This window comes from Vicugna pacos, chromosome 20 (assembly GCF_048564905.1).
Source record: "Vicugna pacos chromosome 20, VicPac4, whole genome shotgun sequence".
Classification (NCBI taxonomy): Eukaryota; Metazoa; Chordata; class Mammalia; order Artiodactyla; family Camelidae; genus Vicugna; species Vicugna pacos.
Window position 1 is genome coordinate 20,717,822 of NC_133006.1, and position 121,896 is coordinate 20,839,717.

At 49.1% G+C, this 121,896-nt stretch overlaps 5 protein-coding genes and 1 long non-coding RNA gene across 25 annotated transcripts; 2 read left to right on the plus strand and 4 right to left on the minus strand.

Moving 5' to 3' along the window:
* Positions 1-8,583: 8,583 nt before the first annotated feature.
* TEAD3 (TEA domain transcription factor 3) lies at positions 8,584-20,707 on the plus strand. 2 transcript variants are annotated; one of them, XM_072945158.1, is made up of 12 exons: positions 8,584-8,812; positions 10,751-10,815; positions 14,856-14,918; positions 15,900-15,911; positions 16,440-16,577; positions 16,684-16,733; positions 17,313-17,374; positions 18,044-18,177; positions 18,357-18,530; positions 18,752-18,892; positions 18,968-19,120; positions 19,304-20,707. In XM_072945158.1, the coding sequence occupies exons 1-12, from the start codon at positions 8,806-8,808 to the stop codon at positions 19,415-19,417; spliced, it is 1,113 nt and encodes a 370-aa protein (XP_072801259.1). In that variant the 5' UTR covers positions 8,584-8,805; the 3' UTR covers positions 19,418-20,707. The 2 variants fall into 2 exon arrangements, with proteins under 2 accessions (XP_072801259.1, XP_072801260.1); XM_072945159.1 differs by lacking the exon at positions 15,900-15,911 and having other exon boundaries at positions 8,680-8,812.
* Positions 20,708-24,668: 3,961 nt separating this feature from the next.
* RPL10A (ribosomal protein L10a) lies at positions 24,669-27,146 on the minus strand. The gene is made up of 6 exons (XM_072945166.1): positions 27,066-27,146; positions 26,655-26,729; positions 26,488-26,568; positions 25,988-26,136; positions 25,172-25,344; positions 24,669-24,871 (listed from the first exon to the last, which is right to left on the minus strand). Exons 1-6 carry the CDS (start codon positions 27,068-27,070, stop codon positions 24,701-24,703), a joined length of 654 nt encoding a protein of 217 aa, XP_072801267.1. The 5' UTR covers positions 27,071-27,146; the 3' UTR covers positions 24,669-24,700.
* Positions 27,147-28,173: 1,027 nt separating this feature from the next.
* FANCE (FA complementation group E) lies at positions 28,174-38,151 on the minus strand. Of its 11 annotated transcripts, none has more exons than XR_012062182.1 (10): positions 37,705-38,151; positions 34,972-35,596; positions 34,340-34,384; positions 33,979-34,047; positions 33,526-33,669; positions 33,040-33,163; positions 32,739-32,817; positions 31,485-31,547; positions 30,260-30,385; positions 28,174-28,747 (listed from the first exon to the last, which is right to left on the minus strand). XR_012062182.1 is itself a non-coding variant. In XM_072945161.1 (10 exons), exons 1-10 carry the CDS (start codon positions 37,950-37,952, stop codon positions 28,646-28,648), a joined length of 1,629 nt encoding a protein of 542 aa, XP_072801262.1. In that variant the 5' UTR covers positions 37,953-38,151; the 3' UTR covers positions 28,174-28,645. The 11 variants fall into 11 exon arrangements, 4 of the variants coding, with proteins under 4 accessions (XP_072801262.1, XP_072801266.1, XP_072801264.1 ...); XM_072945161.1 differs by having other exon boundaries at positions 31,485-31,551; XM_072945165.1 differs by lacking the exon at positions 37,705-38,151 and adding an exon at positions 37,474-37,698 and having other exon boundaries at positions 31,485-31,551.
* A 62-nt stretch (positions 38,152-38,213) lies between these two features.
* Positions 38,214-54,700, plus strand: LOC140687715 (uncharacterized). Its single transcript, XR_012062189.1, has 4 exons — positions 38,214-38,279; positions 39,505-39,605; positions 40,125-40,173; positions 54,065-54,700. It is a non-coding gene; the product is annotated as an uncharacterized lncRNA (long non-coding RNA).
* Positions 40,089-54,071, minus strand: LOC107033344 (E3 ubiquitin-protein ligase makorin-3-like). 5 transcript variants are annotated; one of them, XM_072945172.1, is made up of 8 exons: positions 51,349-54,071; positions 45,936-46,055; positions 45,513-45,754; positions 43,569-43,672; positions 43,247-43,419; positions 43,022-43,132; positions 40,732-40,876; positions 40,089-40,494 (listed from the first exon to the last, which is right to left on the minus strand). In XM_072945172.1, the coding sequence occupies exons 1-8, from the start codon at positions 51,417-51,419 to the stop codon at positions 40,357-40,359; spliced, it is 1,104 nt and encodes a 367-aa protein (XP_072801273.1). In that variant the 5' UTR covers positions 51,420-54,071; the 3' UTR covers positions 40,089-40,356. The 5 variants fall into 5 exon arrangements, with proteins under 5 accessions (XP_072801273.1, XP_072801272.1, XP_072801271.1 ...); XM_072945171.1 differs by having other exon boundaries at positions 40,741-40,876; positions 43,569-43,685; positions 45,490-45,754; XM_072945170.1 differs by having other exon boundaries at positions 43,569-43,685; positions 45,490-45,754.
* On the minus strand, positions 54,585-120,026 carry PPARD (peroxisome proliferator activated receptor delta). 5 transcript variants are annotated; one of them, XM_072945168.1, is made up of 8 exons: positions 117,869-120,026; positions 114,273-114,356; positions 69,084-69,314; positions 60,448-60,602; positions 59,610-59,748; positions 58,209-58,411; positions 57,589-57,916; positions 54,585-56,815 (listed from the first exon to the last, which is right to left on the minus strand). In XM_072945168.1, exons 3-8 carry the CDS (start codon positions 69,211-69,213, stop codon positions 56,568-56,570), a joined length of 1,203 nt encoding a protein of 400 aa, XP_072801269.1. In that variant the 5' UTR covers positions 69,214-69,314; positions 114,273-114,356; positions 117,869-120,026; the 3' UTR covers positions 54,585-56,567. The 5 variants fall into 5 exon arrangements, with proteins under 5 accessions (XP_072801269.1, XP_072801268.1, XP_006202145.1 ...); XM_072945167.1 differs by having other exon boundaries at positions 57,589-58,039; positions 117,869-119,628; XM_006202083.4 differs by lacking the exon at positions 114,273-114,356 and having other exon boundaries at positions 57,589-58,039; positions 117,869-119,629.
* Between the last annotated feature and the right edge of the window lie 1,870 nt (positions 120,027-121,896).

Below are 121,896 nucleotides of genomic sequence, written 5' to 3' on the forward strand. Positions count from 1 at the left end.
GGTTTGGTGTTCCAGACCTGAGCTCTGTGCGCCTGGCTCCAAAGGGGATTGGATTTGGGGCCTTCTCTTCGCCACACTTCCTCAGGACTCTTGTTTAGACTTGAGTGGGTTTGAAGGTGTCTTGTTCCCTCTAACCTAACCCCCTATCACCACCCCCACCATTGTCTGTCATGCCCTTTTCTCCTGCCTGGGGAGAGAAGGCCCCGAGTGCCTGTCTGCATCTGGTTTCTAGCCTAGCCAGGCCCTGGGGCAGTGTCATTGAGACCCCACTGTGTCACTTTTCCGGAAGAGGGGCCCTGATCCAGGGCTGAGAGATTCTTTCTGGAAAGAGGGAATAAGGCCTTGGGGGAGCGCTTCTCAGGGGGTACCTCCCTCTGTGTCTTTCCTCTCTTCAGGTAGAGGCAGAACCAGGTCAGGCCTGGACTTGTAGTGCAGGGGATGAGGGTGGGGGCTGGACACAGCTCAGAGGGGCTGGTGCCCATGGCGGCTCTGGGTATCCCGTCTCCTGTGGCCTGATTCTGTGTACACATGTTCCACCCCAGTGCCAGGGGCCAGGATGTCTCCTTGGCCTGAATACTAGGGGCAGCCTGGGGCCAGGAGGGAAGTCTGAAGTCACCAAAAGTTGGAAATTTGGGGGAATTAAGCCCTCCTCCCTTCCAGATTCTTGTAACTCCTTTTCCAAGACCTTCCCTGGGGGTGGGGTGCCACCACAGGACCTGGTTCTGTAGTCTTCTGGATCCCTGCTCATCCTGTGGGCAGGTGATGGACAGATGTCTTTTCTCAGATTCGGCTATATATATATACATACACACACACACACACACACACACATACATACACACACACACATATGAAGGATGACTTCAGGGAGAGGCTGGGATCCAGTGGGAGTCTCAACTTCTTGGGCCTTTCCCCAACCCCCAGGGAGGGAACAGTAATTAATGCTAATTAACGCGTTTGGGTTGGGGAATGGCTGAGGAGGATGGTCAGTGATTGGCTGGACAGAGCCGTGTGTGTGTGTGTGTGTGTGTGTGTGTGTGTGTGTGTGTGTGTGTGTGTGTGTGTCCGTCCCCATCCGTGTCCGTCCGTGTCCGTGTCCGTGTCCGTCCTGGGCCCTACTCCCACCCTCACCCTCAGGTTTGCAGACCCTGGTACATTTTTCCAGTTGGGGAGATATTAAAACAAGAAGGAGACATCTCAACAGAGGTCAAGAAATAAGACCTCTGGTCCCAGCTGGCCTTTAACAAGCTGTACCATCCTGGTGGGCTTCACTTTCGCTTTTTGGAATCACTGACTTCTCAGGTCCCTTTTCTCTGAGCTCCTCACGGAGTCTGTCCTAGGCAGTAGGCCTTCTGTCTCCTCCCATTATGGAATCTGAACCTGGTGGGGTCTGGAGAGGTGAGTGGGTGATCCAGTGGTCTAAGGAAGAAGGTGAGAACTAGCCCAGGGTGACTGGGTGGCAGCTAAGCCAAGTGAGAGTGGTTGAAAAGGTTGTGGGCAGCAGGCATCTGGGGGCAGGGTGGCCAGGTAGAGTTGGAGGATCTCCCTCAGAAGTGGTGGTGGGGTCTGACAAGGCTGAGCAGGGTAGATGGTGTTCAGAGGCCAACTGAATGGCTCACAACCCTTCTGCCCAACTCCTAGACCCCGCTAGGGGCTCAGGGTGGAAGCTGGAAGGGAGCAAAAGCCCTCATTCCTACCTATCTCCTCTCTCAGGGAGAGGAGCTGAGGACGGACAGTGAGGGCGGGAGCTGGCGGTGCCAGGCCCCAGGGAGCTGGGGAGCCAAGAGAGCTCTGAATGCTGTAATTCTCTGTGGAGGTGGCCAGGAGTCGCAGTCTCTTCTTTCCATGTGGGGTCTGTAGAAGTTGTGGGTTCCAAGGGGTGGCCTTGGGGAGCCAGGTCTCCGCAGGCCTCTGGGGCATCCCTGGGGGCCATGGCGGGAGCTTCTTTGGTCAGAGCCAGGGGTGCAGATCAGCAGATCACACTTGGGCCCTTCCCAGTGGCCTGGCCCTACTCCTCTTCTTCCTGCCAGCCTAGGTTTGTCTGCAGCGGAGGTACTGCCCCCTGGGGAGGACATTGGAGAGGAGGGGGCTCAGGGTCCCACAGGAGGCTGGGAGCAGGGGCCAGAGAATCCTGTCACTCTGCGAATCCCCAAAGTCTCAGCCCCTGAGGTTTCCTAGAGTGCTGATTGCTTCCTGTACTCCCTGCCAGGCCCAAAAGGACAGGAAGTGATAGAGGGAAATGAGAGTGCAACTGTGTGCGACACTGGTTGTGAGAGAAACTGAGTGGGACACTCTGTGGGTGACACTGTGTGGGGGGTGGATGTGCACATGAGGGAACAGGTAAAGCCTGTGTGTGTGTGTGTGTGTGTGTGTGTGTGTTTGAGACGACGTGTGAGGGAAACTGGATGTCACATTGTCTGTGACTTTGCCACATTCACGTGTGTGAGAGAAGCTTAGATGTCGTCTGTGTGTGACTGATCTGCAGGTAGAGGAGAGGGACTGTGAATGGCATTCTCAGTACGTGACTATCTCTGCACGTGTGTGAGAGGGGCTGTGGGAGGACGTTCTCCGTGTGTGAGGGGCCATCCCACGGGAGGTGGTTATGAAAGAAACTGCTCAACCAACAGTGTGAGCCCGTGGGACACTGGGTGGGATTCTGATGCTCCACATGTGTGAGGGACCCTGCGATTGTGTGATGCTGTGTGTGTCCAAAGCAGAATGAGTGGCATTCTCTGTGATGTATGATGCTAGGTGTGTGTGAACAGCAAATGAGATGACCACTGGTTTATAGAAACAGATAGTCTGTGTGACTATATGTGACATCATGTATGAGAATAATAGTGACAGTTATGGTACATGTGTGCGTGTGTAAGGGAGAGACCATTGTGACACAGTGGACTATACCCAACACAGCACAGGAGTGCTGAGAAGCTGGAGTGTAAGCTGAGTGTGAAATCAAGTGTGTGGGTGAGACTGAGCACGAGAAAGAAACTCTGCACTGACTGGGCTGTTTGTGAGAGAAACTGTGGGGTGTGACGGCAACTGGCTCTGTGGGTGGTCACCATCTGAGGTTGTTTGGGACAGTGTGGGTGACATCCTTCAGGACTGTGGCCTACATGGCATGGGATACCGTATGTGATGAGTTTGGGGGCTTGTGACCCCTGCATGCATGTGGCGTCCATGTGGAGGACCGAAAAAAAGAAAACTATTAAAAACAAAGAAGGAATGTACTGCTGAACTGTGCACTTAAAAATGGTTAAAATGGTAAAATTTTTATTATGTATATTTTATCACAATTTTAAAATTTTTTTAAAACCAGAAGGGAGAGAGATGCAGGTGACAGAATGTGTGAGAGAGAGAGGAGGGACCAAGGGAAATCCTGTGCGTTCATAGGCAACACTGACTCCCATGAGAGGTAGCAGCCCAGTGGGTGACCCAGAGCCCAAGGGGCCAGGGCACAGGCAGGCTGAGGCAGGGCCCCCTAACACACCCATTGATAAGTGTGAAATCCAGTTTTCCAAGTGACCCAGTGGCTGCATCCCTGCCCGCTTCAGTCTGGGTACCTGGCCTTCACCACAGTGGGACAAGATGAGGAGATAGGATAGAGTCTCAGAGTTGGGGTACAGGAAGGTCTAGGAACTGGGCCCCTTCTCTCTGCAGGAGGTTTGAGAGCTCTGATTCTCTGCCCTCCCTCCTATACTACTGAGGGGGTGGTGACAGTGAGGATGAGCGGTAGAGAAGGAGGCCTGGGGGCCTACCTCGCCCCCCTCTGCTCCCTGAGAAGCCTGTGCCCCAGTAGTGGGGGGGTGCAGAGAGGCTTGATTCCCAAATTGTAAGCACATTAATAAGCGGGGGAGAGGAGGGGAGCTCCCCCACCTCCCTCCTAGTGGGCTTTGCAAATTGCTTCCTCCTGTAAAAATCTCGACCCTGCTCCACGGAAGAGGGTACTCCCTACCCAGGCTGGCAGGGTGTGGCCATTTGGCAGGGTCTCCCTCCAGGGTCCTTGGGCTGGAGGTGGGGGAGGCAGGCACCATCCCCATCCCACCCGTCCTGCTCTCCCGCTCTCCCGTCCCAACCAGAGCGCCGCCACTTCTAGGGTGGGAGCCTCTGGCAGCTGGAGAACAGCTGGCCCCGCTGTGGGGGTGGGTGGGGAGGAAGGAGGGAAAGGCAGGGGGGCGGGAAGGCTCCCTTAGCCCTTAACTGCTCTCCGCATCCTCAACCCCCTGGCTGGTCAGCCCAGCCCAGGTTTGGGGGCAGGGCATTCAGGACGGAAACTGCTGATTTCACTAATCTTCCCACATTTTGAGCGATGTTCTCACTGCACACTGCAAGAGTGGACAGCTGCTGCCACTAGACCCATGGTCACCCGGCTCAGTTTGTCCTCCCACTGGTCCTGGTGCAGGGGGAGAGGAGGAGGGTCGCGGACACCTGCCTTGCCTTGTGCCTTGTCAGAATCCCCCACCAGGCAGCCGCTTTGGGGAAGCCAGGGTTCAGTCCTTTCCCTCTCCTCCCCACCCCCCACCTTGAAAAGAAAGAAGGCTGAATGGTCCAGAGGCTGCGGGGGCCATGGGGGTGGAGGTCAGGGGCCTCTGCAGCCTGGGCTCCGGCCTCCTTCCCTGGAGCTGTCCGGCCAGTTATTCCAGCAGGTCTGGCCCCAGGGAGGGGAGTGGGCAGCAAGGTGCCCCTTATCTCCCTTCGGGCCCCAAAGCCTGCTCACCCAGACTCCTAGCTCCCACCCCACCACCACCCAGAGGCACCTTCTGACCTGGGAAGGCCCTGGAAGAGGGGAAGCGGGTGTGGCTGGTCAAATAGAGGGTAAAGGCAGAGAGAGACCACAGGAGGTCTGCTGGCTGTCGTAATCACAGGGAAGTGGGCAGGCCTCAGAGAGGTGGGGAGCAGATGGGACAGGAATGGAGATGTCCTGGATGTGTCCCTGTTGTGGCCAACAGCCCCCAGTGGTGGCTCCCTGGTCACTCCCTCCCCTCTAGGTCTGCCCTGGCCCTGGATCTTTTTGTCCTTGGTTCACACATGCAAGCGCACTTGCTCTCCCTGTGTCCCTGTCTCTCTGTCTCTCTCCCTGTTTCTCTTCTGTCTCTCTCTCTTCCCCACCCCCGACTCTTGATCCTCCTTCTGTTTTTTCCCTCCCTCCCTGCCTGACTGTATCTCGATTTATTATCTTTCCCCTTCTGCCCCTTTACCAAACCCTTCAGCTGTGTGTCTCCATCTCTCTCCATCTCGACCTGCCTTTCTGTCTTTCTGCATCTCTGTGGGTCATAGTCACTCTCTCCCTCTGCCCTCTCTGCCCCACTGTCTGTCGATCCGACTCTCTCCAGCACTCTACCTGTTCCAACTGTCTGTCTCTCTGAATCTCACTCCAAGGTTTCCTCTCTAGGTCTCTCTCTCTCTCTCTTTTTTTTTTTTTTTTGTCTCTCACTCTGTGATTCTCCAGTCTCTGTTGTCTGTTTTCTTGCCTATCTCGCCTACTCTTCACCCACCCCAGACTCTGCCCACACCTGTCCCCCTTCCTCTCCTGTCAGTCTGAAGCTCCACCCCCTTTGCCCCTCCCTTGGGTCTTTCTCCCCCTTCTCCCACCCATCATGGTGGCACAGCCCAGCAATGCAGAGGTTCTAGACACCTGGGCCAGCATCAACAAGCATCTAGGGTGCTCTCACCCTCCCAACCCTTCTCCGTAAAGGGCAGATAAGATCCTGAGCTGGGCTGGGGCCCTCTCACCCCGGGCAGCCCCCTCCATCACGCCCACATTTGCCTCAGTCCAGCCCTGCAGCTGTCTGAGAAGCCCGGAGCCTCCTCCCTCCCCCTAGGTTGGGTCCCAGTGGTTTGGGTTCTAAGGAGAGGAGGGCACACACAGGAGTGTGTCCTCATCCTGTGGCAGTAACTCTGGAAAGACCAGAGCAGCCAGTTCAGACTCACCAAGCTGACCCCTCCTGAGTGAAGCGGGAGGACGGAAATCCCAGTGCAGCCCCCAGCCTGGCACAGCTGCCTGCCTGCCATTGCCCACAGGTGTGCCTCGGCCTCGGGGTACTAGTATTCTCACTGGAGTGTCCGCCTGGGCACCCACACAGCATACCTGCACACATGTGCTCCTGTGCGTGGCTGTGTGGGGTGGGGGTCACCTGCGGGTCCCTGTGTTGGTGCATCTGCCCACAGGGGTGTTCCTAGAAAGTGAGTCTTGCATGTGCCTGTGAGCCAGCAGAAGGGACAAGGGACAGAAGGGATGGAAGGGACGGTGGTCCTGCTTCTCTCCTTGACTTGTCCTTGCGGCCGCCCCCTGGGCTCCCCTCCCCCTCACCAGCTGCCAGCGGCCGGCCAGGGGCCGCTGCCCCGCCCCCCCAGTCTGTCCCAGCTCCCAAGCACTGCTGTGTTCGCCATATTTGGCCACAGTGCTCCTGCGGGGGGCGGGGCGGGGCTGACATCACCCCAAGAAGGGGGGGCCACTGCCTGGATGAGGGGAGGCGGGCAGAGACTTGGGGGAGGCAGGAAAGTTGCTCTGAAAAGTCTGGGGCTGCCAGGGCCCCCCATGCGCCGGGCTCTTGCTGCTCTGAGGGAGGCCTCGGGAAAGGCTTTGAGGGGAAATGGGTTGAGGACTCCATCAGGAGGGGTCTTAGCTCATTGTAGCCCCTCTTCTGCCTCCCCTCTGGCAGTGTCAGACCTAGGGGGAGGCCCTGCATCCCAACTACCTCAATGTGGAAGCCATTGGGTCCCCCAGAGTCCCTGCCCCTGCTTTTATACAAGAAGTTGGCCTCAGGAATTGAGGAGGTGATGGGGATAGGGGTGAGTGGAGGAGTGCAGTCCCTCCGACTGGTCAGGGGCATGGCTTCCTCTCTCCCTGGCTGCCCTCTGGTGTGGTGGTCTCGGAAGCCTCACAGGATGGGCTACAGCAGTGTGGGGTCCTTGGAGCTGCCACAGCCACTTGGACTGAGGGGAACCCCCTGCTCTGGACCCCAGTGGGCTGACTCAGGGCGGTTGCAGTGACAGCCTCCTTTCTCAATACAGGTGGTGGGTCTTCTGACTTTGGTTAAGAGACTGAAGCTAATTGCCTGGGTTCAGAACTCGGTTCTAGCACTTACTAGCTGTGAATCCTTAGGCAAGTTGCTTAACCTCTCTGTTCCTTCTATGAAGTAGAAATAATAATAGTATTTACCTCATAGGTTATTGTGAGGATTAAATGAGTCAATGTGTGTAAAATCCCAGAATAGTTCCATCCACATGGCAGTTACTGTCATTCGTAGTAAAACTCTATATCCATCTGACATCCAGGCCCCCAGGCCCTCCCCACCCTGTGCCACTAGCAACCCCTTTCAAGCCTTCCAAAGCAAATAGGTGACCCCCGCAGGGTGGACCCCCACCCATTCGGCAGGACCTGGAATTCATGTCTGAGGGGAAGGAAGTCTTTTCCCTGGCTTCTGAGGGGGTCCCCCACTCTCCACCCTGTTCCCTTCTTTCCGTGTAGCCCAGAGCAAAGTCCCACCTAGCCACCTGGGGCTCTGCAGCTCCCAGGACCCTGATACACATGGGTATGCGGTTCTGAGGCTGAAGGGGGTCGGGGGTGAGCCTTAGGGTTGTGTTTGTTGGGGGACACCAGCTGGGTGTGGTCTGCATTAATAATCCAGCCTGGCGTGTGCAGGGAACTCAGACTTTACAGAGCTGTGGCCCATCCACGATGTGGGCCAAGGCAGAGGTGGGCGTGTGGGTGGTTTATGGGCTGCTGTTGGGCCAGGAGGTGCGGGAACAAGAAATAACATGGAGGAGTGGGTGGGGTTGAGCAAGGCTGTTGACCAGGCACCTTCTCAGCTGCTCCTTTACCAGCCAGCATTGCTCCCTTCTTGAGATTCCTGGAGAGTTCCTGCCCCACGTTTAGTAGGTTCCTTGGCAAGGTTCTTGTGAGTCATCTTTTGGGGAAGGCAAAATTGTGCCCTTCCTGGGTCTGGGACCCTTCTCACCCCACAGCCAGTTGGTCCTCAGCAGGGTTACACTGATGCTGGAGGGAGGAGGGGTCCCTGGTTGGGAATCCTGATGACAAGCAGGAGGCACTCCTCTGAGAGCTGCAGAAATGCTGGGCCCTGCCTGTCATGTTCCTCCTTTCTGCTCATCATGGTGCAGCTGCATGGCCTTGTGAGCCTCTGTTTTCCTCATCTGAATAATGGGCACCATTCTTTGTCTCTGCCTTAGTTTTGAGGATTGCATGAGCATGAAAATGCTTTTTCCCCACAGAAGTGCTGTGCAGGTATAAGGCATTGTTATTGTTGCTATTGCTCACCACCAGTACTGTCTTGAGTGTGATGAGCCACACACTGTGGTGGCACTTTGTTTTGATCTCATTAAATTTTAACCCCTACAACCTCACGGAAACCCTTCCTTCGATTTACAAACCGAGACTCAGAAAGGTGAAGTAGCTCATCCAAGGTCACAACAGCACTGACTAAACATAATCTCTGGTTGCCTCCACCCAACCCTGGAGCACAAGCCCTCTGGGGTGGGTGATTGCTGTGGTCTGGGTGGACCCTGGCCCTAACCCATCTGCATCTGCCCTCCACTCCAGGCTCAGGCTGCCCAGTGGGCTCAGGCCCAGAGCCCAGAGCAACCAGCACAATAGCGTCCAACAGCTGGAATGCCAGCAACAGCCCCGGGGAGGCCCGGGAGGATGGGCCCGAGGGCCTGGACAAGGGGCTGGACAACGATGCGGAGGGTGTTTGGAGCCCGGACATCGAGCAGAGCTTCCAGGAGGCCCTGGCCATCTACCCACCCTGCGGCCGCCGCAAGATCATCCTGTCAGATGAGGGCAAGATGTACGGTGCGTGTGGGGAGGCACAGGGACCCGGACTGGACTTGGGAGGAGGCCTGGCCCTCTCCGGCCCCTCCCCCTGCTCTCTGCCCCCTCACCCAACCGGTTTGGCGAAGTCCTGTGAGGCCGCCAGCCCTCCTCGCGCGGGGCGAGTCTGGGCGTGCAAGCCTGTGTGTCTGGATCCTCCTCATAAACAGGCCTGGCTTACCCCCTCCACCAGCACGCAGCCACACGACACCCCGACTGCTCCTCCTCTCCTCGCCCCTGCTGGCCTGAGGTTTCAGGGTGACTCAGTGGGCCCAGGAAACTGGGTCAGTCCAGTGCACTCTAGGCTGAGCCTGGGAGAGGGTCCCTCTCCTGGAGGATGTGGTGTGAGGCCTGGGATGGGAGTCCCAGCACAGAGCAGGGTTTCCCACTGGCGAGTTCCCTCCAGTGTCTGGGGGCAGGGCGGGGCTGCAGGTGGTGGGAGGCCCACACTGTGATGGGCCTGCGCTGGGAAGGGGGCTGGAAAGATGAGGGGACGCCACTCCTCAAGCCCCCTTCCCAAGTCTCTTGCTCTCCTGGCCCCTCTTTGCCACCTTGCCACCTCCTGCCTCCAGAAAGGAGTGTCCTCCTCTGGTCCAGCCCTGAGCGGGCTCTCCCAGGGCTGCATTTTTGGGATAACTCAGCCCTTCTGGACTTGGCTTCTTGCCAGCTCCCTCCAACCCTCCCTGACAGCCTATGGCTGAGTGAGGCAAGCCCTCAGCCTGTCCCCTTCCACTGTCCATCCATTACGGAGGCAATGGCTGGGTGCAGGAGGGAGACAGCTGGTAAGGCTGCCCCATGTCCCTGGCCCCCACTCACTGTGCCACACCCACCCCAGCACCAGAGCCCCACTTGCAGGGCAGGCAGATGTTACAGGGTGCCTTCCACAGGGCAGGGGCCGCCTGCCCCCACTGCTACCTCCCAGATGGCTGGGGCAGCCCCACAGGGTATTTTTAGACAGGGCGGAGGGAGAGGGGTGGAGAGGGGCAGGGAGGAAGGGAGGAGCAGTGGGGCTGGTTCTGTCATGGAAGAGGAATTTGGAGAATGTGGTGTTCTTGGGAGGCTACAGGGTTGGGGGGCAGGGGGCCTGAATTTGGGGATGAGAGGTGTACACCCTGAGGATGCTGACACAGGCATCACCATGTGTCCCAAGCATCCCCTTTACGGGGCCAGCTTCTGGGTCCCTGGTGCTGAGCAGAGCCCACCACCCCCAGGCTGACAGTCTGGGCTCTCTCTCATAGGGTGGGAGAGATACTGGTAACCAGTGACATGGAGGTGACAGGCTCAGGGACACAGTGATACATCCTGACACAGGCTGTCAGTGTAGGAGGCATGTTGGAGACCATTTCCTGTTTCCCCAGAGAAGGGAAGGGACTTGTCCAGGGTCTCCCTGTGGCAAGGCCAGCTGGACTGGAATCCAGTCCAGAACGCTCACAGACACACACAAGGACGTGTGCCGAGACTTCTCTCTCCTGAGGCAGGCCTCGCACACACACGAACCCTTACACTAAGAGGTTTGGAGCTGGTGATGGTGCAGGGAGGAAGGCAGCACCACCAGGGGCTAGGGGTGAGGGGCCCAGCTGTCCTGCCACCCTCCAGCCACAACTGCCCCTGTCTGTCTTGCCCAGAAACCTGTCAGGCCACCTGACACTGTTCCACCCTCCCTCCTCCTGCTGTACTGCCCCTCTCCCAACATGCAACCCCCACTACCCTCCCAGGTCCTGGAGTCGCCATCCACCACCACCCTTCACTGGCCCTGCCTGTGCCCCTGGGCAGGTTGGGGTGAAGAGAAGGGAGAGGGAACAGACGAGCAATGTTTGGGGGAGGGGCCTGGTGTGATCTCCAGCTGGTGTGGGAGGGGGTCTCTAGCCACCAGCTCCCCTCTTTGCCCACTCCCCAGTTTTTTCTCTCACCCGAATCTAGGTCGAAATGAGTTGATCGCACGCTATATTAAATTGAGGACAGGGAAGACTCGGACGAGAAAACAGGTAAGAGATGATTTATGCTGCAGCCCCCTCTCTCAGTCCGCTCCCCTCCTCTCCAAGGTGACTTTACACTCCCCCAAGCTGCCCCATCACTCTTCCCACTGTCTTAGAGAAAGAGGCACTGTTCCCTCTGACCACTCCTACCCCTGCTCACCCCCCAGGCCTTTGGTTCAGTGACCACAGATAAGCCCCACTGGGCAGCCCTGGCAGTGCAACTGTGTGGTCATTTCCCTGAGTGGCCAGGGAAAGACAGGCAGTTGGACAGATGAGTGCAGAGCAGGGCTGCATGGCTGAGATAGGGTGTGTACTCTCTGACAAGCATCTAACCCAGACCAGGTAGGGGAAGGGAAGAGGGAGGGCTGGGAAGGCTTCCTGGGGGCAGTGACACTCACAATGGATTTTTAAGAAGGAATAGGATTTAGCCAAGCAGAAAAATGGAGAGGACTCCCCCAGGATTAGGAAGTTGGCTGTACAAATAATAATTGTGAACCCATACAAAGCCTACTTTAATTTACTTAATCCTTGTAGCAACCTTCCAAAGTAGGTACAGTAATTATCTCCATTTTACAGGTGAGGAACTGAGGCACAGGGAAGTTAAGTAACTTCCTAAGGTCACTCAGCTGGTAGGTGGCAGATATAGGATTCACCCCCACTGGGCAGGAAAGAGCCTTCATTTAGCAGCATGGTGCGTGGAGGGGTGGGAAAAGCCAAAGGCGGTGAGAAATTTGGCCTGAGGCCTGAGGGACAGGTTTCCCTAGGGGCAGCTGGGGGCCATGGAAGAGAATAGATCAGGGAGTGGCTGTGGCAGCTGTCAAGGAATGTTGGCCCTGGGGCACCCGAGGCAGTGGATCAGAGAGGGCCAGGTGGAGGTTGGAGGTCACAGTGGTGGGTGAGGGTAGTGGGGGTGGGGATGGAAGAAACTGGTGACTCCAGAGATGATTGGGTGGCTTTCAGTCCGGGGAGGAAACCTGAAGGGAGCCATTAGGGTGGGATGCAGTGCGTGTAGTTTCCCCGGGGAGAGGCAGGCTGGAGGCAGGTACCTGGAGAAGGGAGGCCAGCTCTGGCCCTCAGCCCCCAAGCCTCCCTGTCTGGGTGGGGTTTGGACCTTGCACCCACCGCCCCCAGATCCCCACTGTGCATATGACAGCCCTGACCTGTCCCACCCCACTGTCTCAAAGGAAGGTCCTGTGTCCACCCACCCAGTGTGGGAGCAGAAACGCTCCCTCATTGTTCAGGCCTCCCCCTGGGCCAGCTCATGTACAGCATTTATTCACTTAGCAAATTACTGAGCTACTACTATGTTCTAGGCTCTAGGGATACAGCAAGGAACCGGACAGACAAGGGCCCTGTTCCCTGGAGCCTGGGGCCATAGGAGGAATACTGACTGACCAGCCCCCAGGTTCAAATAGGGTTCAAATACCTACTCCACTGCCTGTGGGAAGAAGGTATCTCACCTCCCAGCTGCTATTCCCCAGCCTTCAGTTAGCTCTTAAGTAGGACGGGGTGAACACTAGAAGAACTGGCCACTGCTCTTGCTACTGTCATTACTACTGTCGTCAACAGAAAGCCATCCCAGGCACAGGAGTAGGGCACTCTCTCAGCTTGTCCCGCTTCACCCAAAAGATAGGTGTGGACAGGAACCTGTTTGTCAGGGGGAAGGGGCTGAGGGATCTTTGAGCGGGGACCAGGAAGGGTAGCAGAGCCTCTTAATTCTGGGTCAGCATTATACCTGCTTCTGGCCGGGTATCCTGAGAAGCCTGGCTGTACCATGGATGAGGTTTTACAAACCAGCTGATGGTGAGCTCAGGATTTTAAAAACCTCTGGCCTTCATCATTTTGCAAGGGTAGCACTCTAACTTTATTCTTTCTTAGAACTCTGATGTCTAATGTCTCCTTAAAGGGGGACCCATCCTCTGGTTGTGAGGACAAGGCATGTGTTTATGTGTCTCAGGAGCAACCAGCTGACATGCAAGGTTTTTTGATTGTTTTTGTTTTACTTTCGGTTAAGAAAGAATCTCTTTTGGGGAGGGGTAGTTATGTTTATTTATTTATTATTGTTATTAATTTTTTTAATAGAGGTACCAGGGATTGAACCCAGGGCCTCGTGCATACTAAGCACTGCACTCTACCACAGATCTATAACCTCCCCGCTATTTCACTTTCGGTTAAAAAAATGCAGTTTTTGTTTTTTTACGGCTACATACCGAACTTAATAGCAAGAAAAATGCCTCCGTATTGAAAACACAGCTAAGTATTAGGATTGAGTCCCATGTGACTTTAGCTGTCACAGATTTGACCATTTGGAGATGGTCCTCTGGGCTAAGGGTCCAAAAGAGTCCTGATAGCACAGCTTGGTGGGGGCCAGGTGGGCTCTGGAGCCAGGCCACCTGGGTTCAGCTGTGTGACCTTGGAGAAACTGCTTAACTTCTCCGTGCTTTGGTTTCATCATCTGTAAATTGGGAATAATATTAGTGCGGACTTCTTAGGGTTGCTGTAAAAGTCCAATGAGTTGGTACACACAGAGTGTCAGGAACAATGGTAGATGTGCTCAGTAAACATCAGTTATTGTCCTGATGTGAGGTGATCAGGAATCTTGCTGGACGTCTGTCTGATTCCCATGCACCCTGAGGGCATGAGGAGCACCCACCTGGGCCCTAAGCAAGTATTACGGGTGTGCCCAGCACCCTATACCTCGTAACTTTTAGTCCATGATTGAAAAGAAAAAGAAACTGTTTCTTTGTGGAGATAAAAACAATCTGCAAAGAAAGCCAAGGCAGTTGCTGATAATCAAAGTGTGAAGCAGCTTGGAGGGTCCCTGTGTTCCCTCTGCCTGGTTTCATGGGGAAGGCTGACATTTTGGTTCTCTGAGGCTCAGGGTTAGATCCTTGACAATGTCAAGAGTCTGTGTGTAAGCCCATGGCGCACACATCCAGACCGTGACCAGCTCCGGTTTGCCAGGAGAGGGAGACATCAGGGAGGAGGAGCTGGAGAAGAAATGCAACTAAGAGCACCTACTGCATACATATGTATAGTGTATACTGCCCTGTGCTAGTCCGAAGAGAAGGAAGCTGCTTGAGCAAAGCAAGAGTCAGACCAGGCCTAGGTTCATGGGCCAGCCCGCTGGACCTGGGCAGGAGGGGACACAAGGGAGATCGTTCATAAAGGCTGTGACCTTGCTGTGTCTCTGGTAGCTGGCAGGAGCACGATGGCCTTTGCTAGCTGCTGTGATGCCAATTAGGAGAAAAATAGTCTCCTGTGAGTTTACCAGTGAGAAAAAGTCACCCCTTTTTGGAAAAATATAGATGCTTTTCCTCTGTATTTTTTTTAACCTGTCATCTTTTATTGGGTGTTCATTCTCAAATAGGATATGAAAGGGTTCAGGGGTGTCAGGCAAAGGTCATGGTCAGGAACACAGAGTGTGCCCTCCACACTGGGCCCTCTTTAGTGGTACTTGCTCAGTTTGAACTCCTTGTAAGAACAGCGGTTGAAAAACATGTAGGCTGCCAGCACCATGGAAAGCCCAGCGATCCCCCTTTCTTCACAGGGATGTACTTGTAACACTGGTACTAACCTCTTTGAAATGCTCCAGCAATGCCTTTAGGGGTGAAATCCCACATCATGTCCAGCGTGACAGCTCCCCTATTTGACATCTCATCTTCCTTCAGTGGTACGACTGATGCCACCTTGGATTCCCAGGTCTCTCTTCCTCCAGTTTAGATGCAGCCCTGTGTCAGGGCACATAGCTTGACCCAGAGCTTGGGCTGGATTTTAGCCCTCACTGGGCCAGGTGCTCTTATGCAGTAAACAACCTGGACAACTGTACACGGTGGTACAGTGGTAGGCTCTTGATCAAAATAGGGCCAAGAAGAGAGCAGAATTGGCAGTGCCTAGGGGTTTCTGCCCACAGGGGCCCCACAATTCCCCCCACTTACATTTGGCCCCACAAATGAGGGCTGGGATGCTCTTGGCCCATGGCTACCCCCAGGCTATGCCTCCTCACTATCTGTGTTTTCCTCTCTGGCCGGGCACGGGGCGGCCCCTAGGTGTCCAGCCACATACAGGTTCTAGCTCGGAAGAAGGTGCGGGAGTACCAGGTTGGCATCAAGGTATGTCGGGAGCCTGACTGGGGCCTCCAGCCCGTCCTTGGCCCCTCACCCACATCACCTCCACCACTGTCTACATAGCTCAGGCCTCTGCCTTGGCTGGCTGTCCAGCCCAACTGTGCCTCTTTTCTGGATGAAGCTCTGTTCTTGCCTCTTCCTCTGCTCTTTTTCTCTTTCTTTCTCTCTCTCTCTCTCTCTCTCTCTCTCTCTACAGGTCTCTAGCCACTTGCAGGTTCTAGCCAGGCGGAAATCACGGGAGATTCAGTCCAAGCTGAAGGTATGGGGTCCCCTGCCACTTGGCCTGGCCTTGCCCAGACCTGATGTTGCTTTCTGACCCCAGCCCGGGGCAGGGAAGGGGCTGAGGAGCTAGAGGGGCAGCAGGACATGCGTCTCAGAAGTACAAGTGGCAGAAGCCCAAAGGCCACTTCAGGTCACAGCCCCTGGAGGCTGAGTAGGAGCCCAGGGGGACAGCCAGCCCTACAGTGAGGGAGAGGAAGACCACCTGGGGCCACTAAGGCCCACCTCTCTGCTTCTCCATTTTCCTTTTCTGCTTCCTCCTAATTGCTGCTTGCTAATTGCATGGGGACTTCAGGTGGGCGAGGAGGAGTCATTGGGGGTACTGGCTGGCAGGGCTGCCTTGGGTGCTCAATCCTGGCTGCTCTGCGGCTGAGGACCTCAGGGTCTGGGATTCATGGCCTGAGCCCTCTTCTCCCTGCCCACAGCTGCCCAGCAGACTGGGCCGTCCACCCCTGCCCTCATACCCATAGCACAGCCCAATGGATGTGGACACACCCAAGGCCCCTTCTTCCTCATCCTACCCTTTTCCGGGCACCCTTCGCTGGCACACACTCCCTCTGGGTGGCTGGGGGAGGAGCCACAGCTGCCTCTCATCTCCCTGGGTTCCCAGGAGCTGAGAGCTAGGTGGGCACTGAGAGCAGGCCCTCATTTGTGTCTCTAATAATGCATCCTCCCTCTCTTCCACAGGCCATGAACCTGGTAAGTACCACTGCCCCTCTGCGGCAGGGTGGGGAGTGATGGAGGGGAGAGCACCTAATATAGGATTTTCAAATTATGGGTTGAGAAATCAGTGTTATAGGCTTGGAAACAGCATTTTTAAAAAATGGATTATAGTGGTTCTCAAACTTTAGCAAGCATCAGAATCACCCGAAGAGCCTATCTGTGAAGACCAATTTCTCAGCCTCAGAGTTTCAGATTTGGTGGGTCTGGGCTGGGGCCTGAGAATTTGATTTCTAACAAGCTTCTAGGTGATGCTGGTGCTGTTGGTTTATGGACCACACTTTGAGAACCACTGATGAAACAGAAAATATGAGAGTGCCGGACACACAAAATAAGCAAAATAAGGGGGAGTATTTTGGAGTATACTGGGTTATGGAATAAAATAAAATCTCTTACTCTGGACTGTGGTCAGATGGGTGATGTACACTTAGGAGACATGGCCTGGGAGGCAAGCCCTTGTCCTGTCTCTGGCCTGGCCCAGACCTCATGCGGCTTTCCCTCTCCCAGGACCAGGTCTCCAAGGATAAAGCCCTCCAGAGCATGGCGTCTATGTCTTCCGCTCAGATTGTCTCTGCCAGCGTCCTACAGAACAAGTTCAGCCCACCCTCCCCTCTGCCCCAGGCCGTCTTCTCCACTTCCTCACGGGTACAGGGGTCCTGGGAGTTGGTGCTGGGGTGAGGGGTTGCCTTCAGGGCTGGGCTGGGTGGGGATCCTGGATACTGAGGGCCTGGGCTTTATCCCATCTCTGCAGTTCTGGAGCAGCCCCCCTCTCCTGGGACAGCAGCCTGGACCCTCTCAGGAGTGAGTATTGTGGCACGTCCTTCCCATACCCTCTTCTTCCCCTGGCAGCCACGCTGGACTTCCCCTCCCATCTGGGTCCTAGCAACAGCTGAGCACGGTCTTAATGCAAAAATAGAGGGTTGGAGAGCACCAGTAAAGACAGCTAATGATCTGTCTTTTCATTCATATGTTCATTCAGCAGCCACTCGTCATCCATCCTTCCATTATTTTTCACTCAGTTAATCACTGAGTCAATCTCTCAGTCAACGAGTCAGGTAGTCAAGTATACTCAGCTCCTTCAACTCTGAGATGACTTTCTTCCTAAGACACACCCTCCATGTAATGAACAGCTGTGCAGGGTGGGGTTTGAAATGCTGCATTAATTGTGCACATCAATTGTGAGATGCAGCGGGACTTCATAAAAGTTAAAATGGGAAGAAAACAAAAAGCTGTGAGTTAGCAAGCCAACGTGCATTTCTGGGCCTTTGCAGAAAGGCCGGGTGGCTCCCTAGTAAGATCCCAAAGGAGACCCATGTGACTGGGACAGGCAGAAGGTGGGAAAAGGGTGACCCTCTAACCAGCCCCTGCTCCTGTCTGCAGCGTCAAGCCCTTTGCACAGCCAGCCTACCCTGTCCAGCCACCCCTACCGCCGACGCTCAGCAGTAAGTTCTCCACATGAGGCAGCCGCCACCACTTCTCCCTCCATCCCTCGGCACCTGTGCCTCTGCTCAGACCAGCTGGGTTCCAACTGTGTGTGTGTGTGTGTGTGTGTGTGTCTGTGTGTGTGTAGTGGGAGGGGTCTGGAGGAGATTGAGACAGACCAGGAGTAGCCCCCTTACCTTTTACAATGTTGCTTCCAGGACTGCTACAAGTACACACGACCATGATTATTACATTGATATATGTATTTATATATATGTAACATTTAATTCCTTGTAAGGAAGTACACTGAAATCTTAAAGTTTTACTTGCTCTAGGTGTTGGATTCTGAATCATTTTTTCAAAATTTTTTTATTTAAGTTGATTTACAATCTTAGTTTCAGGTGTACAGTAAGGTGATTCAGTTATATGGTTTTTTCCCTTTTTCCTTATCTGTATGCACACACATTAATAGTGACATGAGGAAAAATCCACTACTAGGGCCACCTCACACAGTGGTGCAGGTTGTGCACTGTACAAGGACACCTGGCAGGGGAGTCAAAATCCAGCCTGTATTCCTTCACAGAAGGGGCACCATTTTCTAACTCACACAAAGGCGCTGTGCAGGGGGGCAGCAACGTGTGCTGCCACGCCCACACCCATGCAGACAAGGGTCTATCTCCTCCTCCCAGGTTATGAGCCCCTGGCACCGCTCCCCTCAGCTGCTGCCTCTGTGCCCGTGTGGCAGGACCGCACCATTGCCTCCTCCCGACTGCGGCTCCTCGAGTACTCCGCCTTCATGGAGGTGCAGCGAGACCCTGACACGGTAATGTAGGGGGTGGAGGCAAGGGTCTGTGCGCTCGTGGAGAGACCCTGGAGGTGGTGATCCGGGGCCATATCTCAGAGTCATGGGTTGGGAAGCCACAGGGCAGGTATGTCCGGGTGCAGCTGCCCAGGCCCACACACTCGGTGCTCTCCTGACCCGGTCCGGGGCCCTCCCCACAGTACAGCAAACACCTGTTTGTGCACATCGGCCAGACCAACCCCGCCTTCTCAGACCCACCCCTGGAGGCAGTGGACGTGCGTCAGATCTATGACAAGTTCCCAGAGAAGAAAGGGGGACTGAAGGAGCTCTATGAGAAGGGGCCCCCCAATGCCTTCTTCCTCGTCAAGTTCTGGGTGAGCTGCTCTGGTCACTCTCTGCTCCCAATGACCCCAACCCTGAGAAGTGCAGTACACCTGGGCCCACCCCACTAACCCCTGACCCTGCCCTCTCTCCGGGGGGCCTGTACAGGGCACAAGGTGGGAGATGGATCTCTGGGCGGGACTAGTGTGGCATTAGGGTGGGAAGCCTGCCTCAGCCTCCACCAGCACCTGACACCATCCACCACCTCCTCCAGGCGGACCTCAACAGCACCATCCAAGAAGGCCCCGGAGCCTTCTATGGGGTCAGCTCCCAGTACAGCTCGGCTGACAGCATGACCATCAGTGTCTCCACCAAGGTGTGCTCCTTTGGCAAGCAGGTGGTGGAGAAGGTGGAGGTGAGTGGGGGCCCCGGGGTGGCCCGGTGGGGCTGGGAGTCGGCAGGCCAATTGATGCCCCGTGGCTCTCGGCAGACCGAGTACGCCAGGCTGGAGAACGGGCGCTTCGTGTACCGCATCCACCGCTCGCCCATGTGTGAGTACATGATCAACTTCATCCACAAGCTGAAACACCTGCCCGAGAAGTACATGATGAACAGCGTCCTGGAGAACTTCACCATCCTGCAGGTGTGGGGCTGTGAGGGTTGTGGGGGGTCACAGGGGGCCCTCGGTACAGGGGCCTCTAAGTAGGGGTGGCCAGACCCATGCTTCAGATGAGACTGAGGCCCAGAAAGAGAAAGGTCTGCTCAGCCCCCACACCCCATGGCCCTGTGCCGCCTGACCTCTCGCGTCTTCCTGCCCGGCTCCCAGGTGGTCACAAGCCGGGACTCCCAAGAGACCCTGCTCGTCATTGCTTTCGTCTTTGAAGTCTCCACCAGTGAACATGGGGCCCAGCACCACGTCTACAAACTCGTCAAAGACTAGGGTGCTCTCTGCCCCCACCACCACGATTTACACACCTGCCTGGCACCCCCGGGTCCAGGATTGAGGACTCATCCGCCTGCCAGGCCTCAGGCCCAGGACCTAGGAGGCCTCCCCCCACCCCCAGCACACACACTCCCTGCCACTGTTCTGCGCTTTAATTGTGGGAGAAGAGAGGAGGGCTCAGCGGTGGAGCAGCCTGGCCGGGATGCTGAACCACCAGCCTGGAAAGAGTGGGAGGACCCCTTCTGGCTCAGGCGTGTGTGGCCACTGGCCCCTCAGGTGGGTGGGGGCAGAATGGAGACCCCTGGAAAGAGAGTGTCCACTTGGGGTTGGGTTGAGAAGAAGAGAGAGGCGCCCACCTCCCTGGGCTGGCCGTGTGCCAGGCCTGGTGCAGAACGCTCAGACCCTGCAGGGCAAGGGCAGGTCTTGGTGTTTGGGCTGAGGGATCCGTCAGTGATGTGGGCAGAGCTGGAGTTCTCACCCAGGCGGCCTGTCCCTGGGCCCAGGTTTACACTACCTCCCCCGAGTGGGGGCGGCCACAGGGTGTGGGAGGCAGGGTCTGCACTGAGGGGCTGGGGCCAGCTGGGTCGGGGACCCACTTCCTCCCAGAGCCCTGCCAGCCTGCCATCTGGCCAGGCGCTTCGGGAGACTCCTGTGCCGACCTCCAGGCTGCTTGGCCCAGATCCGGGCCCGAGCCCCGCAACTGGCAGCCCCCGAGAGGCTCCTGCGGGCAGGCCCAGGCTCAGGAACAGGCTAGAGGGTCAGGTAGGAAGATGGAGTCCCAGTCCCTGGGCAGACCAGTGGCCCAGGGACAAGGTAGCAGAAGGCTATGGTATTTTCACCTAACTGGTGCACCCTCGCTGGGCACCATGCCCTCGTTTTCCCCACCTGCGTCTCTCTGGCTGGAGCAGCAGCTCCCCAGACCCAGTCTGGGACTGAAGGTTCACCCTTACCCTGCTGCCCATTCCCAACCCCCAGGGCCCTCAACCTCCAGCCTTGTCCTCCAGCCGCCTCTGGGTATTTATAAGTTTCATATGAAGTACTGTGCCCCTTCCCTTCCTCACCCCGCCCCTGAGCTTCCTGAAGGTCCTCACAGTTTGCATACCGCTCAGGCCACCTCCAAACCCAACCTAGGTTTTATAATGTATATTATATATATTTTGTGTATTTTTTAAATCCAGCTGTGATGGGTTATATCATAAATGTGGCGTGAGGCTGGGGCAGGAGCCCTCAAAGCCGGGCTCCTGCTCAAAAAAAAAAAATTAAAGTTATTTGTTTGTGGGTTAGTCATATGACCAGTTGTGTGCCAGTTGTGGGACAGCTTTGGGGGGAAGGAGAGTATCCACTTGGGGTTGGGTTGAGAAGTCCTGATGTCACCCCACCTCACTCCGTCTCTGCTGGGGTCCACCAGTGCTCCCCACACTCAAAATAGGTATGAAGATTCAAAGGTCCTGTGAAAACCTTGCCAGCTCGAACTTTCTCCTGCCCCTCCTGCCCTGAGTGAGCACTGCAACGTGGCCAGTGCTGGTCTGAGCTCTTTATGTTGCGTTGCTTCTTTAAGTGAAGGCTTTAAGACTTGCCTCAGGTGACTTCAGTACCCTCATTAAAGCCCCACAGTTCTCAGTGACTGCTAACTGGTTCTCTCCGCCCAGTCTTCCTTCTGCAAGGGAAGGGGCTGCCGGGAGGTGAGTGCCCGCCCAGGTGGAAGGCTGCTAGCTAGGGAAGCAGGACTCCAAACCTGCTCCTATTTGCTTGGGAAAACCTCTCCTGAGCCATCCTGCGCTCACACAGCAGGGACCCCGGAGTAGGGAGTGGAGGAGTGTATCCTCAATGGACATGTGTTAATTATCAGAAAGTCAAATTTAACTGGGCATCATGTATTTTTTTATTTTACTTTTAAAGTTTTTTTGAGGGGGGAGGTAATTATGTTTATTTATTTACTTAACGGAGTGCTGGGAATTGAACCCGGGACCTCATGCATGCTAAGCATGCACTCTACCAGTTGAGCTATACCCTCCCCCTGGCATTGTGTATTTTCATTTGCTAAATCTGGCAACCCTACTCTAGAATCTAGCATCTTCTAGAGCATTCTCATCCAACCTCCAATTTGCAGATGGAGAAACAGATTGAAGTTAAATGCTCTCCTCACTCAGCTGTCAGTGGCAACACTAATATTTGAACCTGGGCTGCCTGACTCCAGGCACATGCACCTGGTATACTGTTAATCAGATGGCCTTTTTTCTTGGTCCACTGCATTGGAGGGACCCTAGACTGTCACTTACAGGATGGGGAGGGTGCCTGGAGCCCCAGCCAGGTGGGAGGAGATCCTGGAGGCAGAAATTGGTTTATGAAGGATCTACAATGTGCTACGCTTAGGGCTGGATGCAAAATCCAATCTAATAGATGACTACATCTGTTGGGTGCTGGAATCATCACGTGGGTTGTTGCCTTCACTCTCCTGGAGTAAACAGCCTTCAGGTAATTTCTCTTAGAATAGTGTAGGTCTCTCATGCAGAAAACTTGAGAAGTGAACTGTGACTGGCCTTGTTGCTTACCACCCCCCAACACACAACTGTTTACAGGTCAAGGGTGGGTGATAACTACATGGTTTTGAGGTCCCTCAAAGAGGGAAAAACCAGAATAAAAAGGTGGGTCTCGAGAGCCTAAAGCCCAGGACTCTCCTGGAAGTGGCTCTCCCTGCTCAAGATTCTGCGGGAAGCTGTAGGGAATGGCCAAGAAAGCAAGGGCCCAAAGAAGAGGCCAGTAGTCCTGTTTGTCCTGCTCCTCTGTTTCTCCCTTCCAACATCCCTAGGGGAGAGAGGAATGCCATCATTTTGTAAATTCCACAATCAAGGTCCGAGCACTGTGCAGGGGACTCATGGGGGCTCTTTATTTCCCTGTAGCACAAATGCTGGAGAACTGGGGCTCCCCCGATACCTGAAACTTTTATTCTAACTCAGGTGCACACAAAGCTTTAATCATCCTAGAGGCTGGGGTTTGATTACAATAGTTCAACCTTATAATCCAGTCTGTCACCACACGTGTTCTCCATTTGCTTTACTTTCCTATTCTGTCTCCTACTCCTTCCTTTTTTTGTGGTGCTCTGCGCCCCTGGAGGGCAGTGGTGCACAGACCAGCAGAAAGAGGTGCATCAGTGTTCGTTAAGCGTAGAGTTGGTGTTGAAGGACTTCTACCCCAATACATAATAAGGCTTAATATAAAGTGGAGTGGGTTTGATTTAAATTCAGGTGACTCAAATCAATAATCCAGGAAGACCCAAGTTACCAAGTTTTTTTTTTTTTTTAAATATCCACAGAATTTCCAAAACTATTTTTAAGGATTTCAATCCTTGGCAGTTTTCAAACAGGAAGATGTGACTGATTTTGAAGGCACCTTTGTCTCCCCATTGATACGTCCTCAGGACGGCCTCCATTCCATCCGTCCTAACCGCCAATGAGCCAGGCAAGGTACTCACGTACCAGGGCCGGTACACATCCGTACGTAGCTGTACCTATTTACTGTTTTACAGCTTGTGTTTTTGAGTACTAAGTGCCTGGCACCATGCAAAGCATGTCATGGGTTTAGGTAGGTATCAGCTACACTTTCAGGAGAGTTTTCTAGAAGTTAATAGGGTGGCTGAACAGGCTCCTGTGGCTGCTAAGTGGAAGAGCTGGGACTCAGGCAGTGGGGAGGCCTCAGCCCACAGGCAGTACACAGCTGGCCTTGTACACACAGTATATGCCTGGTCAGAATCCTGTGACACCCTTGCTCTGCCACATTACTTGTAACAGCATGGCGGCTGGCACAGGCCCTTCTGGCTCCTGTAAGTGGTTTATCTCAGACCCTGTGATCATCACCTCTTAAGATCTTGGCTGCCAGGGCCCACCTTAGCAAGCACGAGGGACCTGCTCTCTCCCGCTGTACTCAGCTTTGCAAGAGAGGGGGCATAAAGTGCACTCATATTTTCTTGCTTTATTAAGTGTTGCCTTTTTGTTTTGTGGGAGGTACTGAGGATTGAACCCAGGATCTCATGCATGTTAACCCATGTGCTCTACCACTTGAGCTATACCTTCCCTCAAGTGTTGCCTTTTTAAACACCTTACAACTTCTACAACTCCCTTCATTTAACTCCTAGCTTTGAATATAAACCAACATTTTGGTATGTAAGCTTCCAATCGCTACACATAAAAGTTTTTCCTTTCAATATAATTGGGTCCTAGTTTTACAGCCAGCTTTTTCCTCTCCTTATCTACTGGGAACACTGTTCAAGTACCAGGGGAAGGCGCAAGCTAGACCTGTCACTTTGAGAACCAAAATTTGCTGCTCATCACAAGGATTATGGTTACTTTACCTGCAATTAACTTAAAAGCTAAAATGACAAATCCTTTTTGTGAATACTTTGCATTCATCTTTCGAACACAGATAAAGCTAGTTTTGTGCATTTTAGCTTATGCTTTGGATTAGCCTTTCAGCTTTGGTTCCTTTACCAAAATTTTTTTTTACATTTTTTATTGATTCATAATCATTTTACAGTGTTATGTCAAAACCTTTACCAAAATTAAATGGAGCAAAGTCAAAGGTTGGACCACAGTTACTTCCCACACCAGAAGCTACCTTTCCAGTACTGAGGTGGATGAACTCCCAACAGAAGTTCCCCAGGAAGGGAGAAGGCCTAAGTTTCCAGTTGGATTCCACCCTAAATTCCCCTAGAAAACAGGATCCATGGATCAGTGTTACCAGGTCTTCTAATTTTTTTCCTAAGCATCTCACCTAGTAAACCCTACCCCAAATTTCGTGGTACTCAATTTGGGGTCAAGTATTAGATGGACCAGACTAATCTTGGGTTCCTTGGGATCCATACAGACCAAGACCCCAAATAATTTAGACGGGTTAAAAAAAAAACTCTCCAAACAAAATAAAGAGAAGCAACTTCAGGACATAGGTTAAACATGCTGCTGATGTGAAGGTTCCACCCCTGCCCTTGCACTGGTAACCAGCCGCAGCAGTACAGGTTGGGGCCCTGATCTGCTCCACTGTTTTTCTAAAAGCTTCAGTCCTGATTTAGCAGCCCTAATGTAACATTTTAAGTATCCAAGAGATACTTATCCAAGACTGCAAGGCATTGAAGAAGAATGCCCTGCCTTGTTTGTAGTGAAGGACTAACAAACCTTCACTGGGCCATCAGAGCAGTGCTGTAGCGCACAAGGTCAGCTTCCAAAGCACCTCCCTCCCCATAGCCACAGGAGACAGATAATGGTGGCAGCTGGTTTATTAAGCTGTGCCTTAGTATAGGCGCTGGGGCTTGCCCATGGTGCTTTTAATGTACAAAGCCCGGACATTCTGCCAATTTTTCTTGAGCAATGACACCAGGAAATTGACAGCTAAGTGGATGTTGTACACAAGCTCATCATCTGTCATTTTCACATGGCCAACAGCCACTGCCAGACACAGCACCTATGGGGAGAGGACAGTCAGATCAGGTTAGTGGTTTGATGCAAGAGATCATGAGGGGGTGGGCCCATCTACAAGCCATGTGGCCCATCCATCCCCGCCAGTGACCTAGTGAGCAGTAGTGCTTTTTGGCCCTAGACCAAGATCAGAGCTTTTTGGAAAGCTTCAATCCTGTTATGATGACTATCACAAGTTCTGAATACTCACAGAAATGCAAACCAGAACACCCATTTAGAAAATGTGGGTACACTTCAGGGCCCAGCCACTATCACCACTACTGCTTAACCTATACAACCTCCTCACCTTCTTCATTTGGAACTTGATCGTGGACTTCACTTCATCAACTTTGGCCACCATATTCTCATTGTGGGTCAGCAAGGAAGGGAATTTGCCAGCCTTATTCAGACCTGGGCCCAGGATTCTTGGGATCTGCTTGATCAGAGACTCTGAAGCCAAAAAGGCATCATACTTCTTGGCTGGTGAAGAGAAGCAGCTATTAGACACTTATCTAATGGCCTCTAACCAGCACTCTACCCACCTCTCTAAGCACCAACTCTTTTAAATCCTCTCCCCATTCCAATTTATCTTCATCCTCTGGACTTCTAGTGGCCCAAAATTCACAGGAGACCCACAGCAGCAGCCCAGGCTGACCCATAATCCACATTGCAATGGGAATGTTCACTCATTAGTTAAAACTGGCTTCAAACCCTGCCCTTCCTACTTTCTAGCTACACGACAACTGTGGAAATCTGTTTCTTACCTGTAAAATGCTCAGATCACTTAAGATAAAGATTAAAATGAAAGAACTGGAGCTGTAGGTAGAAATCCAATGCAGAACATACCAGCACCTGACCTGTCAACTTGATTTATCTCGCTTGCTCTAGAAAAGAACCACTCACTGCCTGGCTTCCTTCCCCTATCAAATTAAATCCTCAAAGCAAAATGGAATTTTCACATGGCTAAAAAACACAAGTAACCAACCACAGCAGATCCTTTGTCATGACTACCTTTTTCCTCACTTTAAAATTCAAATAGCAGGAAGTACCAGTATTCTACCACTCTCACGAGAAACTGGCCCTACCCTACCCCTCCATACAAAACCACACCAAGCAAACTCACCCAGCTTCTTAACTAGTTTCTTATTCTTGTTAAGCTTCTTCAGAGCCTCGATGTCCATGTGGGGGATATCCACAGCCTTGGCCTCATCACAATGCTGCTGGTCCCCCAGAACACATACGGAGAACTTGGGGCGGGGAGTAGACTTCAGCCTGCGTTTTGGGGAACAAAAGGTCATGCCCAGCCCTGGGTCAAGGGCAGGTGAAGGGGTCTGGAACCGCTGCAGCACTGAGCCTTACCCAGAGCGTCCACATTCACCAACAGCTAGTCTGGCTTCTCAAACTAGCCGGCGGGCTCGGCCAAGGCCTCCCCACGCCTCCCCTCTTGTTTTAAGACCCAGGGTGGGGGGTCCGTCCAGCCACGCCTGCCCGGAGCAGGGGGTCTGAACTACCCGGGCACTTCAGTGCCGCACGTGCTTGGCCGCCTCGGGCTCAAACGGAGCCTAAAAGGAAGAGACAGGCACGGGGACACTGAGGGCCGGGTGGGGTCAGAACGGTGCCAACCTGACGGTGCCCGAGAAGCGTTTGTCCTTCTGAGGGTCATAGTTCTTCAAGCTGATCTGAAGTTCCACCGTCTCCAAAAACCTTAGAAAAAGTAAGGAGGTTAGCCGGCCGCCCGCGGCTCCTCAAGCCAGCCCTGGCCTGCCCTCCCCGAGGAGTCGGGTACTTACTTCCGGCGCTTGCGCTGGTTCCCGTGCAGGACTTCCCGCACCGCCTCGTACAGGGTGTCGCGGGAGACCTTGCTGCTGCAAGAGAGAAGCAAAACGAGCGCTCAGGACCCGGGAGCAGCGGGTCAAGCCCTCTGCGTGTCCAAAGCCGCAGGCTTCGAGCGGCGCAGCTGACTATGACGTACTCCCCGGGGATTCCGGACACCGCGTGGGGCGATTTAGGCCTGAGAACCAGATGCAAGCCCCGGGAAAGAGGAACCCTACTGACGGCCGCCTGCAGGCTAAAGCCTGGAAAGAAAAGCCCCGCAGAGAAGTAGGGGCAAGGACCCCCGACCCCACCCGCAATGTCTTCCTCCCAACAGGAGCACCTGTTGACGCGGATGAATGCGGATACCACCCGAAAGCACCACTCACCTCATGATGCCTCGCTCTGCGAAAACAGGGAAAAAGACAAACTCTGCTCGCGCATGCGTTCAAATAGGGCCTTATTCTCGCGAGAGATACCTACTTCCGGTGGCTTCCTTCTTGAGCACGGTCAGGCAACTCAGTCCCGGGGTTGGGGGGCGCCGCCCGCGGCCGCGAGAGGGCGCCACCGGCGCGCGTTGCATCTTTAGACCCGCGCGCGGCGACCCGAGATGCGGCGGTGACGGGGGCCCCGTGGCAACTTAGTATACCCACTTTCGCGCCGGCTGCTACCAGGCTCTTAGGGAAGAGACCGGGTCCAGGGCTCAAGCTGCAGGAGTTACACTACTAGGCACCGCACTGTGACGGCCGCCAGAAGTATTGCAGTTCCTGCACGTTTGTCGCTCAAACCTGCCCCCGCTTCCTCCTGCCTTCCACACCTGCTTGTTCTCAAAAGCTGGCTTTACTCCTGACCTCTCTGCCTCACCTTGTTCTAGCGCGGGCTCATGGCCCCCGAGGAGGTTGTGAGAAGGGAAACGTCAAGAGCTGTTCCGGCCCCTCAGGGTCTGCAGTGGGGAAGAGCGGGGAAGGTTCTGTAATGAACTTTCACCTGATAGTTGACTCAGTAACATCTACAGGTTAAGTGTTTACTATGAATAAGGCACCTAGCTAAGTGCTTTGGGAATAAATATGAAGATGTAAAACACACGCCTACAGTATTGCATACCCCTTCTGCCTGTCCAACAGGCCCCATCCTCTGCTCTGTCCACAGTAACCCCAGGAGCCCCTCAGATCCCGCCTCAAATACCACCTGCCCCAAAAGCCTTCTCCAGCTCCAGGCTGATCACTCCCACCTTCAGTCCCCCTCCCCACAGTGCTCAGGAGTCCCCTGCTCAACAGACAGCTCTGGTAGGGTTGGGGTGCGTGGTGTCACATTATCTGGCACACAGAACGTGAATGAACTTGGGACTTCTACCACCTTCCCTTAACAGAACACTTCATAGGGAAAAAGACGCCGCTAGCCACTGACGGGGTGGCGGGACAGAGGTGGTGGTGGTGGTGTGTTTTCAACAAATACTCAGTTAAGACGAAGGCAGGTCCTGCTTCTAATAAGACATAATTGAGCCTCCTGTTTTTAATAAAATACTGTTGATAAATTATTATTCAAGTCAGAAACAAGAACACAGAAGATCGTTAACATACACCTGAGAATAAGAGATTTGTGCTGAGCACACAGGTCCCCCAGAGCTCCTGGAGTATCATTCGTCCGCTCTGCGTCTGGTTGGACCCTACTGAGGCCTACCTTAAAGTTTCTGTCCCCACAGCCTGAGGGAGAAGTGACAAGGAGGGAGCTCACAGTCAGCAGCCCTTAGTAATATAGTTCATCCAGTCCCCGAAGACTGGGACCCTCCCTGCTGGCTGGGAGGCCCAGATGACCTCTCTGCAGCCTGCTGCCCAGAGGCAGGTGATCCCTAGGAAGGCCAAGCTCAACCTTTACCCCACATGAGGAGTCAGGATGAGGTGCCCAGGGCCGAAGTGTCCTTTAGGAAGCTGGTGAGGGAGCTCCAGGAGGGTGGTCCCTTGGTGGATGGTCAGAGGGCCAGATGTCTCAGGGCAGCCTGCAGGGACTTCCTCAGGAATGTGGTGTTGAACTCGATGGCTGCGGCCAGGCCCAGTCTCTGGATCTCAGTGATCTGGAAAGAAGAATCCTGTCAGGACTTCACCAGCTGATCCCTCCCCTCTGCCCTCTTCCCTGGGGCTGTTTAGTTAGAAGATAGGAATCCAGGACACAAGGACAATAGGAGGCAATGACTCCCTGAGCAATCTAACCTCATTATCTCACCATGGTTAAGCAAGGTCTTTGGATTCAGGTAACCCTGGGTAAGATACTAACTGCACAAATTGCTAAGTCAGTCACATTAATAACTGCTGACAATCATTAGGTGCTTACTATGTGGCAGCACTTTCTATGCATTACTTCATGTAATCCTCACAACCCTCCCATTTTATAGATGAGGAGACTGAGGTTCAGAGACACTCCATTGTGGCTGCCACTTTCCCTCTGGGCCACACTTTTCCTTCCCTGACCTGTTGCTACAACCTCCTGACAGGTCTTTACCCTCTATCTTCACTCTCCAATACCCACTCCTTACAAAGGCCAGACGCTTCTTTATAGAATGCAAATCTGACCAAGTCACTCCAGCTGAAGGCCCCAAGATAACTCCTGATGCCTCATACTGGAGGCCCTTCTTCCAGGATCTACAGAGAGTTTCCAGAGGATCCAGGAATCTCCTGAAATTGTGCATCAGATGTGCATTCATATTTTCATTTTCCTGGGAGGATGTCTAGCTTTCATCAAATCATCAAAGGGGCCTGTGACTCCTCAGAGAAGGGTAAAGAGCCAATAGCCAAGAACACCTGGCCTTCAGGACTAAGTCCAAGCTCCTCCCAACCTGTAGGGCCCTCCATAAGATGCTACCATGTCCTGGCAGGGCAGTGTGACCTTGGGCAGGTTACTTTAACCCGAGTCTCAATTTCCTCACCTATGAAACGGAGCTAGTAATAGTATCTTCTCATAGGACTAACACGGAATAAACCAGCAAGTTAACATACGTAAAGGGCTTAGAACGGGGGGCCTAGGACATAGCAGGGGCTATGCAAGTATTAGCTCTCAGTATTTTAGCTCTCTAACCTCATCTCCTACCACCATCCACTCTCAAGTTTTTAGGCCCCAGCTATCTGCAGATCCCCTCTGACATTCACGCTCACCGTATTTCTTTTACCTGGAATGCCCTTTACTCCATCTCAGCCCTTGACCAACAGGCACCCTTAAGAGTCAGAAAGCCTGTCCCAGCTCCCAACCACAAAGTTTAGTTGGCCCCTCCTCCTCTGTCATCAAATGCCCTGTGCACACCTCTCACCTGGCTCCTACCATATATTACAATGATCTGTGTATCACCTCTCTCCCCTCTCACTAGCCTGGCACCAGGGTAGAGGGTCAAGTCAAGGACAGGGACTGCATCATGGTCACTATTGATCCCCCAGTGCCCCATGTAGTATTTGGCCCACTGTGGTTTTGGCTGGATGAAGGATCTCCTAAGCAGTCTCATTCCCCAGCTGGGCTTGAGGTCCTGGCAGATATTCATACATCCCCCTGGCAGGCTCAGAGCAGCAGGACCAACCCTCGTGGCCAAATGAACACTCACATTAGCCTGATACTTGGTCATCACGGTCAGCATGAGCTTGGCATAGGCCATTGACATGGTGGCTGCTGGCCCCTCTTTATAAAGTTTCTCCATCAACACATTGAACTTCTCAGGCGGCATCTCCACCTGCACACATTAGGAGATGGGACAGTAGCACAAGTTAGGGCCCTAGATTCAATTTCTAACTCTACCACTTCCTAACTAGGTGATCCTGGACTGGTCACTTAAGCCAACTAAGCCTCAGTATCCACATCTGCAAAATGGGACTCATAATATTTAACTCTGAAGACTGAGAAAAGGATTAAATGAGATAATGCACATAAAGCCCGGCACATAAGTCTCAGAAAACAGTGGCTACAATTGCAAAGGCTCAGATTAGGACCAAAGGAAGGCCAAACAACTAGCGTGGTTTAGTGGTTGAAGATGTAAGGAGAGGTCCCAAGGGGTACTGCCAGCATAATAACAATAGCTCTTCAAAGCAGTAATTTAGTACACACTTATTATGCATTTGGTACCATTCTGAGCACATGACACCACTTACACCATTTAAGCCTGACCCCAACTTTGTAGGGTAGGTGCTATGATTGCTCCCCTTTTGCAGATAAGGAAACTGAGACATAAAGAGGTTAGGTCAACTACCTAAGTTATAAACACATGAGTCAGAATTTTAGGTACTGACATGGAAAAATTGCCAAAAAATCCTGTCAAATTAAAAAGGCAAAGAACAGAAGAGTAATGACCTTGGTATGTTACCATCTATGTAAAAAGCAGAGGAAAAGTAAATTTAAACATGTGTCCTTGTTTATATAAGACATCTCTGGGAGTGTTCTGTAACTGGTAACACTGATTAGTCCTGGGGAGGGGAATCTGGATGGCTAGAGGGAAATTTTTCACTATATCCTTTTAAGCTTTCAAAATTTTTGAACATATGAATCTATTACCTATTCAAAAATAAAATTAAATTTGTACTCACACATCAGAAAGTCCCTCCCCAAGGCCACACAGCATAAGAAGCAGAGCTGGGATCCACCATGCAGTCAGCTCTCTGCTACTAACCTTCCAGCCCCAGGACTCTCCCACTGTCATGGGGCACCCTACTGGAGGGCAGCTGTCCTGCTTGCCCCTCCATTACCTGCACCAAAGGGGTCAGAAACCCAGGAGCCCCACCCCCGTTCACAGCACTGCAGCACTTCTTTGCCCACTCTTCGCACCGCAGCCTGCTCACCTGCCGCTCCAGGAGTGATTGCAACACCAAGAAAGACTCCTCCTTCCACGGCAGCTCCAGGATCTGTCTGCAAACACAAGCCCCAGTGAGAAAAGCCCAGACTCCCACCCACGCCTGGATATCTACTGCTCCTGCCCCGAGGCAGGGAAAGGCCCTGGAGACAGCCAAGACTCTCAGTCAACAGAGGAAGTAGTCAGAGCCTCCTGATGCTGGTGGCCACCTGGTGAGCCCATACTCAGTGCAGGGAAGGCCACAGCCCAAGTACTCCAGAGCTGACAGTGAAGGATCTGGTAATGATGTATAAAGGTCTCCTGAAAAAAAGACTGCATCCTGTTTTCACAGTGAGGTCCTCTCCAGCTACACCTCCTTCTCTGCTGTGCAGTCCTCAGCTGGTCTGGAAAGGCAGAATGTCACATGGAAACAGTGTGGCTTCTTGGTTGCACAGACTTGGGTTTGATCCCAGGCTTTTTCACTTACTGGCTGTGTGACTTCTGGCCAGGTCCCTTAACCTCTCCGAGCTTCAGTTTTTCCATCTCTAAGGTGACAGCAGCACTGACCTCACAGGATTGCATGAAGATTAACTGAAGTAATGAATCTAAAGCACAGAAAAGTGCTTGATAACTGGCAGTTGATATTATTTTAAAGACTGTCACCTTCTCACATTATACTTAGCATTTTCTATTTCACATTGGTGTCCAATGACTGTTTCTTGATTCCCCAATTTTAATACCCAAACTTAACACCAATTTAATAACAATTTTTGAACACTTACTAGGTGCCAAATCCTGTGCTGAGTTCTTTATACTTAATATCTAGAAAAATCCTATGGAATGAATACATATTATCCCTATTTTTTGTATGTGGAAACAGAGGCTCAGAAGGATGGACTAACCTGTTTGAATTCACATATTTAAATCTAAGACAAGGCTGAGACTGTAAACTATGTCTGTCTGACTCCAAAGCCAGCGCTCTGAGCCACTGTGCCACGTTCCAGCTATGCCGTGAACTCCAGAGCAGGAGCACCAGCGTCTTCTCTGCATTCCCTGGGCACCTGACTGGAACCCTGAGCTTGGGAAGGCACACGGGAAGTCAACTTGCACAGGCCCATGGGGTTCAGGGCAGTGACAGGGGGCGTTGGCTGTGCTGCTGCCCGTCTTTTGGGCACAGGGTCTGATGCCCAGCCAGCTCCCGTCCCAGAACTGCGAGCGGGCTTGGAGAAGGGGGTGGGGGCAGCATGAGGGCCTGTGTACTCACCCCAGCATCAGAACCTGCATGTCTGGCTCTAGGGCCTTGTCCTTCATAAGGCAACACAGTAATTCGGTTTGAGCTGGACCTGGGTAGGGGACAGCAGAGGGGAGAAGTCTAGGAGAAAACAGCAGGAAAGAATGGGGCTAGCGGGGAACAAAATGCCTGGCTCATTAAAGGGGCATCATCAGGAAGCCAACAGATATCTTTATTCATTGAATATTCACCTCCTGTCTGGGCCACCCTGGGGTAAAGGTGCTGGGAACAGAGAGGGAAGAGCTACCAGGCCTGGGACTGGTTCCAGAATTACCTGTTCTTGGAGCTTGGAGTACAGGGCCAAGGAGGGCTCTGCAGACAGCGTAGGTATACTTGGTACAGAAGGCGGTCAGGGCGGTTGTGAGCAGGCGGGAGGCTGAGGAAGTAAGGGAGAGAATCTACAACCAATGGGAAGGAAAATATTAATTTCTTCTTCCCGTCAATAAATGTTTATCAGACACGTATTTCAGATGCTGACACGTTACAGAGGAAAAAAATCTTTTATCTAGGACTAACATGGACTCACTCATTGGAAAGGACATATAGCTCCGTTCCCCAGGTCCCAAATCCCTAATCCCAAATCCCAATTCCTTCAGCTTCCGGAAGGGTCAGGGGCCCAAGAGGGGAGTTAGCTGTCATGTGGTAGATGTCCCAGGACAGGCCAGATGCAAGGCTGGGAACCCTGTCTCCTACCCTTCTGAGGGGTCAGGCTCTCTCCCTCATTGTCCCTGGCACTCCAAGTGCATTCCAGTGCACCTACCCGTCCAAGAAAGAGGCTCCTGGTCAGCACAGTAGCATTGCTTAGGCTGAGATCTGGGGAAAGGGCCAGCAGCCAGGTGCAGAGCTGCAGAAGGCCAGCGTCTGAGAGCTGTGGGAGCTGCAGCTGGGCACACAGCAGGTCCACCTGCCAAGGAGGAGGGATGACACTGGGACACTCAGTCTGACTCTGCTGGGCTGTGTCAAGCCAACCAGGTGGCAGAAGGGGCGGGGCAAGGGCACTCCAGGGTCAGGAAAGGCTGGGAGAGCTGCCCTATGGGGAGGAACCAAGGGCTAAAAGAAACCACTCAGGGTGACCCCTGCCCCTGAGAGACCAAACAACCCAACAAAATCCCCTCCCCAAGTTCCCACATGAGGCAGGGAAACACAAACTGAAATGGAAGAAGGCTGGGGAGAGGGAATGTGTCCTCAGGCCCAGGCAGCCTTTCTGACTCACCTGGCTGGGACTGCATTCGTGGAGAAGCTGCAGCTCAACTGGTGGGGCACCCTCCAATCCCTCCAATCCCTGGGAAGGCAAGTCCCATGTTAGGGCTGGCTGGGCCCTCAGCTGCCCCTTTGACTGGCAGAGTGGGTGACTGAGGCCCCCCAAAGGTGCTACTAGAAGAGAAGGACTCATCTGAGGTTAGACAACAAACTTGGGCCAAAAGCAGCCTTTGCAGTGACTGTCCTCGGACCTTCTCTCCACCCCCCTCACCCAAATGGCCTGTGCCTCACTGCACTGGGACTTCCCCGGGCACAGCTGAGGTCCAGGCAGAAGGTTGAAGAAGGGCTCTGGGGAGCAGGGTCAGGCCAGTCACCTCCCCGAAGGTCCTGAGCAGCTGCTGCATCCTGGGAACCTGATCCTGCAGAGGAGAGCCCAGTCATTGCCAAGTCCCTGCCTGCATAGGGTGGCCCCAAGCCCTGTCCCAGACCACTCTCTGAGGAGGCCCCCGGTCAGTGGGAGCTAGTAGGCAAAGATGACTCATGACAGCCAAGAATATGAAGCCTGAACCTTGAAAAGTGCTTAAGAACTCAAACTAGACAAGGCTCCTGTAAATCCATCTGTATAGACTCATCTTCTCTGCATCCATCCTAATGGGGGCAGACCCAGGCCTTGGGCTGGAAGGACAGGCTGGATGCTGGCACCATTCCCCCTATTCCCATAAGATGGGGTGGTGGGGGTGGCTTCAGAGCCTCTCCTTTTACCTGATACCCTTTAGCCTCACGTTATTGATCATTAGGTTAAGGGTTCCCACTCCCAATAACGCCCTTCCTCACCCCCTCCTCAGAGTCTGTGGAGCAGAAACTACGTTCCCTCCACCCCACCCTCCTTCCCCTTGCTCCACGGACTAGTCATCCCAAATGGGAAATAGCATCCCAGTGGGCTTTCACCCTGTATAAACCCCCACTCCTGAGGGGTCACTCTAAACCAGCCTCCTCATCCTAGTACCTGGATAGCTTTGGGCAACTCCAAACTCTCAGGTAGGCCCTTAGCATCCTCTAGACTTGGAGCAGCCTCACTGGGCTCAGCCCCCATGGCAGGCTGCTTCTTAATGGGTGATGCACCTCCTCCATCAGCCAGGGACTCCAAAGATTCATGTTCAGGTCTTGCTTCCTGATGACCTGCCTCTTTCTCTTCTTCCTTTTCCAAACACCGAAACCTTTTGGGGGCCCTTTCCCCATCAGGACTGGCAGACTCTTCCTCTGGCCCCTTTCTGCGTTTCCCAGGCCACTGGGAGTCCTTGTCCTTCTCTTCTTCCTTTTTGGGGTCTGGAGCATGGGGCCATCTCAGCTTCCTGCCCCCTTGGCCCAGCTGCCTACACAGGCCTTGGAGTTGTCTCTGGCACCTTGCAGATAGTGGGGATGCTCCCTCAGTGGAGGCCCCAACACCCAGATCCTTTCGCAGCAATTCCCCAAGGGCCCGGAGCCAGAGATCAGGGTCAGGGCTTGGGTCCTGGTGTGCAATCTGCAGTACAGGGAGGAGACTGCTTTCAGGCAGTGATGGCCAAACAGCCATCAGCAGAGACATCAGATTCCTTTGGCATAATGGGGGCAATCGTAGCAGCAGCGGTTTCCTGGATAGCAGAGGGAGAACAAGCAGTTAAGAGTATCTTGCTGAAAGGAATACAGGGCAGACTGGGCAGAGCTAGAGGCTAGATGGCAATGGACAGACTGGGAGCCAGCAGCTGTAAGTCAGTTTGGATGGAGAGGGGCTAGCACGGGAGTCATTCAACAAGTGTCCATTGAGCATCTATTCTATGGTAGGCCCTGCTCTTTGACATCACCTATTCCAGCTCAAAAATTCCCCTATAATAGATCCATGCTTGCTTTATATATACACATATATATGTATATAAAACCCTTCCCCAAACTTGAGGTAAAAATACTACTCCCAAATGCTGTGCTATGCTTAGTCTGCAAGCATAGGGAGCAAGGCCTGTGCTCCCCTTGGCAATCCCCTGGAGCTCACAGGGTCACACCAGTCCAGCTCTGATGTTCCTTTCACCAAACTGAGTTCCTGAGACATGGAGGCAGTCTCCTTTCTCTGTGTCCTGGTACCTAGCACAGCACCAGCCCATAGAAGGCACTTGGTGCACATTTACTGAATGAATGAACTCTCTGGGAATAAGTGTTCCAAGATCAGCAAGACTGCTGAGGACAATGTAGCTGTCTGTAATGTTACAAAGGCATGAATCCAGATATTGTGTGACCTGACGCTTGTTGGCGTGGCAAGCAGGTCATGGGTGCATCTAGCCTATCACCCATCATGCCTCTGCTCCCCTCCATTCATGACTTAACGGGGCTGTTCCTCACACACAGAGGCACTTGGGATACGTGAGAGAGGAAAGCAACCCTGACTTCTATTTTTGTATGTGGAAAAAAACACTAAGTGAGAGAAAAAGGAGAGTAAAAGTTAAAAAGATGGTCAATTTGTGGTGGAGGATACTGGGAGTAAAGAAGTGGGGGAGATCCTACTTCAAGGACTTAAAATTTTTGTGTGTGGACCCCCTTACCAGAATGATTTAAATGCATAAAATAAAATACATAGAATTACAAAATAAAACAATTACAACAATTATACTGAAGTAAAGTTCTATCCAGGACTCTAGGTTAAGTCCTTTTCTCTTACTCAGTCCAGAAACAGCCAGATAGCTGGACAAACGTTTCTATACCCTTCAATTTGGGGCTTCTAAAAATTCTCTTGAAAGAAATGGAATGTGGGAAGAAATTATTAGAACTTATATTTCTACTTATCTAAAACATAATAAATTATTAGAAATGTTTAATATATGGACTGGCCTTCTATATTCCAGTCCAATTCTTAGAGAGGGGTATCCAAGGAGAGTAGGAGGTCTGCTCTTCTGCCCTCTAAACGCTGAAGGTGGCACCTCCCTCCCTTTCTGCATTTTAGTTGACTATGATAGTTAAGTGATCTATGTATGAATGCTGTATTATCTTTAACAAACCAAACCCTCACAAAATGGACACATGGCTTTTAAGGATGCCTGAAAAGAACCTGAATATCAATAACGAAAGTACAACCTAGTAAAAAAAATGTCAGAGCTGACACTTCTGCTCCTAGTAGGAATTCTTAGCCACATAAAGAGGGCAAGTTCCAAGTCATCCAAAAGACTAGAAATTACCAAGAACACCATCCTTAAGGGAAGAGGGTTTGCCTTAAAATCTGTATCATGCTTTGAAAAATTGATAATATAAAGCCACCACGATCAGATGTTTAATGTCATTTACCACTTCTAAATTTCTATTTTTGTATGCCTAACTGTACATATTTTGACGCACGTGTTCGCTTTACACACATAAAGTACACCTATACTGAGGGAAGGGATCGAGTTTTTTAAGAGAAGTAAGTGACCAGTATCAACTGGAGTCCACTGACAGATTCATTTACACTTAACCAAAGGCCCGAGTCTTCTGTCTAGGTATGCCGCACCAGCCGGCATCCAGCAGGTAGTCAACGAAGGTCTGCTGGCTGCCTCTCCTCACGGGCTGCGTGGCAGGGACCCGCTTGCTGAGGGGAAGTCAGTAGCCTCTCTCTGCCTCGGTATTCTCATCTAGAGAAGGAATGTTCAGCCAGCCCTTGCCGCACACGACCGTGGAAGATGAAGGGCGGTGCCCCTGGCCGCCGAGACCAGCAGGGAAGGAGGAACGTGGGCTGACTTACAGCTCCAGGCGGCAGTCCGGGCCCTCCACCACGGGCTCCTCCCGGCACAGCGCCTCGAGGACCCGACCCCAGCCGAAGGGCTCTCCGCCGCGGCCGGTCACCGCCCGCAGCACCCGCAGACCGCGCCGCGCCCCGTCAGGCCCCGACTGCAGCGCCTGTAGCAGAAGTCGGGCGGGGGCCTCCAGCTGCGCCCAGGGCGCCTGCTCCGCGCCCTCAGCCTGAGCGGGCACGGCCTTCGGGGCCTCCATGCCCGGGGCCCGGAAGCCACACTGCCGCACTCTGGTTTCGGGACTCAGCACCCATACCACGGTAGAAGGAGAAAGACGCCAGCGCCAGCCCCAAAGCGGCAGCAAGTCTCCTCGCGCGCCCGCCACATTCCCTTCTCAGCTCTCGAGAACGTGCTCGGATTTGCGTCCGGCATCGGACAAGGAAGGGAGGGGGAGGAGCGGCCGGAGAGGCACGGGGGCGAGGCACGAGGGCAGGCCGGAAGGGGCGGGGCCCGGAACGCTCCTGGCCAGAGAGGAGCAGAAGGGAGTAGCAAGGCGAAGGCTGAGCGGGGGCGGGTCCACAAATAGGTTGGTGGGCGGGGTCATGCAAGAGATTGCTGGAGGGTGGGGCTTGGTGGAGGGGCGGGTCTTTGGCTGCTCCGCTGCTGACCCTAACCGCCTTCCTTCCTCCACCGCTCAAGAGGGTGGGCCGGGCGGCAGAGGGCAGAATGGATGTCAGGGATCCTATTGTACTTCAGGATCGTTTAATTTTAGCTGATGTCTATGTTGCTTGTAGATCATGGGCTTTGCCATGGGATTTGATCATAATTTACCACCTCACCGTAGCATCACCTCTTCCACAGGCCATCAACCGCCATCATGCAGAAATATTTGTTGAACCAGTGTACCTGAGAATGGAGTCTCAGCAAAACCTAACGCCATCTATATGGCCAAAGGCCTTACTGTGAACTTCCTCCCAAAGACCTAGGAGCGGCCTTGCTCTGGTTGTTCATAAGGGGCCAAGAGTGCCTCCACCTCCAGGGTTTCAGTTAAGGAAGTGGAGGAAGCAGTCTTCCAGGGAAGGGAGGGGGTCACTGCAGAGGACAGGAATAGGACAGGGAGAGGGGAGAAGAGCCCCACAGCATCCCATAAACCCTATTTTGCGTGCCAGCTTGTATTTCTCATCCTCCCAGCTTCTGCTGCCACATACGCATCCACTGAGTAAATCTGCACTGAGCACCTTATGGCTCGGTATACAGGGAACACAATAGAGACCCTTGCGCTCATTGTTGCTGACACTCAAGCAGAGACAGACAACTAAATAAGTAAACAACAGGATGCTTGTTTGTTGTAAGTGCTTTCAAGAAGAATAGACTAGGGAAGGGAGATCGAGTGAGGTAGTTTTATGTAGGTAGTCAGGCAAAACCTGAAGGAGATAAGGTGAGGGAACGGCAAATGCAAAGGCTCTGGGGCAGAAGCATGGTTGGAGTGGAGTGCAGTTGCTAGGAAGTAAGAGGAGATAAGATCAGAGAGAGAAACAAACCAGGTCTTATACCACCTTGAGGTCAGAGAGTGGAATCTGTCTTTCATTCTGAATAGTCTGGGAAACCACAGATATATATTGGGGGGGTAGTAATTAGGTTTACTTATTTATTCAAAGGAGGTACTGGGGATTGAACCCCGGACCTTGTGTATGCTAAGCATGTGCTGTACCATTTGAGCTATACCCTCCCCACCGCCATAGGCATATTTTGAGCTGCATCTGATTTCCATTAGCACCCAAATTTTAATTTTTTTCCAAAATGATTTCAAGGGAGCTGTTGAAAAAGACTAAGCATTATTTCTTCGATAATGCCTGCTTTGCAAAGGCCAAAATGGTAGGAAAGAAGTTTCTTCCAAGCACCTCTATCTCAGGTGAGCAGTTCTAACCTCATAGATGTTTTTGGTCTTCAAATGACCAAATGCTGGTCTTCAAATGCTGTTAGGGCCCGGGGAGAGGTGGGGGGAGGCCCTGAGAAGTAGTAGGCAGGGCCAAGAATGCTAAACAGCTTTCAATGCCCTGCCCCCCTCAGTTTTACTCAGTGGTGTCTCTGGCTCATGCCCATCAAGGTTTACATTCTAGCAAAGGAGAAGGAGAGTAGGGAGGAAAGTTCTAAGCGTGGTTCAAGAACCCTGGGGGAATCCTGGAGACCTTTGCATGGAATTCATGACATTTTTACTATTTATACAATACCTAAAATGTTCTTTGCCCTTTCTGCTCTCATTCTCTTAGAAGCATAATGTGAAGTTTTCCAGAGGTTAAATGATGAATGATATTGCAACAGACTGCAGAAGCAACACTCGACTGGGGTGGGAGGGCACCTGGGCTATGAGCAGACACTCTTCAGACACCAGCAGTGATGGCTTAGGCGCATTTTATTGGTTTTCTTTCAGAATTTGTCTACAAAAGAGCAAAGTTAAAAACCAAGTCCCCGGCAAGAAGGTGAGAACCCTTCCTCTTTCCAAGAGCCCTCCCTCATCCCCATGTTCCCCAACTGTGTCACTGCTGTGGTTCATGGGGGTGGAGGGCTTGCTATTTTCACCCCCCACCAAGCCCAAAAAGGGAAAAGACCTACCACCTAGCAACCCCTGCCCCTCAGCCCCATCCCCCACATGTTGATCCTGGTTACAGGAGGCAGTGGTAAGAACTGTTGGGGTCCAGTGGGAGTTCTGAACCCCAGAAGGCCATGGCCAGGGCACAGTCCATGAAGAACACTTCCTCCTCTGGTTCCGTGCCCCCTAGGTATGCTGTTGTGCCCACCACCTGGGAGTAAAGAAAGAAATCAGTGAAAACCCACCAGCTTCAATTCCAGTTGTGCCAAGTACAAGGGAATCAAGGCTGACACAGGAGTTTGTGTGGGTTGTACATAGCATAAAAGTCCCACATCTAAGGAGGCACCATTAATGTCATGGCCATCATACACAGGTTTTACATTTATCAGAGACATATTATAAACCATGACCAGCAGCTTCCCCCACCCCATATCCCTGCTGATACTACCTCACTCACAGAGGCCAGCTGCATACTCTTGGTCCAGGGAGGATCAGAGGTCAGGGCCTTATCTGGGAGCTGGTGCAGGTAAATGCAGTCAGCCTGAAAGGGGCAGCGGCCATTCCCCCGTATGAAGAACCGGCATCGAATCTGGCTATGAGAGGGCAAAAGGAGAGAAGACCATCACCTTCAAGCCCAGTTGCCCCCAAAACAAGGGACCCTCAAGGCTGATATGTAAGGTTGGGTAGGTTGTACACAGCACAAAGGCACCACATCTGTGCCGGCACCACTAGCATCAGAGACAAGTGTAGACGTTACACCTATTACAACTATTTCCCAGCAGATGGCAGTAAAGTGTCTTAAGGGGTGCCTGCCTTTCTTATAACTCCTACACAGGCTCTGTTTGGGACAGTAGTGACCCTAGGAATCTCCTTTCCCTTTCTGAACTAAGTTTCAATGATACCGCCAAAGGAGGGGGGAATAGCAGATCACCCTGCAATGTGTCTCTGTAACCAAGTAAGAACAATGTGCTGTTCTGAGGGATGGTCTTGTGATTAGGTAATTGCAAGCTAATGAAATTCATTGAGAAGTTTCCCATTTCTGAAATTTCAAATTTCACTCTGTGAAAGGTTAGATTACAGGAGAGGTTTGTGGGCAATTTGTGATCTGCTTAAGTAGGACCAGTTTTTGCCTGCACAGAAAGATGGGCAAGAGAGAAAAAAAGACAAAGCGCGTATTTATAGCCTTTTTCTGCGTCAGTTCTCTGCTTGACTCCAAAACAGCTGAGTCTTTCCCACTTCCTGCCATCCCAGCATGAATGCAGGACCCCACTGACCACCAAGCTGGGAGCCTAGGAATTCCTCTAAATGGCTATCTCTTCCTCTTCCTCCTCCTACCATTTGACCAAAACTAGCATTAGGAACCCCTCCATCCAGATAGCCTTCAAAAACCCCACACTGTCCAAATTCCCGTCAGCCTCCCTCACCCACCCTCATGTGACACTACCAGACCTGTGTCCACCTATGCTGCAGACATTAGTCATCTTAAACTTTCCTTTCAGCCTCATGGTCAGTTGGCTACCCAGTCTGGCCCTACTTCCTCTCAAGTCAATATCCTCCCCACCATTCCTTCTAGTACATGCTAGGAGTCAGAATGCCTGGGTTCAAACCCCACTTCTGCCCTGAAGTCCCACAGACCACATCTCCTTTTGCAGGTGGGGGCAGTAAGAGACCCTACATCATGGCGTTTATGACACGCAGTCTGTCATCCAGGATGAACGCTCCATGTCATTGTCTCCTATCACACCCGGGCCTGGGTACTCCCCTCTGGCCCAGACATCTTCGGAAGGCTCCCCACCATACCCCAGCTGCAGGATTTCCCCACTTCAACCTCTCTACCTGGGGTGCTCTCAGTTTTCTCCTCCTGAGGAGCCCCTACTCCTCCTCCAACACCCAGCTCTCCCTGCTCTGTGAAACTCGCCCACGTTTTGTTCTCAGTAACTTTATTAATGCAGCTATTACAGTCACAGGCACAATCCAGGTGTCTTCCCAACAAGGCTGAATGTCTCACAGGAAGAGACCAATCTTCTTTATCCCACCTTTTATCCAACTATACTTTGTATATGTCAAATATAATAAACCCTTTGGAAAGGTAGAATTAAGAACCTGGAATTGGGGGTGGGGGTGGGGTTGTATAGCTCAGTGGTAGAGCACATGCTTAGCATGCATGAGGTCCTGGGTTCAATCCCTAATACCTCTATTTGAAAAAAAAGAAGGAGGAGGAGGAGGGGGAAGAGGGGGAGGAGGAGGAATTGTAGCTAATTCCAGATTTTGAATAAAGTCTACCCTCCCGCCAAGAGATTAAAACCTACCCAACTTTCCCCTGTCTCTGAGGGCTGCCTTTCAGTCTCCTTCTCAGAGACTCTATGTTTTCAAAGATCATCTAAGCAAACAACGTGTATTCATAACAATTTACTTCCCTGCTTTAAAAGCACAAGTCAGAAACAAAAGCCAAGCAAAGCTTCCCATTGTGCTAAGAGAACCAGAGTTGCCCTGCATCGATCCTGAGCCAGGCTAGAAGGGAAACTTGGCCTTGCTCTTCTGCTGCTGTCTCAGCCACTATTATTTACTGGGATTTCTGAAATAGTGGAAATAGCTCACACCCTCGCCTGCCATCTCCATCACTCCGAATGTCCAGGATTTGGGGGATCCCAGGTTGGGAACTGTGGCTTAGTCAGAATGGATTAGGGACTCTCCTCCCCTCTTTCCTAACCTGAGTCATGTGCCCCCTGCCAGGTTACCTGGTCCGAGCCTTGAAGTTCCTAATGAGTTGCTCCTTCTTAGGCCCCTTGCTCACCCAGAATTTGCAGGGGATGATGTAGCTGGAATGGACACGGCACTGGGGACAGGCCCTGCGAGGTGTGGTGGGAGGTGAGAGAAGAGGAGGCTCAAGCCCACCAGCTGGCCTCCAAGCCCAAATCTCTTTGGGACCTTTCCCTCCCTACTGGCCCCTGCATGACACTGACTTGATGACATCCAGTGGGAAGTCCTGTCGGCTCTTCCGCCAGGTGCGCAGGCAGCCCAGGCAGTGGGCATGGCTACAGTTGGGCAGGATGCCGAAGATCCGCTGTGCTTCTGGCTTGTCCCACACCTTGTCCATGCAGATGCCACACATGATGTCCCGACTGTCATGCTCCCTCTGCAGCCACGGGCAGGGTTAGAGCACATACCCCCTCAAATACACACACACTCATGGCCACCCAAATACAGCTCCAGGGACCCTCCTCCAGCATGTCTGGGCATCCCAGAGGTCCACCATGGCATCCTCTGCCCCTTCCCCTCAACTACCTGCTGCACCTCAAGGTCTAGGCTCTGAAGTAGGGCCAGAAGCTCCCGGATAGGGTCTGACTTAGGCTGAGGCTTCTGAGAGTAGCTGTGGCCACCATCAGCAGCTGTTGGAAAAAACTAGGTCCATTCATTCATTTACTCATTCATGTGGCATCTACTGAGCATCTGCTGTCTGCAAGGCTCTGCTCGCGCATAAAGTTCTGCCCCCAGTAGCTCAAGGCCTAATCAGAATTATAAGCCTCAAACACAACTATTTAGAACTGTGCTGTTCAATAGGACAGCCACCTGCCATATGTGGCTATTGGGCACCTGAAGTGGAGCTAGTCTGAACTGAGATATGTTGTAAGTGTAAAATATACATGAGATTTTGAAGCTTAGTACCAAAAAGCCTCTAAAAATGTCTCCTTAATAGCTTTTTATATTGATTACATATTGAAATGATATTAGATATGTAATCTTTGATATATTGAGTTCAATTAAATGTATTAAAATTTATTTCACCTGTTGCTTTTTACTTTTATGATTTTTTTTTTAAATGAAAGTACTGGGGATTGAACCCAGGACTTCATGCATGCTAAGCACACACTGTACCGCTGAGCTAAAACCTCCCCTCACTTTTTTTTTTTAATGTGACTATAAGAACATTTTTGATTACATATGTGAATTGTAAAATGGTGCAGCCACATTGGAAAACAGTTTGGTGGTTCCTTAAAATATTAAACATAGGGTTAACATATGATCCAGCAACTCCACTCCTGGGTATATATTCAAGGGAAATGAAGGCAGGAGGGTATAGCTCAAGTGGTTAGAGTACATGCTTAGCATGCAGAGGTCCTGGGTTCAATCCCTAGTACTGCCTCTAAAAAGTAAAATAAATAAACCTAATTATCTCCCCCCCCCAAAAAAAAGTTTTAAAAAGCCAATTAGCCAGTTTAAAAAAGGAGAGAAATGAAAATACACATCTGTACAATAACTTGTACATAAATGCTCATAGTGACCTTATTCATAGAAGCCCAAAAGTAAAAACAACCCAAATGTCCATCAACTGCCGAATGAATGAAACAAAATGTGGTATATATCCGTACAATGGGATATTATTTGGCCATAAAAGGGAATGAAGTACTTATATATGCTACAACATGGATAAACCTAGATAATATTATACTAAGTAAAAGAAGCCACTCACAAAAAGACCATATGTTGTATGATTTCAGTTATATGAAATGTCCAGAATGGGCAAATCCATGGAGACAGAAAGTAGCTTAGTGGTTGCCAGTGGCTGGGAGGGGTAGAGGGTGCTGCTAATGGGTTTCTTTTCAGTGTAGTGAAAAGCTTCTAAAATTAAATAGTGGTAATGTTTGTACAACTCTGAATACACTATATTACATTGAATTGTACGCTTTAAATTGGCGAATTTTTTAGTTTGTGAATTATATCTCAATATAGCTGTTACAAAAAATTACATACATGACATACTTCTGTTAGGCAGCACTGAATAAGAGCAATAACTAAAAAAAAAAACCACTAACATTTAGTGTTTGCTCTGTGCTAAGTACTGTGCTAAGCACATCACAGCTATGAACTCATCGCAACCTCACACAACCCTGTGAGGTAGGTACTATTATCAGTGGCCTTTTGTAGATGAGGCAATTGAGGCCCAGAGAGGTTAAGTGATTTGTTCAAGATCACACAGCCCCTAAGTGATGGAGCCAGCATTTGAAACTAAGTGGTTTGACTCCACAGGCACCATGGTATTCTGCTTCTAGGGCAGGTACTCTGTTTCTAGAACAGAGAAAGCAACAGAGTCGGAGGAAACTTCCCCTCTGCCTGGGAATCTTGAGGAGGGAGAGGGGTGGAAAGAAATAGAAACTTGCTCAGAGACAGAGCAGGAACCCTGGTCTCAGATCCCACTAGTGCCCACCTGCAGTGCCCCTGATGACTCACATGATGGCAACAGGGACTTCCAGGAACTGCCACCAACCTCCTCAGCTTTGTTGAACTCCTCCAGGCCAGGCTCCATGCCCCGGTATCCCCTGGCCCAGCCCCAACCCACAGCCACAGAGGGCAGGTAGGTGGGCTCGGACCCCCTGCGGGTCAGCCCCAGCTGGGATCCTGGCAGGGTGATCTGTGGCTCTGAGTGGCGGCGGCCCCACTCAAGGTGCCGGGGAGGCTGTGGGTGCTGGTAGCTGTAGGGAGGAAGGAAAGGGTAAGGAGACAAGGCTGGCCCCTCCTGGGCTCAGAGCTAGCTCAGCCTAGACCTTGGAGCTGAGTGGGCAGAGGAGGCTCTGGGAGGATGCATGGCCCATCAGAGATGATTCCTCCCAAGTCCCCCAGCCTGCCCCCCATTCCAGGAGAAGAGGGGCTTACCTGCACCGACCTCCGTGGAAGCAGAAGCCTCGCTGGAAGTATCTGCAGACTTGGGACGCCTTCTGGTCTTGAGCAAAGCAGCAGCTCGAGCCCCAGTGACAGGCTTCTGGGTCAAAGTTCCTAAGAGATTGTCTGAGTCACGCCGAGCCCCATTTTAGTTCCTGCCTTGGTGATCCTTATAGAAAGAGGCCATGTGGTACAAGAACATAGGCTCCAGAGATGGTCCTGTGTTCAAAGCCTGGCCCCCCTGGGTAACCCTGGGGTAACTCAGTTACCCTGGTGGGTAACTCAGCTTCCCAAAGCTTGGTTTCCTCACTCTTAAAAATCAGGGTGACAATACCTCACTGTTACCTCAGGGATGTTGTGAGGGCTTTTGAAGATTTCTCACAATGCACAAAGCAGGTTCTCAGTAAATTACAGGGATTCCTAGGACTTTCTCCAAACACAGAGGCTTGTGGGTTCTGGAGTCAGAATTCTGAGTTCAGATTCTGGTACCAGGGTTGGCTCCTTGGGCACAGGCCCGTGTTGTCACACAGGAGCCCCACACTTGCTTTAAAGCTCTGCTGTTGCCATCTTAAAATAATTAAATTTTTGAGCAAGGAGCCCTGATTTTCATTTTGTGCCAGGTCTCACAAATGATATAGCTAGTTCTGCCAGGTACCACTATTTCTTGGTTGTATGATCTTGGACAATTTTTCCATGCCACAGTTTCTTCATGTGTAAGATGGGAATAATATTAGTACCTACTTCACGGGATGATGTAAAACTTAAATGAGACAGTATATGTAGAAGTACAGTCATCCCTTGGTATCCTTGGGGAATTTGCTCCAGAACCCCTGTGGACACCAAAATCCACAGATGCTCAAGTCCCCTATATAAAGTGGCATTATTTGCAGATAACATACGTACATCCTCCTGTATACTTGAAATCATCTCTAGATGACTTATAATACCTCATACAATGTAAATGCTATGTTTTGCTTTTTGGAACTTTGTGGAATTTTTCTCCCAAATATTTTCCATCTGGGGTACAGAACCCGCAGATACTCAGGAATGACTGTACCTGGCACGTAGCAAGCCCTCAATAAATATTTAATTGTTCTTAATACTCTGCTGACATCATCATTGTCATCACCACTACTATAGAGGGACATTTGAGGGCCAGGGTGGGAGGTGGGAGGGTGGGAGGAGCCTGAGTTGGGAAGATGTTTGCTGAGAATCTACTAGGTGTCCAGGCCTGAGCGAGGGCTCTGGGGACCCGTGCTCTTGTCATGTGCTTCCTTGCTCAGAGGGGGAATAAGCCCACGTGTGAAGTGGCTGGGACAGAGGCCGGACTCTAGTCCCAAGAGAACAAAGACTGCCAGCCTACACCAGGGCTCTGCCATAGAGTGGTCCCCACCTCCCCCCCCAGAGAATGTCTAAGAGACTCCGAGTCTTGTTGGTGAAGGTGCCAGACCGTCAGTCACATGGTCCTTCATTTGTAAGAACACGTGGAGCCCCTGGACATGGAAGTTGCCTGTGGAGCTCCCTGAAGTGATGAAGCAGAGAACCAACAAATCAGGGCCAGGAATGGGGGGAGGCATGGGAGGCTGTCACCTTGGACACAAAAATTCAGGGGAATGCCAAAAAAACTCAGTAATAAGAAGTAATATTTTAGTGTGTGTTTTTTTAAAAGATCAAAATTTATGCAAAAACAATCCATGATGAACAAAATATCAAATTTTTAAATAAAGACAAGATTCAACCCTGCACAACATACCTTACTTGCCTCTCTCAGCCCAGGCCCTGCAACAAGGACATGGATAACCAAGACAAACAGATGGTGGGAAGAGCTCAGGCAGAAATAAAAGGCTGGCAGGATGGAAATCTGCTTTAGACAGAGTGGTCAGGGAAAGCCTTTGAGGAGGTGCCAGTAGTAATACGCATTAGTCCAATGATTATTATTATACTACTACATAGCATAGCACTTATAATAATAATTGTGGCTGCTGTTATTGTTGTTATTTTTATAGAAGCACATGTGAGGGTCAGGAGGGTAATGTAAGATCACTAAACAGTAATTTTTAAAAATTATTTATTTATTTAATCTTTTTTTTTCAGGGAGAAGGTAATTAGGTTTATTCATCTGTTTACTTAATGGATATACTGGGGCTTGAACCCAAGACCTCGTGCATGCTAGGCATGCACTCTATACCACTGAGTTATATATACCCTTCCCCCTAAACAGTAATTTTTAATTTTAATTCAGATCACTGTCATTTTTTCATTTAACTCAGAAGAAATTTAAAGAATTGAGTGACCCTCCTGTAACAAATCACCTTCCATTTCCATTTGCTTATTTATGTGAAGATTTCTCAGTACTTCCTTTCATAAATAGTAAAAATAGAAGGGGGAGAGGGTACAGCTTAAGTGGTAGAGTGCATGTTTAGCATGTGCAAGGTCCTGGCTGCACAAGGTCCTGGGTTCAATCCCTACCTCCTCTAAAAACAAACAAATAAATAAACCTAATTCCCCTCCCCCCCCCAAAAAAAACAAAAAAATTGATATCAAATCCTGTCTTATTCTAACAATAAGTAATGCTTATCCATGGATATATGAGCTTTTTTGGAGGGGAAAAAAAAAGCAATGGCCCCATCTAAATTTTCTAAAGAAAATTTTTTGTTATTTAGTAATTAACTGTGAGAGTGTATAATATATTTACATTGTTTTGATCAACTGAGTACTACTAATAACTAAATTTAGACAAAAATTAAATTTCTGTTTAAGAAATATTTTTGTTGCAGGAATAGATAATAAATATTATGATCAGTAAAAGCCTTCTAAGAATAAAAATAATTGTATTAGGATAAAATTCTGTGGGCAAAGTAAAATGGGTATTGAAGGAGAAAAAGGAATTATGTAAAACTGGAAAGGACCAGTTACGTATATTTTTATATGGATGACATTATATGTGAAATCTCTCTGGTATTTAGATGCCACTGGATACATGAAAAGGATAATGTACTTATTCAAATCCACCCTGCTCACCTGCTATTGCTGGTCAGCTGTCCACACAGAAAGTTCATTGGCAGGACCCAAAGCAAGCAGCCTGAAATACCTTGGATTGAGATTCTGCACAGAACTCCAGCCCCAGCCCAGTACCCCCATGGTGCTTATAATCATTCTCACTGCCTGGCCTGGAAAACTGAGAAGCTCCTGCAGGAAGATTGAGGGCAAGTTCTTGTGGGCCGAGAGCTTTCAACACATTTGTCGAAATCTTGCCTGAAGTATCAGTCTTGGAGAAGCAAGATTCAGTAATGGGAAAAAAATGTTTGATTTAGTGTGTAACTTCTCTAAAAACATCTTTTAAAAATCTCTTTTGGAATTAAGAGTAATATAATTGCTATATTTTAAAATAGGACTACTTAGAATATATTAGAAATGGAAGCTTTGCAACAATTTATGATATGATGAAAACCATTAGATAACTTGGGAGCATGGAAGGAAACACGGTTTTTCAAATTTCTTTTAGGTTTATAGAAGATGCTGGCCTGGTATGTTTCTGCTCCCAATTATAAAGTGGGGAGTAGACAGGAAGAGGCTGGAGTGAGGTAGGGACCAGATCAGTGGTTAAGGTGACACCCAAAGTTAGGGAGGGTGGAGGGTGGGGTGAGAGGGAAATGAGTCACAAGAAAGTGGTGGGTGACCTGAGAAGAGAAGCCTCTTATATCCTAGGGGAGGAATCAGTAAACTTCAGAGGAAGGGTTTGCAGGGCTCCTATCCCCAGTCCCCAGAGCTTTGCTTTTCCTAAAGACTACCCACGAGGCTGACCTCCAGGACTTCCTAGAGAGGCCACTACACTAGCTCTGTCACAAGCTGCGAGGTTCAATGACAGAGCTCTCCCAGCATGTCCCAGGGGTTCTTAGCCCATCGGATGAGCCACAGCCAAAGGGGCTAGGGGCTTTGTGATCAATCGATTTGAGAAACTCTTCCTTCTATATTTTCTTAGAGTCATGTTGTATATTGCTTATTGTACATGAACATATTAAAGGCTATGATAAGTCCTGCAAAGGAACCTGTTTGATTTAACCTAGTATTGCTTAAACTTGTTTTTGTTGTTGTTTGTTTCAGCCCTCCACCCACACACCCTTAGCATATCAATAAAACACATTTTGTTTAGGGAATTGTCAAATTAGTTCATTTAATCCTCAAAACAAGATTTCAAAGTCAGGAGACATTTTTTGTTTTCAAAATCGGAGGCTCAAAGGGGTCAAGTAACTGGTCTGGGACTCGAGCTAGCCCTGTAACCCAGGTGTCCTCACTCGGCCCAATACTTCTCTAATTAACCAAGATTGATTTGGCAGGGATAAGGGCAGCTGGATTTGGGGAATTTCTTAAGCCAACTTATGAGGCCAAGGGGTAGAGACAGAGCAGCAGAGATCATAGGTAATCCAGCCTGGGGAGACAACAAAAGCAGCTTGGTGTCTGGGGGGCTGGAGCATGGACTCTTGAGCAGTGAGCCAGGGTCACCAGGACTGGACAGTTGGCTGAGATCAGGGGGTGTAGAGGAGAGCCAGGGCTGAGGAAGGCAGGGTTGGGTACAGGAAAGTGGGAGACAGAGTCTGCCAAAGGAGCCCCCTGAGCAGGATTTTTAAAACTCAAGGGCCTAAACTTAGACGAAGATGCCATCTTCCTTCCTAATCTTTGGGCAGGGCCAGAAACAATTGAAAAATCTCCTTTAGTAACCCCACCACCTCATTTTTGTTTTTTGCCTTCTTCTTGCTACCTGGCCTCCTTTCTTCCCAACCTGGGAAAACCACTTCACCCTGAGACCCTAAGATCTACAATTATCCCTGTTTTACCCAAACTCCAGGGAGAACTGATCTCTTCCAGCTGTTGGCAAAACAAATCTGTGCTAAGGTATGAACATCTATCTGATGGAAGACCTAGGGAGCTAGTGTACCCAAAGGAATGACTCTCAAACGGTGTAATGTTCAAACTGAAGTGTTCCCATTCAAACATTTATGAACACCTGGCACCAGGCTATGCGTTGAGGCTACAAAGGTGACCAAGAGGCCAGATCCCACCCACAGGGAGCTGTTTGGTATTTCTGGGCAAAGAAACTTTTGTTGAGTGAAAGAAAAAAAAGGCAGGCAGGGAATCCCTGCCTTGAATAGTCAGACCCTGATTGAGCCCTGACTCAGCTGTGCAGCCTTGGTATGTCTTATCCCCTTTCTGGTCTCAGTATCCTCCTCTGGACTATGAGGTGGGGAGAGATAATCTCTAGACTTCCAGATTTCTCTAGGGGCTAGGAAGCCCCTTCACCCACCTGATGCACCCCAAATTCTTAGAGACTGAGCTTTCACTGACCAGGCCAAACCCCAAAGACTTTTCTCCCACTTTCCTTATGTCCTCCTAAAACCCAGACTCCTACCTGCATGGCCGCTGGTTGTAGGGGTTGCTCTCCCCGCTACCGCCGCTGTGATCTGGCCCTGCAAGGTCCATCCCAGCTGTGGCCCCTAATGAGAATCAGGTAGGGTTGCTTCAGTGCTCCTTTATCCCTCCCTTTCAGGGCAGGGCCAAAGGGAGGAGGGGCTCTGCAGCCAGGTCCACCCCTCCCCAGGGTCCCAGGGCTGCAGGCAAGAGGGATGGAGAGTTGGAGGCAGGATGGCTGAGAGGCTGGGCCTTGAGCTGCCCAATCCAGCCTGCAGATGTGGGTGGGGTGGGGCATGAAGGCTTTCAGGGATACCTAGGTGATTACTGGAGGAAACTGGGGGATGGTTTAAGGATTTTAAGGGCCTCAGCAAGGACCACCATGAGAGGTGGCCAGGAGGGGGTCTGCCTGAGGCTCTGTCCAATGAGGATGCTCCAGATTGGATGATAGCAAATCGGCCAGTCAGAGCCTCTCTCTTGGGCAGGATAAATGGCTGGTTGATTCATAGCTTACAGAATTGGAGAACAAGGAGCTGGGCCTGTTGAGTACAGGTGAAAGGGGTACCAGGAGCCCTAAGAGCCCTTCCAGCTCTATTCCCCTTCAATTCCTGTCTTACTCTTCCAAAGCCCAGTATCTCTCCACTAGACCACAATGCCCCCATGTGGGAGATAAATTGGGAAAGCTAAAAAGACCAAAGAAAAGGAATTCTTTTAAAAGTTAAAGGAAAGATTTTTTAAACTGAAGTTAAAAAGCTTCCTATGTCTATCAGAAAATTGAGACACTAGGTTGGGAAACCAATAGTCTTGGACATCTTTGTTATTTCTTGAACTTTTGCTGGAGTAAAATTATTTTTTAGGTACTGCCAATTTGCCCTCCATTGAGGCTGTGTCAGATTATACTCCTACCAACAGTATGACAGTGCCTGTTTCTGCACACTCTTGCCAACACAACTGAATGAAACTTGTATTTGTTAAAATGTTATGTAAAACAACAGTATCTCAGTTTTAATTTATATTTTTTACTATGAGATTAAACATCATTCCATATATTTCAGAGGTACTTCCTTTCCTGTTCATATCCTTTGCCTATTTTTCTACTGGGTTGTTGACCTTTTTACTCCATGATTTTAGGTGCCTTTTATATTGAGGAAACTAGCCTTTGTCTGATGTCATACTTTTTTTACATAGTCGATTTAAATTTATTTCTTTATGGTTCCCCCCACCCCACAATGCAGAAGAAATTTTTAAAATGTGTATACAGTAAATCATTTCTTTTGGTGGGGGGAGGTAATTATGTTTAATTCATTTTTTAACGGCGGTATGGGGGATTGAACCCAGAATCTTGTGCATGCTAAGCACACTCTACCACTGAGCTATTCCCTACCCACCCCCATAGTAACTTTTTTTTTACAATAATAAGACTTTCATTTTATTTTATAGACTTGTAGTTTTGTGTATACTACCTGAAACTTAGAAATTTTTGTGTGTCTGCTAGATTTTTGAAAGGTCTGTCTACTTCAAGATAATATACAAATTTTCCCATGTGTTTCTTCTAGTTTTTTTTTATTGTATAAATATATCAGGTTTATCCATTTTCCTGTTGATGAAAATTTTTGTTGTTTTTAAGTTTTTGCTATTGCTGTAATGAATTTGTATACGAGTCTTGGTATAATTTGGTGGGTTTCACTCTAGGGTATTTTGTCAGGCTGGCTTTTCCAGGAAATAGATTTGGAGGTTTACTTGCAGGACACTCAGTGAGGAGTGCTCTTTAGAACACCTGTAAGGAACTGAAGGAAGCAGGACTGGAGATAGAGAGAAATTAAACTGCAATGTAGTTATGACAGAGGCCTCAGCTCCGGAGCTGGGATGATTCTTCCCATTGTCTCAAATTGGAGCAGGGAGGCTGGCCTCATACCCACGTGTTGGGTATAGGTGGCCCCCTGAGGAGGGGATGTGCTTATCCTGGGCAAGGCAGCTCCCCTCACTAGGAGCAACTTCCTGAGAGGAACTCAGCTGTGAGCCCTGCCTGCATGGAAATCATGCCTGGGTTCTGAGGAGCACATCCATGGGCATGTTTTAACTTTATTAGATTTTGCCAAATGTTTAAGTTGATTATAGCAACGTCCACTCTCTTCTGCAGCAGATGAGTTAGTATTGCTATTCTTCCTGTCCATGTTTTCTATCTTGGTTTTCCTAAGCCATTTTCTGGGTAATTTCTACAGATCTTCTTTGAGCTGCAAAAGATGATTTCTTTGGCTATGTCTAATCTGTTTTTTAATTCATTGAGTTTTTTCCTTTGTTCTAGAAGTTCCAGGAATTTCTTTTAAATTGTTTTTTTCCCCTTAACAAGCAAACTGTTTCTTTCTTATGGTTTTCATTTCTTTTTATTTTTTAATAATATAAAACTTGTCTTCTATGCTATAACCAACAGCTCTATTTTTTGATGTCCTGGGGTGCTAACTTCACTGCTGGTTCTATTTGTTTTCATGCTGGCTTGTTTCTTCCTATTTGTAATTTTGTGAGAGTTCTGTACTGTCTGTCTCTCCTCCAGAAAGGTTTGTATCTGCTTTTTTCCAGGATCCCCAGAGATATTACCAGTGTGGGACTCATTTCTTCCTTTTTCTTTAATAAACTTTTTCAAGTTTCAGAAGTGTTATAGAATTATTGCAAACATAGTTATCTTCTAATTCTCTTAAAGTTGCGTTCTTCTCTTTCAGCCTAAATTTTTTATTCACGTGTCCCGAGTCTCTGTGAAGATAGCGCCAACGGAAGAAAAGGAGGAAACCGGGTTGTCAACTAAGAAGAGGGAAGCCCTGATGTCTTGTGGGGTTAAAAACTGATAGTGAATGACAGGCTTTGGATTTGCAAGTCCCACATTCCACCCAAGGCCCACCCAGGGGAAGCTGCCTCCTCATGGACCCTTCTGAGACCCTCCCAGACCTCCTCAGACCTATCCCTGGTTTGTGCCATGGTACCACACATCCTTTCCAGGGGCTGTGTATCCTTTTTCTCCTCCCACCCCAAATGCTCCCAGCACCACAGATCTGCTGAACAGCGCGGAAGGTGAGGAGGAAAGATGGGCAGCTCTCACAAGCCAGAATCAACACCCCCAGCCAGCACTCCACAGTCTCATTTGCCCAGCCCGGTCTCCTGCTCTGTGCACTGGATATAGAAGAGGGAGAGGAGTTCGATCAGCCTCCAGGAAAAACACTGTAAAGAATTGAGTTAGCCTAAATCAACTCTTAAATATTTAATTCCCATTTATTTAAAGTTCCATCAGTCTGTGTACACTATTTATATTAAAAACACAGGAAGCTGGGGCTCCTAGCAAAAATATACATTTCAATTTTGGAGATTGTTTAGATACTGAGAAGAGCTGCATCCTCAGTACCAGACCTGGGCGGGGGATGAGGATGGGGGGGCGCTCAGTGCCTCTCCCTTCACAGCGCTGGCCCAGAAGGAGTGCCCCAACCCAAATCCCTGGTCAGCCGAGGATGGGAGTGGAGAGGGAAGAATCTTGCCAGCAGAGAGGGATCCTGGGGCATGGAAAGGCTCCTTGGGAAGGAAGACCAGACAGGAACCGGAAAGCCTGGGTTCTAACCCCAAGCCTCCTGCCACCTTTCTCTGTGACCTCAGCCAGCCCCTCACCCCGCCAGGCCCGCTTCCTCCCTGGGAAAGCAGCCTGCGGGGCTCTCTGCTCTCTTGCTCAGAAGGGGCTCCAAGCTGTGATCCAGCTCTAACTCTGAGGCTAGTGCACTTCCCTGGGTAGAAGGGGGACGGGAGGGACAGGGCCCAGGAGAGGCACTGGACCCAGTAAGGTCCCTGGTCACTGGAGGTGCTGCAGGGAGAGTTCCAGGTGACCAGCTGGGCCAAATACAAGGAAAGGGGAGGGCAGCAGAGCTGCTGGGACAGATGGATGTCATAACACGCTGGGTAAGTTTATCCCAGGTGCCTCCACTGTGAACAGGTGCTGGGCTGGGTCAGCAGGACTCCTCTGCCCACCAAGGGATCTGGCCCAGCCCCGGGAATAAGGGCGCAGCTCTGCCGGTCCACCTGTAGCCCCTCTGGGCACTCACCTGTCTCGCAGAGGGGAGAGTGGGGGGTGTGGGACCTACAGGTAAAGTGATCTCAGTGCTCGTGGTGTGTGCTGGAGGGGCTCCAGGGAGTGTGTGGGGGGCGAGGGCTTCGGCCGGGCTGGAGCCAGTGTCAGTGTCTCCCGGCCAGAGAAAAGAGTGCATTTGAGGCCAGGCCCTGGCACTGGGCAGAGGGGTGGGAGTTGTGGTGCTGACACAACATGGGCAGGACTCGGTGGCTGCTGCAGAGGAGTGGAGAGTGGGGTGCTGACGGGGGAGCCACCCCAAGGCCTGAGGTCAGAATCAAGTTTACCATTTGCTGCCTTCCCTACCAAAGTCCACCTCCCTTGAGGGCGCTGCTCCTCTTCAATTGCGTTGGAGGAGGTGTATTCCTGCCTGGAGGGAACCCCACCTCTATCCAGGCTGGCAGGGGGGCATCCCCCAGCGGCCAGCACAGGGGGCCATCAGCGACAGTGGCCTGGAAGACCAGTGAAAAGAATGGAAGGGTGGTGGGTATCAGTGAGGCTGAAGCATGCTGCGGGAGCGGGGGTCCACTGAATCGGTACCAGCCTCAGCCTCGGGAGGGTGGGGTCAGTCTGGGTGCGGTGTCCTCCCCCAGGGACCCAGTGACCCACTGCAGTCAGCCCAGGCCCTGCTTGGCTTCCCCAGGAAGCCAGGCCCAGAGAACTTAGTGTTTCTTTGTTTGGATGGCTGAGTCCTTTGCTGTGCAGACAGAAGTGAGGCCCTGCCCCTCGAAGGTGACTGTGGGTGCAGAGGGCAGGCCTTTCCCTTTCTGCTCTGGGGCCCGGGGGGCAAAAGCAGAGGTCCTGTTCTATGCTGCTGGTGAAATAACACAAACTGTCTCACAGGAAGAGAAAGAGGGACAGAGATGGAAAGAAGAGTGAGACTTACAGCGAGGAAACAGGGGACAGAGCAAAGAAATAAGAGAAGAAAGAAGGGCTGAGGAGGGAGACAAGGAAGGGAGAGGGAGGCAGGGGATACACGGAGCGAGGGGCCGTATGTCCAGGCAGCCGTGAGTGTGATCCCGCAGCTGGGGCGCCACGCCGAGTGCTCAAGGGCTGGTCAACGGAGAAGTCCCATGGGCGGCGCCTGCCCCGATGCTTGGCCCTCCAAGGCCTGCTGCCCCTCAGTACATGTCCTTGTAGATCTCCTGGAGCAGGGGGTGCAGCGAGGTTTCTGTCTCGGTCTTCTTGATCCGCTGCATCATCTGAGCATGCTCGGTGACCAGCTGCCGCAGGTCAGCCATCTTCTGCAGCAGCTTGGGGAAGAGGTACTGTGCGTCGGGGTGGTTGGCCTGCAGGTGGAACTCGAGGGCACGCAGGATGGTGTCCTGGATGGCCTCCACCTGTGACACGTTCATGAGGCCTGGCCGGTCTGTGGTGGGCACAGAGCAGAGGTGTGGGGGGAAGCAGGCATATGTGGGATCTCAGAAGGGCAGAGGAGCTCCCCTAACCCTACCTGCATTGGTGACTGAACTTTGGGGGCAGTGGGCCTGCTTGCTGTGACAGACACAAGCCCTGTGCTATCAGTGACTGCCCCTCTGAGTGTTCTAGTCCCCTACCTCCTTTATTCCCCGCAACTAGGCAGCATTGTATCATGGTTAGGAGACTCCCTGCCTGAATCCAAATTCTTTCTCTGCTACCGACTAGCGTTGAGGCTACAGGCAGGTCACTCAGCCTCTCTGGACCTGTTTCCTCATCTGTAGAACGGGGATAACAGAAAGTACCTCTCACACAGAGATGTTACAAGGATTAAAGAGTTATAATTTAGGAAAAGGAACCAGAACAGTGGCTGGCATGAAGTAAGCTCTGTGCCACTGTCAGCATGCCATAGCAGCATGTCATATTTATTGTGTTGGAATTTGAAAAATGCAGGTAAAATACAGATTTCTCCACCACCAGAAATAACCCCCATAAACATGCTGGTATATTTCCTTTCAGTCTTTTTCCTATCTCCTCTCTGTCTACGTCAGATGGAGTTGGTTCTCACAGTTACTGCCTTACATGCTCCACAGCCACCATCACACAGACACTTCCCTATGCTGCCTGGTTTAGGCTCGGAGCCCTGCAGCGAGGGTCCCACCTCAGGAGTCAGCCCCTAGGAGGGCTGACGGTGTGGAGCTGGCCCACTGCCCCACCCTCACTTACCTCCACACAGAATGATGGCCGCGATGAAGAGAGCCAGGTCACTGTCATCAAGTTCCAGGGCATTGAACTTGACAGCAAATTCGAACTTGGGCTCGATGATGTCACTGAAGGGCTTTCGGAGGCTGCGCAGGAACTCACGGGTGACAAAGCCAGTGCCGTTGGCCACCAGCAGCCCGTCCTTATTGACAATGGAGGCCAGCATGGCGAAGATGGCCTCATGCACACCATACTTCAGGAGGGTCACCTGGTCGTTGAGGAAGAGGTTGCTGAAGCTGGGGATGCTCTTGGCGAACTCGGTGAGCTCACGCACGGTCTCCACTGTGGTACACTGGCAGCGGTAGAAGACATGCACGCTGATCTCCTTGTAGGGGGGCAGACCATTCACCAGCTGCTTCCATACCAGGCCCTTCTCCGCCTGCCACAATGTCTCGATGTCGTGGATCACAAAGGGCTGAAAACCAGGCCCCGTTAGAGGCCAGGCCTCAGGAGACCCCCGCCCATGTGTTACCCATACCCCTTGCCTGTACCACGAAGTGCAGGGAAGGAAGAGGCCTGGTTCTCCCAGGAGCCAGGCAGGGCCCCGAGCCCAGGATGCTGCCAGGCTGAGCAGTGACACTCACCGCTGTGTGGCTGGCCTTGCCGGTGAGGATGCCGCGGGCCTTCTTTTTGGTCATGTTGAAGTTTTTCAGGTAGGCATTGTAGATGTGCTTGGAGAAGGCCTTCAGGTCAGCCACCTGGGGGTTGTGCTGACTCCCCTCATTCGCCGTCAGCCCTGCCACCAGCTTCCTCTTCTCAGCCTCTGGCATCCGGCCAAAGCGGATGGCTGCATGGAAAAGGGGCCATCACGGAGGAGCCTAGGCAGAGGCCAGCATCTCTAACCTCCTCGTTCCTCCACAGGTACACAGGCCAAAGACAAAGACAGTTTTTGAGCACAGGGCCTTCAGAAGCTCTAAAGCCAGCAAGTTGGAATACCGGGGAACTCCTCCAGAACGTAAGCTCCAGGGGCAGCGCGCTTCTGTCTGTCTTGTTCACAGCACCCGGCACACATGACTGTAACTCACAGAGTGACTGAGCCAGTCTGGCTGGAAGGTGGTGCAGCGTGGTGGGCAGAAAGACTGTCTTTGGTGTCAGAGGTCTGTGCTGTAAGTTCCAGCTCAGAAGCTTCCTAGCCATGTGACCTTAGGCAGGCTATCTCATTTTCTCTTTTCGTGAGAAAATTGGGGCTAATACTTAAATCTCACTAGATTGTCAGAACAACTGAGTAGAGTATTCACACAGTAAGCACTCAGAAATTGTAATGGATAGAATATGAATCTGGCTTCTTTCAGAGAAAAAGTGAGAAGAATTCAGTCAGCCCTGAGATCTCCTAGGAAACCCCTTCTCCCCACCCAAGGGATGGGGCCCTGGCAGATACAGACTAATGGGATCAAACCCCAGACCTGCCGCCCTCTAAGATGCCAGACAAGTACCTGTGGGTGGAGAAAACTGAACAAGAGGCTCTTCCCTGTCCGCTGGAGGCCTGACCCAAAGAGGCAAAGAGGGGGCAGGTGGACCATGCAAAACCTGCCTCTTTAAGTCTGAAGACAAGACTCTGCAGGAGGCCGAGAGCCCAGGGCAGAGCAGGTTCTGATCACTTACTGGCTCCTCAACAACCAAGAAGGGCTGAGGGGATCCTTGGCCTTGGCAGTGGCTTCTCATGCCGTGTCAGGTCATCCAAGACAGACTGGAGGTTCTGGGAGTGGGGTTTCCAACACTGTTGGAGTTGGGTTCAACTCCCAGTTCCCTTCTGGGCCAGAGAGGGTGAGTCTCAGGCACAGACAGGTGATGACTGCCGCCAGCCGGGGAAGCACAGCGGGTCCCGGCAGTCTGGGGAGGCAGACCCCATGCCAGCCAGTGTTGGCTGTGAGATCAGCAAGGTCAACAGAGACACGTGTGCTTACTGTGTGCTGGGCAATGCTGAGGGCCCCCCTTCCCGGGCGCCCTGGAACCTGGCTTCAGCAGCATGGGACCCGTGCTCTCACCGTTGTGTGACATGCCCAGCGCCAGGCATTTCTGGAAGCGGCAGTACTGGCACTTGTTGCGGTTCTTCTTCTGGATCTTGCAGATCCGCTCACACTTCTCGTATTCCAGCTTCATGCGGATCGTCCGACGGAAGAAGCCCTGCCAGGCGCAAACAGATGAGGAAGAGAAAAGCCACAAGGAAAGGGGAGAGGTTAAGAATCCTGCTCTGCCCACTGGGTTGCGCCAGGGGGCCTGATTAGGCATAAAATGTAAAATTCCTGCAAACTGGAAGTAATGGGGGAAACTGGTTTTGGAGGGAAGAGGGAGAAAGAAAGTAAACTCTAAAGCTTTTGAAATAATTAAAATAATATACCACATTTACTGTAAGTGCTTCTTTGGTAACATAAAACTGTATTGTAGTTAACTTGATTTATTTATAAATATATCTGGTTCTGCATCTTTTCTAGGTAGTCGTTTAACGAATAATATGAGAAAAGGCTTCAAGGCACAGGAAATCCTGACCTATGGAAGATGGCTCAGCCCAAGACCCTCATTCTGATCTGCCTGTTTTCTTGTGTCAGGTCCCCGGTGGGTGCCAGGAACCCAGAGAGCCCAGGTGAATGACTGGGTCAGACCACCAGTGCCCAGCAGGGCAGGGCTGGGGAGGGAAGCCTTTGTCTCCAGCAGGGCCCAGCACTAAGCCTGGAATGGGCTCAAGAGCCTGGCTGCCTCCCCGGCAGGAATTCCACAGTGGGAATGGTCAAGGCCCTGCCCAGCAGAAAGGAAAGCCTTTCTGGCAGGTCAACTAACCATGTGATCACAGCCCGAACAGGCAGCCACCCTCTCCCCTGGCCATACCTTGCACCCCTCGCATGCGTGCACACCGTAGTGGAAGCCTGATGCCTTGTCCCCGCACACGCGGCACTCCATGTTGAGGCTGCCACACGAGGCCTCGTCACAGCCCATCTGCAGCTGGTCCAGCAGTGAGGGGGGGGAGCAGCTCCGGGAGAGGTCTGCAGACACAACACAAGGGTGGCTTCATGTTCCGCTGGGCCTGTGGGCCAGGGAAGGTGAGCAGAGCCCACAGGGCAGCACAATGGCGCGAAGAACTTCTGAATCACAGAGTCTTGGCTCAGAGGATCAGCATCTTCATCCAGAATGTGGGGCTAATGACAGCTTCTCTGGGAGGGCAAGTGTCCAAAGCGTTTCCCCCAAATGGACACACAGCTGATGTTTCAGAAATGTAGCTTATTATCTGGGGTAAGTCAGAGACTTCAAGGGCTGAACTCACTGTTGGGGAGAAGGTGTGGTGAGGGGGGTGGCTATGTTTTGGAAGGAGGGAAACAAGAGGGAAGAAGCAGACAGGTTCTCCTTAGGAAGTAGCTCTCCTGGCTTAAGAGGCTCTACTGTGTGGGCCTGTGGGGGATGGTGTGAAATGTGTTTTGGAGACTGGAGAAGTGCAGACCTCTGCAGAGCTCACCTTCCCCACCCCCGGAAACTGATTTCTGCATGGACTCCAGAGATGCTGTAAAGGATCTCTCAAGAAGCTCGAATCGATTCCCACGAAACTTCTTGCTCGAGTGGAAAGATCGGAGGTCTCAGTCATGCTGACTGGCCAGCAGACTGAGTCTCAAGTTTTTGTTTTTTTTTTTTCTTAAATAAATGCAGATGTCTGAACCAGGTGTTGAGAGTGCCAGCAAGGAAAGCAGGTAGCCATGGCAGTGACTTCAGGTATTTGTGCTGTCAGATGACTTAGTAAGAATGCCTGGGAGTTTCTTCTAAATCTCTTCTTTGGACACTCAGAAACGAACCCTTCCCTGGGAAAGGGGACGTGCTGTGAGCCCCAGTCTCCGGCCTCCCAGCCCAGTTCCCGCTGATGAACCCCTACACCGCCCATCCCGCCACAGCCAGGCTGGCCTGACAGTCCTCTATTCTCCTCCTTCTTCCATGATGACTGAGCAACCTCCTCAGGGGCAGGGGCCAAATCTCCAGACCAGATCAGTGGCTCAGGGCAGGACAGTGCCTTAAGGAGACCCAAGCCACAGGAACGAGCCCAGACTTAGAGTTTTCCAGGCCTGCCTTCCAACCTCTCTACAATACAGTCACCCCGCACAAGATCTTGATTCTCTCCCAGGAGTAACTCCCCCCCAAGACCACAGCATCCTCCATTCCCCCTATACCCTCCCACTCGCTCCCCTAGGGCCGCCTAGGGTCCGAGGAATGACAGCAGGAAAGCCTCTAGGAAGACCCCACCCCGCCCACAGCAAGGGGCGCACAAGCACCAGACCACAGCAGAGGACCCACCAGCCTATTACTCTCCAGGGCTGGGGAGCACAGGGATGTCATGAGTCCCTGGTTCCTGAAACAAACAGCCTGTCCTGTCCCAGAGCCTTAGCTCCCAAGCTTCAGTCATTCCAAGGGGTGTTAACTGCACCCTCCTCAGTCCATGGACAGGGCAGAGTGGACTCCCTCCATCTCTTAGGTCCATGCTGTGAGGAGCCAGCAGCCTGGGGGGCAAAGCTGCTTTGGTCTTCTGAACAGCCTTTGTTATGACCTGACTCTGTTTACTCAGTGTTGGGCACCCTCCACCAAAACACAAGAGCCATGAGGCACCTCTGCCACCAGAGCGCCGCTGCTGGACGTGGAGCAGGTACTCCATGACTCTGGACTACATGGCCCTCAAGCAACCTGGGCAGCCTGGCTGCACGGCCAAGCACAGGACCCGCCACTCCTGGAGGCATTATCGTAGGAGCCACAGGACTCCCATTACCAGCTGCCAGGAGAAATCAGAGAGAAGGCAAAAACACTCTGTAGAGACCTGGGCAGGGAGGGTTTCCGGCACTTCCTCCCCCATCTGTGTGGTCTGTGTGCATGTTAGCTTTCTTGCACTTCTCGTAAGCATGTTGTTTTTGTGGTTTGCACCTCTGCCTCCCCTACTAGACTCAGCACATCTCTACTCACGTCCCCTTTGGATCTCAGTGGTCACCTCCTCCAACGAGTCTTATCCACAGTGATCAGCCACCTCAGACTGTTCCCACCTCTTGGTGGTGCCTTCCTCGTCCACAATCGTGGTCCTGGAGGCCTGGCAGGTGTCTGATCACTTCGCTACTGTTGGCACTGCATGTGGCACTGACACCCTCTCCCTTCATTCAAAAGACATTTGATGAGCACCTGATGTGTGCAGAGCAGAACCTGGATGCTGCCCTCAACCAGCTGAGGTAAGAAAGAGGTGAGAAAACTAGAACACAAGGTAGTGAGCAGCGAGGCCGGCCATGGGCCAGGCAGCGCGGTGCAGGACTGCCCAGGAGCCATCACGGGGAGTGACGTCAGGCAAGGTGACTGCTCCTCTCTCTGGACCCAAAGGTCAGGGCTCTGAATGACCCTCAAGCTGGCTTCCAGGTGCTCAGAAGCAGACAGTATTGGGCTGAGAATAGACTGCCCGATGGCCCGGGTTCAAGTTGGTGTCCTAGGTTGAAAACCCAGCCATGTGGCCCGGGTTCAAGTTGGTGTCCTAGGCTGAAAACCCAGCTCTGCTCCCCGGGCCTGTGTCCCCTTCTGTAAATGGAGATGACAAGAGCATGTGCTGAGAGTCACAGTGAGAAGTAAAGGAGCTGATAGAAAAAATTCCTGGAAGCTGGAAGTACTGTGTAAATAACAGCATAAGTTAGGGTGAGGTTCATTATGCTTGGAAAGCTGCAGTTCCCACGCTGTGCCCCTTACACAGGGCCCATGCCTCTTCCTTCTTCTGGCTGTTTGTTTCTCTTCCCCAACAGCTTCACAGACACCCAAGGTAGGGGTGGGAGTCCTCCGCATATGAGGCCTGGAGAGCTCTGGAACAAGGCCTATCCTCCTCTTACTTCTCCTGGCTGCCGCTGGCCCTTGCTCAGGAGTGTGAGGACCACGGAGAACCCTAGAAGAAGCCATGATGCCCGAGCCCCACAGACCACCAAGGTGGCCACAGCTCTGGATTGTAAAAAAAAAAAAAGGCCCAAGGTGAGTGTCCCAGAGGGGCCCCAGGCAGGAAGAGCTGCAAATGGGGCTTGGGGAAACAAGCCCAGGGCAGTGTGGGAGCCCAGTGGGTGTCCTGCCCCCAGGTGGTGAACAGGCAAACCTGAGAGCAGTCAGGGAGGCCTGCTGGCAGCAGGGTAATAAGACAAGGGCACCCTTGCCCATTTGAGAGGAATAAGAGAACACAAAAGACTGACACATAGGCAAAGAAAGGCAGGGCTGGGGTGGGCGATGTTAATGCATCCCACAGGGGTAGGTTTTGTTGTGAGGCACATGTGTACTAGGGTATTCCTGTCACCTGGGGGTGAATTTTCCGAAGATAAAGGTTCTTTTTCTTCTTGGTTGACCACCTGGCTTAAAGGTTTATCCTCAAATCACCATCACATCCTACCCAAAGGTAATGATGGCAGAATGCTCCCGATTCAAGGAACCAGCTTCTGAAAGTCACAGCCCTTCATGACCTTCCAGCAGGAGACTGGGCTTTCAAGAGGCCCTCCCCCTCACTGGGAGGTCCTGCCTGGGACCCTCAGGCATGCTGGGTGGGAGAGAACCTGGGCTTGCCATGTGAGGCCAGCCCAGCCCAGTCCTCTCACCCAGTCCCTTCTCTGCTCTCAGGAGATGCCCCTGCTCACCTGATGGCCATCATCTGGGCCGTGAAGCTTACTCTGAACTGCCATCCTAGCCACCCCACCTCACCGCCTGCCGGACCTCCCAAACATCTCCTGAAGGCCTATCTCTACCACTACTGGGAGGAGAAGAGGAAAGAAGGAGTTTATTAGGCCCCTACTAAGTGCAGATCATGTTAGTATCATTTCAAACCACCTTGGAAGACAGTAACTGCCATCACCGAGAGATGAGGAAACTAGGGCTCGAGGAAGTTAAGGAATCTGTCCAAAGTCACCTGTCTAACGGGTGGGACCTGGGACTTGCCCCTAAACCTGACTTCCCTGCAAAGCCTGTATTTGAACCAGTAACACCTCTTCTTTAGTGCATGCCTACTGTGTGCCAGACACTCTACGCTTTACACCATCCATCTCATGTGACCTACAAAACAAAACAACCCTTCAAGCTCATCTTCTTACCCCCCATTTTATAAGTTGGGAAACTGAGGCTCAGAAGGTTAAGTAACATGCTGACAGTGGCTCTGATGGTTCATTTTCTGTCAACTTGGCCAGGTCATGTACCCATGGCACCCAGTTTTTGGTCAAACACCAGTCTACATGTTACCATGAAGGTATTTCAGAGGTGATTAACTTCTAAATCATTACTTTCTGTAACGTGAGTAGGCCCCAGCCAGTCAGTTGAAGGCCTTAAAATAAAGGCCTCAAAATAAGGCCAAGGCCTCCCCCAAGAAGAAGTAATTCTGCCCCCGGACTGCCTTTGGACTCGAGCTACTTCATCAGCCTCCCCAGGTCTCCCATCTCTTGGTCTGTTTGCAGAATTTCGAGTTGTCAGCCCTTACAGCTGTGTGAGCCAATTCCTTACAATAAATCTCTCTCCCTCCCTCTACACACACATTCCCCTCCCCTCCCCCAACACTGCTTGTTCTTCTAGAAACGCTAACAAATTCAGTGGCAGAGTGAGAATTTTAACTTAGAACCATCCAACCCCTAGGGCTGAGGTCTTACCCACTGCACTTTACAACTTCCCGTGTGTGTGTGTGTGTGCATGTTCATTATTCCTAATCAATAATTTCTGATTATGATAAACCATAGACACATCACTGCTGAGGATAACATGATATCATTATTCGAATATTTGGACTAAGCATAAACACTGGCCGCACCACCCAGAGAGTGAAATATCAGCTGCAGCATCTTTGATTACAAGTTCAGCAGACACTATTGACCTTATTTACATCATTCACCTGTGGTAGAGAGTTCTCCTGAATTTCTAGTCTCCATCGCAGGAGGTATGCTGTTGTCATAGCTGTGAGGGTGGCCAGGAGGCAACAGCCCTGGCTATTTACTCTGCTGGCAGAGCCCCATAGGTAAATAGCTTCTGAATTCAGGGCCAATTCTGCGGAACCCTGGGGCTAGGTTACCAGTCTCCTTACTTCTATTGTCCTGTTATCACCTGGACGGGGAGCTCCTCGGGGCAGGCCCTCAGCCTTGCCCTTCACTGAATGGTAGCCCCTGCCTGAATACCCACCAAGTGCTTGCTGAGTGAGAGGAGGTCCAAGGGCAGGAGGAAGGATACTTTATCTTCCTCAGCCCTGAGCTAAGACTCCCGACCTCTCTCTTGGGTGCAGTTGGGACATCCATCACTAGAGGAGGAGGGGAGAGTAGTGCAGGAGTCGGGCGTGAGCACCTGCTCTAGCAGTCCAGCCGGGGGACCCAGGCATGTGAGTTTCCTCACTGCTGAGTGCTAATGGCGAGGCCTGTCCGCCTGCCTTCCTGGGGGTGGGGAGAGGCTTAGCAGGTGTTGCGCTCCGCACAGAGTCAGTGTAGAACCTCTTGAGGGTCAGAGGGGAAGCAAACTGTGCAGACTTCCTGCTGTTTCAGGGCTTGAAACTGTGCTTCACCCTCATGGGTCCCTGAAGGGAATCCAGAGGCCAAAGTCACAGCCGCATGGGGCGGGACAGGAACCAGCAAGTGCTGACACAGGTGTGTCAGATGCCACCATTTACTCCTTAGCCAGCTGGCCCTTGAGGGGCAGGATGCAGCCTCAAAAGGCGAAGGGACTGAGATTGGAGCGGTGAAGGCACTGGCGAGGGCCACAGCACCTAGTGGCACATCTGGCATTCTTGCCCTGGTTTGTGTGATCCTCAACACAAGAGGGCCCCTCACCTGCCAGCCTTTTTTTTTTTTTTTTAAAAAAAGGAAGTAATAACAACAACTAATTTATCTTAGCCTTTTAAAGAAGAGCAATGCATCTGCTTTTTAAGTCATGTCATACTGCTGGCTTGTTGAGAAAAACACATAAGGGCCTGCACATAGCATCTTACCACCATCCTTTCCACCCTTGATCCTACTCCTCTGAGTTAGCCCCACTGGTCCTTTGTGGATACCCTTCTAGTGCCTTCTATGGTACACAAGGATTTTTACATAATGGCATCCCCAAGCTGTCAGAAATTTATTTCCTGTCAGTATATACAGAACTGCCTTAACATTTTTCATGACCACAGAGCATTCCACCGCATGGCTCTACCACTGTTTACATGACCAATTTCCACAGATGGGTGCTTTCCCATTTTTTGCTATTATGAGGAGTGCTGAAGTAAATAAGTGTGGAAATCTGTGTGCACGCTGAGCGAGTGTTTACACTGGATGCACTCCAAAGAGAGGAACTGCAGGGCCAAAGGAATGCACACTAGAATGTACTGGCCTGCACTGCCAAGAGGCCCGTCCACCCTCACGGGCTGGAGGACGATGTCCTCACCTTTTGGCCAACACAGTCCTCTCTGCCAAACTGACAGGCTAAATGATGTCTCACCTGAAGACTGCCCCTACGATTGTTGAGTAAACTGAAAAATATTTCATGTCTTCTGACCATCTGTATTTGTCCTACCATGAATCTCCTGCTTCTATTTTTCTGCTGGGTGGCCTGTCTTGTGGAATTTGTGGGAACTTTTTATACACTATGGCTATCACACAGTGATCACATTAAATACCTCTCTCCTGTTTCAACTGCTAAATAAGGAAGGCTCTCTACTGCCAATTCATTGATTTATTGATAAACAGAATCTAGTAAACACCACATCATACACAGCACTGGGAAACTGGCTGGGCAAATTCTACCCCAGATAACTCCATGTGTGCTAGTCTAAATCCTACCAACGAGGCTCCCGAGATGCTATCACCATGCCTACTCTGCCCTACCTGAGCACCCAGGCACCACACTCTGGGCTGCATGTGAACAGCAGTATCACCGGGGGATATGGTCCCCACGAGGAGGTGTGTAGGAAAGCCCAGGACAGGACATTCCACTGTAGGTGCCTTCTGTGTGCCTGGGCCCAGATGTGGGGACGGGGTGAACCAGGGCAGGCAGTGAGGCCACGAACCTCGTGGCGCTCTCTTCCCTTTTCACTCTCCCTTGGTGTCCTTAGTGACATCTCTTGCTCATTCTTAGCCCCTAGTGTCTTCCCTCTGCTACCTAACCCTCCTCACCTGTCTTAAGTGTGTGATGTTAGCACTCAGTGATGGATGGCTGCTGGTCAGTCACTCCTCTCTTCTGAGAAAGGCTGGGTTTGCAAAGCCACCCCAGCCACCAACCAACCAACAGGGAATAAAAAAACAGGTTACCCTGGGGGATGGGGGATACCTTCCCTTGGGCCCTGTAATCACACCAAGTCTGCTTTGGTCATTCCTGGGTGTCTGGGCGGGATAAAAGGGTCTGGGTGATGGCCCTCCCCTTGCCCTACCCCACTGTATGCCCCGAAGAGGAAGAACCTCTGCAAAATCCCAGGACCTTACAATGCAGATCCAAAGCAGCGTGGCTCAAGGACTCAGGCCTCTCTTAGCTGCAGGCTCATGCGGAGCCTGTCCTACCGCAGCAGCCCCTGCCCTGTCCACCTCCTTGACCCCGTTCACCTCCTTCTCCCCACACAGACACAGGGGTCCAGAGCTCCTCTCTGTGGAGCAGGCCCACTTGTGGCCAGGATTTCCTTCAGGTGAAATCAGCAGAAAGATCACGATGCCCCCTCCTGGCAGCACATCCTCTAATGATCCTAAGTACCCTCTGAGAGAAGAGAGCAAGGATCAGCCGAATGTGCTGGTACTTGGTGGAGGGAGTGAGAGAGAAGCTGGGGAGATGGGACGGGGAGCAGGGACGGGGAGCAGGGAAGGGGCGGCAGCAGGGAGAGCCAGGGGCTGAGAGGTGGATTCTGGGTGCCCTTGATGGTGGACATAACATGATGCTGATGCTGATGCTGATGACAGAACAGTACAAGGAACCAGAGAGAAACATCTACATGGCTGCTGATCGTAGATAAGGGGGAACAAGTGAGACAAGAGAAGCTGAAAACTGTCTGATTGCACGAAAGTATTATTAATTCCAGTCATTCTCACTAACAGCTTAGCATTTATGCCTAATTACAATGCAGTGTGATGATGTATGTAATCAGTACCGAATCAACTGAGTTGTGTGTTCTGACTAATCATAACAGTCTCAGGTAGAGGTGATCTTTCGTGTGTTAATGCAGACTTGTCCCGATCCCTAGTGGTAGCAGTGGTGGAATAATGATGATGACGACACACATCACAAATGCCAACTCATTTAGTTCTCACCAAAGCCCCTGTGCACGTGCCCTATAATCCCCGTCTGTTTTACAGGAAGAAGGGGTACAACTTGCTCAAGATCTGCCAGCTGATGAGCAACAAGGCAGGGGTGTGACCCCAGGCTGTCTGGTCCAGTCCTTAACCAGCCTGCTCCTCTGCACCCCCCATCTGCACCACCATGGTGATGCTGTTGCCAAGGCTAGATTCCCGGTCTCCTCACCCCGTCTGTGCCCCCTCTGCCTCTGTCCCCTGCCTGCCCCTTCTCACCTGTGCAGCTGCTGGAAGGGAGTGAGTGCTCTGGTCCCCCATTGAGCTCTGGGGCTCCTTCTGCCTCTGCCACTTCCTTTTTCTCCTCCTCTTCCCGGACCTCAGGGGCTTCCTCCGGTGGCTGCTCCATGGCTGATTTCCCCTCGGCGCCACGCCTGCAGGCCCGGTCATAGCTCTGGCATCATCTGGGTCTGAACGCAGATGGACCTCTACAGGGCAGTTCCTGTCAACCTGGGCAAAGAGGAAGACAGGAAGACGTTGGGGAGGCAGCAGAGAGGGTGAGAGGGTGACAGGAGTTGAGGCACGATTGAGGGCTATCATCTGCGGGGACCACAGAGGGGCGCTCCACTGCTCGGGGTCCTGCAGAGCAGGAAACCTCATCCCAGCGGGGCGACTCCTTCATCACAGGCTCTCACAGCAGGTCTGTGGAGTTCGGAGCTGTCTCTTTTCGGCAGATGGGGTGACACACCACTGTGCCACTTTCCCTGCATCCTGCTCTTTGAGCCTCCTGAGCCTCCAGGAGCCACATCAGAATGACTTGAGGGGCTTTTTCAAACTCTTTGGTCTCCCTGGAGATCCTGATATGCGTCACACCTCCCAACCCCCATTCCGTCCCTACCAGCACTCAGGCCCCAAAATTACGGCTCTTCTAAGCCACCAATCGTGAAGGGAGTGGGTCCTATCCTTCCTGTGTTTGGTGTGGAAAAAAGAAATGAGCCCCTGCTATGTGAGCCTCACATTTGACAGCAGATCTGCAACTAGATCTTCAATGGGAGAGCTATCAGGCCAGGGGAAATGCACTCTGTCCTGGAATCTGGGTTGCTGGGTGGTAACCCCCATGCCTACATCACCCATGAGGAGGCAGTTCCAGTTCTCAGCAAGTAAAACACTGTCCGAAGATGCCACAGTCAGAGGGGGTTAGATTATGAGGTACTGTGGGACAGAGTCCTCCTGGAGGGGAACAGGAGAGAGACACTGAGAGTGGGGTGGATTGTGACCAAGACGATGACGTGGAAAGTCTCTTGGGGAAAGAGCACGGAAAAGACCTTGAGGCGCACACTGAGGAACAGTGAGGGGTCCTGTGGGCTGGGGAGTGGGATGCTGTAGGAAAGAGGACTTGGAAAGATGGCTGGGAAAATGGGTTTTATCCAGGCACGTGCACTTCAAATGCCCTGGCGCAGGGAGTGTGACTGGACTCTGCCCTGTGGCGGTGCAGGCCTGGAAGATTAATAGCAGAAAAGATCTGCTTTAGGGAAATTCAATCATCTGTGGGTTCTTATCTTGGATGTCCCACATCCAAGCCCAAACTCAACCTACCCCACCATCCTGCCCTGCCCTAAACCTGCCCTTCCTTTCCTCTGGTAATCCTGATTTTAGTGACCCAAATGCCCATCTACCCACTTGTCAAAGCCTGATGGTAGGAGTCACTTGAGACTCTACCCTCTCTCATCCAACTCCAGGCTTGCAAACTTGGCTATACTGCTATCACTGGAGGCTTTTAAGAAGCATGGATGTCTGGGCTCATCCTCAGAGATTCTCATTTGACTGGTGTGGGAAGCATCTTGGTTGCTGAGGTAGGTTCCCAGTACCTGGCACAGTGGCTGGCATTTAATGGTTGCTCAATGTACACTTGTTGAGTGAATAAACAAACCAAAAACACTAACCTCAGTCACACTGTGTTCGGCTGTAACGTGTGCCACTGTTTACCAGTTTTCATTTACTGCTGCCCTTGAGATGCAGTGCCCCATGGAAGTTCGTTTCACAGGCTTCTGTGTCAGGCTTGGGTTCAAACCCCAGCTCTGGCCCTCCCTCTCTGTGACTTGGGGGAGACACCAACCTCTCAGTTTCTCAGCCCTAAAACTGGGATACTACCACCTACCCTGAGCAGGTGTCATGAGGGTGAAATAACCACACAGTAAATGCTTAACAGTGCAGAGTATACAGTAAACGTCCAACAGAGACTGTGGCTGCTGCTGTATCTTCACTGCTGGACCGTCTTAGGGGATTACCTGGAGAAAGGTGGTATTCCAGGTCTAGAACTGTCCTGGCCTACTGGAATTCCAGGGACCCAAACCCAGAATTTCCCAATTCCCTGAGTACAATCAGCTGGGTGAGAAGAGAGAACTGACAGGGTGTTCCCTGCTCTGGGCCGGTGCTTCTTTCAGAGAGATGGGCCCGAACCCTTCTCTACTCCCCCTGTCTCTCACCCCCCCTCAGATGACCCAGCTGCAGTCATTTCCTCCTTCCTTCCCAGCAGGGGGATGAGGAACAGCAGCCTCTGGATAAAGGGAAGAGGCTGCATCTCCCTGGCAAGTGCCTGCAGGATCAGCAGTGAGAGAGGCCACAGGAGAAGGGGCTGGCTGATTCCCCCCAAAACTTCCCTATCAATCATTAATCCCATTCTGACTCAGTGCCCTGGTTTTCCACACCAGCAACTCCACGGTGCGCTCGGATCCTCATTTGTCAATTCAGATCACCCTACTCCCCTCGGGGCACAAGAGGCCTGTGTGGCCTTGGAATGGACTCACCTCAGCAAGTCACCAGAGGCCAACTCCCAGGAGTGGACTGGGGGCTGATTTTGTTCAGAGAGCATGTGAACCAGAGAAAAGCCAGCCAGGAGGCCACTCCACCCCTCACATTCTAGAATTCTTCCAGTTCCATGGAGAATCAGCCCCTCAGCCCTGTGGAGTGGAGCTAAGCTGAACTAAAAGGAAAAGCTGGCCTCAGTGAACTCCTGAGAATGTGCCCAGAGAAGAGATCAGAGTGGAAGGAGGGCTCTGCACCCTCCTGGACATCAGTCAGCCCTTTAAAGTTCACCAAGGGCCTTCACGTACATAACCTCATTTAATCCACCCAGTGAGAGGAGCTCTCGAACACAGCAGGCTATCTTGCCTCAGGGCCTTTGTAGCTGTTCCCTTCAGTTGAAAACAGCTTGCTGCCTCACCTCCTCAGGGCTTTGTTCACATGTCACAACCTGATCACCCTATTTAAAACCACCCCGGCCCACCCTTCAGTACTTCCATGTTGCTTTCCTGCTTCAGTTTTCTCCGTGGCTCTTACTGCTACCTGGGATATGAGTACATATGTGTGAACACACATGTACATTATGTACCTACGCACATGTACATGTATTTTTAAAAAACTCATTTGTTTACTGTTTGTCTCTCCCCAAAAGGATATAAACTCCAGAGGGCAGAGATTTTCATCTGTTAGAATCACACTGACCCTCAAGTCTTAGGGAGGAGTGACTGGCAAACAGTAACTTAAATCTTGCTGAATAAATGAGTAACTTTTTACAACTGGAAAAAAGTTTCATTCCCAGACCAGCCTGAAGCACGCAGCCTGGGTTTCGGTATTCCAGGGGCATCAAAGCCTGCTCTCTGGACCATTCCAGTCAAAAGAGGAGCTTATCAGGATTAGATCAATTGGCAGAAATGGTGTGGAGGGGAAAACTTGGAGTCCAGAAGCAGCTGGCTGAGGGGGCCCAGCTGTGGCAGGGCTGGCTCTTTTGCTCTTTCTGCTAGGTGACTTTTGGGTAGGTGGTTCATTCTTCTTGGCTTAATTTTCCCTGGGGGGAGGGAGTGTGACGTGTGTCAACCCCCTCTGACTCTAAAATCCTTGTAGGGAGCAGGCCCCGAGAATAGAATCCAGTGGAAGGAGGCCCAGGCTCCAGACTCACAGGCCTCAGCTCCTCTCAGGGCCAGGGTGGGGAAGTGGTGACAAATCCTCAAGAGGCTTTAAAGTGTTTACACTTTACTCCTTCAGCCCAGGAGGAAGATAAGACTAGTACCTGTACCCACCACGGGAAAGGCTGTACACAAACAGGGGAAGGGAGGAGGGTGGCTGAGTCCTCAGGAGGAGGAAACGGCCTCTTGCTGGAGGCCTCAGGGAAGGGTCAAGGCTGAGGAATGCTGGGTCATCGAGAAATGATCTTAAAGTAAAATTCGCTCATTAGAGAAAACACTTAAGGGTTCAGAGAAGAAAATAAAATCAAGGAGTGGGCAGATGACTTTTGTTTACACACACTGAGGGGTAGGGTGTTCTAGGCAGGGGAAATGCAGGATCCGAGGCCCAGGAGAGGGACACAGCAGACCAGGGTGGGGTGGCGGGAACCAGAAAAGGCCTGCAGGGTGGGAGTGCTCACCCACTCCACAGTACTGCTTCTCGCTTCCACTCCCGAACCCCTCTCCTGCTAAACAGTCTCCCGTATCCTGGCGAGTAGACCCTCCCTCCAACTAACTTCCATTCCTGGTCCTGTCCTGCCCGATCTCTCGGCCTGCACCTTCCTCCTCCCCAAAGCCATCTTCTCCAGGCGAAGCCTCTCCAGTACTGCAATGTTTGTCATTAACTGGTTTATCACGTCCTCTCTGGCGGTGGCTCCTGAAAACCCAGTAAGCATGCTAAGTGCTGGAAGGGCAACACTTTAAATCTCAGAAGCAATCATGGTCCTTCTTGCTTTTCTCCTAAGTCAATGAGGCGCCAAGTGTCACGAGATGCTCTCTTCTAGGCGTTTATTAACCTTTGGATGAGACAATTCAACAAATTTTAGCAGCTGCCCAGGCCCTGCTGAAATCCAGACCCTGGCGTGACTCCTCTCTATCTGGAAACGAGAAGGTGGTGGGATACAGTGGAGAGAGCATCAGTGCTGGACTGCATGACAGGATACTCCCAACTCTGTCTTCACTATGCTATGTACCTCTGGGCAGCCTCCTGACCTCTCTGTGGCTCAGTCTTCCCATCTGGGAAAGATGGGAAGATGGGACTTTCATCCATATGCCTTCCCTAATAAAGGCAGCTAGGCTGGGACGAGATACAACATATAAAAAACACTTGTATTATATAATTTACATGCCAAAATGCTAATGATGGTTATCCCCTGGGGTAATTTTTATTTCTTCTTATGGCTTATCTGATTTTTCTAAATTTCCTATAATGAATATGTGCTGTGTTTAGTAAGCAAAATAAAGGTTTTAAAAGCAGGATACAAACATCAGATATCATTATTTTAGAGAGTAGCAAGGTGAAGCAGGAAAAGCTGAAGAAGTCTACCTCTAGACACAACATTCTGGCACATGCACATCATGGAATTCTCTGCCAACCCTGCAGGTGGCACAGATGTGGTGCCCCGGCAGGATGGCTGGACAGCTGGACACATGGCTGGGAGGACACAGCGAGTGGCTGAACTGCACGTCTGCCTCACGCCCCTTTTATCTGACTACGACACAGAGCTGACACATGCCTGCCCGACAACATACACAGCTATGAAGGGAAAACAGTCGGGAATGAGAGGAAAGGAGGAGTGAGATGGTGCAAGATTAATAGTTTTTACACGATGGTAGTTGTAACTGTTTTTAAAACAAGCATCAGTGCATTTTGTAATGAAGCTGAGTAGAAGTGCCAGGAGTCTCCTTCCAAACCTTCCTGCTTTCCTGCTGGCATGTGAGTGAAACCAGCTCAGGAGCTAAGGGCGAACACTGACAGCAGGGAGAGAAGCTCGCCTGGTCTGGTGGTGGATATCAAAGTTTCTGTGTTGTTTTTTATTCTCCTTTCCTTTTCAAGTGCACACTGTATGGTTGCTTTCTAGGGTTCCAGATAAGGGCCTAGTTAACAAATATTTGGAAAGCGCAGAGTCTGCCAAAGAGGAAAAGGAGAACCAGAGTTGAGGGAGTGAAAGGACAAGAAAACCCAAGAATATTCAAATCTCAGGGACAGACTTTTTAAACATCAAAGCACCTTGGAGAGTCAGAGAATTGGCCCATACCCTCACCTTCTAATTCTCCTATCATCCTGACAGCAGCTTCTGGATTTGACACCTGCATGACAGCCTGCAAGAGCTCTCAGGAAGAAAGCCGGTCAAAAACAACTGCAGTCTCCCTCCTCAGGACTAAGAGCCAGGAGGAGGAGTGTGCGGGACGAGATGGAGAAATGCCAGCACTGAGTGACTGAGTAACACTTGGGGAACTCGTTCAGAGAGCGGAAGGCCTCACACGTCGGGTCATGTCAGGCTCCCAGCAAGGATTTCAGCCTCATCTGGCAGGAGGCTAGAATGGGCTTCCTCAAAAGAATCAAAGCACTGCTGCTGTTCCCTGAGGGTCACAATCAGTGCAGATGGGGACTCTGTAAACACTGCTTTCCCTCTTGGGGGGGGGGGTCCTCTCTGCCCCTGCCCATCTGGCGCCAGGGCCCTGGGGGTCTCTCCGAGAGGCAGGGCCCCGAGGAGGCTACAACCCAGGGGCAGAACCTCTGAGAATTCCCGTCAGGGCCCACACAGCACAGCCTGCTCTTGGTCAGGCCACTTTGGCCCTGGTCCTGAATTCAGTCCCTTCCCTGGGGGCCTCTTGAGGACGAACAGCGCAGGAAGAAGCGGCTGGAACTTGGGCAGGCTGACTCTCCCGGCCCCTCAGCCCTACAGCAACAGGAAAACGTGGCTTTGACAAACCACATCCGGATCAAGCTGGAGCCACTGTTTTCCTCAAAACAACTGCTCCCGGGAAGGACACAAGGGAAGCAGGAGGACAGACACTACTCACGGCTGCTCAGGAGCCACTGACTGTGAATGAGGCCGGCAGGAGCGGTCCTGGAGTCACCACCACGGCCCTCCTCTCCAGCTGCCTCCTCCAGAACCTTCACCCAAATCCTCGCTCAGGCAACCAGAGTAAGTGGGCGGTGTCTCCCCACCCACGGTGACCTGCTGAGCCAGGCTCTGCACACCTTTCCCGGATTAACACTTCCTGTTTCCCTCCCTCCCCCCAGGAACCCAGGCAGATGGGGGCAGTGCCTGTCCCCATTTGCCTGGGCCGCCCTGAGGCTTCACAGGCCAATCTGGGGATCCTGGGCACCGACCCTAACCTGGGCCAAGGCCAGGGATGTGTGGCTGGCACTTTCCTGTCTGGGCAGGCGGGGCTGGACCTGCACGATCAGCTCACCTCTGTAACCCCGCACGGCCTTTATTCTAAGGATGGCTGAGGAGTGCCCAGCAGCCTGCCTACCAGCCTGCCCTGGCGCCCGGGCTTCCTAAAGAGTAGCCTGCCACGTGCGGGAGAGGAACCCCCTCTTGCCTTGCACCTCAGATCCTATGAGGGGGGTGTTGTCTGCATGCTTCTGAGCACCAGTGCCTGGTGTCACCTGAAGGATGACCAGCCACCTTAAAGGAGGCGGACCAGCACTAGGGCAAGGGCAGTGCTCTGGCTCAAACAGAACTGGGTTTGAATCCCAGCTCTGCCACTCACTAGCTGATTGGCCTTGGGCAAACTGCTTCACTTCTCTGAGTAACAATTTCTTTATATGTACAAGAGCTCAGCCCAGGGAGAGGACACAACTTGTCTACAGTCACCTGGAGAGACGGCTGTAGAGCTCAGTCCAAAATCCTGGTTTCCTGGCTCCCAAGGCTTGTTTGACCACACCAAGATGTTTCCCAATAGCAGGTACAACTGATAGAGAGTCTCTTTTCCAAAATGGCTGTCAGCTATTCCCAAACGTCAGTGAAAAGTTCCAAAGTTCTCTGCCTTAAAACAAAAGTAGCCTTCATAGACACCAAGTTTACCAGCTGACTGAAGTCAATCAGCATCACATTTAACAGGCATCATCATGCCTCCTGGCATGAATTAACAGGAAGCACTCATCACCTGTGTGGGTTCCCATAGGTTCAAAGATGTTAACCCAAACCTAACTGCAAGGAAACAATCAGAAAAATATGAAACATGGTCCATCTATGACATAATGTTAAGCAAATGTGACACTGTTAACAATTGGTGATCCTTGGTGAAGGAAATAACTGTTCACTGTACTTTCAACTCTTCTGTTGCTTTGACCTTTTTTAAGATAAAAAATAGAGAGGAAAAAGGTTATTCTGCTTTCAGCTTATCCCATGGCTCTGAGCCAACAAAGACTCAGTTGTACCAAGTTCAGTTCTCTCCCCAGTGTCCAGACTAAAAATCCAAGCTTCTGTGCATGTTGGTCAAGGCTTGGCACAACAGGGATCTCATAGAGTTTTCTAAGCTCTTCTTCCACAAACCTCCATAAGCCTCTACAACCCAAATCATTTTCACCAGCTAACAATGTTTACACACTGCTTCCAAACAGCCATCGGCTAGAAACCCATTTGTTCAGACAGCAACTTTCATGGAGCCCCCAACTTGGGTCAGGTGCCAAGTGGGGTCCCAGAGATACTGTGATGGATGAGCAGCTGCCCTGTGGAGCTTACCTTCCAGGGAACCTGACAACACCTTGTTTTCATCAAGTCCTATCTAGTGACATCTTTCGACTAGTATTTCTATGCAAGACTTCCCTCCCAACATTTTTTTTGGGAAATTTATGTTTTACTGAATCCCCAAACCTGAGAAACATCAACTGAGAAACTGGTAAAAGGTATTATAATCCTTAGTGAGAATTAAAGCTTAACAATCAAGCTAGAGATGTTACTGGTTCTAAGGATTCTACTAGCTTAAGTCAAATCAAGAGTAAGAGACTAATATGCAGAGTTGAAGGTTAAAGCTAACATCTCTGAGAACCAGGACAGGAGTACACAGGAGAGAAGTGGTTACAATTCTAATTGAAGCCACTGCCATGTTCTAAGTGCGTGTTCATGGCCTTTTCTGCTAACAGAGTCATTCTTGTAAATATATATCAATATATTTATTTACAGAATATACACAAATCCTCCCAGTGGTATTCTAAGAAATAAGTTTGGAAGCAAAGTAAGTCCTTAAATTGGCACTTAGACACGTGATTCTGTTTGGTGCTGTTAACTTTGTTAGGAAATCCAACTGTCAGGTTATTAAAATACCACCCAATAATGTTCACTGGCATTTTCTAGCATTTGATATTAGCTACAGGAGAAATACAAAGAAAAGATGTGAGTATGTGGAATTCTAGGACACAAAATCAGAAACTGATCTAAAATCTGAGTTAGTAAAAGCAATATTGATTAGTAAAAGCAACAACTAAACCAAAACTGGGATAAGCAAAGTGTTTTCATCACTTAAAAAAGAAATGATACCGACACTACTGATATATGCAACAACTATGGATGAAGAAGTTCAATATATTACACTAAGCATGAAAGACTCAGAAGGCTGCACAGTTTGTGATTCCATCTATATGACATTCTGGAAAAGGCAAAACTACAGGAAGAGAGAACTGATCGGGGTTAATGATATGGGGAGGTTTGACTACAAAGGAGCAGCACAAGGGAATTTCATCGTTTTTAGGGGGTGACGGCACAGTTCTTTATCTGGATTATTGCAGTGGTTAATTACTATGAATTTGCCAAAGCTCACAGAACGGCACACCAAAAACGGTGAATTTTAGTGTCTGGAAATTTTAAAATAAAAATTTTTAATTTCAGTTAAAGAATAACTTTTAAGGGGGGAAGGTTACAGCTCCGTGGTAGAGTGCCTACTTAGCATGCACAAGATCCTGGGTTCAATCTCCAGTACCTCCATTAAAATAAATAAATAAATAAATAATAACCTAATTACTCCCCCCAAAAAGAATAACTTTTAAATAATTAATATTTGTGGTATTATCCTTAAATCATTAAATGATTTTTATTTAGCATTCATTTTGTGTTAATGTTTTCTTCCTTTAACATTTAATGTTATCAAATATCTGTATCAAAAAAAGAAAAAATATCTGTCAGGTAGAAATCATTTTTACATGTTAAAATATATAATCTTGTCACAGTATATTGTTGCTAATAATAATAAACCATGCATTTACAATTATATCTTTTAATTTTCTTTTACAGCAAAACCACCAAAATTTTATCACAAAAAATAATAATTTATTATTGTCTCTCATTCTTATTTAAAAATTCACAAATAAAGATATAGCATAATTTACGATTCTGGGAATTCCCGGGAAATTCTATTCCTTCTTCGGGAATTCTGAAAGTTAACAACTGTCGGGAATTTGGAAGCACCAGAATTCTTGCCACTTCCCCAGGCTGCCTTTGCCATGATCCCCATGGCACTCTTCCAACCTACCTCCAGCCAGAGCCCCAGTCAATTGAAAATTCATTTATAGGAATGATTTGGGAACTATGTACAACAGTCCTACAGGGGAGATGCCAAAAGGAGTAAGATAGAGACTGCCTTTGAAGAGGGCCAGAATACAAACAGCGTATGATGGAGGCCACACAAGAGGTGCGCACTTTGAAGGAAGAAATATTTCCAACTCAGGAGATGCAGGGCCAGAAGGCTGGGCGAGGCACTCCCAGGGAAGGAAGGCCAAGGTGAGCCAAGCGAGGCGCTGAGAACACAGAGCACATCTGGGAATGGCGAGCTGTCCCTCTGGCTAGGTCGTCCAGTTCTCTGAAGGACAGATAAGGGGCCTGGACATGGCCAGCCTTGACTTCCTGATTCCTAAGGGTGGACTTAACTCTTAAAGGCAAGAGGGAGGGCAGTCAGAGCAGAGAGAGGCAGAGAGACTCACTAGGGGGCTTCTAGAACAACACAGTGAGAGAAGGTGAGAGTCTGAATCTCTCTCTCATCCCTTCAGAACTCTGTTCATCCTGAACTTCCCAGCACAGGCTGTTCCTTCCACCGGGGACATGTCACCCCCTTCTTAAACTAACACCTCCTCATTCTTCAAATCGCAGCTTATATCACTTCCTCAGATAAGCCTCCTGCAGTATGCTCCTAAAGTCTCTGTATTTGTCCAAGCACAGCCCTTTCCACACTTTCTAACTATTGCATTTTACTTATTTAATAAGGGGATGTGCTATTTATTTTCTTGCTTGCTTTATAACAGGGGTATAACATACCCACAGTTAGGAGTGTGAAAGCTGTGTCTAAGTCTTAAGTATGAAGCTCCATGAAGTCTTACATTTATATATTCCACAAAATCATCACCCAGCCCAAGAGAGCAAACACTTTCAGCAGCCCCAAAGGTTCTTCATGCCCTTCCCTGTCAATGCCCCCAGTAAGAGGTAGCCACTACACTGATCTCTATCATCATTAGCTTCGCCTGTTGCACATCCAGCATCTCCTGGCTGGAGTTTGAGAGCCCATGGAGGGCAGGCACCAAGTCGTTTCTGCTGCTCTCTGGACCCAAAAGTGCTGGGCACAGAGCAGGTACTGACTGAATGATTAGACCAGGGCGGTGGTGAAAGGAAGGAAGAGTGCTCAGGAGGCCCTGAAACTCTGCCACGTCTGCATCCTCCGTGCCTCTGCCCATGCTGCTACCCTGCTGGAAATGCCCTCCCTTTTTCACTGGTCTCATTCCTACCTCGCCTCTTTTTTCAAAGATTTGGTTCAAGTTCCATTCCCTTTTAACACACTTGCCCCCACAGCATCTGCCACCCACCACGTTCACCCCACAGATGTTGCTTCGCATGCTCTTTCTGGGTAGATGTGTGTTCACCTCTAGATCCAATTCCCCAAACAGCTAAGTCTCTCAAAGGAAAGACTCTCTTTCACTCTTCATTAAATGAGCACCAACCTCTCTCACACCTCACTGCTCACAGAGTATCTAATCTTCAAAAAATTTCTTCTGGTCTCTTCCCCACAGGGATATGAGGATCACACCAGAAAACAGCTGTGAAGATGTTTTATAAGCCACTGTTCATTTGATAAATCTAAGGCATTTTAATGTCTAGTTATATGAATGTTTGCTGGAAAACTATCAGTTAAGCTATACATATATCATATGTACAGCAAAAAATGTTTAAAAAAAGAATGCAGTGGATCTGGACATGCTGATGTGGAAAGATGCCCAAGACACACTTAAGTGAAAAGAGCTAAATGTTAAGTTAGGGTGCTCCCCACTGCCACAAGGGATAGAAAGAGGAAGAATAAAAATACAAAGACACATGAATATGTGCAATGAAAAATTCTGGAAGAATACACGGGAAATTGGTCCCCCCACCTTCACCCCTTGGGGCGTGGGGCTGGAAGTGCTACTCCCATCAGTCTCTTTCTGTCATATAACTTTCTCATCGGTCTCTGTTTTTTTTTTTATTAATATACACTTTAACATTAAAAATTAGCTAAAATGACTAAAGTCTACCCTGAGAGTAAACTGAGGGCAGCCTGTTGACACCTGGGTTCAGGTCCCAGAAGCCAGGCAGGCACTGCCAACAGGCCCAGAGGCGAATTTCAGCCCAAATCAAATCTGGAAAGATGAAAACAGCTATGAGCTCACCCAGAGCAACCCCTGGGGCCTTGTAAGGAGGAACTAATGCAATTTCACCTTTTGTTTGGTGGCCAAGAGCTGGGAGCTGAGAGCCTGGGGCTAAAGAGGGCACAGGGAGACCAGGCTCTCAAGTGGGTCAATGTCCCTCACCCTGCTCACCCTGCTCACCCTGCTTACCCTGCAGTTGGTAATGGCTCAGAAGGATCTGGGCCTGGAAGTGGCCTGGCTTCCCCACCTCCAGACAAATATGCAAACCCACTGAAGGGAGAATGCAGAAGGACAGGAGCCTCCAGGGGGCTGCTAGTCTTCCCAGCTCTGAGAGCTCCACCCAGCACAAGGCAGGGCTTCCTGGGGCCTGAAACAACCAGGTGCTGGACATGGTGGGGAGAAAGACCGCAGCAACCTGTCTGCAGGGGCCTGTCTGTCTCTCTCATCTCCAAGGCTGCCCCTTCTAAAACCTCATCCTTGACCTTAAGGAGTCACAGGAGGACCTTCAGGGTTAACCAACAAACTCCAATACCAGGTAGATAGTCAGGTGGATTCCATTAATGTCTTCCTGCTTTGAGTTCAGGTGGACCCTGGGTTGGGGTCTCCATCTTGAAGTTAGACTCCCTGAAGTTTCCCCTCACCCCCTAATGTCCCCCCAAGATCCAAATAATCCAAGCACCATGTGAACCAAGTACTGTCACCCAGTTGCCGAATACCTCCGATTCACTTTCTTCATTTCTCATCTGAATGACTCCAACAGTTTCTAAGAGGCCTCCTGCTTCTATTCTTTGCTCCCTCCTCAATCTGCAGCCAGAATGATCTTTCTGGATCACAAATCTGGTCACATCTACTTCTCCGCTTAAGACACCTCAAAAATTCCCTGCTACCATAAGAACAAACCCAGACTCCTGGTCGTACAAGGCCCTTCAGGATCCAAGCTCTGCCTCACTCTCCGGCCTTCTCTCCAACCTCTCCATGCTCCACACACATGGCCCCAGACCTTAACAATGCCCTTCCTGCCAGGCCCCCTCCTCCCTGGCCAGTTCCATGGCTTCCCGTGGAAGCAAGCCCTCCCTGCCCAGTGAGGCTCAGCTGGGCTGTCTGGGCTTCGCTTCAGCTTCTCGGCCTAAAATGGGGCCACACTCCCAGCTGGTGAGAGGGCATGCTACAACGGATGCTCAGGGCAAACCGTTCAGTACTGCACACATACAAAGTAGTAACACGACACCAATGAGAAGCTGCCTTTGGCTCTCAAAGGTTCCCCAAGACCTCCTCCTGTCCACCAATCTAAGAGGCCCTTTGCATTCTGGTCCTGTCTCCTCACTCTGTGCCAGGGCCTGAAACCACTGTGAAGCCCTCCGTCCAGGGGCTCGCACTCTGCTGCGTGCTCTTCCTTCACCCACCCCTGAAACCTCCCTTAGACATGCCCCTCCCTGGGCTTGTCCTTGGCAGGCTTCCCCACTCACCGCACAAACCATCCACTGGTGTTTTCACGCACTGTGACTGCATCCGTCTTTCCCTGGGCTCCTCTCCTACTGACTGTCTCAAAGCCCCATGGAGTCCTTACAGGGCCTCATAACGCATCCAAAAGGCAATCAGTGATCTTTGTGCCAGGTCTCAGGCAACCCTGACCCTTGTGCTGGGCAGAGAGCCTGGCAGGCTACGTGCTCAGTTTGTGTTTGCGGAGTTGAGCAGCACGTGCCTCTCTCCTCTTCTGCCACCTTCCACCTGCAACTCCTTCAATGCTCCTTGCACCATCAGTGGGACACCACCCCCTCGTCACACGAGCTGAAACGCCAACACCACCAGGTCCTTCCTCACCACTGAGTTTTCAGCCATCTATTGTCCCCTTCCCCTGACTCTGCCACTGTCCTGCTAAGGGCCTGCCCACCCCTCACCTAGACCTGCCTCTAGACACCCCCCTGCTCCAGTCCAGCCTCCCTACTCCTGCTGGTGACATTCCTAAGCCCAGGCATGATCTTTCACACCCCTGCCTACAAATCTCTGTAGCTGTCTGTGCCCAAAGAATAAAATTCAACTCCTTAAATGTGGCATCCAAGGCCTCCTACATTCTGGCCCCAACCTGTCAGTCCAACCTCAGTGGGCAAAGCAGCAAAAATAACAACTGACACGTACCGAGTGCTTCCTTCATGCCTCTTAATTCCTGTAACAGTCAGGACTACAATTTGACAGCTGAAGAAATCAAGGACAGGAGGGTTAAGTAACTTGCCCAGGGTCACAGTCCAAGCTCATGAGGAGTGTACTGGGTCAGAAGTAACAATCTTTTAATCCTTCAGTCTTCCCTAAAAGATTAAATCTTTAAGGGCTAGGATATGTCTTTAAAAAAATCTTTGTGGCAAGCTTCATGTTGCGTGCATCATGTTGGGAACCGGGCGAGGGGTGGAGGAGAGAGGGCAATAGGTGTTTCTGAGATTGAAATCAGAGACACTGGGAGTCCGAGAAATTATTCCTAAAACTCCCCTTTAGCTCCAAGAAGGAATATCAATGTTTAATAGTACACAAATTTTAGTGTAAATAGAAGCTATATTTTCATTACATACAATTAACCACAGCCTCCTGAGATTCCTGATTAATAAACATGCATAAAACATTTATACCTAATTTATGGGACTTGGAGAAGGATGTTCTTACTCTCGGAGTTTCATTTTACGACAAGCTGCCAGGGACAGTACAGTGTAGCCGATGCCAGGTGTCCGGTCAGAAACATCCCTCCCAATGACGCCCCCATTCCTGGAGCACTATCTCCTGGCACTGCCACGGAGTGTCCAGGAACAGAATGCACTCCTGCTCTTAGCCTCTAATTGCCTATAGGCCTGGGACTTAGCTCTTCGAACACGTACCTCCCATCCAAGAGACTCCCACTAAGCTTCCAACCATTTCCACTTCCTCAGATTCTAGGGGCTATTGCTGGGGTCAGAATGAAGGGACAAAAAGCACCAACAACGATGATGATGACAAAAGGGAGAGACCAGAAGCGAGGGCACAGAAGAACTGAATGACAGAGGAGAATGTCAGTGTGATAAACTCCAGAGGTTGCTCTGGTGTCCACTAGCTGGAGGTGAGGAGTGCTTCCTCCTGCCTTCCTCCACTCTAGCCGCCACCCTCACTCTGTACTGTACCTGTTTACTTATCCATGTCTTCCCTCTGGAATGGGGACTCCCTGACTAGTCCTAATAACTAGCAGACAGTAGGTGCTAAATTAATGTCAAATGAATGGTGGCAGGCTTTGCAAACGGTTTATCTGCTCTTCTCTTCTCCCTTAGTTACAGAATTCCAATTTTATTTCAGGTGGCAATGTGTCCAGCTAAAAGATTTCTTAGCCTCCCTTGCAGCTATGGGAGCCCAGTGAGGGGAAATGGGAGCTACTGGGTAGGACTTCCAGCAAATCTCCCTAAGAGGGAGACAGACAACTAGCATATGTCCTTTTTATCTTCCCCCTGCTTCTTCTTGTAAACCTGACGTGATGGCTGGAGCTCCAGCAGCCATCTTAGACAATGATGCAACCCTGGGATTAGAAATCATGCACTAAGAATGGCAGTGTAGAGACCATACCTAGACTGTCTCCCCCAGGTTTCTTTTAAAAACCTAGAAGAGAATAAACTTCTACTGATTTAAGCTATTTCTGGTCTCTGCTTACTAGCTGCTGAGTATAATTACTAATGGAGTCATGAAACAATTAAACTTGGTTTTCTTCAATTACTCATTGCTGATTTGCAGTTCAAAGGCCAGTCACCACCTCTAACCTCTGGTCCTTGTAATACAATGATAAATTTCAATTAATAATGGCCATCAGGAAGATGGAGGAACAAAAGCAATACAAGGAAGAGGTAGTACACGGTGCAGAAGTAGAGGATGAGGATGATGAGGGACAGAGGCAGGAGGGAGAGCAGGAAAATGAAGGGCAGAGGAAGAGGGGATGTAGGGGGGAAGGCAGGGCAGGAAGAGAGGGCAAGGGATGCAACAGTAAAGGAAAGGAAAAGATGAGGAGTAGGTGGAGACCATGGAGAGATGGATGGGGAGAGAAGGGAGAGGGAATGAAGTCAAGGTGTCTTCTGGCAGCAGTCACCATTTAGAGAGCACTCACTGTGGGCTGGACATTGTGCCAGGCAACCTATACCACTCCCTCTAATCCTGGTCCTCCTGTGGTAAGTGTTACCATGCCTATTTTATAAATGAGGTAACTGTGGCTCTGACATATTAAATAACTTTCCCTCAGTGACAGAAAGTGGTAGAGGCAGAAGATTTTCTTGAAGTAGCCTTAAAAGAGAGGGAGAAGGGACATTAGCCTTCCTTCTCTCTTTCTCTATCTTGTTGCCTTGAATGTGGGTGTGGTAGCTGGATCCGTGGCAGCCATTTTGGACAATGAGAACCACAGCCACACCCTAAGAATGACCAAGCAGGGAACTAGAAGGAGCATGGGTCCTTTATGACCTATGGAGCTTCCACAACTGCTTGAGACTACAGACCACCTAAGCCACTTGGAGTCCCCATCCATAAAATCATTCATAACTGTTTCAGATCTCAACTTGTTCAGTCTTCCTCCAATCCCCAATAACAGATTCCGAAGCCCACTCCCAGAGATCCTGATTCAGCAATAACTTTCTGATGGCAAAGAACCAATCCAGAGTCCACAGGAGAAAAAACCCTCAGTGCCTCAAAAGCAGCAACTGCTGGTGATCTGCTCACCAGGAGACCTTGGAGATCAGCAAGTGACACTGTGAAGTTAACCTGTCATTATTTAAAGAAATAGAAGAAAAGAGTTCCTAAAAACACACTTGGGGTTATTCCTCAGAAACATAAAAGGTGGTCTTAATAATCTCAGACCAGTCTGTAACAGTGCTAGCAAATCATCCAAGAAAAAAAAAAATAAACTGATGGTCAAAACTCAGAAAGAGAAGAGCTTCTTTTGAGTGACAGCACCAGGCTGTCAAAGGGGCAGATCTGCACACAGCAGCATCACACGGAATTACTGTCTTGCACAGCTGACTGCAGCTTCCTGTGTACTAGGAATTCTCTCCAACTAGACGACAAGCACTCCTCACTGAGGGAAGGAACTGTGTCATTGCTATTTTGGTATCTTCAGCACAGCACCCAGCACAGTAATGAACACTCAGAGTCGTCAGGAAAGAACTATCGGGAATCAAGTGTTTTGGCCCGAGCTGTCTGCCAACCCCTAGCCCTGTGCCTACCTCTGAGTTGAAGTGATTCCTGAAATTCCAGCCAAGGGGACTGAGAGTCAGCGCTGTCATTATTCACCGCTCCCTCCAGACTACTGTCTGACGGACACCCACTGGGGATCTTCGAAGATCAACCTGCCTTCTCTTCTGTGACTATTTCTGTGATAGAATCTGAAAAGTCCAGAGAAATCAGGCAAAGCTGAAGAGGGATGGCACAGGCCCTGTTTAGCTCTGTCCAGGCCTACCCAATCTGCCCATTTTAGCTGCTGAAATCTCAGCGGGGCAGAAACCTGAACCAGGTTGGATGCAATGGGCAGTCGTGGGCGTGGGCCACACTGAGCTCTAAACAGCTGGCTACTGAACCTTCACACCCCGGTCTCCTTAGAGGCTGCTAGCACATAGGATCATCCACTCCTAAAGCAACTGTCCCTTTCAGAAGTGCAGACTTATTCTAAAATTATGGGTTCTCAGGGTCCACTAGGGATTATAATTAGTTTGTATTCCTCTGCCTGGCACTCAGAGAAGCTGAGTTTGGGGATAGAAAGTGGGGCATGCATTTTTAAGGCCGGAAACCACTTTAATTTGCAGGATTCAGTGGCTTTTTCTGGCCGCTGGCTTGCTTTGTCTCTGGTATCCTCAGCTAGAATGAGAATTGCTACCTTGTGTCCCAGCCACACTTTCAACAACTTGACACAAAACATGCTAAAAAACCAAACTCTCCTGCTCTTTCTCCCTGCATCTGAGTCTCATACCCCTCCCAAGCCCTTGCCTCTACTCAATCAGAGAAATTCACTGCAATTTAACTCAACAGGCTATGCCGTGCAGCCAAATGACAGGGAGAATGCCAGGATCTTCAAGCACCAAGACAAACAAGGCCCAGATCTCAAGCAACTCAGCATCTGGGAAGGAAAGGAGACACGTAAACAAGCAACGACCTACAGAGTGATAATTACTATAGAAAGAGACCCCAAGCTCAGAAAGAGCAAAGGCCACTCTGTTGAGAGGGATAAGGATGGCTGTGAAGGGGAGACGGGCGCTCCGCAGGAGGAGCGAGCGTGTAAGGTGCAGACGCTTGAGAGCAGGGCCTGTTGGAGACAGCAGCTGCAGGTGGGCGGAGCGAACAGGGATCAGGTGTACTACACGCCAGACACTGCCATTTTACAGATGAGAAAACGGAGACACAGAGAGGGTAAGTATCTTGTCCAAAACCATAAGTTATAAAAGGATGAACACAGGTTAAAAACCAAACAGTTGGACTCTAAAACCTGAGCTTTTAAATACTGCAGTAAAATGATTATAAATCAGTAAAAAATGTAAAAAAAAAAAATTACAGGACACGGTGTGCAAATAGTTCAATCTGCTGAATTGTAAAATTTAAAAGCTAAGTTTAAGCAGAAGAGGTAGACAGGAGCTGGATAATGAAGGGCTTATACTATACTAAGATGTGGACTGGAACTTTCAGGAAGAGTGGACGCAACTAACCTGAAAGAGCTCCTGTTTCCCACTACTATCACAGTTATAGAAATACTGGATAAAGCAAACAATATGCTTCAACATACAGCCAGACTAGAAAGAGAAATACCTCATGTGCCAGAAATGACAAGAAAAATTGAAAGATGAACAGTAAGTGGAACTGACACCAGAATGACCTGTGGACTTTTGAACCTGCATATGAAGTGGTTTTAATGTCTGGCTGTGGCTTTTCGCCTGGATATCAAGATGAGAGCCTCAAAGGGCTGACCAGTACAAGAAGCAACAAGGAGCTGGCCATTTCTCCAAGGCTCTGTGGAGGGGTGAGAGGCCACACATAAAACTGAACTACTCAGCTAGCCCCACCCATGGATATGATTCTGATTTTACACTAGGTGAAGGGGTGCCCAATTGAGAAATGAACATAAAAACTGCGCTAGAACTTTTAACCCGATGGCCCCACCAGAAGCAAACTGCTCTTAGGCATACTTTCACAATCAGGACACAAAAGCTGCCCATAAAATAGAGTCCTTCCCGAAGATGAGCTCACAACCCAAAGTTACAAACCACACAAGGAATTAAACCACCAAGAGGAAGAAGTATCAGACACAGAAAGAGAAGCAGCATCCCAAGAATCAGAAATAATAAAATAATCTGAAAGACACTACAAAATGACAAAATTTACATGATTAGAGACATAAAGCAGCAAAGAAAAAAGATAAAAGACTTGGATGGTAGAATGGTCAACATATGTCCAAGAGGAATTCCAGAAAGCTAGAGTACCAAAAATGGGTGGAAACCAAAGAGAATGAGAATTTCCTAAAACATAAAGAAGAATTAAAGGTATGATGTTAATATTTTAGATTAGGGAGCACTGGGTGAAGAAATACAGAAACTCTCTAAATCTAAATTTATCTAAAATTACTCTAAAATAAAAAGTTGGTTTTTTTTTAAAGAAAGTCTTTGGAAAGAAGTAGTACACCAAATCCTGACCAAGAAAAACAAATCCACACTTACTTTCAGATGGTTCTAAATAAAAGTACATAAAGATAGGGAGAAATGCGTTAACTAAATGTAAGTAAAAAGAATACAGATGTTCAGTATACTATTTTCATGTTTTTTCAAAGTAAAAAGATGCAGGGAAAGAAGAGAAAACTTAGAAGAAAGAATAGAAATAAGATGTATAATTTTCAAACCAGAGAATAAAGAAAATTCAATCAATCTAACAGAAGGCAGAAAGGAAAAAAAAAGAAAGTGTATAGAAAGTACTCAAAAACATGAAAATATATTTAAATCAAATTCCCAAAATGTAAATAAATAAAACTTATTTAAGACAGATTTTCAAATCTGATTTATAATTTTCAATCCAGCCACATTCTGTTTATGAAAGAAACTCCTAAAACATGATGACACAGAAAAGTTGAAAATATGAGGCAAATAACAACCACAAGCTGTGGCAGCACTAGTGTCATCAGACTTTGAGACAAAAAGCAGGAAAGATATTAAGGAGGAAGAATTGACAAGATTTGGTTACTGATTAAAAGAGGCCTGGGGAGAGGAGAGACATGGAGGGCAACCATCAGGTGACCAGGGAGGTGGGGACTGTGGGAAGAACATGTCTCGCAAAAACTGTAAGGGCTCAGTTTGGTGCATGCTGAAATTCAGGAGCTCTGGGAATGCCCAGGTGAAGGTGTCCAAAAAGCATTTACAGACACAGTCAGTCACAAGGTCAGTGGGTTATTCCAGAGTTTTCCAGAGAAGATTTTTTTTTTAATTGAAATACAGTTGATTTACAATGTCATGCTAGTTTCTGGTGTACAGCACAGTGATTCAGTTATACAAATATATATTCTTTTCCATGTTCTTTTTCATTATAGGTTATGACATGTTATTGAATATAGTTCACTATGCTATATAGTAGGAACTTGTTTCTTATCTGTTCTGTAACAGTAGTTTGCTAATCCCAAACTCCCAATTTACCCTTCACACCCCTTCCTCTTCCTCATAAGTTTGTTTTCTGTGTCTGTAAGTCTCTGTTTTGTAAATAAGCTCATTTGTGTCTTTTTTTTTTTTTTAGATTCCACATATAAGTGATATCATATGATATTTGTCTTTCTCTGACTTACTTCACTTAGTATGAAAATCCCCAGGTCTATCCATGTTGCTGTAAATGACATTATTTCATTCTTTCTTGTGGCTGAGTAGTATTCCATGGTATATGTGGAATATATACATCTTCTTTATCCATTCATTTGTTCCTGGGCATTTAGCTGCTTCCGTGTCTTGGCTATTGTAAATAGTGCTGCTATGAACATGGGGGTGCATGTGTCTTTTTGAATTATATTTTTCTCTAGGTATATGCCCAGGAGTGGGATTGCTGGATCATATGGTAGGTCTATTTTTAGTTTTTTAAGGAATCTCCATACTGTTTTCCATAGTGGCTGCACCGAACTACATTCCCACCAACAGTGTAGGAGGGTTCCCTTTCCTCCACACCCTCTCCAGCATTTATTGTTTGTGGACTTTTTATGATGGCCATTCTGACTGGTGTCAGAGAAGATTCTTAACAACATTCAGATTAAAGAGTGTACATAATCCTTGTTTCTTTCTCAAAAAAATATTCAAAATGCAACCAAACCCCAAGTCCCAGCCCCAGGACTTGTCATGATCTTGGCAGCAAGCCCATATTTGCCATGGATGCCTGGCCCGTCCAAGCTCTTCTCCTGCTTGGTGGTAGGAAACACAGTGACAGACTCCCAGAGTGGCAGTGCCTTGGACTTCCATAGCCACTTAGGGTCTTGGGTACAGAGCAGAAAGCTCTTTGGAAGAAGAGCTCCCGTATCTGTGCAGCTGCAGGAGAAAAAGACTCATCAGAAGTGGGGGTCAGGAGCCAGAGGAGCCCTATGGTTTGCTACCACTGGGTTAACCACTCCCTCTGGTGAACGCCAAGGTTCAATTCAAGTAATCAGATAGTTACTCAGTGCCCAATCCTGCTCTCAGGGAGCACAGAAAGAGTAAAGGATAACCGTAATGCAAAAAAGACTGTGACAAGCCCCACAAGGGAAATACTGAGAGCTCTGGGGTTTGAAGAATGGGAAGCTCCTCTGTGCAGGTGAGGGGAAGAACCATGAGTTCATGGAGGAGACAACACCGGAAATGTTCTTTCTCCATGTCTCCCTGTTACCTAATTTCACAGTGGCTCAGGGCTTCAATGCCCTCTCCACAGAGGAAGCTTGTCATTTCTAATATTTACTAAGTGCTTACAAAGAGTCAGGCACATGCTGAATATTTTATGAGCATTCTTTCATTTAATGCTCCCATTTCTCTATTAGGTGTGTACCATAGTTATTCCCATTTTACAGATGGGGAAACTGAAGCTTAGAGAGGCAAAGAAAACTCTGTCACTGAGGTGGAGTCACTGAGCCTGAATTTGAACCCAGGTCTAACTCCAGAGTCCACTACTCTCCTAACTGCTTTGTCATACCACCTCACGTACAGACATGTTCTGTTCACCCTCCAAGACCATCTACTCTGTGATTCATCGTTGTGGCCCTGCCATGGCGGGCACCAAGCACGGTGGCAGATGAGGAGAGCTGGGGCAGGATGACAGAGGGAGAGGGTGGATTTGAGTCAGAGCTCCTAGGCTTGTCCAAGCTTGGCATATTCCATGTACAGGCTGAGAGAATCTCTCCATTTATAAAGCAAACAGTGTCCGGCACAGTGCTCCATGACTACATTATCTCCATGACTACATTATCTTATTTCCACAATAATTCATTAGCTCCATTTTCCAGAAGAACAAACTGAAGCTCAGAGGAATTAATTATCTGTCAAAGGCCCTTGGCTAATGAATGAGAGAACAAGGATTCAAACCCAGACCCACCTCCAAGGACCACACTTGGAGCTGCTTGGCACACAGCCTTGTACATCTCCTGACCTAGGAGGAAGAAGAAGGCAGTGAATCCTGCCTTTGGACTTGGGAAGATCAAACGGAGTAATGAATGCATAATCACTGTAAACTGGAAACACTATTTCAGGCTGAGGAACCGACAAATCCAGGCCCAGAGAAGAGGCCAACGGGCACGGGTTTGTACACAGCTGCAACACAGGGACAAATCCTGCAAAGAGCCTTTCTCCAAATAAGGTCACACTTGAGGTTCTGGGAATCAGAATGTGGACTTATCTTCTGGGCAGCCACTATCCAACACACTAAAGCCAGTGAAAGCAAACACTGTGGACAATCACCAAGAGAATGGGAGGGAACCCTGAGGATGGCAGAGAGGGGCTGAAGCTGTCATCGGGCTCTGGGGAACTGACAAAGTGACGTATGATGAGCAGAACTGGAGACAGAATAGGATTTAGGGCAGGAAGCTCGGTAGTTGTACCTCTAAGGGGAGAGGGTCATAGCCACAGGAAGGGCCAAGCATGTCAAGGGAGAGGGTGAGAGAAGCTGAGAAAGGGCAGAAGCCCCAGACACTCATACTCAGGGAGTCAAAAGAGGAAGAGGAACCATGGCAGTCAAGGCACAACCAGAGAGGAAGGGAGGCCTCATCTCCCAGAGGGCACAGCCAGCCAGTTTCTCCTGTGTTTCTCCAGAGTCTAACGAGGCACTAGGCATACAGCAGGCACTCAGTAATGGCATTAGATAATAATAAAACAATGAACAATTCTGTGACAGCCCACACATGAGATTCCTGAGATGCAAGGAAAGAAGCTAAGGCATCAGTAATACTTGTCATCTCCACAGTTACAAAAAGCAACATCTTCCGAGATGGAGGGGGGTGAGTGGCGGAAGGCTTGGAGCATAGTCCAAGGGGAATGTGACAGGAAACCATGAATAAAAGGATAACTAGCCAGCTGTTGTGGGACAAGGTGAATTTCTAGGGCCTTGGCTGACCCCACACAGGGGCACATAGCTCTCTGCTACAAACAAGTGCTACCTTGGCCATCCATCTTCTCCTTCAAACCCCCAAGTGTACTCTTTCTCCACATACTTATCTAAAACAAAGCAGATGCCACAACTCCTCTTGGGAAAAAAGAACTGCTATGAAACCACGCACAAGAGGCCTCCACCATGACCTGAGGAGACCTGCCTGGTGTCCCTGGCCACTCTCTGGGTGGCTCGCCATCCCGGGCAGGCTCTCCTGGACAGGAACTGGGAGGACACGAGCAGGGACCACAGCCAGCAGTGACTCAGGCAGCCATGTGGGTGCCCACCATCTTCAGAGAGGGCAGACTGGGCTGAAGGAGTCAGACTTCCTGGAAGCATCTCTTCATTTCTAATTTTGAAGACACACAACTTTCAGAGTGACGTTTCTTCTGATGACTTCAGAAGGCATGTCACTCAGCAGCTGGAATCAACATCTTCTTACACACATCTGACCAACCCAACTTTACTCACCACCCTCAACACCTTCAAATGCGACAGGGGAAGTGGCCAGAGAAGGCCATGCAGCCTCTCTAAGAGCAACAGGAAATGACACAATACCACGGGGCCCTGGTGAGGACTGAGGAGTCAGAACTCCCAGACACCATCATGTCACCTAACAGGCAGGACTCTGGTGGCCCATGGAAAAGGACATGTGAGCATTAACTCCAAACTAACTGGTTCACAGGTCAGAGAGGGTTACATTTCAAAAGATCACAGGATTTCATTCACAAATTAACTCAGATTCAACGGAGCAGGGAGTCAAGCAGTCTCACACACTGCAGACATTAGTGTAACTCTCTGGCATTTGGCAGTTTGGCAAAGTTTATCAATATTCTTACATTTTCATTCATTCAAAATTCACACACACACTCACTCTTTTAAAACCAAATACCTACCAAGTGCCAGGAACTATGCCAGGTATGGGGAGACAGTATTAGCCAGGCAGACTAGTTGACTGCCCTCAGAGAGCTTCTGTTCCAGTCAGGGATTCAGACAAGCAATCAATAAAGTAGCAGATGAGATGATTTCTGAGTGCAGGAAGCATTAGATAGAACCACAAAAGATGAGAACAAAGCTAAACGTCCGTCAGCAGGACTGGTTAAATAAGCTCAGATACACTCATAAGATGGAACACTGCTCTGCTGTTAAAAATGCATTCTTGAAAACTATACTCAAAGTGCTAGTGATATGAATGTTTAAAGCAGGTTTCAAAACAGCATCAGTGCAAACAGCTCAGTGAAAGAAGCAAATCACAAAAGACCACACATATTGTATGTCCCCATTTATATGAAATGTCCAGAATAGGCAAATCTGTGGAAACAGAAAGTAAATTATCGGCTGCCTAGGGCAGGGTGAGTGAATGCTAATGGAGACAAGACTTCCTCTTGCGATGATGAAAAGGTTCTAAAATTAGATTATGGTAATGATTACACAACTATGCAACTATACTAAAAAACATCAAACTGTCCATTTTAAACGAGTGAACTGTATAATATCTGAATTATACCCCAGTAAAGCTGCTAAGTAAGAGTATCACAATACAACTTCAATTTGGTTTTTAAAAAGAGGGTGTGTGAAGGGGTGTGTGTATGTGAGACAAAGGGGACACGAAAGAATACTTTGCAAAATATTACCTATGGTGATTCTCTGAGAAGGTTCTAATTAATTTTTATTGTCTTCTATATTTTCCCAAATATTCCAAAGTGTAAACATTAGTTTGTTGAACTGACAAAAGAAATCAGCCAGGGTTTTCAAATCTACAAGTGGACCTTAAAGTAGGTCCAAGGCACAAAACCAGAAAGGTCCAACTGTTGTGCTAACGTGGATATTATCTAGGGTTGTTATATTTTTTGCACCAAAGACAACCGGAGAGCTAAGCAAAGGAAGACGAGTCTGTTGATGCTGGCAGAGCCTGTACCTTCTGCAAACATTCTGAAAGAAAACCAGTGGTCGCCATTCTCAGATACTATCAGCGAATGCAAAAGAGCATCATTTGAGCAGATGTAGTCAGAACCCGGAGGCTTTCAGGAGCCACTTGTGAAGTGTGAGGCCCTTAGGAGAATCATTCTCAGGCCCCTGGTGAACTCCTCTGATCAGTGACTTCAAAGGCACCTTTCTGAGAACTCAGTGGTTCCTCAACCAAGTTGCCCCCTCAGGTCAATGGGGAACTTTAAAATGCAGATTCCTGGACTTCATTTCCAGAAATTCTAATTCAAGAGGTCTGAGACAAGACCCAGGAAACTACATTTCTTCCAAAACTCCCTGGTGAATCTGCCAGCTGAACCTTGTCTGGGAAACACTGGACTAGACACCATCTGGGACAACTTACACCACGGCCAGCCTGCACATCTGGCTGCAATGCTGCAGGGACCCCATGGGGCCAGCACTATGGGTCAAAAGGCTGCTAACTGCAGAAGGGGAAACTCCATGGGGAAAGTCCATGGATGTCCAGCGATCAGTGTGGAAAAGCCTGGGGGGCAGCCAGTAGAGCCTTGGGACAAAGCCTATTTTGGAAGGTTCTTTCAGGTGCAGTGATCTCGGATGCTAACCTGTGAAAACGAGGTGACCAGTGCAACTTCTGCCCTGGGAAGCCAAAATAAAAATCAATTCTCTCCAACAACACTGGTGAGCCAGCAAGCTCTGCAGGCCCTAAGGAGTCAGAAGCAGAAAGGCATGCAGTGGTGTGGCAGAAAGAGCCCTGGGTCTGAGTCACACAGATCAGGGTTCAAATCCCTGCTCTCCATCACAGGCTGTCAGTGGATTAAAGCTGGCTACCCCTGCAACTCCTCCCTCCTGGAATCTGGGCTGGCCCAGGGACTGCTCTGACCTCTAGAATGTGGCAGAGGCCTCACTCAGACTGCTGAGGGAATATGTAAACCCAGTATTCAAACAAACAACAACCTCACAGAACTCTATGACCAAGAAGCTCCCACTTCACAGCCCGTTTTGGCCCAGGGCACATCTCCATACACAAAGTCTGGGAACTATTTGCGATCCCCTATAATTGGGAAGGACCCTGCCAACAAGCACCCAGTGTTCCAGGATGACTCACCTTGGCCTTCCCTCTGGCCTCTCTTCTTCCTGTTACAGTGTCACCTTTGTCCTAGCCACAGATTCAAAAAAATCAACCTCTGACTCTTCCATCTCCCTTTAGCATCCAGGGAAGGGCCAAGACCTCGCCTCCACAGTCACTCCATCTTTCCACTCCCCTCACCACCCAAAGGCATGGTCCTCAAGGCCAGGTAGACCTGAGGGCTGCTCTGCAACTTACTCATTATGCACCATAGGTGAGTTTCTTAACCTTTCTGAGCCTTATTTTCCTCAGCTGCAAACAATACACCACAGTAACACCTTTTTGTGGTCATTTTAAAGATGCAAGATAGGAGAAAATATAGTCAAACTACACAGTACAGAGAACGTGCTCAATACGGAGGCACTGTTACTATAGCCCAGAAATTTTTCACCAAGGTTAATACAGCCCTCTCCTAACCTAAGTCTCTGCCTGTGTACAGCTCTCCATTTTGAGCCCTCTGGTATAATGCTGGCAGATTAACTGTCCTAGATAACAGCTATCACATTATGCCCCTGCTCAAAGACCTTCCATGGCTCCCACATTCTCACATCAAGCCCAACTTCTCAGCCAGGCATGCAAGATTATCTACAATAATGACTCCATCTTGCTACCTTCGCCTGCTCCAGCCAATCCCAACCTCACTACAACTTGCTACTAGAGGCAGCCTTCTAAAATGACTCATAAAAACACCTACCTCCTGGTATTCAGGCCCTAGTGCAACTGCCTCCTGACCCACAGAAACTGCAAGATCATGAATGTCGTTTTAAGCCACTAAGCTTGGGGGTAATTTATTATGAAGCAATAGATAACTAACACTCTTGATTTCCCCAATCACATCTGAGCTGTCGCTCTAATTTTACTCACATTTGCCCTTCTACAACATCTCAGCCTGCTCCAAGTCTGCCCTGCCTGCAAGGCCCACCCCAAATGCCAAATGCTCACTCTGAGCCTTTCTGAAGGCAGGGTCAACCAGCCTCCTCTGGAAGCCTCCTCTTCCACTCCACAGTTTTGCCACACACACACATCTCCATCACTGCATCTGTCATACTGTATCAATTTGTTTCTTTATCTGTGTGTAAAATGATACATGCCAAGGTTACTCATTGCGCATTAGAGTGGAAATCACCTGCAAGCCCATCCGTAAACGGGGATGGTACACCCACACAGGACAGGAGGGAGCAGTGAAAAAGAATGAGGAAGCTCCACGCTCACTGGTATGCAAAGATGCACCAGACACAACCTGTGCAGCAAGGGGCAGACCAGTGAGTACAGCAGATAATCACAGAACAGAAAATATGTAGGTGCATGCTCATAAATGAGAGTGGCTAAGAGGGCTGCTTCCATCAGCAGGGCTGGGCAGCTGAGAGACCGGGAAGGAAAGAGAGAATACCTTCTGAGTTGTGTAGCACTACAAGAATTATCAATTCAGGGAGGGAGGGTATAACTCAAGTGGTAGAGCACATGCTTAGTATGCATGAGGTCCTGGGTTCGATTCCCAGTACCTCCATTAAAAAAATAATAATAATAAATAAATAAATCTAATTACCCACCCCCACCCGCAAAAAAAAAATCAATTCAAAAATAAGCAGTTCTGAAAGACTGAAAGCTTTCCTCCTAAGATCAGAAGCAAGACAAGGATGTCCACTTTTACCACTTTTATTCAGTACTGGAGATTCCAGCCAGGGCAATTATGTAAGAGGAAGAAATAAAAGTTATCCAGATTAGAGAGGACAGTAAAACTCTCTCTACTAGCAGATACCATGATCTTACATGTAGAAAATCCTAAGAAATCCACTAAAAAAATCTATTAGAACTAATAATTCTTCAACTAAGGTTGAAGAATATAAGATCAATATATAAAAATTAATCATTTTTTTACACATTAGCAATGAAGCAATAAATCCAAAGTCTATCTAACAAGAGTCCTAGTAGCAGAGGATAGAGACAATGAAGGAAAACAAGTAAGAAAATTTCCTGGAGATCCCAAAAGACTTGTCTTCAGCAATTAAGGGCTCTACAGAAATTAAGGAAAGAAGACAAATACCTAGATATATCCTGGTGACAAGTCTGAATTCTAAGAATAAAGAAAATGCTTACATCTTTCAGAGAGGAAAAAACAGATTACTTACAAAGCACTTGGAATCCTGCTAACTTCATTATTCATACTGAACATGGAACAGTAATCTCAAAATTCAGCTTCTATACTCAACCAAGCTACCAATCGAGAGGGAGGGCACGGGAACCCTTGTACACTGCTGGTGGGAATGTAAAATGATGCAGCCACTATGGAAAACAGTATGGTGGTTCCTTAAAAAATTAAAAATAGAATTATCATATAACCTAGAATTCTACTTCTAGGTACATACCCAAAAGAACTGAACACAGGGACATGCACAGATACTCGTACATCCAAGTTTACACCAGTACATTCGCAATAGCTAAAAGGGGAAAGGAACAGATGAATGAGTCATCAACAGATGAATGGATAAACAAAATGTGAAATATACACAAAATGGAATATTATTCACCTTAAAAAGGAAGGAAATTCTGACACATGCTACATACAACACAGGTGAGCCTTGAAGCATTATAAATAACATTAGCCAGTCACAAAAGGACAACTACTGTATGATTCTACTTATGTGATGGATTTAGAGTCCTCTAATTCTAGAGACAGAAGGTAGAATGGTGGTTGCCAGAAGCTGGGAGGTGGGCTGGAGGGGATGAAAAGGAGAGTTATTATCTAGGGTACAAAGTTTCATTTTTGCAAAATAAAGTTCTAGAGATGGATGGTAGTGATGGTTGTACAACAATGTGAAGGTACTTAATGCCACTAAATTGTACATTTAAAAAATGGTTAAAATGGTAACTTTTGTTATGCATGTTTTATAATTAAAAATACATAGCCAATAAACATAATAAACAAACAATAAGTGAGTGAGGGCATGGTACAGCCACTTTGGAAAACAGTTTGGTACTTCAAAATGTTAAACACAGAACTACTATATGATCCAGCAATTCCATTCGAGGTAAAATCCCAAAAGAACTTAAAGCATATGTCTACACAGAAGTCTGTAAATGAATGTTCACAGAAGCCAAAAAATGGAAACAACCCAAATGTCCACCAAATGATGAATGAATAAACAAAATGTGGTATTATCCATACAATGGAATATTATTCAGCCATCAAAAGGAATAAAGGACTGGTACATGCTACAACATGGATGAACTTTGAAAACATCATGTTAAGTGAAAGAAGCCAGACACAAAAGGCCACATATTGTATGATTCCATTTATATGAAATGTCCAACATCAGAACCTCCATAGAGGATAGTAGACTAGTGTCTGCCAGAGAAGGGAGGTGGCTGGGACTAACTACTTGTGGGTACAAGGTTTGTTTTGGGGTTGATGGAAATGTTATGAAATTAGACAGCACCAATGACTGTACAACACACTAAATATACCAAACACCACTTAAGTGCATATTCTGGTGAATTTTATGTTATACGAAGTATATCCCAATTTTAAAATGCTACAGACATACACAGAATAGAAAATAAAAGAAATGCTCACATTCTGCCTCACGGCTCAGGGATCCAGAATCTTGTCCCTGTCGGTGCCCTCCTGCCCGCAAGGCTGCGTCCTTCCCCTCCACCTCTGTGAGCTGGCCCTCTGGCTGCTCCCCGGTCCTTCATCTTTCCCATGACTTCCCAATTTCTGACTCTTGGGCAACGCCTTTCCCAGGGAGTCTCCACCACCTACTCAGACCTACCCAAGACTGCCTGGAGGCTTTGACACCAGACCCGAGAGTCACCCCAGTGGAGCGGCCCAATGACCAGGGCTGCGGTTACATGTGTGTGTCAGCTGAGGGATATGGCTTCACACAGGAACTTAATTATAGCTCAAGAGTGGAGGAAGGGAGAGGAGCAGTGCAGGCTTTGAGGGGACAAACAGGAAGCACCCTGCTCTGCAGCCCAGAGGGTATTGACCAGGTCACATCAGGACTGAGATCTGCAGGAAAACAAGAAAGACCCAGTGAGGCCATAGGAACACAGCTGATGGAAATCGTCCTGCTTATAAGCGTGAATTCCTGGCCCTGCCATGAAACACCAGCCAGAGTGACCAGAAAAGAGCTGAGATGCCAAGTCTCACTCCCCATCAGGACTCAGAGAGGCCTTCTCCTCACCTACTGCCAGAGATCCCATTTCATCCAGTAAGAAGTAAAGGGGAGGCAGAGCGTATTCCTTCCAGAACACCCCAGATTCATTTTCTCCCTGGTTCTGAGCTTTTTCTAGAACAGAATCTGAGCTGTCAATTCTAAGGATGCTGGGAACATCTTCCCCCTGCCTGACTATATGCTCAGATTCCCCACCTACTCCCCAGGGAGGTGCCACGGAGCAGCTGCTGGCCCAGAGGTGTCAGCAGGGCATGGTGGTCAGGTGTGCCAGACCTGCCAAACTACCTGGCCAGGCACTGCCAGATGGTGAAGGCAGCCCAGCAGAGGTTCATGGAAAGAGCAGGGCTGCGGTGAAGGAGTGTGTCCCATTGAGACCTACTCCTTCTCCCCTATTTCTGGCCTAAATCCCAGCCCCTTATAAACTCTCTAGGCCTCTTCCTGGCCATCCTGCTTGCTGTCTCTGCAAGAAGTGCCCACAGCCATCTGCTCCCTGCCCTGACCACCCCCTCAACCTAATACCCAGTTTCTTCTCACTGCTTCCAGACAGAGCCAATGGCCCAGGACCTCCCGTCACTCTTTCCAAGACCCCACCCCAGCCCAGGAATGACTCTTCCCATCTCTCCTCTGTGTACCTTTTTTCTGAGCTCCTGAGAGGTTTCTCCCTAAAAGCCATGGAAAGAAACCTTCAGAGTGGAGGCAGTAGCCTTTTCTGGGTTGGTATGGAAGGAAAAAGAAAGACAGAGGGGTGGTACGGAGAGCAGATGGGGGATGGGTAGAGAGCAACACGGATGGGAGAGGCAGACATCCTGCATGCACCTCTCAGCCCTCCACCCTTTAAGCAACTACACCAATGAACAACCAGATGGCTCCTCCCACGCGCCTCCTCCCTTTGGGTAAAATGGTTTCCTTTGCTCACTCATAAAGGACAAGGAAAGCCAGGAAGCAGAGACATAATGAAACCACTTGAATAATGGGAAAAGCAAGTCACAAAACTGAATGCTAACCAATATGCCATTTTTGAAAGAAAAAAGAATACGTATACATAGCCATAGTAAAATCTAAAAGAACACACTTTGGCTTGCTAGAGATCATTGCCCACATTCTCTACCAAAAAATAATAATAAATTAATTAATAGATGAATGAATGAATGAACAAATATAAAACAAAATTTACAGCAGTCACTTATGGATGGTGTGATTATGTATGACTTTTAAAAATCAGTGAATTGGGGGGGTGGGTATGACTTAGTGGTAGAGTACATACTTAGCATATATATGGTCCTGGGTTCAATCCCCAATACCTCCATTAAATAAATAAATAAACCTAATTACCGCCCACCTAAAATGTACAATTCCTGTTTAATGAAAGACCTATACACAAAGTTAACATATATAACAGCAAACATATTTGCTACCTCTGAAATCAATTAAAAAATCAATGAATGAAGTATACTTGATTTACAATACTGTATTAGTTTCAGTTGTGCAGCATAGTGATTCAGTATTTTTGCAGATTATACTCCATTATAAGTTATTACAAGATAAAGCTATAATTTCCTGTGTCAAACAACATAACTATTTTATGTATAATAGTTTGCATCTGTTAATCCCACATTCCTAATTTGTCCCTCTCGCATCTCTCCCCTTTGGTAACCACAAGTTTGTTTTCCCTATCTGTGAGTCTGTTTCTGTTTTGCATATACATTCATTTTGTATTATTTTTTTGATTCTACATATAAGTGATATACAGTATTTGTCTTTCTCTGTCTGACTTATTTCACTAAGCATAATATTCTCTAGGTCCATTCATTACTGCAAGTGGCAGGGTTTCATTCTTTTTATGGCTGAGTAATATTCCATCATATCTATATACCACATCTTTTAAATCCACTATTTGTTGATGGACATTTAGGTTGCTTCCATGTCTTGGCTATGGTAAACAGTGCTGTTATGAACACTGAGGTGCATGAATCTTTTTGAATTAGTGTTTTTGTTTTTCTGATATATACACAGGAATGGAATTGCTGGATCATATGGTAGTTGTATTTTTAGTTTTTTGAGGAACCTCCATACTGTTTTCCATGGTAGCTGCTCCAATTTACATTCCAACCAACAGTGTACAGGGTTTCCTTTTCTCCACATCCTCTCCAACACTTGTTGTTTGTAGACTTTTGGTGATAGCCATTCTGACAGGTGTGAGGTGATATCCCATTGTTGTTTTGATTTGTATTTCTCTAGAGTTAGTAATGTTCAGCATCTGTTAGCCATCTGTATGTCTTTCTTGGAAAAAATGTCTATTCAGGTCTTTTGACCATTTTTTGACTGGGTTCTTTGTGTTTTTGATATTGAGTTGCATGAGCTGTTTATACATTTTGTATACTAACCCCTTGTCAGTCACATCATCTGCAAATATTCTCTCCCATTCCATAGGTTTTTTCATTTTGTCAGTGGTTTCCTTTGCTGTGTAAAAGCTTTTAAGTTTAAGTAGGTCTCATTTGCTTGTTTATTTATTTGTTTATTTATTTTTAATGGAGGTACTAGGGATTGAACCCAGGACCTCATGCATGCTAAGCATGCACTCTACCACTGAGCTATACCCTCTCCCCTCCCATTTATTTTTGCTTTTATTTCTTTTGACTTAGGAAACTAACCTGGAAAAAAAAATTGCTACAATTGATGTCAAAGGGTGCTCTGCCTATGCTCTCTTCTAGGAATTTTATGGTTTCAGGTCTTACATTTCAGTCTTTAAACCACTTTGAGTTTATTTCTGTACATGGTATGAGGGAATATTCTAATCTCATTGTTCTACATGAAGCTGTCCAGTTTTCCCAACACCACTTGAAGAGATCGTCTTTTCTCCGATATATATGTTCTTGACTCCCTTGTCACAGATTAATTTACCATGGATGCATTGGAGTATGACTTTTATTTTCTTCTCAGTGATTATCTGCATTCTCTAATTGTCTATAATGAATAAGCATTATTTATATAATTAAAACATTTTAAAATAAATTAAAAACCACACACATGGGAATTCTTGTGCTCAAGTACCAGCTCCACATCCTAGAAAGGAGTTTCCCAAATGGGAATTCTGGCCAGTGGTAGTATCTGATTAATTTCTAAGCCCCCAAATACAAGTTCCCATAGGTGTCTTTCACTGTTACTAGCTAGATAAATAGTTAGCCAGCAGCAAGTGCCTCCTCCAAAACCTCAGGCCCAACCACCCAGACCCACACGGCAGTGTCTACATCCCTGGGACACGGGCCCCAACCTCTCCAGAGCTCACATCCAATGGCCAGAGCCTCAGAAAGGTACAGAAGGCAATCACTGACTGGAGTCAACACTTGCTCCAGCCAACACTCAGATGCAAAGAGGAAGACAAACAATCTTGAAGTTCTATTCAGTCCAACCAACATTTACTGGCATGCACCTAAGGTGCTGTACAGGATCCAGAGACATGCTAACAATAAAACATGCTAACAATAAAACATTCAATGCTCAACGAGTCCTCTGTGCCTTTGTGTGAATGGGCTCTTTCAATCCTAAAGGCATCCCTGAGGGGTAGGGTCTATACTTCCCCACCCCTCACTTTACAGATGAGAAAGCCACAGAGGGATAAAGTGAATTGCCCAAGGCCACAGCGAAGCCAGAACTTAGTCCCAGACAGTCTGGCTCTTAACCAGTACCTCATATTCCCTCAAAGTTCTTATCCTCAGAAACAGCCAGTGAGCTAGAAATACAAAGAGTGCCACATGCTACTTGCTGTTCTGCTCCAGGGGAAAACTCATTCCCTTCTGAGACGCGAGAGAAATGAAGAGTGTGTCTGTCACTCTGCCCAGGATTCTCCACGCCTTCAGCTGGGCGGAGAGGACATCAAGGTAGGCAGGTGGCACAGCCCCCAGAGCCCAGCCAACGCCACCACTAAGATGCCACCTATGCCTACCTTTTCTGATTTGCTATGCCTTCTTTGCACCCCAACCCATGCCTCCAGACAGGAAGTGGGAGCAAAAATAAATATAGCTCTCTAAAAATAAACCAGGGATGGTAAGGTGCAAGAAAAGAGAAAAATGTAATGCTACTGGCTGGTTTGAGTCCAGTGAGTCTTGCTGGCCTAGGTAGGGCCTGTGTTGCTCAGCAGGACAGGTGCCATGAGCCCTGATTCCCCTTCTGTCTCTTCTCACAGCCTGTGGATGCAGCCGGCACCCATTTGAAGTGCCCGGAAAAGTCCAGGCTAACATGACATGAGCAGGAAGAGCAGTCACTGAGTTGAAAAGAACAAGGGCTCCAAAGGACTCAAATCCCAGCGCCATCATCTGTCAGCTGTGTGACTTGAGTGAGTTATTCAACCTCTCTGATCTTACACCTCCTCATCTGTTAAATGGGAATATCAATACCCACATCTTGCAGGCTGGTGTGAGGGCAAGTGAGTTCCTCCGTGGGGTAATGCTTGGCCCAAGGGAGAATCTGAATTAAGGCGATTTCCCTTCCTTCTCTCCATATGTACACATCTGCGCCATCTTCTCTTTCTCCTCACCCTTCACCAGACAGAAAGCAAGCTGATTAATCACTCGGGGCAGTGATTGTTTTTTGCTCCTACCAGTCCTTCCCATCCTACATGGCTGGCCCACCAGTTGGCTGGTTATTTCTCACGGTTCTAGGGGCTGCTCACTGCCTTGAGCAGATTCAGGGAGTCACTAAGCCCAGCCATTCTCAGGGCCTCCTCTGCCCACTGACCTGAAATGAGACTCTGCAAGGGGCCCCAAAGCCTACCAATGCTTCGCTTCTGCTCAGTGACCATGGGACTCTGCTGTGCTGGAAAGCAGAGAGTGTTCTCTGAAGCCAACATTAGTCTGGTCAGTCAAGCAGGTACTTTCCAAACTGGAAGAATTAGATTCAGCCAGACAGTCTTCTGTGGGGAGGCCCTGTTGTGTGGTGATCAAAGAAGCAGGTTCTAATCACCTGGGTTCAAATCTCAGCTCTCATCAGCTGTGCAGCTTTCAGCAACTTCCCTAACCAGTCTGAGCCTCAGGATCCTCATCTGTAAAAGTAGTACGATGATTCCGTACCTCTCAGGTTGTATGGATTAAACAAGGTGACGCGCATAAAGTGAGTAGCACAGCACATCCAACACAAGAGCGCCATATTCCACTCAGCTACTGCGTATCTACTGACCTCTGCTGGGAACAGGAAGGTGATCAGACACACACAAGCCCAGCTCTTGAAGAAGCCACAGTCCAATCTTGGAGGCTAGCACACAGGCAGTAACTTCACCGTAATATACCATGGCAGGTGCCAAGCCAGAGGAGTGAGAAGGGAGTCTTACTAGATTTCCAGTGGAGGAAGAGGGGAGGAGGAGGCAACTGAGAAACACTGCCAAAGTCCAAAATCTCAGTTGGCTCCACTGAGCCTCAACCAAAGGGAGGGGCAACCAGTGGGAAAGGAGTCTGAGAGTGGACACATCAGCTCAAGTTTCCTTCTATGGATGTCTGACTGTTGCCCCGTGAAATGACTTCCCAGACAAGGCCCTGGTGTAGGCTGGTACCAGGGCCACTCGGTGGGAAGAAGGCCTCTTAGGCTGGCCATCCAGTCACCTTCCACCCAACAAGTGCCCAGTGAGCATCTCTGCACAAGGCACTTGCCCATCAAGGAACCAAAACCTGGGGAGAAGATCTCTGAGGATGGCTAATGAGTACCTATCAGGACGGAGAACGTGACCATGCAAGGCAGGCTGCTCCCTTGTGACTCAGCAAGGTCTCTGGCTCACAGAGAACATCAGATGGATGGGTTGAAGGTTCTTTCTCATGAGGGAAGGAGAAAACAGAAAGGAAGGCAATGTTCAGGCTGCAGTCCACAGAGAGAAAGCAGCACGTGGGCAGAAGCCCTGGGAGTGCTGGAACCAGCTCATGACAGGTACTCCTTATCTACAGTGTGCCCAGGGTGGGGGTAAAAAAATAAACCCAAAACACATGTTCCTGGTAGTGCTGGAGAAGACAAGGCCACCCTAGGCTTGCAGAGGACAGACTGGACTTGGCTTGGGTGGAGATATGCCTACTGGGTCAGGGAATGGGCTAGAAAAGAGACAAAACATTTTTCTAAAAGATGGCACACGGCAAGGATTATGAACGGGAAATTGTAAGTAGATGCCATAAATACATCGGGGTGTTAAGATGTCAAAAATAAAAGTCAAAGAAATCACACACCATAACAGAATATAAACAGGGCTGGGTTAATACAATTTTGACGGGTTGCATTCTGTAGTTTGGGAATTTACCTAGTGATTTTCACTTGAGAGACAGAAGTTATTACCAGTCATTTTGTTTACTACCAAAAATTTTTCATTTTTCAATAATTATTGTTTATTACCAAATAATTTTTATTTTTCAATGACAATCTAGTTGGTGCCATGATTTAAAGCAGGTTCTGGACCGAGTCACCTAGGACTAACCATAAAATCAGGGACATAGGCACAGAAGATTTAATCCATGGAGACAATCTATACCCAGCCCCTAGATGACAAGGAAGCTGACAGAATGTCATTTTGGAAAGTTGCCAGAGCACTACAACTGTCATGGGGTCACTATCCCAGGGGAGAGTGACTTTTCAAGCTGGACTTACTTGTCCTTTGGAATCTGATTCTTAGAAATCCAAGCAACTCTGTGAAGACCTAGAGGAGGCAGAGTCCTGAGGTTTGAAATGGCCACTCCCAGGAATGGGAGAGTAAGTGGCTCAGGGACGTGGGGGGCTTATGAGTGCTGGGAGCCCAAATGACAGCCATCAATGTGCAGTGGCACCAGCTCACATGCTCCAGCCCCTTTCTCCAGTGGCCCCCAGCCCCCTTGCTGAGTAACAGGAAAGAAGGCACCCTGAGGTGCAGCTCCTGCCAGGGAAGGGCAGGGAGACGAGGGGTTGTTAAGAAAGCATTTCAGGTGGGCCACTGCGGACTCCATACTGCGCAGATCCAGGGCTGGGGGTGGGGAGTGGAAAGAAGTAGCCACCTTCATGAGGCTGAGGAGGAGGGCGATGGAAGTGAGGACCCCCAGGAGCCACCCAGACCTACCTGGTGAGAGCAGCCAACAGGGATTTCTAGGCACACAGCTCCATTCACATGCTGACAGTGGAACGGTTTTAATTATTCAGAAAGAGGAGGTTGCTTTTTTCCCCTCTTCTAGTATTTTAAGCTGACTATGTTTACCTAATGATATTCCATAGGTATGATGTGACGAATATTCTACAAAAAGGAACTGAGGAACATAGACATAAAGACTAAGAGGTCGTGAGAGGAAGGAGGCAGGGAGGGGAAAGTGCCCCATATAATGTCTCTGATCTTATCTTCTATTGTTGTCCTCCCTCACTACCTCAGCCACCTGACCTCCTGACTTCTCCTCAAACACAGCAGCCATGTTCCTGCCTCAGGTCCTTTGCACTTGCTTTCCCTCTGCCTGTAAGATTCTTCCCACACATGGCTCACTCTCCTCTTTCAGCTCAAATATTACCTTCTCAGTGAGGCCTTCCTCAAGCCCTCTATTTAAAAGTGCTACGACCTCTTTCCTACTTTATTTTTTGATATAGCATTTCTCACCATCTGATTTGCTGTTTACTTAATTCTGGCTCCCTGACCTTTTCCCACTACAACCACCATGAGCACAAGAGATTTTTTTTAATCTGTTTTGTTCACTCTTTCATCCCTAGTGCCTAGAACAGAGACTGGCCCATAGAAGGTACCCAATAAATACCTACCAAATGAATGCAAGGAAGGAGAGGGGAAGATGGAACTGTAGTCAGGTTTAAACTAATCCTGGATTCTCAACAGTCTGAAAGGAACTATTACTGATTTGAGCGAAGGTGTCAGGGGAGTTCCAAAAGCAAGCATCAGACACTGAGGCTTTCTTTTTTGCTCCTAATAACTCCCTAAAAGGTCTCCTTAGAGAGCATATTGTCTCAAATATTAGTCTGGAAAAAGGCTGGACCTAGAATCTCTAACTGCCATGAAAGGGATGCTCTAAGACTACCTTAAAATAAGAACAAGAATCAGTCAAGTCACCACCTGAGCTTGGAGGTGGGTGAGCTCTGTAGTAGTTTCCTGTTGCCACTGGAATAAATCACCACAAACAGAGTGGCTTAAAACAAAACATTAATTCTCTTAGAATTCTGAAGGTCAAGGATCCAAAATTAGTTTCACTGGACCAAAATCGAGGTGTTGGCAGGGCTGCACTTCTTCCAGAGGGAGCTCTCTGGGGGAGCATTTGTTTCCTTGCCTTTTCCAGCTTATAGAGCTGCATTCCTGGCATTCCTTGGCCTCTTCCTCCACCTTTAGAGCCAGCAGGGTAGCATCCTGCTGCAGGAGCTACACTGCCTTCTTCTGTATCAAACCTCCCTTTGCCTCCCTCTTCAAAGGACACTTGTGATTGCATTAAGGGCCAACTAGGATAATCTCAAAATCCTTAACTTAATCACATCTGTGAAGTCCATTTTGCCACATAAGGCAGCATCCACAGGACCCTGGGGTTACAGCCTGGACATCTTTGAGGGCCATTACCCAGTCCACCACTACAGAAGACAGGCTCCACGAGTTCAGAAGAAACAGTTCAGATCTCTGGTCCACATGGAAGAAGAGTCAGATCGGGAGTCCTGGTGATGTCCTGGGCCAGGGTCCTTCTTTTGTTGTAATTGTTTGTTATTAACTAGGGGGTGGGGAATTATTTTCATGCAACTGAGCATTCTGGCCCTTGGAGGGACCTCTGGACTGTCCTGAAGGCTTTTACAGGAGAGGAAGCTACAAAGAAACAGTCTGGGCCAGGCGAACAAGCTCAGGATCACGGATGGCAGGTAAGTCTTCTCCCATGAGACCTGCCTAGGGTGGACGGTTCTGAGTCTCCAGTGGGGTCTGGAGAGGAGGTCTGCTGTGACCCAAGTGCCAGATCAGCTGGTCTGACCCCAGGAATGGCACAGTTAATGATGGTCCACATGCTGTGTGCCAATAACTCTGCTCTACATGGCATCTCTGGGAACTACAGGAAAGTGGCTTCTGCCCAGACACCAAAAGACTTAGAGAAGCAAAGCATGAGAAATACAATCACTCTAGGAGATGGCTTTACACTTAGGACATTGTCTCTCTCTGTTGTGCAGACATCATATGGTTCCCTGGTTGAAACATGCTGCTTTTTGTGAAATATTTCATTCCTGCTCAAAACTTTCAAAGGCCCAGTGAGGTGTCTAAGGAGAGTAAATTTCCACTGTAAGAAATATATGCTTATCTTACTGGTTTTATTGATGTGATGTTCACCAATGGCCCCAACCGGACAGAAATATTTAGCAGGGAAATGACAGAGCAGTGGTTCTCAACCATGGGTGATTCTGCCGCTGGAACATGTGACAGTGTCTGGAAACATTCTAGGTTTTCACGGGGGGGGGGGTGCTACTGGCCTCTAGTGGGTAGCAGCCAGGGCTGATGCTCAACATCCTACAATACGCAGAACTGGAGGTAAAGAAAGTAAAGTGAGCGTCACACACAAGGAAATGCTTTAGGCAACTAAAGGAAACTGAGGAAAAGCACACCTTGCTTGCTCATTTGGGAAAAAGGATGATTAAGTGAGCACTGGGATCTGGCTCCTGCCACCGCTGAGAGAGCAAAGTTGGCTTCTACTTCCATCCGAGCAGTAGCCAAGAGACTCCATGCCTCTGAGGTCAATTCTTGGATGAAGGACGTGCCAAAAGCACTGCTAAGGATCAAGGAGTTAAAGCAGATTACAAATGAAAGAGATGAAAATCTGTTTTTAGATACCAATTAGCGTTAAGAATATAGAAATAAACCTAAACAAGAGGAAGTTTTCCCATCACATCTGGGAGCCTCTCCCTTCAGTATCCTCCTGGTGGGAGAACTCTTGCAAAGCTGTGTTCCTGCTGTCTCAGGAGAGCTGCTGAGATGACGACAAGGCCAGGGAGAAATTAGTTTTTGAAGGCGGGACTTGAAACAGAAAGAAGGGCAATGCACTGCCCGGAACTACAGAACTGTTTTACAGAAGGTCCCGGGGCCACAGCCTGCCAATCAGGGAGGGAACTGGTTCAGAGAGGCCTTTCCTCCTGAGCTCACCACCTCACAACCCAGCTCAGTGGAACCAGCACGGACTGAGGTTCCCTGGTCAGGAAGCCATGGCCCCATTCACAAAGAGCAAAGTCACACCCAGGTCTGCCCTCCTGCTCTTCCCGCATCTTCCCAGAAAGAGCTAGAAAGAGCCCAGGAACCACAGAAGGAGTCAGCTCCCTGCAAACACTGGGAATCCATGCAAAGCATTCTCTCAGCCTCAAGCAGCTCCTCTGGCCCCAACATCCTTCAAACTCTTTTTGCTGTTTGTCCCTCTTTGTCCTTCTTGCTACCGTCATCTCATCTGACCCCTCTTTCTTCTTCTCACTCTTCCCCTTGCTTCCTCATGGTCTATGAGCCTGAAACTGAAGTGTGTTTGAAACATTGTCAGTGGTGTTACATGAAGCTTTATCTTTTCTGCTTTTTATCTGATAAATTATGATTAACTTTTTAATGTACCCTAACAACAAAACCTAAATTTAGCTGCCCTCTAACTTTCACAAGCCCTTTAATGTCTCCAGTTTATCAGCATCACTCAATAACGTGTGTGTGTGAGTGTGTCACTAATTAAGTACCCGATGTGTCCACTCATGTTCTGGGTACTTAATCTGTGTCGCTGACAGCTCAAAATCAGTAATTTTAACAGTAACCAGAAGAACTCAGATTTAATATAAGGAAGAATTTCCTTACATTTAGACTAACATAATAATCTCCTACCTAACCTCTCTACCTCCATTCTTTCTTCACTTAATCCATCTTTTTGCAATATTAACATAATCACTCCTTGCTCTAAAACCATCAATGGCTACCCACTGCCCAAAGAACAGAGTGCAAATTCCCTCACCTGGCATTCAATGCCTCTATCAACCTACCAGGAATGTCCTAACAGTGGTTTCCAGGAATGGAAATCGTGAGAAAATGTGCTTTTCTGCTGTAAGTATTCATATACAGGCCAGGTTACCTCACATAAAGGATGCTAAAAAGATGCTGGTCTCCAAGAAGGCCTCTCTCCCTCCCTATGAACCATTGCCTTTTGGTATTCATACCTTTGTGTGGTCTTCTCCCTGAATCTGAACTGGTTCCTATGACCAAGTATTTTACAGAGAAAGTGACACTGTGTGACTTCCAAGGCTAGGTCATAAGAAATCTTGCTATTTATACCTGGATCTCTCAATATACTCACTCTTGGGAAAGTTCTGCTCAGAATAGCTGCATGCTGTGAAAGCAAGGCACATGGAGACACCACAAGTAGTCAACAGCCAGCATCAAGTGCCAGCCATGTGAATGAGCCAGTCGGGACATCCAGCCCAGCCAGGCCTTCAGGTGGCTCCTGCCCTGGCCCACACTTGACTATGGCAACATGAGAGACCCCAACTGAGAACTGCCCAGCTGAGCCCAGTCAATCCCCTAGAAACAAGAAAGATAAAGTGCCAATTTCACTTAAGAATGTCCTAGATGAGCCAATAAAAACTAACTTTACTAAATCCTGGCCCTTAAGTAGTCTTTTAAATACTCTCTGTAATGAAACAAGAGTTAACATGACTGTTTCAAGAAAAAGCAATTGTGCAACTGTTTGAGTTGCAAGCTAAATTAGCCATTTTTTTTCATGAAACCAGTTTCACTTGAAAGAAAATAACAAATAAATTATAATTATTTAGACTTGGGTATTTGACAGAACTTTTCTTGAAAATGAATGGAAACTGTCACTTGAAGAAAAAACTTGACAGTATGTCACCAATGATAAGAATCAAGCTTTCGAGAGAAAACTCAAATGATGGAAAACTTGTATCCACTACTGAGCTTCGCAGCTTCCCAATGCTTCAGGGCTTTTCTGGTGAAATCAGCAGTCTTAATATGATTTACCGATATTGTAAAACGAAATACGTCTATGTTTAGAAGATCTGTATTACTCAGTGAACCAACATGGGCCAATGGATTTTAATGTCACAAAATATGAAAAGTTTGTTGACTCCACATTCCAACTAACCTTTAAGAAACTACCACTTGTCCAGTTTGATATACTATCAAAGAAGAATATTCACAATTATCTGCAAAAGCTATTAAAATACCCCTTTCCTTCTCAATTATGTATCTGCATGAGGCCATTTTCTTCATTGCTTTCAAATAAAACAACGTACTACAAGAGACTGAACATAGAAACAGTTATGAGAATCCAGCTCTCTCCTATTAAAACAGACATTAGCAAAAATGTAAAACAATGTCACTCATCTCAACTTGTTTTGGAAAATAGCTATTTTTCATTAAAAATGTCATTTGTGATAAATGTAATGGACTTATTATTACTATATTAAATGAATTCATAAATTAGTAATTTTTCAAACTGCCTCAGGTTTAATTTCTAATAAGGTCAATGAAAGTTCTTGAGGTCCTTAACACATTTTAAGAGTGTAAAGGGGTCTTGAAGCCAAAAAGTTTGAGGATCACTTTACAATAATCTAAAGCTGACTTCAAAATAAACCAGCTTTCTTTCAAGGCCCAATCTGACACACCAGTTTCTTCAGGGACAAGGCCAATCCTCAGTGATGACTTGCTCCTCTAAATCAACATTCTTGTACAGCACCATGTTTTTAGTGCCCACTGGCTTTCTAACATCTAAAAAATCTTTCTGTGCATGTGTCTTTTCTCACCAACTAGGTTCCACTCACTTGGGGCATGGGGAAAGCCAAGGACCACGTCTGAAACTATCTGTCACAGCACCTGGCCCACAAGAGTGCCTCAGATGGGAGAGACTAAGATAATACCACACGGGGTTTTGAGATTAACACTGAAAAATCTGCTAAAGCTAGAGCCTCACCTTTGCCAGTGGAAACTAAGCGAGAAAACTTCTAGCTGGGACTAGGAGCTCAAAGCTAAGGGGTGAACTGGACAGCTGACCCCTGGACATGGACAGCAGCTGCCACTGTGGCTAGCTGCTGCTGCAACACGTGACAAAGCAAATCAAGTCCACTCAGCAGTTCCCCGTGCTTAGGGGGAGCTTCTATCTTGTCTCTCCTCAGAGAACATCAGAAGCCTCCCAAATCCTCCTTCTTCCTCCTTCACATTTCCTTCAGAGGAAAGGACTTGGTGTGGGTTGGAGAACAGGAGGGGCCCCTGCTTGGGGCCTTCCTGCAAGATCCACAAACAACCCAACCCCCACAGACTGACAGACACACGGGCTCAGCACCCTGTTTGGCAACAGGAAGACCCACGGGGTGTTAAAGGCAGAGAAAGGGAAGTGAAGCCCATACACAGCTAATGGAGCCACTGAACATCAGAGATTAAAACAAATCAGACAGAAGCCCCATGTCTCCCCTGGCCCCCAGCAGGGACTCCCCCGCAGCCTGGCCTCCTAGACAGCTGGGACAATGAACATCGAATTCCCCCGAGCTTCCCTTATGAGAGTTTATAAAACCCATTGGGCATCCTGAGAACAAACAGGGAAACAGCAATAGGAAGCCAAAGCATTGTTCAGACTGTGAGGACCCCCTATCCCAGCAGAAATGGAAGAAAAAAATTTGTGTATTATGCCCACCACTCTCTCATATATGCCACTACAGACCATGAGACAGGGACAGAATCTGTTTTTTACCATCATCATTTCCCAAGTGCCTAGTAATGTGTCTGGCACACAGCACTCTTTAAAGTGTTTGTTGCATAAATGAAAGAGAACGATGGATAGCATCTTTGTGGCCTGACATCCACATGGGCAGAGAAGAAACTGTACATTTATTCATTCAGCAAATATTTGTTTAGCATTTCTTCTACTTTATTTAGCAGTACCTTATTTAGTAGTACTTTATTTAGCAGTACCTAGTGCTAGGTACTGTCCTACACACAATATGAAAGAAAATAACTCCTTGCCCTTGTGGAGTTTATGTTTTAGTGGGTTTCACACTAAATTTACTTTCACAGCAAAAATCTCAATGCTCCCCCTCAAAAGTACGTAAGCCACAGACATTCAAAAATCATTTAATAAGTCCCCACTATGTGTAAGTGATGAGTACCAGATGCTATGACAGGCACCTGGGATCTGGGACTCGGCCCTAGAGGAATTATTTCATCTGTTAGGCCAAGATCCTTAATCTGGGCCGTGTCCATCAGTTGTCAGGGACGCCGGGTAAGGAAAATGGGATTACCTCTTTGGTGCATCTGTCCTCATCTGTCGGTGAACAGAAGCCACTGCGTGAGTACCGCATGCATACCCAAAACACCACTTGATGCTGCAGGATAGAAAGATACCCAACATCTTAGCTAAGAGGCACCAGGGGCCAAAAAAGCAGCTCTGATACGTTATAATTAAACATTAGGGCTCATAGAGCACGCCTCCCACGAGCTGGCTCCTTCTCTGTCCCTCACACACACACCCCGAGATGCTGTGATTCTAAGCCTGAGTCAGCAAATATTTCCCAATCCTGGAAGTAGTCTGCTCATTTCCAAGTAAACAGACACTGGCTTTGCTGACTCCACCAGGGTGGGGCAGAAGGTAAGGTGAAGAAGCTGGAGCCCAATGCCCCCTATGGCAGCTCATAGATGGAGACGCCCTGAGTCACGCTTGACTCCTTGACCAAATCCAGGTGGAGACATAACAAGTCACACCCTAATCAGCAGCCTCTGAGCTGTAAAGGCCAAGAACCATATGCCAAGGAAGAAGACTCACATATCTGAAACCTGATGCAAAGGGCCATCTCCTCCCTGTCAGGACCAAGCAAGTGCCCAGCTCTCCCAACACCACAGAACTCAGCTGCCGCGACTACTCTTCCCTCTGGATCCTGTAGTTTAGCCTCCCAGCTCACAGGTAACACCCAAGGAGGTGGGCCTCGGTGACAAGACAGCTGAAGCCTTTAGAAGCGACAGGTCCAACCCCTCCTGAGAGGAGCTGCACCACCCTAGGACATGCCTGGATCTGCAGGCCTGAGGACAGCTTGCACAACCGCCAGGACAGCCACATTCTATCCAAAGCAGAGGCCTACCAGCTTTCCAGGCCAGGGCCCAACACTGGTTGTCCTCTCACCTGGTCCTGTGGGAAGGCGTCTGAGGGACCACAAGTAGGGCTGGAAGGCTGAGGAGGGGCAATTCTTCTTGTGTGGGTTGAGGCACACACCAAAGAAGGAGAAAAGCAGTGGTGGAGAGGCCAGGGGAAAGGCAGCCAAACAAAAGAGCGGTTCATTAAACTACAGCGTTGATGGGCTACACCATCTACAGGATGTCAGGTGCCTGTCTGTCCACACCTTCAAAAAAGACAGGCAGGCTGATTCAAGCTCTGCAAAAATCCCTGAATGGACGCTGGTAACTGATAATCACGACTACCCATGCAGAAAACAATATGGACAAACTGCAAGAAGCTGTCCAGCCAGGGCTGCTGGTATCCAACCTGCCCCACAAGGACTGGGCCTGACCTCCTCCCAAGCTCTTCTCACCTGCAGCCTCGGTGGAGAGTACTTTCAACGGGTAAGCGGACAGAGGAGGAGCCAACTGCTCAAAAGAGCCAGGTAAAGTCCTGGGGAGCCGGAGACTAGGTTAAACTATCACCAAATACACAACCTCAGCTTCATCAGAATGACCCACTGAAGCCAGGAGGGATGTTTTTAAAGTGAACAAAGGACCCCTTTTGGTCCATTCTACCCAAATCCCCACCTAGTGCTGCTTAGGAGGGGGCTCAAAGGGTCAGTGGAGAGGGGACTGGCTCAGCCATTCACGATTCTATTCCTTTCACAGAAAAAGGTCAGCACACAAGAGGATTCTAAAACTTTAAAGTCTGGTCTGGCAGTTCAGTTGGCTCTCCACCACAGCTCCTGAGGGTTGCCAATTCTGTGTCCAATTCTGGCTCAAAGACAGAGAGCACAGTCCTCAAAAGAGGAGACCTAGAAATCTAGGGCCAGGTGAAACAACAGGCCTTCATTCCTGAATGTGAGAGTGGGTCATGCATTCAGAATCCTCCAAGATCAGACTGGGTAGAAACAGAGGATATGTTATTTCCTGAAGATCTCTCTAGGAGACCAATGCCATATAAAAGAGCTCAAATTGAAGGCATTTGTAAAGAACTTTCTGCCTGGCAAGAAGGTTAAACATCCAGACACACCATGAAGATGGTGGGCTTTCTAGCTCGAGAGAGGTTGATCTCAGTGACTGGAAGCAATTCAAGTTCCGGACACTGTTTAACCAATGCAGTGCCACAACCTACCTAGGCAGATACTGATCTCATACCCCTTGCACACCCCTGAGCAAAGGGAACAGAACTTCAGTGTCAGCTTCCCTCCTGGATCCACAGGAAATTAAGCTCCCAAGGAAAACGGAGGGAAAAGAATCTTTAAGAGAGCCTGCTCAGTGATCAACATCAGAAGGACTGGCGCATTCAGTGGGTCAGAGATGCAGCTGGTTCAAGCCACCAATAATAAAAGGGACAGATACCTGCCAGCCCCAGGGCTATAAGGCTGGCAATCTATTTCAAAGCTCAAACAGGAAAAAAATGTTCTGGAGCTAGTACACAGGAGAAAGGCTGAGGACCACAGACATTCTCTGAAGCATAGCTTCTGGAGACTTCTCTTAGCTCTTTGGGATGGGGCACAAGGTGGAGAGAGGGAGTGAGGGCAGAGATAGGCTGGGGTATCATGGTTTAAATGCGTCCAATATATCCAAAGTGTAAAGCCACAAAGCCCTGTTTCCTGGAAGGGGAAAGAAGTTGGATGAGGCCTCCAGCTACCACTGGCGCACACCCAACTCAGCGGCCAGTCTCTCCTCAAGGGTTCCTGGAAGTCAACAGATGCATAAAGGGGAAGTACTAAAGCTGAGATTAGAGGAATGGTCTACAAATTGGACATTATCTCTGATGCAACGCTCCAGTAAATTCTCCAACACAGACACATCGGCTATTTACCTCAGACATTCAGCCCCCACCTCTCCCCACGGGCATTTCAACTGCAGGTCAAAGGAAAGCAAAATAGTGCTTAGAGCTAATACTTCTCCCAGAAGCAGAGGCAAGGAACTGGGAGGTAATGGGAGGTGGGTGACAGGAATGCAGGGGACAGAGCTCACTGGAAGGAAGTCAGAGAGTGGGGCAAAAACAGGGCCTTTGGGGGAAATCAGGGTAGGAGAGGCTTAGGTAGACAGGGACTGTAGGTACGGGCTGAAAAAGTCAAACACCGCGAGAAAGATGATGGGGAGCAGTAATACTAAGAGGGATTAGGCAACGAGTGAAGGAGAGGACAGGGATGGAAAGAGAGAGCAATGACTGAGAGGGCAAGGATGGGAGGACGAAGGCAGGCGACAAGGATAAGAGGGGAACAGAGAAGATCTCCAAGGAGAGAGGGCAGTGGATTTGGGGACACCAGAGAAGGGATGAAGGAAGAAATCGGAGGCAAGGGTCAGGAATGGCAGAGGACCCTGAGCCTGACATCGAGCTTTCTGAACACAGAAGTGGGAGGAGATGGAGCCACGAGGCCCAAGAGGGGACACAAGCTGCGGGAGGAGGGTTGGAGGGGGCCCGCGGTTCGGGCTCAAACAGCGATGGGCGTCCAAAGGCTCGGGGCGCAGGGGCAGCGGAATAGAGCGCCAAAAGAGCAACGGCTGACCGCGGACCGGCCCAGGCCGGAGCTACAGGAAGCTGCAGAGGCTTGGTCCGCGGACCCCTGCCGTCTCCCCACCAGACTCCCCGCCGGGCCTTGCGCCCGCCTCAGCCCGGGCCCGCCGCTTCCCTCCGCTGCTTGCCGACCCGCTTCCCCGGACTCGAACTAACCTGTCCTGGCTACCCTCCACGCCACCGCTGCCGTTCCGCAGGGTCCGCAGAATCCTCCGGCTCCTGCCAAAACTTTTCCCATTAATCCCCAGCTCTGCTGCGGCCGCGGCGTCACACGCTGCGCGGCCTGGCCCCGCCCCCACCAGGTGACGTCACCGCGCAGCTCATCCCCTACCCTCTCTCCACGCCCCTTTCCGCCCCAGCCGCGGCCAATCACCGCGCCTGCTGGAGACTCCCCTGACTCTGCCACTCCGCCCACCGCATGTTGCCCTGGACCCGCCTGCAGCGCCCTCTGGTGCAGGGTGCGGGTTGCGGGCGCCGCACCAGAGGGAAGGGCAGGGGAGGAAGTTCCCTCCAGAGCCAGTGAAACAAGTCTGGCAAGTATCATAAAAAGGAATTTAAAGCAGGAAGGCAACTTAGAGATCATTTAGAGTTCATCTAGTACTGCGTCCTCATCCTTCCAGTGAAGAAACAGTCCCAGAGAAGGTGCGTGACTTGCAGGGAAAAGCAATGCTGACGCTAGAACCCGGGTATCCAGATTCCACTAGAGGAGACGGTACTGCCTAGAATTTTCACAAAAGGGCTTTGCTCCCTTGAGAGGCTTCTGCAACTAGAAAGTTATGATTCTGAACTTTTAACCTATCTTCCTACTTATCTGATACGCTTGCCTACCCAAATGGGGGGCATCCTCCCTACTCCTGTAGAAAATTCTGTTCTCTCTTCTTAACCCAGGTCTCTGGGATTTGGAAGTGAACTGTTATCCCAACCTGTCCCTTAAGATATACCATAAAAAAAAGTCCCTGGCAACTGGGAGGCAGTCTGGTGGAAAAAGTTGTGTTTGTCATCTGGCAATGAACAAAACTTGACTCAAAGGTATATGATCAATGGGTAACTCCCTCCTCTCCACCATCTTTAAAATAGAGATTACCCTCCCCCTCTCAGGCTACATTCTTAGATATCTGGATAGTAGAACTACTGAGATTGAAGTAAGAATGGATTGTAGAAATCAAAGCCTTCCCTAAGATTTCTGCAAATTCCTGAGGGATTTATGTTCCGAATCTCTCTGCCTCAAGAGCTCCAGCCTCTGCCATGCTGTTGGAGTCACACAGTTCAGAAATGCAGAGATGAAACAGCCCTTCCGGAGGACTGCCCGTACCTCTTCCCACACAAGACATTCATGGATATAGATGTTATGATGCTCTGGGCCCTGGGGCAGTGTCACATCATGCATTGCAAATAGTTTAAATTCACAAATCAGACATTCTTTTAAAGTTCTTTCCATGCCTGCCCCCCCACCCCAACCTTGAGGTTTTCTCACTGAGTCTTCACCCCTTAAGGCCTGGTCTTTTCCCAAATTACTACCTCTCCTCCCTGCCCACCTTTTCTTTCCTCTATTTCAGCATCTCCAGAGAACAAACAAATTCTTATGGCTTTCCAGGCAGAGACATCTTAACCATATCTCTGCATTGCTGGGTTCCTGCTAACACTCATGCCCTGAAGATTTCACTTTCTCCCCCTGAGAGGCTAATTTCCCCTGATAAAGGCTGTTTCTTCCCTAAAAGAAATTCTGGGAGCACTCTTGAGACATGATATTTTTTGCCTCATTTCATTTTTATGTTAAAAAGGATATGTATACACATATATTTCATTTTTACATTAAAAGGGATATATATTCCTTTTTTTTACTTAAATCAGTTAATTTCTGTTAATGTGACTCAAAAACTCAGACTAATACAGCCTCCCCAAATCTTCATTTTGACTAGATTTGCCCACAGGCGCAGCTCAAAGTGAGGAAATTTGTTCTCTGCCAAGCCTCTACAATGCTTTTCAGACTAGCCAGAGATCTCAACTACCAAAACCTGCTCTGATGCCCAATTACAGTGTAACTGAACAATACTGACAGTGTGGAGTAAGGCTAGACCTGCTTTGAATTAGATTCTATCTCCCCGATAGCCATTTCAAGCTCCAGCCAGCAGGTAGAGTCCTCCTTAGCCTCCTGAAATCAGCCTTCTCAGCATGCCCCTCCCTCCCCATCTCACCTACAGCAGGGGCCAGAGAGGCAACTTTCAGCTGGCACCTCTTTGGCCTAGGTGGGCCAAAGGACACTGGGCTTGAGGAAGAGGCACCTTGCATACTCTGGCAGCAGTTTGCAAAAGCCTCTTGCACTATAGCCAGTAGCCCCACATCCCCAACCCTCAGAGGGGTGACCTGGGGCTACAGTGGCTGCACTTTCCACGTGGCCCTCAGGTTTATGGGTATCTCTCAGGGCATCAGAGATTGGATACACTCTTCTTTGTCCAGAATGTTGGAAAGGACAAAGGAGTTATTTTCTAACCCTGGAAGTAAAAGACTGCAAACTATCTTCTCCTGCCCGCTAATAATGTCCTTCAGGACTGAAAGCATCTCCTGCCAGTCCCAATGTAGATTCAGGGTGGCCTTTCCTTTCACTATTTCACACCACAACCAGCAATGCCTCCTGTGTCCCATTACAGAACATTCAAAATCTTGGAATGGACCCCATTTACAGATGAGGAAACTGAGGTTTAGGTGTTGGTTGCCTCAAGTCTAAACTCTACTTAGCTTCCATGAATGTCTCTAAACAGGTCTCATTCACCTTTCTAGTCATAATAGTCTGCAAAATGTTTGTCCCTCTACTCCTAAAAGAATATAAGAACTAATGTAGCTCCTTGCACATTTTTAAGGTGACGTCTAATATTTTTCATCATTAGTTTAAAACTTAATGGTTGCAGAGGATGGATGTAATTTCTGCTATTTTATAAACATTAACATTTTAATACAGAACTACTATATTACCCTTTTAAATGTATTGAATAAGGCTCAAACCTCATAGTGATTTTTGATGCTTACCATCATCCATCTTAAAAATACACGAATAAGCTCTTCTTCAGCAATAAAAAATTTTACATTGTCTCTTTTTCTCCTTGTACTTGTGTTTCTATTCCACTTTGCCCTCAAAAATCTAATCTTTTTTAAATTGAAGTATAGTTAATTTACAGTGTTGTGTTAGTCAAAAATCTAATCTTAATGTAACGTGTTTTTATGCTTTTATGCTTATGCTCTTTTATTGATCACCATATCCTACATCTCTGCAACCAAAATATGTATGTAAGTTGAAATTACAAATTTTCTTCTGGTTTGAGTGGCCATTATAAGTATTAGCAATACCCAATTGAGCAAAACAACATAAATATTATGATTTTTATAAGTATTAAACATAACCCCCCAAAATACATTGGAAGTATTTCTTAATGAAATAGTTAGGCTACTTTTCCCCCAGGTAGTTCATATCTTCGTAGTTAAGTATTACTTATGGCTAGAATGAGACTACTTTCAACGTCAACTGTAGTCCTAGTTTTTCATTTCTAAGCTGAGAAACCTTGTTCACATAAATAAGTAAATGAGAATTGAGAGAGTTTTGATATCGCAATGGCATCTGACTCTGTTATTTGCCATGAAAAATCACAGAGATCTATTATTAAATTGTGTTAATGATTTTTTTTCAGCTGACAATGCAATTAAATCCTTCCAGATTTTGAAAGCAAAGATTTGGAAACCTGCTGACTTGAAAACAAAGGGAATTTGTTGTCTGGCTTTTGAGGCTTTCCCTTTCTCAGCTCCCACAGTCCTACACCAGCATTTCGAATTGTTGCTTTGTTTAATGTTCCAGGAATTTGACCCCTCTTGGTAGTCCACTCCAAAAGATACGGGGTTGGTGAGTGGTGAACCTTGCGACTAAAAGTAGAGAAGGTGAAACTGTGAAGGAAGAAAGCAGTTATGGTAAAGAGAACACTTGGAAGTTAAGGATCTGTGAATCAATTTTCTTACAACTCCTCATACCCTAGAGATACCCCGACTCCAATTAGAGGACCACTGGTCTTAATGTTTTTCTCACGTTCTCTACTCTCTTATTGAAAATTTTAAGGGCCGTCTTGAATCCCAGCTCCTACCTAACACTTCATTTTTTCTGAATTCCTACCATATATTGAATTTGAACCTCACTTCCCATC

What these genes read in the sequence shown, in the direction of transcription:
- TEAD3 (XM_072945158.1), top strand. An exon ending in CCTACCGCCGACGCTCAGCA is followed by an intron (nt 17,375 to 18,043) that starts GTAAGTTCTCCA and finishes TCCTCCTCCCAG; the next exon opens with GTTATGAGCCCCTGGCACCG. An exon ending in TCTTCCTCGTCAAGTTCTGG is followed by an intron (nt 18,531 to 18,751) that starts GTGAGCTGCTCT and finishes CACCTCCTCCAG; the next exon opens with GCGGACCTCAACAGCACCAT.
- RPL10A (XM_072945166.1), bottom strand. An exon ending in GAAACTAGTTAAGAAGCTGG is followed by an intron (nt 25,345 to 25,987) that starts GTGAGTTTGCTT and finishes TCTCTTCACCAG; the next exon opens with CCAAGAAGTATGATGCCTTT. An exon ending in TCAAGTTCCAAATGAAGAAG is followed by an intron (nt 24,872 to 25,171) that starts GTGAGGAGGTTG and finishes CTCTCCCCATAG; the next exon opens with GTGCTGTGTCTGGCAGTGGC.
- FANCE (XM_072945161.1), bottom strand. Translation starts at nt 37,952, where the DNA reads ATGGAGGCCCCGAAGGCCGTGCCCGCTCAGGCTGAGGGCGCGGAGCAG. An exon ending in GGAGCCTCTTTCTTGGACGG is followed by an intron (nt 33,164 to 33,525) that starts GTAGGTGCACTG and finishes CATTGGTTGTAG; the next exon opens with ATTCTCTCCCTTACTTCCTC. An exon ending in TGACCAAGTATCAGGCTAAT is followed by an intron (nt 28,748 to 30,259) that starts GTGAGTGTTCAT and finishes TCTTCTTTCCAG; the next exon opens with ATCACTGAGATCCAGAGACT.
- LOC107033344 (XM_072945170.1), bottom strand. Translation starts at nt 51,419, where the DNA reads ATGGACCTTGCAGGGCCAGATCACAGCGGCGGTAGCGGGGAGAGCAAC. An exon ending in TTCCACGGAGGTCGGTGCAG is followed by an intron (nt 45,755 to 45,935) that starts GTAAGCCCCTCT and finishes TCCTCCCTACAG; the next exon opens with CTACCAGCACCCACAGCCTC. An exon ending in TAGACCTTGAGGTGCAGCAG is followed by an intron (nt 43,420 to 43,568) that starts GTAGTTGAGGGG and finishes CCGTGGCTGCAG; the next exon opens with AGGGAGCATGACAGTCGGGA.
- PPARD (XM_006202083.4), bottom strand. Translation starts at nt 69,213, where the DNA reads ATGGAGCAGCCACCGGAGGAAGCCCCTGAGGTCCGGGAAGAGGAGGAG. An exon ending in ACGCATGCGAGGGGTGCAAG is followed by an intron (nt 59,749 to 60,447) that starts GTATGGCCAGGG and finishes TGCGCCTGGCAG; the next exon opens with GGCTTCTTCCGTCGGACGAT. An exon ending in GCAAGGCCAGCCACACAGCG is followed by an intron (nt 58,040 to 58,208) that starts GTGAGTGTCACT and finishes CCTGGTTTTCAG; the next exon opens with CCCTTTGTGATCCACGACAT.